This window comes from Scyliorhinus canicula, chromosome 17 (assembly GCF_902713615.1).
Source record: "Scyliorhinus canicula chromosome 17, sScyCan1.1, whole genome shotgun sequence".
NCBI lineage: Eukaryota > Metazoa > Chordata > Chondrichthyes > Carcharhiniformes > Scyliorhinidae > Scyliorhinus > Scyliorhinus canicula.
In genome coordinates, this window is record NC_052162.1 from 106106867 (window position 1) to 106228581 (window position 121715).

At 47.9% G+C, this 121715-nt stretch overlaps 3 protein-coding genes and 1 non-coding gene across 4 annotated transcripts; 3 read left to right on the forward strand and 1 right to left on the reverse strand.

The window, feature by feature from the left end:
* The first annotated feature begins 8074 nt into the window (after positions 1 to 8074).
* Positions 8075 to 28360, forward strand: LOC119951999 (targeting protein for Xklp2-like). The gene is made up of 8 exons (XM_038775454.1): positions 8075 to 8093; positions 18596 to 18703; positions 20162 to 20291; positions 22405 to 22509; positions 24031 to 24164; positions 24960 to 25132; positions 27132 to 27288; positions 28039 to 28360. The coding sequence occupies exons 2-8, from the start codon at positions 18601 to 18603 to the stop codon at positions 28044 to 28046; spliced, it is 810 nt and encodes a 269-aa protein (XP_038631382.1). The 5' UTR covers positions 8075 to 8093; positions 18596 to 18600; the 3' UTR covers positions 28047 to 28360.
* trnat-cgu lies at positions 10975 to 11047 on the forward strand. The gene has a single exon. It is a non-coding gene; the product is annotated as a tRNA-Thr (tRNA).
* A 2235-nt stretch (positions 28361 to 30595) lies between the features above and the next one.
* Positions 30596 to 54759, forward strand: LOC119951993 (zinc finger protein 229-like). Its single transcript, XM_038775443.1, has 2 exons — positions 30596 to 31137; positions 52933 to 54759. The coding sequence occupies exon 2, from the start codon at positions 53037 to 53039 to the stop codon at positions 54501 to 54503; it is 1467 nt and encodes a 488-aa protein (XP_038631371.1). The 5' UTR covers positions 30596 to 31137; positions 52933 to 53036; the 3' UTR covers positions 54504 to 54759.
* Positions 54760 to 67023: 12264 nt separating this feature from the next.
* On the reverse strand, positions 67024 to 110166 carry LOC119951504 (gastrula zinc finger protein XlCGF57.1-like). The gene is made up of 3 exons (XM_038774710.1): positions 110104 to 110166; positions 94374 to 95355; positions 67024 to 68758 (listed from the first exon to the last, which is right to left on the reverse strand). Exons 2-3 carry the CDS (start codon positions 95237 to 95239, stop codon positions 67876 to 67878), a joined length of 1749 nt encoding a protein of 582 aa, XP_038630638.1. The 5' UTR covers positions 95240 to 95355; positions 110104 to 110166; the 3' UTR covers positions 67024 to 67875.
* Positions 110167 to 121715: the final 11549 nt, after the last annotated feature.

The following is a 121715-nucleotide window of genomic DNA, read 5'->3' on the forward strand; positions in this document are numbered from 1 at the left end:
GACCCAGGAAGTGCAGAAGATTTTAGTTTAGACAGGCAGCATGGTCGGCACAGGCTTGGAGGGCCGAAGGGCCTGTTCCTGTGCTGTACTTTTCTTGTTCTTTGTTCTTTGAATTCAGGGGCTGGTGGAGTGAAATAAAGTGTGAGACATTCGTTGTGGATACTTGGGAATCCCACCAACTGCAAACACATCCATGTCACCGGGAACCAGTTCACCTGCAGCCGGTGCCATCTCCCTTCAAGCCTTTCGGTGTCTTGTCTGTTAACAAGTATTCTGATTTTCCCAAAGCTGACATTAGTTTTTAAAGAAGGTAACGGTGCCTTGACTATCTCAGTTCAGTTGGACAGCTGACACGCCATTCTTCTCTAATTCCCGTTCACAAATATTCACAAAGCTGGAGACTGGGTTTTCTGGTTTGGTTCCTTCTTCGCTTTCCTCCCGAGCAACAAACGATCTTTTCCTAATCTCTCAATTCTCCGCCTTGCAGCATGAGGAATTGATGTGGAATGAGGATGAGGAAATGTTTTTTCTTTAATTTTCAAGAAAGGGGCAATTTAGTGAGGCCAGTCCGCCTCCGCTGCCTTGATATCATGGGCAGTCACTCTCACCTCACACCTGGAGTTCAGCTCTTTTGTCCATGTTTATACCAAGGCTGTAATGCAGTAAGGAGTTGAGTGGTCATGGCAGATCCCAATCTACCGGTCCATGAGCAGATTATTGCTCAGTACGTGCCTCCTGATAGCAGTTTGTTTTTTTAATAAACACAATAAAGAATTTACATGAAACTATAAACATTGTGCAAATGTTGTCTCCCTTCCTCACAGGACCCACCTTTATTAACTGCCTACTCTAAGCGAACTAACGCCCCCCCCCCCCCCCCCCCCCCCCCCACCTCACCTTCTGCTGATGATTAATTTTCCATGAAGAAGTTGACGAACGGTTGCCACCTCCGGGCTAACCCTAACAGTGAACCTCTCAAGGCAAACTTGATTTTCTCCAAACAGAGAAAGCTAGCCATATCCGATAGCCAGGTATCTGACTTTGGGGTCTTTGAGTCCAAGCTAATAGTATCCGTCTCTGGGCTACCAGGGAAGCAAAGGCCAGAATGTCTGCCTCTTTCTCCTGCTGGATTCCCGGGACTTCCAACACCCCAAAACTCGCCACCTCTGGACTCAGCACCACCCTTGTTTTTAACACCATGGACATGACATCTGCAAACCCCTGCCAAAATCCCCTAAGCTTCGGACATGTCCAGCGCATGTGGACATGGTTCACTGATCCTCCCACACACGTTGCACACCTGTTTTCCACCCCAAAGAATCTGCTCATCCGGGCCACTGTCATGTGAGCCCAGTGAACGACCTTAAATTGTATCAGGCTGAGCCTGGAACATGTTGCAGATGTGTTTGATTCTACTCAATGCGTCCACCCATAGGCCATCCTCTATCTCTCCTCCCAGCTCCTCCTCCCACTTGCGCTTCAGCTCCTCGGTCTGCGACTGCTCTGGCCCCATAAGTTCCTTGTAAATGTCCAAGACGCTCCCTTCTCCTGCCCCCCCCCTTTGGAAACTACACTGTCCTGAATCCCCCTTAGCGGTTGGAGTGGGAAGGTTGACCCTGTTTACATGGGAAGTCCCGCACCTGCAGATACCTGAATTTGTTTCCCCTCGCCAACCCAAACTTTTCCTCCAGCGCCCTCATGCTCAGAAAGCTCCCCTCCATAAACATATCCCCCATCCTCTCAATCCCTGCTCTCCGCCATATCCGGAACTTCCCATCCATCCTTCTCGGGGAAAACCAGTGATTATTACAGATTGGGGACCAGACCGATGCTCCCTCTGCTCCCACATGTCTCCTACATTGCCCCCAGTCTCTTAGGGCCACCACCACCACGGGGCTGGTGAAGGACCGAGCTGCTGGGATCGCAGAACACAGTTACCAACACCCCCAGACTGGTACCCTTGCATGAAGCTGCCTCCATACGCTCCCATGCCGACTCCTCACCCACAACCCACTTCTTGATCATGGCTATATTCTCCGCCCAGTAATAGTCACTAAAATTTGGCAGCGCTCGCCCGCCCTCTCCCCGACTCCGCACAAGCATTACCTCTGTTTGCCTTCCCAAACAAAGCCTGTGATCACTTTGTTGACTCGTTTAACCCCGCAGAATAAAGATGGGGAGACATTAAAACACGAACAGGAATCTCGGGAGGACCTCCATCTTCACCATCTGTACCCTCCCAGCTAATGACAACGGGAGCACGTCCCACCTCCGAAAATTGTCCTTCATTTGGTCTACTAGCCGGGCCAGATTTAATTTATGCAGCCGGTCCCATTCCGGCGCCACTTGAATGCCTAGGTACATAAAGCTTCCCCCCACTAATCTAAATGACAACTCCCCCAATCGCCTCTCCTATCCCCTCGCCTGGATCGCAAACACCTCACTTTTCCCCTTGAGGCTCTCAGAGCAATTGCCAACGGCTCTCTAGCTAGCGCGAACAACAGTGGGATGAGGGTCATCCCTGTCTCGTCCCCCAGTGCAGTCTAAAATAGTCCGATGTTGCCCTATTCGTCCGTACACTTACCACAGAAGCCTGATACAGCAACCTGACCCAGTCAATAAAGCCCCGCCCAAATCCGAACTGTCCCAGTACCTCCCACAGATAATCCCATTCTACCTGATCAAAAGCCTTTTCTGCATCCATTGCAATCACTACCTCCACGTCCCAACCTTCCGGGGGCATGATGATCACATTTAACAGCCTTCTTACATTGGCCTACCTTTAACAAACCCTGTCTGGTCCTCCCCAATAACGTCTGGAACACAAACCTCAATCCTGGAGGACAAAATTTTGGCCAGCAGTCTGGCGTCCACATTCAACAGGGATATCGGCCTGTAGGATCCACAGAGCTCCGGGTTCTTGTCCCGCTTCAGTATCAGCGAAATTATTGCCTGTGACATAGTCGGGGGGCAGCACCCCTCTTTCCCTTGTCTCATTAAACATCCTAATGAACACCAGCCCCAATATTCCAGAGAACGTTTTGTAAAACTTCACTGGGTACCCGTCTGGCCCCGGGGCTTTACACGCCTGCATGGTCTTCAGACCCTCCACTATCTCTTCCAACCCAATCAGGGCCCCCAGCCCTTCTACCAGCTCCCCGTCCACCTTTGGGAAATTCAGCCCCCCAAGAAGTGCCTCAGCCCCTCGGGGGTTCCGACCTGTACAACCTACTGTAGAAATCCCTAAATGCCTTATTCACCCCTGCTGAATCTCCAACCAGGCTGCCATCTCCGTCATTTAGTTTCCCTACCTTCCTGCTGCCTCCCTCTTTCTAAGCTGCTGTGCAAGCATTCTGCTGGCCTTCTCTCCATACTCATAAATCGCCCCCTCGCCTTTCTCAGCTGCTCCACCGCCCTCCCTATGGTAAACAAGCCAAACTCCGCCTGTAGCCTCTGCCGTTCCTTTTAAAGCCCTGCCTCTGGGGTCTCTGCATACCTCCTATCGATCTGTAGTATCTCCTTAACCAGTTGGACCGTCTCTGCCCTGTCCACCTTCGCCCTATGAGCCCGGATCGAGATCAGCTCCCCTCTGACCACCGCCTTCAGTGCTTCCCAGACCACCGCTGCTGAAATTTCCCCCGTGTCGTTGACCTTTGTCAGCCAAAAGTCCCACATCTAACCTCCAGTGCGGGCGCTGGTTACTGTCTTTACTAACCTGCAGGTTACTAACCCAGTACGGGGCATGGTCTGAGATTGTGATTGCCGAGTACCCCGTGTCCACCACCCCGCCAGTAAGGCCCTGCTCAAAATGAATAAATCGATCCGGGAGTACACTTTATGCATGTGTGAGTAGAAGTAGAACTCTTTTACCCTCGACTGCCCAAATCTCCATGGATCCACCCCCATCTGCTCCATGAACCCTTTTAGTGCCTTTGCCATTGCTGGCACCCTGCCCATTTTCTAGCTTGACCAGTCCAAGCGACAGTCAATAACTGTGATGAAGTCCCGTCCCATGCCCAACATGGGCGAGACGAGGTCCGGCATCATCCCCAGCATTCTCTTTATAAACTCCACATCATCCCAATTTGGCGCATACACATTTACTAATACCACCTGCACCCCCTCCAATTTCCCACTGACCATAATGTACTGACCTCCCAAATTTCGAGACTATTCTAACCGTCTCAAACACCACCCGCTTATTGATCAGCATCGCAACCCCTCTAGTCTTTGAATCCAGTCCCGAGTGAAAGACCTGACTGACCCAGCCTTTTCTCAATCTAATCTGGTCAGTTACTCTAAGGTGAGTGTCCTGCAACATTACCACGTCCGCGTTCAGTCCCCTAAGATGCGTGAACATACCGGCCCATTTAACCCTCGAACATTCCAGGTGATCAGCCTAGTTGGGGGGCTCATTGTCCCTCCCCCTTCACCGATCAGCCCATGCTCCACGCCTCCACTGGCCCGCCCCCAGGCAGCCTCTGCCCCCAACTTCCTCTCTGTCCCTTGGCCCAAGTGCCTCCCTCATCAGCAGAACATTTTCCCCCCTCCCCCCCAGTAACAGCACTCTGTAACCCAACCCCTTTGATAAACCGAACATATGCACACACCCCCCACTGTGCTTCCGTGAGCTTGCCCGCCCAGCTAGCTTGGAGGCCCCCATCCCTGGCGCCGGATAGTCTCCCACCAATTGTTCCCTCCCCACCTTCGCCCCCGCTCATACAAACATACTCCAACATCAAACAATCCCCACACAATTGCCCGACAGAAGAACACCAAAATCTAAACAAGCACACCTCCATCCCCCAACAGTGCAAATGAAAACCTTAATTCACTCAGCTCTACCGCTGGACCAAATCAATACAGAAGGCACTACAAACAACTTCCACAAAGCGAAAAACGAAAAACCTTTTTTTAAAGAACAGAGACAAAAAGAAAAAAAAACACATGAACGCTGCAGCCAAGTTCAAAAGTTCTCAGTTCACCACCAGTCCTTTCCTTTAAATGAAGTCCAGCACATCCTCAGGCGACTCGAAATATCCAAATACCTGTGGAATCTCACCACCATTGCCCTTGTGGGGTCTCCCATCCGCGGCTTCCTTGCTAGTGCTCTGTGAGCCCAGTCCACCTCCAAGGGTCAGGAGAATGCCCCATCCCCCAGTAGCTTCTCAAACATATCTGCAATACATGCCCCAGCGTCCGCTCCTTCGGACCCCTCCGGGAGCCCAAAGATTCTCACGTTCTGCCAACTTTATTCTCTAGGTCCTCCACCTTCTCCAGGAACTTCTTCTGCTGGTCTCTAGCATCCCCACCTCCAACTCCACCGCAATTTGATGTTCCTCCTGCTCAGTCAGCACCTTCTCCACCTTCTGGATCGCCTGACCTTGGGCATCCAATCTAAGCAGCAGCCGCTCAATCGAGTCTTTTATCGGGTCCAAGCAGTCCCGTTCCTGCGTAGCAAAGCCTTGCTGAATAACTTGAATCAGCTGCTCCATTGACTGCTGGGTTGACAAACTAGAGGTCCGGTCCTCTGCCATGCTGTCTCCTGCTGCAGCTTCAGCTCAAGCCTTCTTTGTCTTTCTGTTTCTGCCTTTACGATCACTTCTGGTCCTTCTCTCCATGCACTGATGTGGGAATTCAGTTCACAATTGCCTCTGTCTTCAGTTTTACAATTTAAGTCTGGTAGAAAATCGGGGGAAAAGGTCCAAAAGTCCGAACCGAGCGGGAGCCACCAAATGTGCAACTTACTCCTTCATTGAAGGAGTAAGAATGAACACCAACACCTCCTCCACAATAGTCCTCAACACCGGTGCCCCGCAAGGCTGCGTACTTAGTCCCCTACTCTACTCCCTGTGCACACACGACTGTATGGCAAAACTTGGTTCCAACTCCATCTACAAGCTTGCTGACGATACGACCATAGTGGGCCAGATCTCGAACAACGACGAGTCTGAATACAGGAGGGAGATAGAGAACTTAGTGGAGTGGTGCAACGACAACAATCTCTCCCTTAATGCCAGCAAAACTAAAGAGCTGGTCATCGACTTCAGGAAGCATAGTACTGTACACACCCCTGTCAGCATCAACGGAGCCGAGGTAGAGACGGTGAGCAGTTTCAAATTCCTAGGGGTGCACATCACCAAAAATCTATCCTGGTCCACTCATGTCGACGCTATCACCAAGAAAGCACAACAGCGCCTTTACTTCCTCAGGAAACTAAGGAAATTTGGCATGTCCACATTAACCCTTACCAACTTTTACAGATGCACTATAGAGAGCATCCTCTCGGGCTGCATCACAGCCTGGTTGATGTCAGTTCCATAATGATCATGAACCCAAAGTCTATTTCCGACGACATATAACTTCATGGGCTTCCAGAACCAATGGCAAATTTAACGGTAAACTGATTACAAATGGACAACGCTGATTGACGCAAGTCAGTTTCAGCAAAGGAGCAAAGAGTCTCAATTCCTGGTAACGTTTCTCTGCTCATCTGATTAAAGGTGGGGGGGGGGGGGGGGGGGGCGGTGTTGGCCAGGGCACTGCATGGGGACCGTGTGAGATTTAATTCACATTCAACCGATAGGATATGGAGAGATTTTATTGGTTCATATCACATGAATAACGGTGGTGCCCTTTTTCTGATTCTTAAATAGGGAGCCTCGCAGCTAGTCCAAATGGCTAAACGAAATTGAAGTATATTTTGCCCGCCTTTGGAACAAGATGGCATTTTGCTCTGTACACCACTGTGTGCTAGTGTGTCTGCGCCTGTCTCGTCTACTTGTTTGTGTGTGCTAGTGTGTGCGCTTGTGTGTTTGAGTGTGTGTTGATGTGTGTGTGTGCAAGCATGTGAGTGGGGATGTATACGTTGTGCCTACGTTGGAATGTGTGTGTGTGTGAGAGACTTTGCATGGGTATGTGAGAGACAATTTGCACATGTGTGTGTGTTGGTGTGAGAGTGTGCGTGCGAGTGTGCGAGTTTGAGAGGGAGAGTGCATGTGGCAGACTGTGCGCGCGCCCGTGTGTATGTGAAACACATCAGACTGTTTGCGAACTAATTTCATAAAGACGAACGACTTCTTTCTATTTACGAGATGAGGGATTTGCGACAAATGGCTCCATATCCAATGGGGTGTCTCCATATGCCGCAGCTTTGGCCAGTCCTGAGAGGCCGATTGTCCCGCAAGGTCAGAGCCAGAATGAAACTACCTGGTGTGGTTTTGGGTTGATGTTTCCTTATTTGTGTCTATTGTGAAAACACTGTAACCATCGAGTCATCGTGGGGATGGACACACAATACACCCCCCACCCCCCGGAAATGCCGCAGTTTTCCCCTGGGTGTAGTAAGTAACATTCAAATGTAAAAATCGATACTTAGGGTCTTCAGGTCACTCGCCAAACATAATTGAAGCGGAGCTTTGGGTAAGTGTTTGGATCCCATGGACGGATCGGAGGAAGCTGCCTCTGGTTGATGAGTTTAACAGACTTGGAAGCTGTGCCTTTGAAAGGATTGCTTCATTCCTGAAACCAAAGGGAAAATGCTGGAAAATCACAGCAGGTCTGGCAGCATCTGTCGGGAGAGAAAAGAGCCAACGTTTCGAATTCAGATGAACCTTTGTCAAAGCTCAAAGCTTGACAAAGCTGGAGTGGATTGCCTCATTCCTGAATTTGTCCTGTCAGTGAATACTCACAATGCACCGCACACACATCCAAGCTGGAAATGATTGAGCTGATTCTCTGAGAGCTGTAAATGGTCCATGTTTCACAGCAAGGTGCGGAGAACACAGAGCCTGTAAACAATCAGGTTTGCCCTCGGGGTCAGCTTGATGTTTATTTCATGTGTGTTTTATGAGTCAACTGGTAACTTCTTTCCCCATGGTTTTCTCAATTCTGCATTATGGAACCGACTCTCTGTAACCTGGAAACTGGGCGGCAGAATTTGAGAATGTAATGCGAATTAGAAATGCAACTCCTTGTCCCATCACCGAGATTTTCTTGACGTTTACAGTCAGCGAGAATAAGTTACAGCCAATGGGAGGGCATTCACCGAGTCATCGTTGGTTTTGCAGAATTCCCTGTACATCCGTGGATAGGTGGGTTTAATAAACCGGGGGGGGGGGGGGGGGGGGGGGTGTTGTCTGTTATGCAATGTTATCTGCTAGAAACGGTACACTGATTACCAGAGTCCATGGCCCAACATGGCCCATGGCAGCAAGATGTCTGTTCTAGGCGAGGCTCGAATGCACAACCTCGGCACAGTTTACTAATGGCATTGCTCTATAAGTACCGCGCGCTAACCGATTGCGCCACGGGAACACGTAATAACAAAGTAGTTTCATTTAATTACATTTTCACAGAATAGTTGCGACAAATTTGTTCGTTTTGGTGACAAACTGACAAATCCAGAATCCCAGGGCACAACTGATGTGCGGCAACTACAAGAGAAATGTGGATAACGGCACCATCACCAGAAATAGGGTCAGATTTATACTGGGGGGGGGGGGGGGTGGAGCAGTGGGACTGGGTATACACTCCCACTGCTTCACTCCCCCTCCCCCCACAACAGTATAAATCTGACCCTATTTCCAGTTCTCTCCGCCTTTGACAAAGAGTCATCCAGATTCGATTCGTTAGCTGCCTTCTCCACAGATGCTGTCAGACCTGCTGGGATTGTCCAGTATTTTCTGTTTTTGGTAGAGGGATGAATACGTGAATCAAAGACTGCTGTGATGATAGTGGGTTCCTGTCTGTGGGACACTGGCACCAGTACTGGGGAATGTGGGGCCTGCACCATTGGGACGGTCTATCCCTGAACTGTGCTGGGACCAGTGTTCCTGTGAACCGCAGAGCTACGGAATTTCTTCATCTTTGACGCCAATTGACAGCAGATATTGTTGATAGCTGGAACATAGAACATAGAACATAGAACATAGAACAGTACAGCACAGAACAGGCCCTTCGGCCCTCGATGTTGTGCCGAGCAATGATCACCCTACTCAAGTCAACGTATCCACCCTATACCAGTAAGTAACCCACACCCCCCCCCCCCCCCCCCATTAACCTTAAAAAAAAACATTTTTTTTTTAATGACTTTGTGGGCCGCATAAAGACCTTTGGCGGGCCGTAGTTTGCCCACCCCTGGTGTAGGGGATCAGGGTTGAGGGCGCTGGTAATGGTGTCACTTCCAATGGCACCAGGCAAGTACTCTGGGAAGATTTGGAGACAGTACTTTAAGTTGAAATGAAATGAAAGTCGCTTATTGTCACAAGTAGGCTTCAAATGAAGTTACTGTGAAAAGCCCCTAGTCGCCACATTCCGGCACCTGTTCGGGGAGACTGGTACAGGAATTGAACCGTGCTGCTGGCCTGCCTTGGTCTGCTTTCAAAGCCAGTGATTTAGCCCTGTGCTAAACCAGCCCAAGTTGGGGGCTGGGTCAGGGGAGATGCAAATCGGGGGGGGGGGGGGGGGGAATCACATGTTCAAGCCGGGGAGGTTGGATGGGAGGTTTCGGAGATGGGTGGAGAAGGGGATCTGGGTATTAAAAGACCTGTTCCTTGGGGGACGTTTTTTGAGGTTGGAAGAGTTACAGCTTTCAAGTTTTCCTTGAAATAATATTCCAATTTCTGGCAAAGTTGGCACTCTTTTTGACAATATTAACCTGCCATTCAAAACCACTCACTAAAATGACAAATATACTATTCATTAAACCATAAATGCTCTGAACATTGTGCTTTTCAACTTTCTAGATAATGAGGATCACAAATGCATAATTAATTACATAATTTATTAATTTAAAAATGATCTGCCAATGCCTGTAAATATAATTTTGCTGATATCTCCTTTCATTGACTACTTTGAAACCAATTAAATACAATTTTTATTTGCACCTTTTTTATTTGAAAGGCTAAGAATTGTTATCCTTGCCTCTTAACACTTTGGAAGTGTCGTGCAGAAAGAAATGTCTTTATTTAAGTTACTGTAAAAAGGTGGCTAAAATGAAAGCAACTGGAAAATCCTTTTGCTGCAGTACTGGTTAATCAATACCTTCTTCCAGCTTCACCACCCAGCATTGTCCAATTTATATCAGGATATTTCTAGCTGATGGTGACTGGAAAAAAAACTTGAGCATACAAAGCTGAAGAGAGATGCTTCACTGCTTTAGATAGATCACAGCTAATTGGACTATGCTGAAAATGCAAGACAGTCATTTTGGAGATGTTATCCTTTAGGGTAAAATTAATTTCAATCACCTTTAATTTTCAACAAACTGGGACATGGAGGAATCAAATTTCTGGCATACAGAGAAATGAGAGCAAGATGCTGATTCTTGAGGTGTGGGCAGGAGGGGGAAAATAGTCAAAGGATTGGATTGGATTTGGATTTGATTTGTTTATTGTCATGTGTAACGAGGTACGGTGAAAAGTATTTTTCTGCAAGCAGATCATTAAGTACATGAAAATAAAATAAAAGAAAATACATAATAAGGCCACACAAGGTAGGACAGATGCATGACATAATTTGAAAGATATCACATGATTTCTAATTGCTATACTTGGAAGATTCTTATAAAACGAGAATTCAAAGGAATTTGAATAAAAGAACAATTTGATCAGACACTCCTCCACCCTATCCCCATAACCCAGTAACCCTACCCAACACTAAGAGCAATTTAGCATGAAATCGAAAGTGAGTTGAAATAGTCCCACCTCATGTGCTAAAGTGTAACTTTCAATTTTCAAAACCCACCAACCCGATCAGTGCGGCTCGTGTGAAACTTACAAGGAAACACACAGCAGAGTCGTTCATCCCTGTAAGTAACTGATACGTGTCAAATTCTGCTGCTTTCGAGTCGCATCTTTTAAATCCCGGCTCTCCATCTCAAGCATTTCCACATCCATCAATTATCACCCACCTAAAAATTCTGCCTGTTCCTCGCTACCCTGTTAGAACGACTATGCCCCACAAACTGCAGCTGGCTCCATAGCTCAGTGGTTAGAGCACTGGTCTCGTAAACCAAAGGTCGCGATTTCAGCTCTCGCTGGAGCCTATGATTGAAATTTAGTTGATAGGAGTAAATTATGACGCAAGGACGCGAAGAGATGCAAACAGGTTGGTCAGTAACGTGAATCGGTGGCCACATGACAGAGGGGATATCATGCAGGGAAGTGGGAGAATGTATTACGCTGCTCCGAAAAATAGAAACAGCCGAACATTTTTAACAGGTGGAAAACTCTGTTTTGGTGCACATTGAGTCTTGGGTGTGTTTGCACAAGGTATACAGAAAGTTAACATATAGGTGCAGCAAACAATTAGGAAAGAAAATGGCAGGCATTCATCACGAAAGACGCGTGTCACATTCTGCCACTTTTACGTCGCATCTTTTAGCTCCCCATCTCGGACATTTCAACATCCATCAAATATCATCCACCTGAAAATTTAGCCTGTACTTCGCTCCACTGATTATGGTCAAGTTTCTGTGAGCCACCTAGAGGAAACTCATGCAGACATGGGGAGAAGTTGCAGACTCCGCACAAGATAAGTGACTCAAACCAGGAATCGAAGCCAGGTCCCAGTGTGCTACCATGACGCCTATGGTCATTGCGTCAATCAGCAGTCTCCGCTCAAAAAGGTGATATCGCCTCTTGCAAGTTTTAAACCTGTAAGGGTTCCCTGGATTCTGGAAAGTTCCCAAAGGATTGGAAGCATGCTAATGTAACTCCCTTATTCAAATAGGGAGATAGGCAACACGTGGGAAACTATAGGCCAGTTAGCTTGACCTCTGTGATGGGAAAGTTGCTTAGAACATAGAACAGTACAGCACAGAACAGGCCCTTCGGTCCTCGATGTTGTGCCGAGCAATGATCACCCTACTCAAACCCACATATCCACCCTATACCCGTAACCCAACAACCCCCCCCCCCCCTTAACCTTACTTTTTAGGACACTACGGGCAATTTAGCATGGCCAATCCACCTAACCCGCACATCTTTGGACTGTGGGAGGAAACCGGAGCACCCGGAGGAAGCCCACGCACACACGGGGAGGACGTGCAGACTCCACACAGACAGTGACCAAGCCGGTAATCGAACCTGGGACCCTGGAGCTGTGAAGCATTTATGCTAACCACCATGCTACCATGCTGCCCCACCGTGCTTGAATCAATCATTGAGAAGATGACTGAATATTTAGAACATAGAACATTACAGCGCAGTACAGGCCCTTCGGCCCTCGATGTTGCTCCGACCTGTGAAAGACAAACCTCTATCATCATTGTTAGCATGGTTTTGTGAGGGGTAAGTCATGCTTGTCAAACTTGTTTGAGTTCTTTGAGGACGTAACCAGCAAGGTGAATAATGGAGAACCCGTGGATGTGGTATATCTAGACTTCCAGAAGGCATTTGGCAAAGATTGATCCAGTTGGTTAGATTGCAGGGGGTGGAGGTGGAATACTAGATTGGGTGGATGATTGGCTGCCTGACGGAAAACAAAGTGTCGGGTTACATAGGTCCTTCTCTGGCTGGCAAACTGTAACGAGTGGGGTGCCATGGGGTTCAGTCCTCCGACCTCAACTGTTTACAATCTATGATGTGGAGATGCCGGCATTGGACTGGGGTGAGCACAGTAAAAAGTCTTACAACACCAGGTTAAAGTCCAACAAGTTTGTTTCAAACACTAGCTGTTGGAGCACTGTTCCTTCACCTGAGGAAGGAGCAGTGCTCCGAAAGCTAGTGTTTGTAACAAACATGTTGGACTTTAACCTGGTTTACAATCTATATAAATGAACTGCAAGCAGGGACAGAGTGAAACATAGCAAAATTTGTGGATGACACTAAAATAGGTGGGAAGCAGGCAGCGAACGGTGACACAGTAGCACAGTGGTTAGCACTGTCGCTTCACAGCACCAAGGTTCCAGGTTCAATTCCCGCTTGGGTCACTGTCTGTACAGAGTCTGCACATTCTCCCTGTGTCTGCATGGTTTCCTCCGGGTGCTCTGGTTTTGTCCCAGAAGATGTGCTTGTTAGGTGAATTAGAAATTCTGAATTCTCCCTCAGTGTAACTGAACAGGCGCCAGAGTGTGGCAACTCGGGGATTTGCACAGTAACTTCATTGCGGTGTTATTGTAAGCCTAACAATAATAAAGATTATTATTGTTAGAAGAGGAGATATAGATTTTACAGACAGATATAAATAGGCTAGGAGATTGGGCCAAAATTTGGCAGATGGAATTTAATACAGATATTTTGAGGTTATCCGTTTTGGCTGAAAAAATAGTCAGGTAAATTGTTATTTAAATGGAAAACATATTCAAAATGCATCTGAGCAGAGGTATTTGGGTGCCTTTGTTCATGAATCGCAGAAAGTCGGTATGCAGGTACAGAATGTAATAAGAACAGCAAATGGAATGTTCACTGTTCATTGCAAAAACACTGGAGTATAAAAGTAGAGAAGTGTTGCAATTGTATAGGGTGTTGGTGAGACCACATCTGGCGTACTGTGTCCAGTTTTGGTCCCCTTATTTGAGGAAGGATGTGGTGGTATTGGAAGCAGTTCAGAGGAGGTTCACCAGATTGATTCAGGGAAGAAGAGGTTGATTTATGAGGAGACATTAAACAGTTTGGGTTTATACTCACTGAATTTCAGAAGAATGAGGCCATCTGATTGAGAGATAAAAAGTACTAAAAGGGATTGATAAACTAAAGGTAGATTAAATGATTGTGGGGCAATCTAGAACGAGAGGTCACAAATAGAACATAGACCATAGAACAGTACAGCACAGAACAGGCCCTTTGGCCCTCGATGTTGTGCCGAGCATTGTTCAAAACCAAGATCAAACTATCCCACTCCCTGTCATTCTGGTGTGCTCCATGTGCCTATCTAATAACCGCTTGAAAGTTCCTACAGTGTCCGACTCCAATATCACAGCAGGCAGTCAATTCCACACCCTAACCACTCTCTGAGTAAAATACCTACCACGGATATCCCTCCTATATCTCCCACCCTGAATCTTATAGTTATGCCACCGAAGTAAGACTAACTGGCCTATAATTACCAGGGAGAGGCAGTAAATTTAAAACTGAGATGACAAGGCACTACTACTCGCAGAGGGTGGTGAATTTGTGGAACTCGCTGTCCCATAGTGTGGTGGAGGCTGAATCATTAAATGGGTTTCAAGAGATAGATATATTTCCGAATTTAAAAACAGGTCAAAGGGATATGGGGAACAGGTAGGGAGGTGGACTTGAGACCAGGAAGAGATCAGCCACGATCTGATTGAATGGTGAAGGAGGCTTGAAGGGCTGAATTGCTTACCTCTGATCCTAATTCCTAAAAATTCCTGTTGTAAAAATCGGGGAACTGAACACAACTGAACTTGACACAAAGAGACATCTATGCCCAGTGTAGAGAGGCCTGAGGAGAGACAAAAACACTGAAAGTAAGGAGGTCACCAATTGGGCTCAGTTTTGTGCCATTTCTGACTGGATATTTGATGAGTTTATGCTGATGAACGGTGACGAAAGAACACGGACGTGAAGCAGGAAAATCACTCAGGACTGTTTGCAATGTTCACATTTCACTTCACCAATAATTAATTCCAGAGACTTCTAGAGGAAGGAATTCTGAGCAGCGGAGTCAGTAGAGTTTCAAGTCGATCATCTTACCGACTTGGCTATGGCTACAGTGATCATAACGGCATTGATGTTATTCGTCTAAAATCATGATGTGGAAAGGCCGGCGTTGGACTGGGGTGAGCACAGTAAGAAGTCTTACAACACCAGGTTAAAGTCCAACATGTTTGTTTCAAACACTAGCTTTCGGAGCACTGCTCCTTCCTCAGGTGAATGAAGAGATATGTTCCAGAAACATATATATAGACAAAGTCAAAGATGCCAGACAATGCTTGGAATGCAAGCATTTGCGGGTAATCAAATCTCTACAGATCCAGAGATAGGGGTAATCCCAGGTTAAAGAGGTGTGAATTGTCTCAAGCCAGGACAATTGGTAGGACTTTGCAAGTCCAGGCCAGATGGTGGGGGGGTGAATGTAATGCAACTTGAATCCAAGATCCTGGTTGAGGCCGCACTCATGCGCGTGGAACTTGGCTATAAGTTTCTGCTCGGTAATTCTGCGTTGTCGCGTATCCTGAAGGCCACCTTGGAGAACGCTTACCCGGAGATCAGAGGCTGAATGCCCTTGACTGCTGAATTGTTCCCCGACTGGAAGGGAACATTCCTGCCTTCATCAAACATCTTCATCAATGATGTGTTGAAGGCTGCAAAGAAGATGTCGTAGTTTCTCCGCTCCAGGAAAGTACTGGACGACGAAGGGTACTCTGTCGATTGTGTCCCATGTTTGTCTTCCGAGGAGCGCGGTGTGGTTTTTTGCTGTGGCGCGTTGGAACTGTCGCTCGATGAGTCGAGCGCCATATCCCATTTGTATGAAGGCATCTTTCAGCGTCTGTAGATGTCTGTTATGCTCCTCCTCGGCTGAGCAGATTCTATGTATACGGAGGGCTTGTCCATAGGGGATGGCTTCTTTAATGTGTTTAGGGTGAAAGCTGGAGAAGTGGAGCATCGTGAGGTTATCTGTGGGCTTGCGGTAAAGTGAAGTGCTGAGGTGACCGTCCTTGATGGAGATGAGTGTGTCCAAGAATGCAACTGATTTTGGAGAGTAGTCCATGGTGAGTCTGATGGTGGGATGGAACTTATTGATGTCATCGTGTAGTCGTTTCAGTGATTCTTCGCCATGGGTCCAAAGGAAAAATATGTCATCGATGTATCTGGTGTATAACGTCGGAATGTTCCCTTCCAATCACGGAACACTTCAGCAGTCAAGGGCATTCAGCCTCTGATCTCTGGATAAGCGTTCTCCGTAGCCAGCCCTCATTGTCCCACTATCAAAACAATTGCTTGCCAATGAACCAAATGCACCCACCGCCCCAGCCCCTCCCCTGAAATGCACCATTCCGCAGCACCGCTAATACTATCTATTCACCCTGGATGAAATCCTGGGAGATTGGATACTTCATGGGGAAGATAATATGGGGCAGAACAGTGCTACAATGAAAACTGCCGATATCCGTGTTATTGATGTCAGAGATACCGAAACTAAGCGATTCCTGTTCCCTCCCAGTGACAGATGCACAATATAAATATAAAAGCAAATTACTATGGATGCTGGAATCTGAAAAAACCCCCCAGAAAATACTGGACAATCTCAGTAGCTGAGACAGCATCTGCGGAGAGAAAAAGGAGCGAACGTCTTTCGAGTCTGGATGACTCCTTGTCAAAGCACAACACCATGTTTCTGATCGTCCCCCTGCTCATTCTGGCCTGTTCTCTCGATTTCATTGGATCATCTTCTATTGGTGGTGCCCAGAAAGTTTCAATCAGCAGCGCGCTCCTTGTTCTCAATCACTCAACCAGAGTCTACAGCCAATTGGCGGGAAAAGCAGTGACGTCACTGACCGTGGCAGGCCAATGTGAATCTGATTGAAGTTGGGATTTGATTGGTCAATGGACCATTGATACCTCAGTTTGAATTAGAGCTGTGTGTGCAGTGAAAAGGTGCTCAGTTTCTTAGTTAGGGTTGTGCAGTGTGGCTGTGACTTGTGCTGGTAGTGTTTGGAGCGCTGTTAAAGGAGGCATACAGCAATTTCAGTGAGTAGGAGATTATTTATTTATTTGTATCTGTTTTTGTTTTGGATTTCTTTTTGTTTTGAAACTGAGCAGGTTCTCTTGGTGTATTGACGCTGCTGTTTAGATCTTGTATGACCGGGTTGAGTGGGATTACTTATGTGAGGTGCTGGAGTGGTTTGGATTTGTAATGTGAGGTGCTGGAGTGGTTTGGATTTGTAATGTGAGGTGCTGGAGTGGTTTGGATTTGTAAGGGGCTTTGTTGACTGGGTTAGGTTGCTGTACCGGGTTCTGGTAGCTAGTGTATGGACAAATAGGATGACTTTGGTGACTATGCTGAGGGAAGAGACGGGGATGTCCCCTCTTCCCCACTGCTGTTTGTGCTGGTGATTGAGTTGCTGGCAATTGCTCAGAGCCTCAAGGGGTTGGTTGGGGGTGGTGATGGAACACAGTCTTGCTCAGAGCCTCAAAGGGTTGGTTGGGGGTGGAGCACAGTCTTGCTGTATGTGGATGACTTACTGTTAGTATGTCTCAGACCTGATGGGGGAAATTATTGGAATCGTGGGGGAATTTGGCTGGTTTTTGGGGTACAAGCTTAATATGGGGAAGTGAGTTGTTTGTGGTTCAGGTGAGAGGTGTCTGGGGGAACTAGTGTTTGAGTGGTAAGGGACAGATTTAGGTACTTGGGTATTCCAGTGGTAAGGGACTGGGGCAGACTACATAAGTTGAATGTGGATCAGATGGAGGATTTCTGGAGATGGGATGTGCTCCTGTTGTCTTTGGTGGATAGGGTGCAGTCGATAAAAATTATGGCCCTCCTGAGGTTCCTTTTTTTTCCAGTGCCTCCCCATCTTTCTGTGGTCGTGGGTGGTTCAATGAGATTATTGTGGGCTTTGTGGGGGGCAGGCAATGCTCGAGTGGAATTGAGGAGATGGTGGGCTGGTACTGCTGAATTTCAAAAATTACTACTGGGTGGCTAACAGGCATGGCTAGGTGTCTGGTGGGGGTTGTGCTGGTGTGTGTGCATGGAGGTGGTGTTTGGGGGCAGTGGAGGAGATATGTGGGAGCAAAGGGATGTTAGTGTGGTCCCCAACCTGTGAAAAGCATTGGTTTGCCCTGGGCGATTGATTTTGGAGGGTGGTGGTTGGGAATTTGGTGGGAGAGTGGAGGTTGAGGCTGGGGGATTTGATCTTGGAAGATGAGCTGGTTCTTTGGGGTGGAGGATAGCTGTGTGTTGGGGGGGGGGGGGCATGTAACCATGTCCATATGTTCTGGGCATGTCCAAAACTGGCAGGGGTTTGCTGATACCATGTCCATGGTATTAAATATGAGGATGGCAATAGTCTGGAGGTGATTTTTGTGGCATTGCAGGATCTGGGAATCCGAGAGAGGGGGGGGGGGGTGGATGGTCTGGCCTTGGCTTCCTTGGTAGCCTGGAGGTGTATATTGCTGGCGTGGAGGGACTCAAAAGCCCCTGAAACCAAAGACCTGGCTTTCAGATATGGCAGGCTTCCTCTGCCTGGAGAAAGTAAGTTTGCCATGAGGGTCTCTGCTGGGGTTTGCCCAGAGGTGGCAACGATTTGTATCATCATCAGCAGAGAGGGGGGTTAGCTTAGTGGGGTAAGTAATGGCAAGACCTGTGGGAGAGGGTGGTGGAATTTGCGTTACGTATATATTCTTGTGTATATTGTTGGGTTTTTGCTGCTGTTAAATTGTGAAAGAAATACTTCAAAAATGTTTGTTTTTTAAAACAAATCTTGTATTTATAGGCTGTATTCAAGTGGTTTAATTCCCTTTTGCATGACTGATGTTCACATGACTTGTGATATCGATGTTATTCCTTAGTTTTGAGTAACTTTCAGATGGGAATTCACTCTTGGTTTAATTTTTACACTCCCTCTTGTGCTCCCTCTACACAATAGGTGAGAATATTTTAACTCTGGATTTTGGTTTTAATACAGATTCAATGGGAACCATCAGAGTGACTTTACCATCTTTCCCTGGGAAACAAGGAGTGCCAAAGGCTGTGGTCTTCCCAATGACTCACTTTGAAGCAATCAATATATCTGGTATGGACTGTTTCTACTCTGCCACTGGGAGCTCGGTATTGGAGTGCGAATGGTCGTTTTGGTGCCCTTGTGTTAAAATGTTCTCTCCTTTCTAGTGATGGAGAGTCTGTAACATGAGTATGGTGACCACTGTATGGAAAGTGAATTAATATCTTGCCTGTTGGGTGATGGACAGTTGCTCTTGCAGATTCAGTGGCTGCTTGGGAATGAATTGAGGCTAATCTTCAGCTCTAGATTCCTGTTTATTTGTTGACCTTTGAGCCAAACCTCAAGGGTTGAGTAATGGGTGTCTCTGGAAGCTTTTTAACATACCTAAATTGGCATATGATGGCCCAAACTGCCTCTTGTGCTGTAAACAATCTTCACCCCATAGTTCATGATTCACGACCTGTGAGTCTTTAGTCAGTAAATCATGGTACAATGCTTATCCATGATTCTTCTACTCATGCACATTTCATTATTGATTTGTCAAAACTTGTAATTGAAATAAACATGTTGGCTTTGTGATTGAGTCTTACTGCTTTCAACTTGCCCAGTTGCCATCTATACTAATTGGCTGATGTTGCCAGTCATTGGTTCACAAGAAGTGGAAATGTCACATTTTTTTAAGTGCCTTTGTGTTTCTGAATTGGGAGCTAGTGGCTGCAAATGAATCTTCCTCCCAAGCAATCCCAAACTTGAGATTATCCCGAACTTGAGATTCTCTCATGCTACAGAGTTATTACAAGACCACAACAGTGGTCTTGTAATAACTCTGTAGCATGAGAGAATCTCAAGAGAATCTGGACAGCATACCTTGTTCCAGGAGTGACTTCATGTAAAAGTACAGATATGACACATTAAAACAAACTTGTGCTAATCAATAGTGAATTCTGTAATCCTTAACTGATCCCTTTATTCCCACTTGAAGAAATAAATTCTGCTTTCAATCCACTGTTTAAAACAAGTTAGCACCCAGGGATATCTGCTGCAGAGATATTGTCAGACTTTCAAGAAAAGATCTGACTCCTGTCAGGACCATGCAGACACTCTGGCTGTAATGTTTCTGCTTCCGTTTCATTTGATCAGACCATTCAGAGATGCCAGCTGACTACAGGCATCCTTATTAACTACTGTTGAGACCAAATGCAACCAATAATTCGTTTGTTTAACTTGTACTGCACCAAAAGTAATATGTCTGAAATGCCTACATGCTTCACACTTTGTGAAGCAAATAAAATTGTTTTCATAAAATCTGACAACACAGATTAAATAAATAGTTTTTCCTGATAATTCACCCCATTCCTTCATGGAAGGAAATTCCAGCTAAATCCTGCACTGACTCTGGATGAAACTTGTTTCTGCTTTTCCTTTATTTGGGTTCCTCCTCCCTTCAGCACCTTGATGCAGTCACACAACCATGGTTTCCATCAGTGATTGTTAACGGTTTCAGCCCAATCTGTCCTTTTGTCCCTGCAGAGAGTGGACACACGAGTGCTGAAACCCACAATTCTTCATCAACTGGCCTGGACAGGCCCACAATTCAAGTGGCTTGGACAGACAATACTGACAGTCCTGCCCAGCACAGTCCTGCCCAGCAGCCCCCATTGTAAGTAATGTTCAGGGATAGCTCCTTTCTATTTGTCAGCCATTCAAACTTTTGCCCCTGCTTTTTTCAGATGGAGTATGATATCTGGCTCTCCATCATGGTGCTGTCTTTTGGAATGCTTTGAGTTGTTGTTGGGGTTTTTGAGGAGTGAATGACTTCAAGAATATTTCCAATAGTCTCAAGTGGCGTCATGGAAGGCTGGGAATGGCCCCCACTGGACTGGAATCAGTTTTCAAAAGCTTTGGCACCGTCCCAGCGATACTGTTTCGGGTGAATTGCACTTGAAAAGAATAGAACTGGGACCAAGGTTGACCAAGGTTTAAACTAACTGGATTTGATGTGGTTTGGTGGATGCTTGCTGCCCTGTTTGCCCAGAGGGCTGGAAAAAGATCAGCTATAGATATGTGGTAGTCATGGTGGGCATTGGGTTGGATATCTAATACTCGTGGAATGCTGTAATGAAAACCCATCTGGTTCACTAACAGTCTTCAGCAAAGGAAATCTGTCCTTGTGTGGTCTGGCCTACATGTAACTCCAGACCCACAGGAATGTGGTTCACTGTTAACTACTCCACCCATTCAAATTGCTCCATCCAGAAAGTTTCAGTGTAATTAATGCCAGTCACTCTTTACTTATGGACATTTTCTGGAAGGGTGAAGGGGCTGGCAATGCTTCAGAAGTGAATGCTTGTGGCGATGAGGAAGGGGCTCTGATTCAAGCAGAGAATGCTAACAATAAGAGGATCAATAGGAAGAACTTGAAGCCACTGTGGACCTTTTTGTGGAGCAGACTATATGGTCAATGGAAGAGTCCTGGGGAAAATTGATGTCCAGAGATCTGGGAGTTCGGGTCCATCTGTACCCTGAAGGTGGCAACACAGGTTGATAGTGGTCAAGAAGGCATACAGCATGCTTGCCTTCATTGGACGGGGTATTGAGTACAAGTCAGCAGGTCATGTTACAGTTGTATCGGACTTTGGTTAGGCCACATTTGGAATACTGCGTGCAGTTCTGGTCACCACATTACCAGAAGGACGTGGATGCTTTAGAGAGGGTGCCGAGGAGGTTCACCAGAATGTTACCCGGTATGGAGGGTGCTAGCTATGAAGAAAGGTTGAGTAGATTAGGATTGTTTTTGTTGGAAAGACTGAAGTTGAGGAGAGACCTGATTGAGGTCTACAATATGGACAGGGTGGATAGCAATAAGCTTTTCCAAGAGTGGGGGTGTCAATTACAAGGGGTCACTATTTCCAGGTGAGAGGGGGAAAGTTTAAGAGAGATGTGCGTGGAAAGTTTTTTATGCAGAGGGTGGTGGGTGCCTGGAATGCTTTGCCAGCGGAGGTGGTAGAGGTGGGTACGATAGCAGCAGCATTTAAGATGCATCTGGACAGATATATGAACGAGTGGGGAACAGAGAGAAGTAGACCTTGGTAAATAGGCAACGGGTTTAGATAAAGGATCTGGATCGGTGCAGGCTGGGAGGGCTGAAGGGCCTGTTCCTATGCTGTAATGTTTTTTGTTCGTTGTCTTTGCTAATTCCAAATAAGCATTTGTAACACTTGCAAAGGATGCACAGATATGAAAAAGGATGCATCAGCCAGTAAAGCCAATTGACTCAGAATTAAATGACCTTCATCTGGTAGTTGAATATTCATTTTCGATTTGTTGCTGATGACATTGGGTTCAGATAGGTTAAAGGTGACTGTTGAATGCACTTCTCCAGAAAGCAGCAGTGCAATAATTATCTCAACATTAAAATCTTGTGCTGGTGGTTCTCTCCTAGTACAGTAGTAAAATATACTGATTTTGTCTTGATGATTTCCAGGAATTATAATTGACTCTTACTGGCCAGTTACTAGAAAATGTAGTCTCCGAAGGGTGCGGTTCCTGTAATTGATGACAATGTGTATAAGGATACTACACTGAACAGATTGTTTGAGGAAGTGTTTTTTTTTTTTTTGTTGCATCTGGGCTCCAGGTTCACTGTTTCCTTGTGTCCACAGATGCTGTCAGACCTGAGTTTGCCATTTTGGTTTCATATTCAGCAGCTGCAGTAACTTGCTTTTTATGCTTTCCAGGCAGATTATCTCATCTCTGACATTTTCATATTCCAGTAGAGTAAACTCAGAACACATTCTAAGGGCTGAATATTTGAACACGGTGCCCCAGGACCTATGGAGAGCCAGTCCGACTGTACCAAGAACCCCCATGGTGCTCAGGTAAGGTCTTGTCAGAACCCAGCCTCTTTAGTGTCCGATCCAATTTGACCTCGAGCATGCATATTCTGGCAATCAAGGGCTGTATTTTAACTGCATGGCTTGTCAGAAAATTTGATGCTTCCTTGAATTAATGACTTCCCAAATCATTTAGGAGAACACTTCCCAAGAAAACAAGGATTAATGGATATGAAGTAATGAGTCAGAATTTTCAGGCCCTTGTTGACTTTTTAAAAATTTCCAGTACCCAATTTGTTTTCCAAATAAGGGGGAATTTAGCATGGCCAATTCACCTACCCTGCACAGCTTTGGGTTGCAAGACCCATGCAACACAGATTGTCCATAATCTAGGATCAAACTTGGCACCCTGATGCAGCAGTGCTAACCACTGCACCATCATGCCACCCCATTAGACGTAATAAACATAGTGACTGCCTTTACTAAATGGGTTACAGCTTGTCCCTCCATTTCACTCAAATCTCCACGGATTGAGATGAATACAAGTCTTCCAACTGCTGATGTTACTCTAGCTGATGTCCCTCTATGGAGGAGTTCTTTTCCACCTCCTCCACGTACGCACACACTTTTCTGGACCTGGGGTGGAGGGTGTTGCACGCAGGATTGCCATACAACATTGTGTTGTGCCAGGGCCTGCTGAGGTATGAACATTCTGGGGTTGCCAAAAAATATGAACTCGCTAGATATAAAAGTACTAGCAAAAAAAGCAAGTCCGAGGAGAGGAACCCTGCACTGAGTAACTCCTCCTGATTCCTCGAAGCCTGTCCAACATTGAAGGCATGGTGTGTTTTAAAATACTCTGCACTTGTCTGGATGGGTGTGGCTCCAACAAAATGCAACACTATTGAAGACCGAGCAGTCCTGCTTAATTGCCACCCCTTCCACAGATACACCGTAGTACCAGTGTACCATCTGAAGATGCACTGCAGGAACTCACCAAGGCTGCTTTCAAACCTGCCAGTTCAAAATCAGGAGATACCTGGCAACACCATCTGGATGTTCCCCCTCCAGTCATAGACATCACTGTCACTGATCCAAATCCTGGAATTCCTTCCCCACAGCACGGGGGTGGCCCAACACCTTGGACTCTAGCAGTTCATACCTAACTAGGAATAGGTGATAAATGTTGGCCCATACATCTACATTTAAAAAAAAAAACAAAAAAAAAACAGTCTATGAAAAGTGTGCACAGGACGAGATATACTGGCAAATTTTCAACCTTGCTTGCATACAGTGACAGTGCCATAGGATCATAGTGCTGCATCAAGACCAAAGGCAGCATAGAAACAAGAGGCAGGATAGTGTTTTTGTACAGAAGGCAATGCAGGACGGGGTTCTCTTGTTGAGAACCTACAGCATGGAAAAAGATCCTTTAGCCCATGTCTGCGTCGGCCATCAAGCACTGACACAACTGGATGGCCCCCTGTGCTATGGTTCTGGTGGACCAGTTTGAGTTAGTCCAGTCCATGAGATGTTACTGCCACCTCTGCTGTATCTCTTCCACAGGCGGCGACAGAGATCCCAACGGCCAATGAGCACTGAGGAATTGGAAATGGAGACAATCTCCCGCTTGCAGAAGGAGACAGCAGAGCACATCAAACGCAATCAGGAAATCATGCACAGGGCCATTGCTGGAACAGGTATTCAATCTCTTCCATTTGGATAGTCAATCCAGCTGACCTGCAAGATTGGCTACTTCAGATACACTACAATCTGCAGTGTCTGAACTAGGTTTTGGGGAGGGGGTTAAGGGGTGATGAGGACGAATTATGTTTGTTTTTGAGGGTGTATAGGTTGGAACAATTCATTTGGGTAGATGTTTGTTTTGCACTAATCTACAAATGAGTCGGGTATTAAATCCTTGTGCAAGTGTTCTGGAGGGAGGTGAGGCGGACTCCAGGTGCAGGAGAAGATCCATCCCAATTAGATCCAAGGCACTCATTCAGAGTTTCGATATAGAGTTGCAAGAACATTAAGTACAATCAAAAAATTTCTTGTGATTGGGGGGGGGTTAGATGCCAATGTTTGCTGTAGCTGGCACCATACTGAAAATTAGTGGGCATGATTGTACCAATCAAACTGTTTACACATCATATTGGTGATCTTGCCAATAACTATTTGTGCTCTTATATTAGTGGCCATTGTATCACGTGATGCATCGGTTACATTGTCCTCTAATCCTTGCAAGGTGTTCGCTCTCTGTGCCAATATGATCTGAACCAAGTCAGTTAATACGCAGTAATGGGAAGGAGTGAGCTTTACACCAGTCAATGGCAGAATTTATCTTTGCTGAGAAAAATGAACTTTGTTCTGTTATGGGAGAAAGACTATGTCTTGCTGTTTCTTAAACTTAAAATTGGTGCTCGTTTTGTGAACCGTTACTATCTTCCATTTTTGTGCTAGGCAAGTTTCATTTGTGGAACCCTCTTCCCCAGTTTCTGATCTCTCTCCAGGTCAGCACACGAGGAGGAATTCCAATCCGCTTACCTTTCCTGTCAACACGCAACTCCACACCACCCTATCAGCCACAGCTCACACAGAATCCAAGTCTGATACGGAGTATAAAGAGTTTAACTTCATCCAGGAGCTCCGCAAGTATACACCCTTGGTGAGTGAACAAAGGTTTGATTTAACTTGAATGATTCAGTCATAAGCTGAACTCACTTGGACTGCCCGAGCCTTTCTGACAAGCTTGTGGCCATTTATTACTCCATCTCCCTCATGGCAGATTACAATTGGGTCCTTGTCCCACTTGCCCATCTCCTCCTCTCTCCATACATTCATGTACTTGTACATGTACTCTTGATGTTTAAAAAGGATGATTAGGAGACAGTTCATCATTGTGTTTGGGTACTATTCTTCTTGGGTGATAGGGGTATGTTGCGGAACCAATAGAGACAGAGGCTTTGGTTCAGGAATTTTATTTGGCACTAATCATGGAGAGACTGAAATAGGCATTCCACAATGCTCTGAAATTACACAGTTGAAAACCATTATATTCATAGTCTGAAACACTGGCTGGCTTGATTACGTCAAACAAATATTTGGAATGTTCTTGGTGCCTTACTGGTCGTATTTTCATGCCCTTGCTAAAACTGTTTCTAAGGAATATTTTTTGTTTACAATTTTTTTCTATTCAAACTGTTTAAAATATAGTCAGGCAATCCCATCATGCTTTAAAGTGCCTTTTCTTCAATAGCAACAAACTTATTTTTTAAGTGGGCACATAATCCTCACAAACTTCACTTCCACACCCGACATAAGGGCAATGACATGGGGAAAATGCATTTTTGGATGTGAGGGGCCTAGCATTCGGCCAGTAAGAACCATAATCGTCTACCCCTCCACTTAATTCTAACAGTCATCCACACACCACTCCTGGACTGGATATAGTCCATACTCCGAACCGTTCTAACTGTAGACTCGCTAGGGAAATGCTTAAACCTCTTGAATATAAAACTCAACTCCATATAGGCCTGTTTTACTGAGCAACCTGGGAAACTGGATGGAAAAAGGTATTCTCCTTGGGCACGTTGTTCCTTGGCGTCATTGACAAACATGGAAATATTGCACCAAAATCTATCCAGCCAGTGAGGCCCCAAGGAAGCTCTTGGGTGGACACATAATAACGTGCCAAGTTCAGTAGCTGCCTCACCTTTACTGATTTCCTCTCCCCACAAAATAACTGCATTTGTGAAAATATGCAACTCGCCACCTTCGAGCAATTGAAAACAAATTGTGGCCTAGCCAGTGACACCCACATCTTGTAAATGATTTTCATCTATGTTCTGGGGTGTTCCGTGTCAACCACATTGCTGTGGGTCTGGAGTTGCATGTAGATCCAGACAGGATGACATTTCCTTTCCTAAAAGAGGATTCGACATGGCCATCATTAGACTTTTCTAAAATTCCTGAGTTTTTAAAAATCTTGAATTGAACCCAGATTCCCCAGATAGAGGTCAGTCCACTGATGACACTGCCTCACATAAAATGTAAATTTGGAAAGTTTCCACTTTATACGGTTTTCCTCTGGAAAAAATTAAGTGGTAGACCACATATGCATTTTAAGGACGAGACTTGCAATGATACAGGGACTTTATTCGATCAGAGATCGACTCGTGTATCAATGTTTATGGTTGCAGGGTTTTAACCCCGCAGGGTGATGCAGGTTTGAATCATCACTGCTAGAACAGCAGCCAGTTACACTTTGGTGATGGTATTGGATCAATGATCCAGAGCTCAGGTTAACTGTCCTCTGTTCAGGACACAAAGCGATGAGTAACAATTGCCCAATTCATGAAAGAATAAAATACTATATGAAATTCCAGAATTTTCTGGTAGTGTGGAGGTCCATGCAGCCCAGGACATAAAGGTGATGACTACAAGATCTAGGAAGTGTGGTGCTACAGCTGAATGTTGGATTTCATCTTGATTGCTGGGGTACAAACCTGGCACTTTTATTTGTGAAGAGCACTGCATCTGGTGAACCAGTTTACTTCTAAGCAACATGGCAGTGGACTTGTTTGAGGTATAGATTGAACTAAAATTGTGGTGAATTTAGAATGAAGTTGGAATTTATTTTGTACACCATGATTCTGCCATTCTAGACACGTGTATTCCGAAGATGCACAGTGCCAAAACCATTCATGTTGGAAGTGAAAAGAAAGAATATGAATATTAAGCCATATATCTCAATGGCTGAGTTTATTAGCAAGTTTGAATATCGGTCTTGTGGAGCAGCTGCCAAGGGCCAGGAGACTCCAGGTACCACACTCTGCCCTGACTGACCCCTTCACCTGCAGCCCACCATTCTCTATCCTTTCATTCCTCTTCAATTACCAGACGTGCCACACAAGTGACCAGTCTCTCTCCTTTTCCCATTACTTTAATTGAAAGCCAAGTTGACCATTAGGCAAACCGTCAGATTATCTGACAGTCTGTTAATTCCTGTCATTCTCAGCTCATTTGATAACTCTTATTAAAATAAGTCTCTTATTAACTGTCCAAGGTGTTCAACATTGCTTTAGCTAATCTGGGCACAATTAGTTCCTCAATGGTTGGTATCCTGTCTGTCAGACTTTTCCCAATGGGAAGAATGGTGTGATTTCCCAATATTATTGACTGTAATCCAGAGTCCCAATCCCACCCCAGCTAATGTACTGGGTTCAAACCGCACCACAGCTGGCTGTGAAACAATCTTGGCACCCAATTGTCAAAATCTGTGCTTCAAATTTGGGGAAGAACATTGTCATGGTTTGACATATGACTCTAGACACATGTGGCTGACGCTCTGCAATTGGGCTTGGGCAAGAACATGCTGGCCTTTCCAATGGTATCCATATCCCAGGAGCTAATGCAACTATCTACATGTTTGATGATTCAAAGGAAAAGTTGTGAAACTGATTATTTTCTGGAAGAGACAGTTGGCAATACAAATCATAATTTAACCCCCAAGGTATTGGGAGCTCTGCTGTCGATAGCTGGATTGACCCTTTTTTCTCCTTCTTTCCATAGAACTGTGATGGGTTACATTCAGGATGGTATAACTCGCAGCAGTAAACCAATCTCGGTCTCGTTTCCTAATCTTGTCATAAATGTTTGTTATTCTGTCAAAGGTCCCCTAGTGTGAAATGCCTCTACTTTTTCCTTGTTCATTCAGCAGCCTGGCTGTTGAAGTAAATTATTAATTCCAGTCCAGAAAGGACTTTGTTCACTAAACCTCAGTTCCAGAGAGCTCAGCAGTTTTTGTTGTTTTTTTAAAAAAGTGGTCAATTTATACAACCTTGTACTTGTCTGTTTTAAGTTGTGTATGTAATAAAGATTTCTTTTGACATGAGTAACTTGTCTCGTGCTCTTTGCATCTGGGCCCACTTGAGCTGCTACAGGGTAAAGTAAATATCAAGTCTTTCTGCTACATTCAAAAGTCAACCTTTTTTTAAATCCAGGGAATATTCTGGTGTTTGGGGGGAGGAATTTTTAATGCAAGTGTTTCATCTCAGTCTAGCACAACACAATTACAGATCATTATTTAAGGAGGCCATCAGGCCCCAAGTTTGCACCAGCCTGAAACAGCACCCCAGCTAGGACTGCTCCCCTGGTCAATCTGTGACCCAACTTGCATATCCCTAGACACTGAGGATCATGGTCAATCCACCTAACCTGCATATCTTTGGACTCTTGGGACTCTGGAACAGAACCCATGCAGACAGGTGGAGAAAGTACAAACTCCACACAGTCACCCACCCAAGGCCAGAATTGAACCTGGATCCCTGGCAGTGAGGCAGCAGTGCTAACCACTATGCCACCATACTAGATTTCTCAGTGATTGGTATAGGTCGTCCAGCACAGCTATATCTTCGTAACAATGGATTTTCACCTTTTGGTCCAGTTATTTTTTTGTTTGCCACCAACGTCCAATTCATTTGGATTCTACACTTGTTCCATTGAAATTCAACAATTTCATTGGCATCTCCTGGAGTCCAAGACCAATTTCTCATCAAAATGGAATATGCATGTCTAACAAGTAAATATGGAAGTGGTACCTGGGATGAGGCAGTTACCCATTGAAGAAAATAAGGGGACAGCTGGATTATTCTGATCAAGATCAGCTGCCATTCTTATCCAGAGTACACCGAGGTTTATGTATAGAATTGTTTTAGAACATTACAATCAGTAATCAATTACTTGGCTGTGAAATCTCTACTGCTGCTCAGATCCCTGAACTTTAATGGTGATTGCATCTTGAACAGGGTTACACTTGGACATGTGTCAGTGCCAATTTACATTCGCACATTTGACCTATTAACAACCACAAAAAAAGCACCAGAGAACAGAAGTCTGTAGAACTTCCTTGCAGGCAACTAGCAAAACCTGAGCGTTTCAGTGGTTTTTTTAAGTTGTCATTAAAATTCATGAGAAATCTTCATGGTTTGTTCTCAAAAACCACTGGCTTATCAATTTTCAGTTAATTTTTTAAGTCGGTTCACTGATTCAGCACCAGTTCTGAAAATGCAACAGGTCTAAAATGAAAACGTGTCTCTTCATGCTATCAGAACTCTTTTAGAATTCCTGAGCATTTTGTTTTTATTTCAGATTTGTTTGTGTTTTCTCTCTTCTGTGGATGAGAATGTAGAACTTGTTGCCAAAAAGGATTAGATTCAAATCTGAGCTCAACTCTCAATTCATGAGCTGAATATGAAATTGGATTCACTTGGTCATCTGGTTAACATGGCAGCAGGCGCATCTGTTGAAGATAATAATAATAAATCGCTTATTGTCACAAGTGGGCTTCTATTAATAACTTTTACCTGCTAAGACTCCTGTGTTCACACCCATGTGGGCAGCATGGTAGCATATAGGTTTAGCACAGGGTTAAATCACTGGCTTTGAAAGCAGACCAAGGCAGGCTAACAGCACGGTTCAATTCCCGTACCAGCCTCCCCGAACAGGTGCTGGAATGTGGCGACTAGGGGCTTTTCACAGTAACTTCATTTGAAGCCTACTTGTGACAATAAGTGATTTTAATTTCATTTCATAGTGGTGAGCACTGGCTTCACAGCACCAGGGTCCCAGGTTCGATTTCTGGCTTGGGTCACTGTGTGGGGTCTGTATATTCTCCGTGTCTGCGTGGGTTTCCTCTGGTGCTCCAGTTTCTTCCCAGTCCAAAGATCTGCAGGGTTAGGTGGATTGGCCATGCACGTGCCCAAAATAGGTTAGGTGGGGTTACAGGGATAGGGTGGACTTGTGGGAATTGGTAGGGTGCTCCATCCAAGAGCTGGTGCAGTCTCGATGGGCTGAATGGCCTCTTTCTGCACTGTAAATTCTATGACTTGTTCTGTTATTAATTACATCCAGCACAGAACTGTGGTAGACCCGTGCACTTTGTTATATCACTTACTGAATTATTGTTATCGTGTTCATAATCGGATCGCAAAACTAAATAATATTGGCTGCAACAATATTGGGTACCAATGGCGGAGCTCCAACGCAGCATAGTTGGTTCCGCACATTCCCATTACGGAGCGTGGTCAGAGCATGCGCCCGGTGATTTCCTGCGCATGCGCAGTGCTGGTTTGTGAGCGGAGTTGTGGATGACAAAATGGCGGCTGCAGCAAAATAACAGTTAGTAGGTAGACAGGAAGAATGGAGCTTGCGGAGTGGGCATGGAAGCTTTATAAACACTCGGTGCAGGCCACAGACCCTGAATCAGAAACTACCGGCCTCACGGCTACAGCAAACAGACCAGCACTGGCGGGATCTCTCCCTCTGCTCGGCACGGAATCTCTCCCTCTGTGCAGCAGCGCGCATGCGCGGTCGCCTGTTCCAAGCAGCAGGAGGAGACAATATTGAGAATTTCTATCCTGTACCGATGGATTTTGGAAACTCTTTACAGGGGATTAGAAGGGGCGGATTTACACACACAAATCTTAAACGAATATACATTTTATCGCTTCTCGATTTCTATCCTGGACTGAGACTGATGGATTGTTCTATAAACTCCTTCTTACAGGATATTAGGAGAGGATTTTTAGACGGAAAACTCAAACCAAGAATCACATCAAATTCTGACAGTCACTTGATTTATCAGGACCCAGATATTCTCAGCCTCTGAATGTAAGTATTGAGGTCCCAGATCATTAGCACTCACGGTGTAATATTTCTTCTTCACTTCATCCTTCTGACTTTTCTAAGAACTAAATTTGGGTCTGCATTTCTTGTATGATCAGTGTATGGAAACCTCTTTTCTTTTATCAGCCGTATCTAACATTAAACTAATGTGGCAGAGGGAAGGAAGTAAAACGAGGTCAGAAACAAAAGGCAGTAAGGGGAAATGTGTAAGGCAGCGAAGACATTGTCAAAAATCAAAAAGGGCGACAGTACAAGGTACAGTGACTGAGGGGAGCTCAGCGTATAGGCCCAGTAATACTAAAAGGAATAAAATGGTAAGTAAAAACAAATGGTAAGCGATGCAGCAGGTTGTTACATGAAGATATGGGTTCTACGACAAGGAAAATTAGGAGAAAAGTTAAGAGGAAATATAACTTAGGAGAGGTTACTGATCAAGGTGTTAAGATTCAAAACAGAGATATTAAAGCCAACATAAGTGTACTTTACCTGAATGCTCGTAGTATTTGGAATAAGGTAAATGAGCTGATGGCGCAAATCATCCTGAATGACAATGATTTAGTGGCCATTACTGAAACATGGTTAAAGGATGGTCACGACTGGGAGTTAAATATCCGAGGGTATCAAACTATTCGGAAGGACAGAGTGGATGGTAAAGGAGGTGGTGTAGCTCTGTTATTTAAGGATGACATCCGGGCAATAGTAATGGATGACATCGATGCTATGGAGGATAAGGTTGAATCCATCTGGTTGGAAATCAGGAATAGTAAGGCAAAAAAGTCACTGATAGGAGTAGTCTATAGGCCACCAAATAGTAACGTTATGGTGGGGCAGGCAATAAACAAAGAAATAACTGATGCATGTAGAAATGGTACAGCAGTTATCATGGGGGATTTTAATCTACATGTCGATTGGTTTAACCAGGTCAGTCAAGGCAGCCTTGAATGTATCCGCGATAGTTTCCCAGAACAGCATGTTATGGAAACTACGAGGGAAACAGCGGTCCTAGATCTGGTCCTGTGTAATGAGACAGGGTTGATTAATGATCTCATAGTTAGGGATTCTCTCGGAAGGAGTGATCACAATATGGTGGAACTTAAAATACAGATGGAGGGTGAGAAGGTAAAAATCAAACACTAGTGTTTTGTTCTTAAACAAAGGAGATTACAATGGGATGAGAGAACAACTGGGAGCAAAGACTTTATGGTGAAACAGTTGAGGAACAGTGGAGAACCTTTCAAGCAATTTTTCACAGTGCTCAGCAAAGGTTTATACCAACAAAAAGGAAGGACGGTAGAAAGAGGGAAAACCGACCATGGATATCTAAGGAAATAAGGGATTTCCTTCAAATTGAAGGAAAAAGCAGACAAAGTGGCAAAGATTAGTGGGAAACTAGAGGACTGGGAAATCTTTAGGGGGCAACAGAAAGCTACTAAAAAAGCTATAAAGAAGAGTAAGATAGATTATGAGAGTAAACTTGCTCAGAATATAAAAACAGATAGCAAAAGTTTCTACAAATATATAAAACAAAAAAGAGTGGCTAAGGTAAATATTGGTCCTTTAGAGGATGTGAAGGGAGATTTAATAATGGGAGATGAGGAAATGGCTGAGGAACTGAACAGGTTTTTTGGGTCGGTCTTCACAGTGGAAGACACAAATAACATGCCAGTAATTGATAGAAATGAGGTTATGACAATGAAGAACTTGAGATGATTGTTATCACTGAGGAGGTAGTGATGGGCAACCTAATGGGGCTGAAGATAGACAAGTCTCCGGGCCCTGATGGAATGCATCCCAGAGTGCTAAAAGAGATGGCTAGGGAAATTGCAAATGCACTAATGATAATTTACCAAAATTCACTAGACTCTGGGGTGGTCCCGGCGGATTGAAAATTAGCAAACGTGACACCACTGTTTAAAAAAGGACGTAGGCTGAAAGTGGGTAATTATAGGCCAGTGAGCTTAACTTCGGTTGTAGGGAAGATGCTGGAATCTATCATCAAGGAAGAAATTGCGAGGCATCTGGATAGAAATTGTCCCATTGGGCAGATGCAGCATGGGTTCATAAAGGGCAGGTCGTGCCTAACTAATTTAGTGGAATATTTTGAGGACATTACCAGTGCGGTAGATAACGGGGAGCCAATGCATGTGGTATATCTGGATTTCCAGAAAGCCTTTGGCAAGGTGCCACACAAAAATTTCCTGCATGAGATGAAGATGCATGGCATTAAGCGTAAAGTAGTAGCATGGATAGAGGATTGGTTAATTAATAGAAAGCAAAGAGTGGAGATTAATGGGCGTTTCTCTGGTTGGCAATCAGTGGCTAGTGGTATCCCTCAGGGATCAGTGTTGGGGCCACAATTGTTCACAATTTACATAGATGATTTGGAGTTGAGGACCAAGGGCAATGTATCCAAGTTTGAAGATGACACTAAGATGAGTGGTAAAGCGAAAAGTGCAGAGGATACTGGAAGTCTGCACAGGGATTTGGATAGGTTAAGTGAATGGGCTCGGGTCTGGCAGTTGGAATACAATGTTGACAAATGTGAGGTTATCCATTTTTGTAGGAATAACAGCAAATGGAATTATTATTTAAATGATAAAATATTGAAACATGCTGCTGTGCAGAGAGACCTGGATGTGCTAGTGCATGAGTCGCAAAACGTTGGTTTACAGGTGCAACAGGTGATTAAGAAGGTAAATGGAATGTTGTCCTTCATTGCTAGAGGGATGGAGTTTAAGACTAGGGAGGTTATGCTGCAATTGTATAAGGCGTTAGTGAGGCCACACCTGGAGTATTGTGTTCAGTTTTGGTCTCCTTACCTGAGAAAGGATGTACTGGCACTGGAGGGTGTGCAGAGGAGATTCGCTAGGTTAATCCCAGAGTTGAAGGGGTTGGGAGTACGAGGAGAGGTTGAGTAGACTGGGACTGTACTCGTTGGAATTTAGAAGGATGAGGGGGGACTCTTTTAGAAACATATAAAATTATGAAGGGAATAGATAGGAGAGATGCGGGCAGGTTGTTCCCACTGGAAGGTGAAAGCAGAACTAGGGGGCAGAGCCTCAAAATAAGGGGAAGTAGATTTTGGACTGGGTTTAGGGGAACTTCTTCACCCAAAGGGTTGTGAATCTATGGAATTTCTTGCCCAGTGAAGCGGTTGAGGCTCCTTCATTAAATGTTTTTAAGATAAAGATAGATAGTTTTTTGAAGAATAAAGGGATTAAGGGTTATGGTGGGAAAGTGGAGCTGAGTCCACAAAAGATTAGCCACAATCTCATTGAATGGCGGAGCAGTCTCGAAGGGGCAGGTGCCTTCTGCTCCTAGTTCTTATGTTCTTATGCCCTAAGACTTATAAACATGTACACCTCAATCAAAGTTTCCCTCAGTCCCCTTTGCTCCAAGGAGAACAAGCTTGTTTCCTCTGACCTAACCTGACAGCTAAAATTCCACCTCCCTTGAACCATTCTGGTAAATCTCCTCTGCACCTGCTTAAGAACCCTCCTATCTTCATAATAAGAACATAAGAGTTAAGAGCAGAATTAGGCCATTCAGCGCATCCATCTGCTCTGCCATTCGATCATAAGACCATAAGACATAGGACTGGAAGTAAGGCCATTCGGCCCATCGAGTCCACTCCACCATTCAATCATGGTTGATTTCAACTCCATTTACCCGCTCTCTCCCCATAGCCCTTAATTCCTCGAGAAATCAAGAATTTATCAATTTCTGTCTTAAAGACACTCAATGTCCCGGCCTCCACCACCCTCTGTGGCAATGAATTCCACAGACCTACCACTCTCTGGCTGAAGAAATTTCTCCTCATCTCTGTTCTAAAGTGACTCCCTTTTATTCTAAGGCTGTGCCCCCGCGTCCTAGTCTCCCCTGCTAATGGAAACAACTTCCCTACGTCCATCCTATCCAAGCCATTCATTATCTTGTACGTTTCTATTAGATCTCCCCTCAACCTCTTAAACTCCAATGAATATAATCCCACGATCCTCAGACGTTCATCGTATGTTAGGCCTACCATTCCTGGGATCATCCGTGTGAATCTCCGCTGGACCCGCTCCAGTGCCAGTATGTCCTTCCTGAGGTATGGGGCCCAAAATTTCTCTCAGTATTCTAAATGGGGCCTAACTAGTGCTTTATAAAGCCTCAGAAGTACATCCCTGCTTTTATATTCCAAGCCTCTTGAGATAAATGACAACATTACATTTGCTTTCTTAATTACGGACTCAACCTGCAAGTTTACCTTTAGAGAATCCTGGACTAGGACTCCCAAGTCCCTTTGCACTTTAGCATTATGAATTTTGTCACCGTTTAGAAAATAGTCCATGCCTCTATTCTTTTTTCCAAAGTGCAAGACCTCGCACTTGCCCACGTTGAATTTCATCAGCCACTTCTTGGACCATTCTCCTAAACTGTCTAAATCTTTCTGCAGCCTCCCCACCTCCTCAATACTACCTGCCCCTCCACCTATCTTTGTATCATCGGCAAACTTGGCCAGAATGCCCCCAGTCCCGTCTGCCTCTAATACCATGGGCCCTTATTTTACTCAGGAGTCTCCCGTGAGGCACCTTGTCAAAGGCCTTTTGGAAGTCAAGATAGATAACATCCATTGGCTCTCCTTGGTCTAACCTATTTGTTATCTCTTCAAAGAACTCTAACAGGTTTGTCAGGCACGACCTCCCCTTACTAAATCCATGCTGATTTGTCCTAATCCGACCCTGCACTTCCAAGAATTTAGAAATCTCATCCTTAACGATGGATTCTAGAATTTTGCCAACAACCGAGGTTAGGCTAATTGGCCTATAATTTTCCATCTTTTTTCTTGTTCCCGTCTTGAACAGGGGGGTTACAACAGCGATTTTCCAATCCTCTGGGACTTTCCCTGATTCCAGTGACTTTTGAAAGATCATAACTAACGGCTCCACTATTTCTTCAGCTATCTCCTTTAGAACTCTAGGATGTAGCCCATCTGGGCCCGGAGATTTATCAATTTTCAGACCTTTTAGTTTCTCTAGCACCTTCTCCTTTGTGATGGCAACCATATTCAACTCTGCCCCCTGACTTTCCTGAATTGTTGGGATATTACTCATGTCTTCTACTGTGAAGACTGACGCAAAGTACTTATTAAGTTCCTCAGCTATTTCCTTGTCTCCCATCACTAGATTACCAGCGTCATTTTGGAGCGGCCCAATGTCTACTTTTGCCTCCCGTTTGTTTTTAATGTATTTAAAGAAACTTTTACTATCATTCCTAATGTTACTGGCTAGCCTACCTTCATATTTGATCCTCTCCACTTCCGGTGGCTGTGATGGATCAGTCAGCCACACATTTGGGAGCTCCCGTTTTAAAGAGATTTTTCGGCTCTTTTGAGAGCCCAAAACGGAAATTTTTCGACGTCTCCCGGTGGGGGAAGGTGTGCTGAACGACTTTCCCTGCAGTCCATGACTCGAACTCGGAGTGGAAAGGGGGAAAAAACAGCAGCAGCTCCTCAGAAAAAACGGGGGAAGGGATCCAAGATGGCCGCCGACAGAGCTCCAGAGGAATGGAGACTCTGGGCCCAGGAACAACAAACTGATCTCCTGCGCTGCTTTAAAGAATTCAAGGATGAAGTACTGAGCTCTCTGCAGGAAACAAACAGAAGGCTGTCAGAGATTCAGTCCACCCAGGGTGCTGCCATCAAGAAGTTGCAGACGCAGGCCATTGAACGAGAGGAGGAGGCCGTGGTCCTCGTGAGTAAGGTGGAGGGGCACGAAGCACTCCACAAGAAGTGGCAGGAACGCTTTGAGGAGCTGGATCACCGCATGAGGCGGAAAAACCTGAGGATCTTGGGCCTTGCAGAGGGGCTGGAGGGATCGGACCTGACAGCCTATGTGGCTGTAATGCTGAGTTCGCTAGTGGGGGCCGGATCTCTCCATCTGCCCTTGGAGCTGGAGGGAGTGCACAGGGTGCTGGCCAGGAGGCCCAAGGAAGATGAACCCCCGCGTGCGGTGCTGGTGAGGTTCCACCGGTTCAGTGATCGGGAGTGCGTGCTGCGCTGGGCCAAGAAGGTGAAGAGCAGCAATTGGGAGAATGGGGTAGTGCGGATCTACCAGGACTGGAGTGCGGAGGTGGCTAAGCGGCGGTCCGGATTTAATCGGACGAAAGAGGTGCTTTATAGAAAAAAGATAAAGTTCGGAATGTTGCCGCCCACGCGCCTGTGGGTAACTTATTCAGACCGGCATTATTATTTCGATTCCCCGGAGGAGGCGTGGGCCTTCGTGCGGACGGAGAAACTGGACTTGAACTAGGGGTTGGGGGTTGCGAGGTCGGCTGTAAGATATTAGTGCTGGATTCTGCTGTTGCTGTGTTCTCTTTTTCTTCTGTTGTTTTCTTCTTGTTTTAGTACTTTTGCAATTTTGATATGGTTATTTACGGAGGGGTTGTTCTGCTATGTTTTTGTTTTTGTGCTGTGGGACATTGTCTGGGCTGTGTATCTTGAGGGGAGGGTCGGGGGGGGTATGTTGTATTCTATGCCGGAGTGGGGGTATTGAGTGGGGCTGATATTTGGGAGCTGCGTCAGAAGGGTGTGGTGGGGCAGTGCAAAAGCGCGGGCTTTCCTCTGGTTTCCCGTGCTGTGGGGCTGGGGGGTGGAGATGGTGACGGGGGAGGCGGGGCCTTAACTGGTTCTTCCCCGCGCTGGAGCGGTGCCAGGAGGAGGGATAGATTGGGGGATGATCCCACTTCGGGAGGGGTCGGGCTATTGGCGGGAGTTTCCGGGGTCAGCAGAAGTTAGCTGACCCACGGAAGTACAATGGAGGACGGTTCGCGGCTGGGAGGGTTCCTAGCCTGGGGGGGAAGGGAGGGGGGGAAAGGGGAATACCGGGTTGCTGCTGGTAGGGTCAAGAAGGAGCTGGTGGGGGCTGGGGGGACAGAGGTGAGGGGTTGTCGCTATGGGGACGGGGTCGAGCAGGGGGTGCTGGCCTGGGGCGGGCAGTCAACGGGCTATGGCTAGCCGACGGGGGAGGGGGGCGGGACGCCCTCTGATCCGGTTGGTCACCTGGAATGTGAGAGGGTTGAATGGGCCGGTGAAGCGGTCGAGGGTACTGGCTCACCTGAAGGGGCTAAAGGCGGATGTGGCAATGCTCAGGAGACCCACCTGAGGGTGGCGGACCAGGTCCGCCTGAGGAAGGGATGGGTGGGGCAGGTTTTCCACTCGGGGTTGGATGTGAGGAACCGGGGAGTGGCGATTCTGGTGGGGAAAAATGTGTTGTTTGAGGCATCGGAGGTGGTGGCGGATAAGGGGGGTAGGTATGTGATGGTTAGGGGCAGGCTACAAGGAGAGAAGGTGGTACTGGCTAGTGTGTATGCCCCAAATTGGGACGATGCGGGCTTTATGAGGCGTATGTTGGGACGGATCCCGGATCTGGAGGCGGGAGGTCTGATCATAGGGGGGGACTTTAATACGGTGTTGGATCCTTCACTGGATCGGTCCAGCTCTAGGACGGGTAGGAGGCCGGCGGCGGCCAAGGTACTGAGAGGGTTTATGGACCAGATGGGTGGGGTGGATCCATGGAGGTTTGTAAGGCCGAGGGCACGCGAGTACTCTTTCTTCTCCCACGTACATAGGGTCTACTCTCGGATAGATTTCTTCGTGGTGAGTAGGGGACTGATTCCGAGAGTGGAGGAGGCCGAGTATTCGGCCATTGCAATCTCCGACCACGCTCCGCATTGGATAGAGTTGGAGATGGGAGAGGTGCGAGACCAACGTCCGTTGTGGCGGTTGGATGTGGGGTTGTTGGCGGAGGAGGAGGTGTGTAGGAGGGTCCGGGCAAATATTGAGGGGTACCTTGAGGTGAATGATACGGGGGATGTTCAGGTGGGGATGGTCTGGGAAGCCCTGAAGGCAGTAATTCGTGGGGAGCTGATATCCATCCGGGCACACAGCGAGAGGAGCGAGAGGAGTGAGAGGGATAGACTGGTGGGAAAGCTGCTGGAGGTGGACAGGAGGTATGCAGAGGCACCAGAGGAGGGACTGTTGGGAGAGAGGCGCAGCCTGCAGGCTAAATTTGATTTGCTGACCACTAGAAAGGCGGAGGCACAGTGGAGGAAGGCACAAGGGGCAGTGTACGAACATGGTGAAAAGGCGAGTAGGATGCTGGCTCATCAGCTGCGTAAGCGGGATGCGGCTAAGGAGATTGCTGGAGTGAGAGATAAGAGTGGGAATGTGGTGCGGAAGGGGGTAGAGGTGAATGAGGTCTTCAAGGATTTTTACGGGGAACTGTACCGGTCGGAGCCAACGGGGGAGAGGAGGGGAATGGAGAGGTTCCTTGACGGGCTTTCTTTCCCGAAGGTGCAGGAGGAGAAGGTGGAGGGGTTGGGTGCGCCGATTGAGCTGGAGGAGCTAGTTAAGGGGATCGGGCAGATGCAGTCAGGGAAGGCACCGGGGCCGGATGGGTTCCCGGTGGAATTTTATAAAAAGTTTGTGGATCTAGTGGGCCCCTTGCTGGTGCGAACACTCAATGAAGCGTGGGAGGGGGGGACTTTGCCCCCGACGATGTCACGGGCGCTGATCTCGTTAATTTTAAAGAAGGACAAGGACCCCCAGCAGTGTGGTTCATACAGGCCCATATCTCTCCTCAACGTGGACGCTAAGGTGCTGGCAAAAATCCTGGCCACCAGGATAGAGGACTGTGTGCCAGGGGTTGTGCACGAGGACCAGACAGGTTTTGTGAAGGGAAGGCAGCTGAACACGAATGTGCGGAGATTGCTGAATGTCATTATGATGCCGGCGATTGAGGGGGAGGCAGAGATAGTGGTGGCACTGGATGCGGAGAAGGCCTTCGATAGAGTGGAGTGGGGGTACCTATGGGAGGTGTTGGGGAGGTTTGGATTTGGTGAAGGGTTCATTAGATGGGTAAGGCTGTTATATGAGGCCCCGATGGCGTGCGTGGCTACGAATAGGAGGAGGTCGGAGTACTTCCGGCTTTACCGAGGGACCAGGCAGGGTTGCCCCTTGTCCCCTTTGTTGTTTGCACTGGCAATCGAGCCGCTGGCGATGGCATTGAGAGATTCAGAGAGGTGGAGAGGCTTGGTGCGAGGTGGAGAGGAACATAGGGTGTCGTTGTATGCCGACGACCTGTTACTGTATGTGGCGGACCCGGTGGGAGGGATGCCGGGAGTGATGGAGTTACTAGCCGAGTTTGGGACCTTCTCAGGTTATAAATTAAACTTAGGCAAGAGCGAGGTGTTTGTGGTGCACCCTGGAGACCAGGAGGAAGGAATTGGTAGGCTCCCGCTTAGGCGGGCAGGGGAGAGCTTTAGGTACCTGGGGGTGCAAGTGGCCAGGGACTGGGGGACTCTCCACAAGCATAACTTTACCAGGCTGGTAGATCAGATGGAGGAGGAGTTCAGGAGGTGGGACATGCTGCCATTGTCGTTGGCGGGGAGGGTGCAGTCCGTCAAAATGACAGTGCTTCCGAGGTTCTTGTTCCTTTTTCAGTGCCTGCCCATATTTATCCCCAGGGCCTTCTTTAGGAGAGTGACTAGCAGTATTCTGAGTTTTGTGTGGGCACATGGGACTCCGAGAGTGAGGAGGGTGTTCCTGGAGCGAGGAAGGGATGGAGGTGGGCTGGCACTGCCCAACCTTCTGGGTACTATTGGGCAGCCAATGTGTCAATGGTGCGTAAATGGGTGATGGAGGGGGGAGGGGCGGCGTGGAAAAGAATGGAGATGGCGTCATGTAGAGGTACGAGCCTGGGTGCCATGGTAACGGCACCGTTGCCGCTCTCCCCTAAGAGGTTTACCACGAGCCCGGTGGTGGCGGCGACCCTAAGAATCTGGGAACAATGGAGACGGCATCGGGGGGAAACAGGGGGCTCGATGGAGGCTCCACTGGGTGGCAACCATCGGTTCATCCCGGGGAACACGGATGGGGGATTCAGGGGGTGGCAAAGGGCGGGCATCAGCAAATTGAGGGACCTGTTTATTGGCGGGAGGTTTGCGGGCCTGGGGGAACTGGAAGATAAATTTGGCCTTCCCCAGGGGAACATGTTCAGATACCTGCAGGTAAAGGCGTTTGCTAGGCGACAGGTAGAGGGATTCCCTTTGCTTCCCTCGAAGGGGGCGATGGACAGAGTGCTTTCGGGGGTGTGGGTAGGAGAGGGGAAGGTGTCTGACATCTATAAGGTAATGCAGGAGGTGGAGGAGTCGTCAGTGGAGGAGCTGAAGGCTAAATGGGAGGAGGAACTCGGGGAGCAGATAGAGGACGGGACTTGGGCGGATGCCTTGGAGAGAGTCAAATCTTCCTCCTCATGTGCGAGGCTTAGTCTCATCCAATTTAAGGTGCTGCACCGGGCCCACATGTCTGGGACTAGGATGAGTAGGTTCTTCGGGGGTGAGGACAGGTGCACCAGATGTTCGGGGAGTCCTGCGAACCACGCCCACATGTTCTGGGCATGCCCAGCACTGGAAGAATTCTGGAAGGGGGTGGCGGGGACGGTGTCGAGGGTGGTTGGATCCAGGGTCAAACCAGGGTGGGGACTCGCGATTTTTGGAGTTGCGGTAGAGCCGGGAGTGCAGGAGGCGAAAGAGGCCGGTGTCCTGGCCTTTGCGTCCCTAGTAGCCCGTCGAAGGATTCTGTTACAATGGAAGGATGCAAGGCCCCCAAGCGTGGAGACCTGGATCAGTGACATGGCGGGATTTATAAAATTGGAAAAGGTCAAATTTGCCCTGAGAGGATCAATACAAGGGTTCTATAAACGATGGCAGCCTTTTTTGGACTTCCTGGCTCAGAGATAGGTAACTGGGTCAATAGCAGCAGCAACCCGGGGGGGGGGGTGCATTATTGTAGTGTTTATTCTGTAACTTTATAGTGTGTTAATATGCGTTGTTGTTAAAATGCTGGGTTGTTCATGGGGATGGGGCGAATGTATATGATTGTTAATATTATTGTTATTTTCGGTATTTTACTAAGGTGCGTCAATGTTGTATAAAATCAAAATTTCTCAATAAAAATGATTTAAAAAAAAAAAAATATTTGATCCTCTCCTTCCTTATTTCTCTCTTTGTTATCCTCTGTTTGTTTTTGTAGCCTTCCCAATCTTCTGACTTCCCACTACTCTTTGCCACATTATAGGCTCTCTCTTTTGCCTTGATGCATTCCCTGACTTCCTTTGTCAGTCATGGCTGCCTAATCCTCCCTCTGATAACCTTTCTTTTCTTTGGGATGAACCTCTGCACTGTGTCCTCAATTACTCCCAGAAACTCCTGCCATTGCTGTTCTACTGTCTTTCCCACTAGGCTCTGCTTCCGGTCGATTTTCGTCAGTTCCTCCCTCATGCGCCTGTAATTATCTTTATTTAACTGTAAAACCTTTACATCTGATTCTACCTTCTTTCTTTCAAATTGCAGACTGAATTCTACCATATTATGATCACTGCTTCCTAAGTGTTCCCTTACTTTAAGATCTTTTATCAATTCTGGCTCATTACATAACACTAAGTCCAGAATAGCCTGTTCCCTCGTGGGCTCCATCACAAGCTGTTCCAAAAAGCCATCCTGTAAACATTCAATGAATTCCCTTTCTTTGGGTCCACTGGCAACATTATTTACCCAGTCCACCTGCATATTGAAGTCCCCCATGATCACTGAGACCTTGCCTTTCTGACATGCCCTTTCTATTTCGTGGTGCATTTTGTGCCCCTGGTCCTGACCACTGTCAGGAGGCCTGTGCATAACTCCCATTATGGTTTTTTTGCCTTTGTGGTTCCTCAACTCTACCCACACAGACTCCACATCGTCTGACCCTATGTCGTTTAGTGCTATTGATTTAATATCATTTCTAATTAACAAGGCAACCCCGCCCCCTCTACCCACCTCTCTGTCTTTTCGATAGGTTGTAAATCCCTGGATGTTTAACTGCCAGTCCTGAACCCCCTGCAACCACGTCTCTGTGATGCCTACCACATCATACCTGCCAGTCACAATCTGGGCCACAAGCTCATCTACCTTGTTCCGTACACTGCGGGCATTTAAATATAGCACCTTTAATTCCCTATTGACTGTCCCTTTTTGTTTTCTTAGTGTGGTGGTTTACCTCCTCTGAACGGCTCCCGAAACTGGACCTCGATCCCCGGGTTAAAGTGAGTTTTTATACTCACCCAGAGACTGCTCCTCCTCCTCTGAACGGCTCCCGAAACTAGGCCTCGATCCCCGGGTTAAAGTGCGTTTTTATACTCACCCAGAGACTGCTCCTCCTCCTCTGAATGGCTCCTGAAACTAGGCCTCGATCCCCGGGTTAAAGTGAGTTTTTATACTCACCCAGAGATTGCTCCTCCTCCTCTGAACGGCTGAAACTAGGCCAACGGACAGAACTTTTTTTTTTGGTTAGAGGAGGAGGAGGATGGGTGGGAGACACTACGTAAGTAGTGTTTCAGGTAAAGCTGTCACTCGAGAACAGCCCCTTCACAAACCACCTTCAACTTACGCTGACTGCACTGCACGTATGCAAATGTCCCCGGAACAGCCAATCAGAAGCTCTGCTCTGCTGCCCTCTGCCTGATGAAACATGACTGATATGTTTCTCATCCCCATTCCTCTAGCTTCTCCCCATAACCCCGATCCCCTTATTAAAGAAGAACCCATCTATCTCTGTCTTAAAGACACTCAGTGACTTGTCCTCCACAGCCTTATGCGACAATAAGTTCCATAGATTCACCACCTCTGGCTGAAGAAATTCCTCCACATCTGTTTTAAAGGATCATCCCTTCAGTTTAAGGCTGTGCTCTCGGGTTCTAGTTTCTCCTCCTGGTGGAAACATCCTCTCCTCTCAGTATTATGTAAGTTTCAATTAGATCCTCCATTATCCTTTTACATTCCATCAAGAACAAACCCTCAGTTGCTTCTCATTTGACAGATCCTTCATTCTGGGAATCATTCTTTTGAACCTCCTCTGGACCTTCTGCAAGGCCACCACATCTTTCCTTAGATACGGGACCCAAAACTGTTCACAATATTCCAAATGGTGTCTGACCAGAGACTTATGCAACCTTATGCAATGCTCCTGTATTCTAGCCCTCTTGACATGAATGCTGACATTGCATTTGCCTTCCTAACTGCCAACTGAACCTTTATGTTAATCTTAAGAGAATCCTGAATTAGGACTCCAAAATCCCTTGGTGCTTCAGATTTCTGAAGCCTTTCTCTATTTAGAAAATAGTTTATGTCTCTATTCTTCTGACCAAAGTGCATAACCTCACACTTTTCCACATTGTATTCCATGTGCCATTTCTTTGCCCACTCTCCCAGCCTATCCAAGTCCTTTTTCAGACTCCCCGTCTCCTCAACACTACCTTTCCCTCTCCTTAACTTTGTATCATCTGCAAACCTAGCAACAATGAAAATGAAATGAAAATCATTTACTGTCACGAGTAGGCTTTAATTAAGTTACTGTGAAAAGCCCCTAGTCGCCACATTCCGGCGCCTATTCGGGGAGGCTGGTACGGGAACAGGCGCCGGAATGTGGCGACTAGGGGTTTTCACAGTAACTCAATGCCCTCAGTTCCTTCTTCCAGATCGTTAATATACATCATTAATGTGTGGTGCCTACTGGTTTGCACAGACCCAGATGGGGTCTGTGACATCATCACACATCGACAATTGCACAGTGACATCATTCCTCCTCCCCCCCTTCCAGGGCATTTCCTCAACAGGGAAGGTTTTAGAACGTAGAAAAATACAGCACAGAACAGACCCTTTGGCCCATGATGTTGTGCTGAACCTTTGTCCTAGATTAATCATAGATTATCACAGAATTTACAGTGCAAAAGGAGGCCATTCGGCCCATCGAGTCTGCACCAGCTCTTGGAAAGAGCACCCTACCCAAGGTCAACACCTCCACCCTATCCCCATAACCAGTAACCCCACCCAACACTAAGGGCAATTTTGGACACTAAGGGCAATTTATCATGGCCAATCCACCTAACCTGCACATCTTTGGACTGTGGTAGGAAACCGGAGCACCTGAAGGAAACCCACGCACACACGGGGAGGGTGTGCAGACTCCGCACAGACAGTGACCCAAGCCGGAATCGAACCTGGGACCCTGGAGCTGTGAAGCAATTGTGCTATCCAAAATGCTACCCTGCTGCCCTTAAGGACAAATTAATCTACACTCCATTTTTCTACCGTAATCCATATACCTATCCAATAGCCGCTTGAAGGTCCATAAGACCATAAGACAGGAGTGGAAGTAAGGCCATTCGGCCCATCGAGTCCACTCCGCCATTCAATCATGGCTGATGGGCATTTCAACTCCACCTACCAGAATTCTCCCCGTAGCCCTTAATTCCTCGCTACATCAAGAATTTATCTATCTCTGCCTTGAAGCCATTTAGCGTCCCGGCCTCCACTGCACTCCGCGGCAATGAATTCCACAGGCCCACCACTCTCTGGCTGAAGAAATGTCTCCGCATTTCTGTTCTGAATTTACCCCCTCTAATTCTAAGGCTGTGCCCACGGGTCCTCGTCTCCTCGCCTAACGGAAACAGTTTCTTTGCGTCCACCCTTTCTAAGCCATGTATTATCTTGTAAGTTTCTATTAGATCTCCCCTTAACCTTCTAAACTCCAATGAATACAATCCCAGGATCCTCAGCCGTTCATCATATGTTAGACCCGCCATTCCAGGGATCATCCGTGTGAATCTCCGCTGGACACGCTCCAGTGCCAGTATGTCCTTCCTGAGATGTGGGGCCCAAAACTGGACACAGTACTCCAAATGGGGCCTAACCAGAGCCTTATAAAGGCTCAGTAGCACATCGCTGCTTTTATATTCCAACCCTCTTGAGATAAATGACAACATTGCATTCGCTTTCTTAATCACAGATTCAACCTGCATGTTTACCTTTAGGGAATCCTCGACTAGCACTCCCAGATCCCTTTGTACTTTGGCATTATGAATTTTCTCACCGTTTAGAAAGTAGTCTATGCTTGGATTCTTTTTTCCAAAGTGCAAGACCTCACATTTTCTCACGTTGAATTGCATCAGCCATTTCCTGCACCACTCTCCCAAACTGTCTAGATCCTTCTGCAGCCTCCCCACTTCCTCAGCACTACCTGCCTGACCACCTAACTTCGTATCATCGGCAAACTTTGCTAGAATGCCCCCAGTCCCTTCATCCAGATCATTAATATATATGGTGAACAGCTGCGGCCCCAACACTGAACCCTGTGGGACACCGCTGGTCACCGGCTGCCATTCCGAAAAAGAACCTTTTATCCCAACTCTCTGCCTTCTGTCAGACAGCCAATCCTCAACCCATGCCAGTAGCTCACCTCGAACACCATGGGCCCTCACCTTACTCAGCAGCCTCCTGTGTGGCACCTTATCAAAGGCCTTTTGGAAATCCAGATAGACCACGTCCACTGGGTTTCCCTGGTCTAACCTACTTGTCACCTCCTCAAAGAATTCTAACAGGTTCGTCAGGCACGACCTCCCCTTACTAAATCCATGTTGACTTGTTCTAATCCGACCCTGCTCTTCCAAGAATTTAGAAATCTCATCCTCAACGATCGATTCTAGAATTTTACCAACAACCGAGGTTAGGCTAATTGGCCTATAATTTTCCATCTTTTGTCTTGATCCTTTCTTGAACAAGGGGGTTACAACAGCGATCTTCCAATCGTCCGGGACTTTCCCTGACTCCAGTGATTTTTGAAAGATCTCAACCAACGCTTCCGCTATTTCTTCAGCCACCTCTCTCAGAACTCTAGGGTGTAGCCCATCGGGGCCAGGAGATTTGTCAATTTTAAGACCTTTTAGCTTTTTTAGCACCATCTCTTTTGTAATGGCAACCATACTCAACTCAGCCCCCTGACCCTCTATAATTTTTGGGATATTACTCATGTCTTCCACTGTGAAGACAGACGCAAAGTACTTATTAAGTTCTCCAGCCATTTCCTCGTCTCCCATCACTAGCCTTCCGGAATCAGTTTGAATTGGCCCAATGTCTACTTTGGCCTGTCGTTTGTTTCTTATGTATTGAAAGAAACTTTTACTATCATTTCTTATATTACTGGCTAGCCTGCCTTCATATTTGATCCTCTCCTTCCTTATTTGTCTCTTTGTTAACCTCTGTTTGTTTTTGTAGCCTTCCCAATCTTCTGATTTCCCAGTGCTTTTGGCCACTTTATAGGATCTCTCTTTCTCTTTGATACATTTCCTGACCTCCTTTGTCAGCCATGGTTGTCTAATCCCTCCCCGGATAATCTTTCTTTTCTTGGGGATGAACCTCTGTACAGTGTCCTCAATTATGCATACAAACTCCTGCCATTTTTGCTCTGCTGTCTTCCCCACTAGGGTCTGCTTCCAGTCGATTTTCGCCAGTTCCTCTCTCATGCCCTCGTAATTACCTTTATTTAACTGTAACACCATTACATCCGATTTTGCCTTCTCTCTTTCAAACTGCAGACTGAACTCAACCATATTATGATCGCTGCTTCCTAAGTGTTCCCTTACTTTAAGATCTTTTATAAAGTCTGGTTCATTACATAGCACTAGGTCCAGAATAGCCTGCTCCCTTGTGGGCTCCATGACAAGCTGTTCCAAAAAGCCATCTTGTAAGCATTCCATGAATTCCTTTTCTTTGGATCCACTGGCTACGTTATTTACCCAATCCACCTGCATATTGAAGTCCCCCATGATCACCGTGACCGTGCCTTTCTGACATGCCTTTTCTATTTCCCGGTACATGTTGCGCCCCTGGTCCTGACCACTATTAGGAGGTCTGTACATAACTCCCATTATAGTCCCTAATGTTTCCGACTCAACTACTTCCACAGGCAATGCATTCCTTGCCCCCACCACCATCTGGGTAAAGAACCTACCTCTGACATCCCCCCGATATCTTCCACCATTCACCTTAAATTTATGTCCTCTTGTAATGGTTTGTTCCACCCGGGGGAATGTCAACTCTATCTGTTCCCCTGATCATCTTATAAACCTCTATCTAGTCACCCCTCATCCTTCTCCGTTCTAATGAGAAAGAGCCTAGCACCCTCAACCTTTCCTGCACCCTCAACCTTTCCTCGTAAGACCTACTCTCCATTCCAGGCAACATCCTGGTAAATCTCCTTTGCACCATTTCCAAAGCTTCCACATCCTTCCTAAAATGAGGCAACCAGAACTGCACACAATACTCCAAATGTGGCCGTACCAAGATTTTGTACAGCTGCATCATCACCTCACGGCTTTTAAATTCAATCCCTCTGCTAATGAACGCTAGCACACCATAAGCCTTCTTCACAGCTCTATCCACTTGAGTGGCAACTTTCAAAGATTTTTGAACATAGACCCCAAGATCTCTCTGCTCCTCCACATTGCCAAGAACCCTACCGTTAACCCTGTATTCCACATTCATATTTGTCCTTCCAAAATGGACAACCTCACACTTTTCATGGTTAAACTCCATCTGCCACTTCTGAGCCCAGCTCTGCATCCTATCTATGTCTCTTTGCAGCCGACAACAGCCCTCGTCACTATCCACAACTCCACCAATCTTTGTATCGTCTGAAAATTTACTGACCCACCCTTCAACTCCCTCATCCAAGTCATTAATGAAAATCACAAACAGCAGAGAACCCAGAACTGATCCCTGTGGTACGCCACTGGTAACTGGGCCCCAGGCTGAATATTTGCCATCCACCACCACTCTCTGACTTCTATTGGTTTGCTAGTTCGTTATCCAACTGGCCAAATTTCCCACTATCCCATGCCTCCTTACTTTCTGCATAAGCCTACCATGGGGAATACTTATTAAATGTACACTACATCCTCTGCTTTACCTTCATCCACATGCTTGTCACCTCCTCAAAGAATTCAATAAGACTTGTAAGACAAGACCTACCCCTCACAAATCCGTGCTGACTATCCCTAATCAAGCAGTGTCTTTCCAGATGCTCAGAAATCCTATCCCTCAGTACCCTTTCCATTACTTTGCCTACCACCGAAGTAAGACTAACTGGCCTGTAATTCCCAGGGTTATCCCTTTTCACTTTTTTGAACAGGGGCACGACATTCGCCACTCTCCAATCCCCTGGTACCACCCCTGTTGACAGTGAGGACAAAAAGATCATTGCTAATGGCTCTGCAATTTCATCTCTTGCTTCCCATAGAATCCTTGGATATATCCCGTCAGGCCCGGGGGACTAGTCTATCCTCACGTTTTTCAAAATGCCCAACACATCTTCCTTCCTAACAAGTATCTCCTCGAACTTACCAGTCTGTTTCACACTGTCCTCTCCAACAATATGGCCCCTCCCATTTGTTAAAACTGAAGAAAAGTACTCGTTCAAGACCTCTCCTATCTCTTCAGACTCAATACACAATCTCCCGCTACTGTCCTTGATCGGACCTACCCTCGCTCTCGTCATTCTCATATTTCTCACATATGTGTAAAAGGCCTTGGGGTTTTCCTTGATCCTACCCGCCAAAGATTTTTCATGCCCTCTCTTAGCTCTCCTAATCCCTTTCTTGAGTTCTCTCCTGACTATCTTGTATCCCTCCAGTGCCCTGTCTGAACCTTGTTTCCTGAGCCTTACATAAGTCTCTTTCTTCCTCTTAACAAGACATTCAACCGCTCTTGTCAACCATGGTTTTCTCACGCGACCATCTCTTCCCTGCCTGACAGGGACATACATATCAAGGACATGTAGTACCTGTTCCTTGAACAAGTTCCACATTTCACTTGTGTCCTTCCCTGACAGCCTATGTTCCCAACTTATGCACTTCAATTCTTGTCTGACAGCATCGTATTTACCCTTCCCCCAATTGTAAACCTTGCCCTGTTGCACGCACCTATCCCTCTCCATTACTAAAGTGAAATTCACAGAATTGTGGTCACTGTCTCCAAAATGCTCCCTCACTAACAAATCTATCACTTGCCCTGGTTTATTACCAAGTACCAAATCCAATATGGCCTCCCCTCTGGAGAGACAATCTACATACTGTTTTAGAAAAGCTTCCTGGACACACTGCACAAACACCACCCCATCCAAACTATTTGATCTAAAGAGTTTCCACTCAATGTTTGGGAAGTTGAAGTCACCCATGACTACTACCCTGTGACTTCTGCACCTTTCCAAAATCTGTTTCCCAATCTGTCCACCACATCTCTGCTGCTATTGGGGGGCCTACAGAAAACTCCCAACAAGGTGACTGCGCCTTTCCTATTTCTGACTTCAACCCATACTACCTCAGTAGGCAGATCCTCCTCGAACTGCCTTTCTGCAGCTGTTATACTATCTCTAATTAACAATGCCCCCCCCCCCCCCCACCTCTTTTACCATCCTCCCTAATCTTATTGAAACATCTGTAACCAAGGACCTCCAACAACCATTTCTGCCCCTCCTCTATCCAAGTTTCCGTGATGGCCACCACATCGTAGTCCCAAGTACCGATCCATGCCTTAAGTTCACCCACCTTATTCCCGATGCTTCTTGCGTTGAAGTATACACACTTCAACACATCTCCGTGCCTGCAAGTACTCTCCTTTGTCAGTGTTCCCTTCCCCACTGCCTCACTACACGCTTTGGCGTCCTGAATATCGGCTACCTTAGTTGCTGGACAACAAATCCGGTTCCCATTCCCCTGCCAAATTAGTTTAAACCCTCCCGAAGAGTACTAGAAAACCTCCCTCCCAGGATATTGGTGCCCTCTGGTTCAGATGCAATCCGTCCTGCTTGTACAGGTCCCACCTTCCCCAGAATTATTTTACTTCCTCTATCGCTAATAACTATTTTTGTGACATTTGCGAACTGTGTCTAAATGAGGTTTCCACTGCTGCCCATAACCTGACCATGTGCTACTGATTTACCAACAATGGGAAATGTAAAGAGGAGATAGACAGACTTTTAATAAGTAATGGGTTGAAGGGTAATGGAGAATGGGCAGGAAAGTGGAGTTGAAGCCAAGATGATATTAGGCCACAGGTCAGCCATGATCTCATTAAATGGCAGGACAGGCTCAAGGGGCTGAAATGGCCCATGCCTGCCTAGTTCTTATATTCTTTGTCATCCCACAATATGTTTCATAGTCGGGATTGTTTTGCCTACGCTATAGTCCATTTCTCTTTTTCTTCTGATTTAATACTAACATCAAATTCAGCCCCATTTTTATTTCCCAGAATTGATTCTGTATACACTGAAATGTTAAGCCTGTTTCTCTCCCGCAGATACTGGAGTGGATTTCAGTTTATTGTCACGTGTACCGAGGTACAGTGAAAAGTATTGTTCTGCGTACAGTCCAGGCAGATTGTTCCATACATGAAAAAATATAGGACATACATAAATACACAATGTAAATACATAGACACAGATATCAGGTGAACCATACGGAGTGTAATACTACACAGTAGACAAGATCCGTGGATAAATCAGTTCAATCCATAAGAGAGTCATTCGGGAGTCTGGTATTAGCGGGGAAGAAGCTGTTTTTGAATCTATTAGTGTGTGTTCTCAGAATTTTGTATCTTCTGCCTGATGGAAGAGGTTGGAAGAGAGAATAACCCGGGTGTGAGGGGTCTTTGATTATGCAACCGCTTTCCCAAGGCAGCAGGAGGTGTAGGCAGAATCAGTGGACGGGAGGCGGGTTTGGGTGATGGACTGGGCTGTGTTCACAACTGTCTGCAGTTTTCAACTGTCTTGAGCCGAGCAGTTGCCATGACAGGCTGTGATGCAGCCAGAGAGGATGATTTCTATGATGCATCTGTAAAAATTGGTAATAGTCAATGCGGACATGCTGAATTTCCTTAGTTTCCTGAGAAAGAATAGGCTCTGTTGTGCTTTTTTAGTCGACGTGGTCGAACCAGGACAGATTGTTGGTGTTGTGCACACCTATGAATTTGAAACCTTCAATCATCTCCACCTTGGTTCCTTTGATGCAGACAGGGGGTGTACGATACTTCACTTCCTGAAGTCAATGTCTAGCTCCTTAGTTTCGCTGACATTGAGGGAGATATTGTTGTCAATACTGTAATCTGACTCATAGTTGTTCGAGATCCGACCCACGACAATGTAGTGTCATCAGCAAACGTGCAGGTGGAGTTGGAACCAAATTGTGCCACACAGTCGTGTGTGTGTAAGGAGTACAGTGGGGGGCTAAGTACGCAGCCTGCAGGACCACAGTATTGGGGATTTCCGGGGATGAGGTGTTGCTGTTTATCCTTGTGGTCAATGGGTCAGGAAGTTGAGGATTCAGTTGCAGAGGGAGGAGCCAAGTCCTAGGTTTTGGAGTTTTGATATGAGCGTGGCTGGGATTATGGTGTTGAAGGTGGAGCTGTAATCAATAAATAGGAGTCTGATGTAGGAGTCCTTGTTGTTGAGATGCTCCAGGGATGAGTGTCGGGCCAGGGAGATGGCGTCTGCTGTGGACCGGTTGTGGCGGTGTGCATCTTGTAGTGGTCAAGGTGTCCTGGGAGTATGGAATTGATATGTCTCATGACCAACCTCTCGAATTACCGCGCGACCCAATTCTCCTGCTTCATGAACTTTTCTCTCTCCTCTATTTATCTCTCCCCCTCTCCCATCCATAGAAGCTAGAGTCTGTAGATACAGTGGGGGCAGGTTCCCTTCCCTGAAGGACATTAGTATTTTTACAACATTCCAGCTGTTTTCCTGGTCACTTTTTCCCAGTGCCGGCCCCACAAATTACCAGATTCATTCAGCTCAATTTCACAGCCTGTCTTTGTGTTTTTGTGGGTTCTCTCTCACTCCCTTTTTTCTGTTTTAAACCAATTTCACAGAGTATTAGAAGGGGAGGACTGGCAATCAAGAAACTGATATCAAACATCACATCAGGATCTGACAGAGTTTTTCAATTTGTCGTAACCTGAATCAGTTATTGAGCATGGAAGGAAAGAACATCATCCACAGTGGGGAGAAGCCATGGAGATGTAGGGATTGTGGGAAGGGATTCAATTACCCATCAGAGCTGGAAATTCATCGACGCAGTCACACTGGGGAAAGACCATTCACCTGCTCTGAGTGTGGGAAGGGATTCACTCAGTCATCTACCCTGCTGACACACCAGCGAGTGCACACTGACAAGAGACCATTTAAATGTTCAGACTGCAGGAAATGCTATAAAAATTCCAGGAACCTGATGTCCCATCAATGGGTTCATACTGGCGAGAGACCGTTCAGATGCTCTCACTGTGGGACTGGGTTCAGGCGATCATCGCAACTCACTGAACACCAGCGAATTCACACTAGGGAGAAACCGTTCACCTGCTCCGTGTGTGGGAAGAAATTCCTGTATTCATCCAAGTTGCTGACACACCAGTGCACCCTCACTGGGGAGAGGCCATTCAGCTGCTCCAAGTGTGGAAAGGGATTCATTTCATCCTCACACCTGATTGCACACCAGCAGGTTCACAGTGACGAGAGACCTTTTAAATGTCCTGATTGTGGGAAGTGCTATAAGAGGTTCTGGGAATTGATGTCCCATCAACGCGTTCACACTGATGAGACACCATTCAGATGCTCTCAATGTGAGACTGGGTTCATTACATCATCTGACCTCATTAAACATCAGCGCACTCACAGTGACGAGAGACCGTTCAGGTGTCCTGACTGTGGGACTGGGTTCAGGCGATCAACTCATCTCATCGTACACCAGAGAACGCACACTGGGGAAAGACCATTCACCTGCCCTCAGTGTGGAAAGGGATTCATTCAGTCATCCAACCTGCTGACACACCAGCTAATTCACACTCAGAAAAGGATGTTCACCTGCTCTGAGTGTGGGAAGGGCTTTACTCAATCACGATATCTGCTCAGACACCAGCGAATTCACACTGACGAGAGACCTTTTGCCTGCTCCAAGTGTGGGAAGGGATTCACTGATTCTTTCATTCTGCTGAATCACCAGCGGGTTCACATTGATGAGAGGCCTTTTAAATGTCCCGACTGCGGAAAATGCTACAAAAGTTCTGGTAACCTGATTATCCATCGGCGAGTTCACACTGACGAGAGACCTTTTACTTGTCCAGATTGCGGGAAGTGCTTTAAAAGTTCCAGGAATCTGATATCCCATCAACATGTTCACACTGATGCGAGACCATTCAGGTGCTCTCAGTGTGGGACTGGGTTCAGGCGATCATCTCAGCTCACTAAACATCAAAAAGCTCACAATGAGGAGAGGAAATTCACTTGCTCCGAGTGTGGGAAAGGATTCACTCGGCCATCCCATCTGCTGAGGCATCAGCGAATTCACACTGGTGAGAGACCATTCACCTGCTCCAAGTGTGGGAAGGGATTCACTCAGACATCCAACCTGCTGAAACACCAGCGAGTTCACAAGGAACAACATTGATTGGATTTTACTATTCCTTGAATCCAGGGTTTAACTATTGTGAAGTGTTTTTGCTGATGTTAATAAAGTTCAGCCCAGTTCACAATGACGAGAGGAGGCTCACTTGCTCTGAGTATGGGAAGGAATTCACTCGGCCATCCCATCTGCTGAGACACGAGCGAATTCACATCGGGGAGAAACCAATCATCTGTCCCCAGTGTGGGAAGCAGTTAATTTTCTGGATATAGTCAAATAAATCGGCTTTGTGTTAAATCCACTCTGTGTTGAGTCTTTTTAATATCACGCACAAGTTGATCCTTTTGAAGGGCTCTCCCTCTCCCCTGACTCCTCCATCCTCACTTCCAACAACCAGTGTGAGGAGCTCATGGAGCTCCTTTGTCATTAAGATTGGGACAATCCGACCAGCTGCCTCTGCTGCTTCCCTCCCTTCCACTAGCTCACCGGGACAAACTGTCTCTAATGTTCCCCTGTCTCAAGTCTGAACATGCTTCTTTCTCTAGTTTCTCTGTGACCTCCCCTCAGGTGGGTTTCCTTTTGTCTCTCCAGATGGGACAATTGTACGATCAGTTGAAGCCTCGACTAGGCACACAACACAGACCCCAGACTGAGACCTGGAGTTGACAATGTGGGCAAGGGTAGCTGAGCAGTTAAGAATTGTGAGGGATGGGACTGTTGTGAGAGGGTGGGTGAGAATTGTGACAACAAGAATGGTGGATGCGGTCATTTGTTTCACCATTGCATCTCCTGCCAACGTAAAATGACCTCAAATACTGTTTTATATATGCACACTTGTTCACACATTGGCAGAAATCCAATAACAAATGTTGTCCTTTCAGTTGTGTCGGCCTGCTTTTAAATTATGAAACATCATTGTAAACTGATGAGACATGATCAATGAAAGGGCGCCACGGTGGCGCAATGGTTAGCACTGCTGTCGAGGTCCCAGGTTCGATCCCGGCCCCGGGTCATTCGATTTTGCACATTCTCCCCATGTCTGGTGGATCTCACCCCCACAACCCAAAGATGTGCAGGGTAGCAGGGGCTGGTTTAGCTCACTCAGCTAAATTGCTGGCTTTTAAAGCTGACCAAGCAAGCCAGCAGCACGGTTCGATTCCCGTACCAGCCTCCCCGGACAGGCGCCGGAATGTGGCGACTAGGGGCTTTTCACAGTAACTTCATTGAAGCCTACTCGTGACAATAAGCGATTTTCATTTTTTTTCATAGTTGGGTTGACCACGCTAAATTGCCCCTTAATTGAGAAAACAAATTGGGTAATCTAACTTTATTTTTAAAAAAGGATCAATGAAATGAGTGGAGCATTTTAGTCATACCGATAAGAAATCAGAATATAAACAGATACCACAGTGACTCGCTGTAGGGTATGTATATATAGACCATCCAGGCTGTAAAACATCCCACAGTATTGCACAATTTCTGCTGCAGATTGTTCGAGCCTGTGTCTGTCTCCAATTGTTTGATGTAATTTTCCAGTAATGGAACTGAAAAAGGGGTCAAATGCAGAAAAAGTAGCCTTTCTGATGGAAGGTTACAGACCTGAAGTGAAAACTGTGCTTCTCTCTCTGCAGACACTGTTCAGAATTCCAACATTCCCTGTTTTCCTTCAGATAGCCAGCATCTGCAGCTTTTTGATTTTCTTCAACTGATAATAGGGCACAGGTCTCTGGCACAGAGTCTGTCCCTGTTGCTCAGAAGAGAAGGGAGAAGAGGAACAGAGCACTTGTCATTGGGGACTCCATAGTTAGAGGAACAGACAGGAGGTTCTGTGGGAACGAAAGAGACTCACGGTTGGTGTGTTGCCTCCCAGGTGCCAGGATTCGTGATGTCCCTGATCGTGTTTTTGGGATCCTTAAGGGGGAGGGGGAGCAGCCCCAAGTCGTGGTCCACATAGGTACCAACGACATAGGTAGGAAGAGAGATGGGGATTTGAGACAGATATTCAGGGAGCTAGGGTGGAAGCTGAGAGCTAGAACAAACAGAGTTGTTATCTCTGGGTTGTTACCCGTGCCACGTGCTAGCGAAGTGAGAAATAAGGAGAGAGACGAGTTGAACACGTGGCTACAGGGATGGTGCAGGAGGGAGGGTTTTGGTTTCCTGGATAATTGGGGCTCATTCTGGAATAGGTGGGACCTCTACAAACAGGATGGTCTTCACCTGAACCAGAGGGGTACCAATATCCTGGGGGGGGGGAGATTTGCTAGTGCTCTTCGGGGGGGTTTAAACTAATTCAGCAGGGGGATGGGAACCTAAATTGTAGTCCCAGTGTACAGGATGTTGAGAGTAGTGAGGTCAGGGATAGGGTTAAAAGTTCGAAAGAGGGCACCGGCAAGCAGGACGCTGGTTTGAAGTGTGTCGACTTCAACGCCAGGAGCATCCGGAATAAGGTGGGTGAGCTTGCAGCATGGGTTGGTACCTGGGATCTCGATGTTGTGGCGATTTCGGAGACATGGGTAGAGCAGGGACAGGAATGGTTGTTGCAGGTTCCAGGATTTAGATGTTTCTGTAAGAACAGAGAAGATGGTAAAAGAGGGGGGGGGGGGGGGGGGGGGGGGGGGTGGCATTGTTAATCAAGGAAAGTATTACGGCGGTGGAAAGGACGCTTGAGGACTCGTCTACTGCGGCAGTATGGGCCGAGGTTAGGAACAGTAGAGGAGAGGTCACCCTGTTGGGAGTTGTCTATAGACCTCCGAATAGTTCCAGAGATGTAGAGGAAAGGATTGCAAAGATGATTCTCGACAGGAGCGAGAGTAACAGGGTAGTTGTTATGGGGGACTTTAACTTTCCAAATATTGACTGGAAATACTATAGTTCGAGTACTATAGATGGGTCAGTTTTTGCGCAGTGTGTGCAGGAGGGTTTTCTGACACAGTATGTAGACAGGCCAACAAGGGGCGAGGCCACATTGGATTTGGTACCAGATGGGATTTATCCTAGGATTCTCTGGGAAGCCAGGGAGGAGATTGCAGAGCCTTTGTCCTTGATCTTTATGTCGTCTTTGTCGACAGGAATAGTGCCGGAAGACTGGAGGATAGCAAATATTGTCCCCTTGTTCAAGAAGGGGAGTAGAGACAACCCTGGTAATTATAGACCTGTGAGCCTTACTTCGGTTGTGGGTAAAATGTTGGAAAAGGTTATAAGAGATAGGGTTTATAATCATCTTGAAAAGAACAAGTTGATTAGCGATACTCAACACGGTTTTGTGAAGGGTCGGTCATGTCTCACAAACCTTATTGAGTTTTTTGAGAAGGTGACCAAACAGGTGGATCAGGGTAAAGCTGTTGATGTGGTGTATATGGATTTCAGTAAGGCGTTTGATAACGTTCCCCACGGTAGGCTATTGCAGAAAATAAGGAAGTATGGAATTGAAAGTGATTTAGCGGTTTGGATCAGTAATTGGCTAGCTGAAAGAAGACAGAGGGTGGTGGTTGATGGCAAATGTTCAACCTGGAGTTCAGTTACTAGTGGTGTACCGCAAGGATCTGTTTTGGGGCCACTGCTGTTTGTCATTTTTATAAATGACCTGGAAGAGGGTGTAGAAGGATGGGTTAGTAAATTTGCAGATGACACGAAGGTCGGTGGAGTTGTGGATAGTGCTGAAGGATGTTATAGGATACAGAGGGACATAGATAAGCTGCAGAGCTGGGCTGAGAGGTGGCAGATGGAGTTTAATGCGGAAAAGTGTGAGGTGGTTCACTTTGGAAGGAGTAACAGGAATGCAGAGTACTGGGCTAATGGCAAGAGTCTTGGTAGTGTAGATGAACAGAGAGATCTCGGCATCCAGGTACATAAATCCCTGAAAGTTGCCACCCAGGTTAATAGGGCTGTTAAGAAGGCATATCGTGTGCTAGCCTTTATAAGCAGGGGGATTGAGTTTCGGAACCACAAGGTCATGCTGCAGCTGTACATAACTCTGGTGCGGCCGCACCTGGAGTACTGCGTGCAGTTCTGGTCACCACATTATAGGGAGGATGTGGAAGCTTTGGAAAGGGTTCAGAGGAGATTTACTAGGATGTTGCCTGGTATGGAGGGAAGGTCTTACGAGGAAAGGCTCAGGGAATTGAGGTTGTTTTCGTTAGAGAGGAGAAGGCTGAGAGGTGACTTAATACAGTAGAGACATATAAGATAGTCAGAGGGTTAGATAGGGTGGACAGTGAGAGTCTTTTTCCTCGGATGGTGATGACCAACACGAGGGGACATAGCTTTAAATTGAGGGGTGATAGATATAGGACAGATGTCAGAGGCAGTTTCTTTACTCAGAGAGTAGTAGGGGTGTGGAACGCCCTGCCTGCAATAGTAGTGGACTCGCCAACTTTAAGGGCATTTAAGTGGTCACTGGATAGACATATGGATGAACATGGAATAGTGTAGGTCAGATAGGCTTCAGATGGTTTCACAGGTCGGCGCAACATCGAGGGCCGAAGGGCCCGTACTGCGCTGTAGTGTTCTATGTTCTATGTTCTATGATAAGTGCCAAGAATGTGGAGCCCATTTCCAGTAAAATATAAGTAAACTCACATTGTAAGCAGATTGATTATAGCTTAAAATGTAAAGGGTTTCACTCTACTTTCTGATTTAGTGATACAACAGCAGTTACCCTGGTGCATTCAGATACTTCAAATCTGGGAAGAGACATTTATATTTAGAACAGTACAGCACAGAACAGTCTGCCCAACTCTGAACAATCCAACTTTAATTTTTTTTTTAATTCTTTTTTACGAGATGTAGGCTTCGCTGGTTAGGCCAGTATTTGTTGACCATCCTGTAAATTATATCAGGGAGAGAATTATGATGCAGCTCACAGCAATTTGGTCGCTGCATCAATTGATTCAATAATTTTACTTCTTGACCCTATGGTACTATTCATAGTAACATTACAGGAGAACATAGAACGTACAGTGCAGAAGGAGACCATTCGGCCCATCAAGTCTGCACCGACCCACTTTAGCCCTCACCTCCACCCCATCCCCATAACCCAATAACCCCTCCTAACCTTCTTTGGACACTAAGGGCAATTTAGCATGGCCAATCTACCTAACCTGCAGGTTTTTGGACTGTGGGAAGAAACCGGAGCACCCGGCGGAAACCCACGCAGACACGGGGAGAACGTGCAGACTCCGCACAGACAGTGACCCAAGCTGGGAATCGAAACTGGAGCTGTGAAGCAATTGTGCTAACCACTATGCTATTGTGCTGCCCATTATTACTAAGACACTGCTTAAGTTCCTGAACTGCATAATCTCCCGAGAGGTATTCTGCCACTTCAGTTGGTGTGCCGACAGACGACTGCCTTCTCCCCGTGCTCATATACAAGGCCCCTCACAGTTCATAGCCGTTTCACTGCTTTTCTAGTGGATACCAAGTCAAACTGCTTCCTGGGGTAGCAATCTCGAGTAGCGACAGTCTGTTTCCAAGATCTCTCCTGCCAAACGCTGCCGTTCCTCCCTCACTGCCCCGTCAAAGTGCACATTATACGATATCACCTTCCTCTTAACACTGGCTTAAGTGCCACACATAGTGTGGAGGGAGAGACCGATCCATTACAATTAAGCCTAATGTACTCCTCAATGTACATGGCTGTATGATCGCAGAATCCTTTCTCAGTCGATGCCACATCTAATCTCCATGGAGCCCACTGGATGTGATCTATCCCCAGCTCAAGGTCCACAAAATGTGGAGCGTAGTCAGAAATTACTCTCCCCGAATATTCCGCTTTCTGACCCTTGGGAGCAGAGACTTATCAAATGCGGCATTTAAGGCTTTCTAAGGAACTTGTATAGGTCAGAACCGCTGGAAGGTCTGTCAGATATGGCAGGGTTTCGAGACAGATTGAGAGTAGGGTGGAACTGGTGGCCCCACTAGGCTTGAAGGAGGTGCCGGGGCAATTGGTTGTGCAGACGAACAAGGCTCCAGGCCCTGATGGGTGTCCCATTGAGTTTTGCAAAAACTTTTCAGACCAGCTAGTTCTATTGACAGTAGATAAGCTCAACTATGCTTTGGTTCGAGATTTTCTGCTGGATACATTTTCACAGGCCTCCATCGCCCTTGTTTTAAAGAAAGATAAGGACTCCAAGGAGTGTGGTTCTTACAGGCCCATTCGCTGCTGAAAGTGGATGCCAAGGTACTGGCCACGGTGCTGGCTTTGCAGTGAGAGCCATGTGTCCCAGATGCAGTGGCAGAAGACCAGACAGGATTTGTGAAGGAAAGGCTGCTGTTGTCTAATATACGGCCCGTTCTGAACGTTGTCCGTTGCCTTCTTTGGCCCCAGAGCCAGAAGTGATTATATCTATAGATGCAGAGAAAGCATTGACAGAGTGGAGTGGAAGTACCTCATTGGGGTGTTTGTTTGAGCAGAAATTTGTTTCATGGTTGCGGCTGCTATACAAGAGCCCCATGGCCAGCATTCGCACTGAAACGAGAACCTCGGGATACTTCCCTCTGAACACGTTCCAAACCCATGACCACTACCAGCGAGAAGGACAAGAGCAGCAGATACCTAGAAGCCCCACCACCTGGAGGCTCCTCTCCAAGTCACTCACCACCCTGACTTGGAGATATATCGCCGTTCCTTCACTGTCGCTGGGGCAACATCCTGCAATTCCCTCCGTAACAGATGTAACTACAACTGAAGGACTGCAGCGGTTCAAGAAGGCACCTTATGACCGCCTTCTGAAGGGAAACTAGGAATGGGCAATAAATGCTGGTCTAACCAGTGACGCCCACATCCCGTAAATGAATTTTTAAAAAACAGGTACAAGACAGTGGTGCCCATTGCAGCCACTCCTTTTCGCTCTGGGGTAGAACCTCTGGCAATAGTACTGAAGCTTCGGGAACGGTTAATCGGGGTGGGGAGGGAGGGAAAATAGGGTGTCACTTTATGCTGATGACCTGCTCCTGTACATCACAGATCCGGTCTCCTCTATAGATGGGATTATGAAATTGCTGAGGAGCTTCGCCTCCTCCTTGGGCCATAAGTTAAACCTGGGGAAAAGGGAGTACTTTCTGGTTAATGCCCGAGGGAGCGGAGCCAATCTGGGGGTATTACCCTTCTGCCAGGCCAGAGGTAGATTCCAGTATCTGGGTATATGATTGGCATAGGCTTCATTGTTATAGAAGCCATAAAAAACGCAGCTGTTTACCCAGGTTTGTCACTGGAGAAAGCCCCTCCTAACACCCTATAATAGGAGTTTACAAATTTCATCACTGCAAGTACAGGCTAGAAATACACACACACAATTCTAATTTCTATGCCACAATTTTTTCTCTCCTTCCCACAAAGCTGTAAATCCCTGCCCTGCACTCCTTCCTCACTGTGCTGAAATCCAAACATACTACGATTTCTTACCTCCACTCTCAGCTTTATCCTTCCTCCACTTTGTGTGGAATCTAGCTCCTGTGTGCAGAGTGAGCATAAATGAGTCAATCCATTCTCCAACCAAGATGGCTTTGCATGTGCTCTGCAACCCACTGAGTCAAGACGGTGGGCCCTGTCCCAGGAAAAGGGCCTCGAGCTGCAAACATGAGTCCTCGAGGTTCTCAATCGGAACTTGCAGCATACAGCTAGTTTTTAATTCTCAAACTCCCTGTGCTCCTGTCAGCTCCTTTTCTTACCTTTGCACCAAAGCTGACTGAATCATCCAGAATTAAACTCTACTGACAGTTGTTTCTCTCTTTATCTCTCCTCCCACCCCTCTCTCTTGTCCTGATCTCTGACTTCAGTTCTGCATTCACTGTTTTTTCTCTTCTTCTGTCTCTCTCCAGGTACATCTTATGGAAAGATCTCATGTATTTATTTTATATTTTAATTCCAAACCAAAGTAAACAAGGTACACACAATCTCTCCAAAAATATACCACAATCCACACAGTTCGACATATTTTCCCCCTTCCCCCCGCCACAGGCTCCCCATCCTGCCCTCTCCCCTTCTATCCCTCCAACCCGCTGGTGACAATCAAGTCCTCAAAAAGGGACAGGAACATCCTCCATCTAACAAAGAACCCCGCCTCTCCCCCTCTGAGAACAAACTTAATTTTTTTCCAATTTGAGGACCTCCACCACATCCCCAGCCTGGGTGGTTTCACTGACTTCCACCCTTGTAGAATTTGACACCGGGCAATCAGAGTGGCGAAGAACACCACATCGGTCCCCTCCCCTCCAGTAGCTCCGGCAGCTCCCACACTCCGAATGTCGCCAAACGCGGCCATCTCGCCATCTTCAGCCTGATGATATCTGACAGTGCTTCAAGAATTGGGCTCCAGAAACCCACTAATCTCGGGCATGACCAAAACATGTGGACATCATGCACCGCCCTCCTCCACATCACTCACAATTGTCCTCTACCTCTGGGGAAAACCCACTCATACGAGCTCGCGTCATATGAGCCCTATGCACCACTTTAAACTGGACCAGGCTCATCCTAGCACAAGACGATGTCGCTTTTACCCGGTGCATAATTTCACTCCAAACCCTCCATCCTAATTCCATTCACAGCTCTTCCTCCCACTTTCGCTTTACTTCTTCAACTGGTGCCTTCTCCGTGTTCACCAACCACCCATAAATGTCTGCAATCCTCCCATCCCCCAGCTTGTCCTGCGTTAATAACCCATCCAGCAAGGTATGTTCCAGCAATTGAGGAAACAATGGTAACTCCTTCCTCACAAAGTTCAGCACCTGTATAAACCGAAACTCACGCCCGGTTGGCAACTCGTAGATCTCCTGTAACTGTCCCAACCCTACAAACCTCCTTTCCACGAACAGGTCCCTCACCCGCGCCACCCTTTCTCTCTGCCAATGTCTGCATCTCACGTTTATCCATGCTGGAGTGAATCGGTGATTACCACATATTAGGGCCAGTACCAACATACCACCCCACACCACCCCCCCCCCCCCCCCCCCCCCCAACACCAAAGTGATGCCTCAACTGATTCCAAACCTTCAGGGATGATGCCACCACCTGGCTCACAGTATAAATATTCAGAGAGAATTGGAGGGAGGCCATAGCCAGGGCCCTCAAACACTTCCCACATAAAAAGCCTCCTCCACCTGCACCCACTCCAACCCCCCCTCCCCCACCACAGTCACACCTTTTCCACATTCGCCGCCCAATAGTAGTACAGTATATTTGGCAGCGCCAGACCCCCACCCGCCAACTCCTCTGTAAAAAAAAAACTCCAAATCCATGGCGTCTTGACGCTCCATACAAATGTCCATATTAATCTGTCCATTTGTCAGATGAATGCCTTTATTGGGCCAGTGGGGGAGGGGCGGGGGTATACTGGATGTCAAACGAAATCCTCAGAAGGCGTTCGTCTTGATCGTCTGCACCCTCCCAGCCAGTGATAGCAGGTGGGCATGCTACCTCTTCAGATCTCCTTTCACTCCCTCCACCAAGCCGGCCAGTTTCCACTTCTGCATCGTGGCCCAGTCATGGTCCACCTGAATACATAAATATCTGAACCTACTGCTGACCAGCCTGAATGGTAGAGCACTAAAATTTGCATTCGTCCCCTGGACATTCGCTGGAAATACTTCACTTTTTACCACATTGACTTTTTATCCCGAAAACACATCAAACTTCCCCAATATGCCCATTATCCCCTCCATGCACACCAATATTTGGAAATATGTAATCTCTGCCTCCCTTACAATATGCCACCACTCTCGATGACCTGAGCGCAATGGCAAAAGGTTCTATTGCCATTGCAACCAGCAGCGGGGACTGCAGGCACCCCTGCCTCGTGCTCTATACCAGTGTTATTCAAACTTTTTTTCCGGGGACCCATTTTACCAGCCAGCCAACCTTCAGAACTCACGGCGGCCGACCTTCGGGACCATGCCAGCCAACTTTCACACCAGCCAATCTAAACTACCAGAAAGATGTGGAGGCTTTAGAGAGGGTGCAGAAAAGATTTACCAGGATGTTGCCTGGTATGGAGGGCATTAGCTATGAGGAGCGGTTGAATAAACTCAGTTTGTTCTCGCTGGAATGACGGAGGTTGAGGGACGACCTGATAGAGATCTACAAAATGATGAGGGGCATAGACAGAGTGGATAGTCAGAGGCTTTTTTCCCAGGGTGGAGGAGTCAATTACTAGGGGGTATAGGTTTAAGGTGCGAGGGGGAAGGTTTAGAAGGGATGTACGAGGCAAGTTTTTTTACACAGAGGATTGTAGGTGCCTGGAACTCGCTGCCGGAGGAGGTGGTGGAAGCAGGGACGATAGTGACATTTAAGGGGTATCTTGACAAATACATGAATAGGATGGGAATAGAGGGATACGGACCCAGGAAGTGTGGAAGATTTTAGTTTGGACGGCAGAGGCTTGGAGAGCCGAAGGGCCTGTTCCTGTGCTGTACTTTTCTATGTTCTTTAAATTGCCCTTAATGTTCAAAAAAGCTTAGGAGGGATTATTGGGTTACGGGGATCGGGTGGAAGTGAGGACTTAAGTGGGGTCGGTGCGTACTCGATGGGTCAAATGGCCTCCTTCTGCACTGAATGTTCTATGTATGATCATAATGAATGGCTCGAAAGACCAAATGGCCTCCTCCTGTTTCGATTGTATGCAGGTCAGTGGTCGACCAGTTTTAGCTGCCTAGAATGCTAATTTAGTTTTTTGAACAAACTTGTCAATTTGCCTGCACTGAGTGCACGTGCACCATCCAATGCAGCGATTCAAGAAGGCTGCTCATTCACACCTTCTCAGGGACAATTAGAGGTGGGCAATAAATGCCAGCCTACCCAGTGACACCCACATCCCGTAAATTTACTTTAGAAATACATCATAAGAGTGCAGCAGTGTTTAGCACAGCTGCCTCACTGCGCCAAGGTCCCAGGTTCGATCTCTGGGTCACTGTCCATGTGGAGTTTGCACATTCTTCCCATGTTTGCGTGGGTTTCGCCCCACAACCCAAAAATGTGCAGAGTAGGTGGATTGGCCACGCTAAATTGCCCCTTAATTGGAAAAATGAATTGGGTACTCCAAAATCTTTTAAAAATATATAGTAGTATAATAGCAAATTCTATAACTTTTCCAATTGGATCAGTGCAATTGAACTCAATTTTAACAAGAAAGAGTGTCCATTCACTCTGATATCTGAGATCTTACACAGACAAACATTTCTACTCCCACATTCAAAATTTTTAATGATATAATGATAATCTTTGTCACAAGTAGGCTTACATTAACACTGCAATGTAGTTACTGTGAAAAGCCCCTAGTCGCCACATTCCGGCACCTGTTCGGGTACATAATAATAATAACCTCTATTGTCACAAGTAGGCTTACATTTAGCCTGTTCGGGTACACACAGAGAGAATTCAGAATGTTCAAATTGCCTAATAGCACATCTTACGGGACTTGTGGGATGAAACCAGAGCACCCGGAGGCCGGCCTATATATGGCCCCGGTGTGGGCGGAGCCAGAGGCGGCACCATACAGGGGTTACAGTACAGTACCTGTAAGCAGTTCAGATCACCACTTCCAGGTCATAGGTCACAAGTTATGGTGTCATGCATGCATTATGGTGAATACATTCACCACATTCACCCCCTGTTAAAAAAATTCAAGTCCAGCGGGGATGATGTGGGGTCATTACATATTCAGTCTATCTGGAGGCCGGATCGTTCTCTTCGACCTCCGCAGCTCTGGTAGTGCGACGGGCACAGTTGTCGCAGGTGGTAATTCCAGGGGCGCTGTGTCTGGAGCTTGAGCCTCAGTCCGGGGTATTGGAGATGGTTGGGGTGCGGGGGAAGGGTGGGGGGCGATGGGTGGCAGCATTGTCGGCGCAGGAGACCCATGGGGCGCTGGAATGTAGGCGGGGTGGGGGGGGGTCGCATTGGCGGGGGAACAAGCTGGCACCAGGTCCCATAGGGAGACCGTATCTTGCCGTTCGTCCTAGTGTGTGATATAAGCGTACTGGAGGTTGGCGTGGAGCAGCAGGACCCTCTCGACCAGGGGGTTGGTCTTATGGCTCCTCATGTGCCTCCGGAGAAGGACTGGTCTCAGAGTTTTCAGCCAAGGTGGAAACGAGACCCCGGAGATGGACTTCCTGGGGAAGATAAACAAACGATCGTGAGGGGTCACGTTCGTGGCCGTGCAGAGGAGCGATCTGATGAGTAGAGGGCATCAGGGAGGACCTCCTGCCAGCGGGGCATTGGGAGACTTCTAGACCTAAGGGCCAGAAGAACGGCCTTCCATACTGTCACGTTCTCCCTCTCCACCTGCCCATTTCCATGCGGGTTATAACTCTTAGTCCTGCTCGAGGAGATGCCTTTGTTGAGCACATACTGACGCAGCTCATCGCTCATGAACAATATGCCACGGTCAATGTGGATGTAGGCAGGGAAACCAAACAGCGTGAAGATGCTGTGCAGTGCCTTTATTATGGTGTCGGGGTAGGGGACGGCGAAGGAGTACTCATCGATGACTGTGAGAAAGTATATATTCCGGTTGATGGAGGGGAGGGGAGTAATTCATTAATAGATATGTTATAAAGGCAAGAAATGCAATTTGAACACAAGCTTCTAACATTTTTATAATTACAAACACATTATTAATACTTGATTATTAAAACAAAGTCCTGAAGTGGAATAGGAATATTGGGTACTTCACAGGTCACAGAATAAAAAGAGATAATATGACTTGTTAAACTTGACTAGGAGGACTTGTTTAAGGGGTCTCAACTTTAAATGTCAGGCAGCTTTTGTTAACCAGCTGGTTGGCACTCCGCCTACCTCACAGCAAGAGATAGTTTGATACGTAGCATTGTCTTAAAGCTGAGACAACATGTGTAATTAGCTAAAAACCAGATGGGCTCATCCTTATTTCATTATTGATAAGTTATAGACCAATTGGCTATTTTCTAACAATTCGCTAAAGTGGGCTTTCTATTTGTAATATTTTTTTAAAAGGGGTCTCGAGAAACAATTTTGGCAACAAGGGAGAGGCAAGGACAGAGACGGGCAGAGAGAGAGAGATGTAGAAAAATATGGGTAGCAAGGCAGAAGAAAAATGATTATGGACAGGTGTTGTTGAGAGTTATCAATGTTTTTCAGTCATTATTTCATGACTTGGTCTGAGAAGGGTGGCAGGAAATCTGTTCAATTGTTAAAAGTTAAGCTTTATCCTCTTACTGTTTATTACTGCTAATTGACAATTTACTTTTTACCTTTAACTTGTTACCTTTTTAATAAACTTTCTGAATTTACCATTTTAAGTGTTTTTTCTTGTCATGTGGTTAAATCTCTAATCTCTGAAACTTAATGAGAGTTTCTGTTGGGAGGGTTATTGTAAACGAGTGATCCCCGTGAATCAGAAGAATCGCAAATCTTATAAATAACAGCAGAATCCAATCCCTAGAGTCACTTGTGAACTCGCTGGTGTCTCAGCAGTTGGGATGACTGAGTGAATCCCTCCCCACACACAGTGCAAATGATTGGTCTCTCCCCAGTGTGAACTCGCTGGTGTGTTACCAGATTGGATGAATGAGCAAATCCCTTCCCACATGCGGTGCAGGTGAATGGTTTCTCTCCTGTGTGAATTCGCTGGTGTGTCAGAAGGCCGGATGAATCAGCAAATCCTTTCCCACACTTGGAGCAGGTGAATGGTCTCTCTCCAGTGTGAATTCGCTGGTGTACAATGAGGTGGCCTGAATGCCTGAATCTCTTTCCACAATCAGTGCAGCTGAACGGCCTCTCCTCAGTGTGAACTCGCTGGTGTGTCATCAGGGTAGCTGACTGAATGAATCCCTTCCCGCACACAGAACAGGTGAATGGCTTCTCCCCAGTGTGAACACGTTGGTGGGCAGTGAGGTTGGATGATTGTGTAAACCTTTTTCCACAGTCAGGGCAGATGAAAGGCCTCTCCTCACTGTGAATAAGCTGGTGTGTCAGCAGGTTGGATGACTGACTGAATCCCTTCCCACACACAGAGCAGGTGAATGGCCTCTCCCCAGTGTGACTGCATCGATGGGTTTTTAGTCGAGACGGGTAATTGAATGTCTTCCCACAGTCTCCACATTTCCATGGTTTCTCCCCTGTATGGGTGCGTCGATGAGTTTCCAACTGGGAAGGGAATTTGAATCCCTTCCCACACTCCGCACATTTCCAGGGTTTCTCCATGTGTCCTTCTGACTCTCCAGGTTGGGTGATCGAGGAAGCCTCATCTAATTTTTTCCTGCTGGGAATTATGTAATGTTTTCTTTTCCAGCTGTGTAACTGGTTAAAATTCTTTCTACTGTCAGTTCAGTAGAACACTGGGGGTGGGGATGTTCCGGTGCTTTCCCAGTCACACTGATGTTTTAAATCTTTCCCTACATGCAGAGCAGACGAACAGTTCCCTTTCCACAGTCAAAGACAATGAATTTCAGGATCTGATGACTGGAATCCTCATGTGATGCTTAGTTTCAATATCCTGTAAAAGAGGTTAACAAATGCATCACTGTCAGTACTCCCTGTGCTGAAATACAAATTAAGTGTTGGATTATTTCTGTTTTTTAAATACCTTGTGCAACCAGAGATAGCAAGGTCTTATCTCTCAGATTCTAGAAACCATCCAATGTTTGCTGACTTCTCTTTACTCGCAGCAAGTACCATTCCCCTTTCATCCCTGTGCTCCTTGATACCTTTTGCCTCCGAGTCTTGATTTTAAAATTATCATCCTTGTTTACAAATCCCTCCATGGCCACATCCCCTTCTATTTCTGTAATCTCCAACCCAAACATGCTCTGAGGTATCTGCACTGTTCTAAATCTGGCCTTCTGAGCATTCCCTATAACACTACTGGCAGCCATGTCTTCAGTGTCCACGGTCCCAATTCTACAAGCCCTATTTTCCACCTCACTTTCCTCATTTAAGATTCTCCTGAAAGGCTACCCATTTCCCCAAGATTTTGGTCACCAGCCTGCAGATCTCCTTATGTGTTTGAGCGTCACACCTTGTTTTATAATTTTCTTGGTAGTTCACTGGCATGCTTTATGCTACAACGGCAGCACGGTAGCATTGTGGCTGGCACAATCGCTTCACAGCTCCAGGATCGATTCTGGCTTGGGTCACTGTCTGTGTGGAGTCTGAACATCCTCCCCGTGTGTGCGTGGGTTTCCTCCGGGTGCGCCGGTTTCCTCCCACAGTCCAAAGATGTGCAGGTTAGGTGGATTGGCCATGATAAATTGCCTTTAGTGTCCAAAATTGCCCTTAGTGTTGGGTGGGGTTACTGGGTTATGGGGATAGGGTGGAGGTGTTAACCTTGGGTAGGGTGCTCTTTCCAGGAGCCGGTGCAGACTTGATGGGCCGAATGGCCTCCTTCTGCACTGTAAATTCTATGTTTCTATAATTCTATAACAATCCTTTCATTTCACACCAATCTCTGATATTTTTTGGTCCCTGCTACGGGTTGTCAATCCGGTCTGCATAAACAAACCCTGCAGCTGCCAGTGAATCAATCATGTTCTCTCCTGGTCCAGACGGAGACTGGGGGAGGAAATGGGCATGGAGATGGGAGGGGCACTCTGGATTGAGGCTCCGCACAGAATCACCACCACCTCCTGAGCCGGGGTCAGCCTGTTGCAGCTCAAGGTAGTGCACGGAGCACACCTTAGGAATACACGTAAACGTGGGTTCTTCCCATACACCAATAAAAAATATATTTCTAAAATGTTCTCTCTTGGTCACTGGGACCCCTAAGTCTCACCTGCCCTGTGACTTCACCAAGATGGCCGCACGTGAAGCGGAAATCTCCGGATGTGAGAGTTATTGGGGGCCATCACGGCTGTTTCTGAATCCCCCGCCCACCTCCCAGGGCTTCATTCCTTTATCAAAGTTCACAACTTCATTATTGCCCCCTCAAACCAGGACCAATAGGAGATGGGGCGCGTCTGGATGACTGACAGCGGGCGGCTGGACCGCCAACCAATCAGAGTAAATGAAGAGATGGGGCTTCTCCAAGCTCTCTCCGATTGGTTCCCCAGGCCAGGCTGGCTGCGCATGCACCCTGTCGCAGTTTGCCTCCTGTAAAGATGGCGGCCGTTTACTTGGGTCTCTGATCGGGAGAAGACCCGCAGCTGGGAACCCACTTTGGGAAAAAGCGGGGCCACTGCCTCCATATTCGGGGTTTAGGGCTGACGCTGCGTGCTTATGAAGCCTTCCCACCCGCCCATTGCATCCACCGCTCCCTTTCTGACACCAAATAAACTTACCGGCTGCAGAGAGCAACAAACAAGCAGCTCGGCCCCGCACTGCGTATATCCCAACACTGGGAGGAGCTGCGCACGCGCACTACTCCACTGAAAAACTATGGGATTGGGTGTGTGGGGGTGGCTGTCCAGCCCCAGCGAGAGGAATGCGGGTAGCTGGGCAGCACGGTAGCATAGTGGTTAGCACTGTGGCTTCACAGAACCAGGATCCCAGTTTGTGTAGTGTAGTGGTTATCACGTGCGCCTAACACGGGAAAGGTCAGCAGTTCGAAACCGGGCAGAAACATTTGCACAGGCTTTTAATCTCAGAGAAGGGAAAGATCAATAATTCATCTTTATACGGGCAGCACGGTAGCATTGTGGATAGCACAATTGCTTCACAGCTCCAGGGTCCCAGGTTCGATTCCGGCTTGGGTCACTGTCTGTGCGGAGTCTGCACATCCTCCCCGTGTGTGCGTGGGTTTCCTCCTGGGTGCTCCGGTTTCCTCCCACAGTCCGAAGATGTGCAGGTTAGGTGGATTGGCCATGATAAATTGCCCTTAGTGACCAAAATTGCCCTTAGTGTTGGGTGGGGTTACTGGGTTATGAGGATAGGGTGGAGGTGTTGACCTTGGGTAGGGTGCTCTTTCCAAGAGCCGGTGCAAACTTGATGGGCCGAATGACCTCCTTCTGCATGTAAATTCTATGACCTATGAACCCTCCGCTGGGCCACTGTCTGTACGGAGTCTGCACGTTCCCCCTTGTCTGTGGGTTTCCTCCGGGTGCTCCAGTTTCCTCCCGCAGTCCAAAGATGTGCAAATTTGGTGGATTTGCCACGCTAAATTGCCCTTAGTGTCCAAAAAAGTTAGGAGGGGTTAGGGGGATAGGGTGGCAGTGAGGGCTTAAGGTGGGTCGGTGCAGATTCGATGGGCCGAATGTCCTCCTTCTGCACTGTATGTTCTATGGTTTATGAATGCGTGTACAAGACCACAAGGTCTGTAGATGGAGGGCTCTCCAGCCCCAGCGAGAAGAATACAAGACCATAAGGTGTGTAGATGTTGTTCATCTTCATTTACAACATTCCCCTGCTATTACAGCAAGTGGAGTATGATATTCCCAGAATAGTTGGAGAGAGAAAGGCAGGAATGAGGTGGTTCAGCAGCACATCAGCTGACAGAGAAGAGATATCACAGACTAAACGGGAAAATGCCGGATAATCTCAGTAGGTCTGGCAGCATCTGTAAGGAGAGAAAAGAGCGAACATTTCGAGTCCAGATGACCCTTTCAGTCTTCAATGGAGATGGAGTTCATCTCAATTGAACTCCAACAGTTTCAAGAGGCAGTAAAGGAGGACCTATAGTCAGCAATGGAGAGAGGAATCGAGGTCGTGCAGGCCCCATACATGGGCCGATGGGCAGGGTGGAATGACGGCTGGAGGCCCATGGAGTGACAATCCGTGAGGTGAAGAAGATGGTTAACTCAGTTTGAGGCTGCAATAACAAGGTTGGCAGCGACCCAAAGGACTCTGAATCGACGAGAATGTATGAGGAGGAGAAAAGGTCCCGTCTTCAACCTCCGGATCGCCAGGCTACCAGAGGGCCCAAGCGAGTACATATCAAAGATGCTTGGGAAGTTGGTTGGGGAAGAGGAATCTGGCTACCATGCCAGCGAACATGCTGGTAAACAGGAGCAAAGTGGGGGGTGGGGAGGGCACGCCGGGTCTTCTGCGAACGAGAGGAAAGGGGTGCAAGGTAGGTTACTGGGCTGAGGGTCCGGATGGGGTTGGGGTCTTGTAGAGTAGGAGGTAGATGGCACGATTGAAGGGGGCTGGGAAGGTATTGGGTAGGCCGGGGGGGGGGAGTAGAATGTTGGTCACGCAGGTTACACGAGGATATGGGTGGAAGGAGGAAGGTGGCGGTGGCCATCTTGAATGGACCAAAGGCAAACCCGGGGCTGCAGGGCCATGTCCACGAGGCATTCTCGGGGGGGGGGGGGGGGGGGGGAGCAGAAACCACCCCCCTGTCAGGATAGTCAGCTGGAAATGAAGGAACTTAACCACCAGGTTAAAAATTCTGAATCTTTACCCATCTGAAAAGCCTGAGGGTCGACATAATCTTTCTGCAGGAGACACACCTGAGAGCCAAAGACCAGACGTAGATAAGGAAGAGCTGGATGGGACAAGCATAACAAGCAAGCTTTGACACAAGGGCGAGGGAGGTGGCAATCCTATTTAACAAGAGGGTAGCCTTCACAGCGACCAATGCAGTGACGAATCCTGGGGAAGGTCCATAATGGTGAGTGGGGTTCTGGAAAGGGTCCCGGTGGTGCTGGTAAATGTGTACACCCTGAACTGGGATGACACAGAGTTCATCAAGAAGACATGGCAGACATCCCCGACCTTGACTCCCACCAACTGATCATGGTGGGAGACTTTACCTGTGTCCTGGACCCAAATGTAGACAGATTAAGCCCCAGAACATGTGCAAGGTCATGAATGTCAAAGAAACTCATGAATCAGATATGGGGGGGGGGGGTGAACTCTTGGAGGCTCAGCCACCTGAGGGAGAAGGAGTACTTCTTCTTCTTGCACGTCCACAAGGCCTGCTCCTGAAGAGACTTCTTTATGTTGGGGAAATAGGTGCTTCAAGGGGTAGTAGGGGCAGGATGCTCAGCAATAGTAATCTCGGACCATGCACCACATTATATGGATGTGAGATCGGAGACAAGTTGGGGTCAGTGTCCCCATGGAGGCTGGACACGGCCCTCCTCGCCGACAAGGATTTTTGTGAAGGGATGGTACTAGCCATCGACAAGTACATGCGCTGTAACCAGAACAGGGGGTCTCTTATTTTACATTGTGGGAGGCGCTGAAGGCAGTGGTAAGGGGGGAGATAATAGCATATAGGGCACATTGGGATTGGGTGAAGTGGGCAGCTAGACAGCGGTCGACTCCATATTGGAATTCGATCAGTAGTACTCCAAGGACCCGGCCATGGAGCTCCAAGCAGAGAGGAAAAGATTACAAATGGAGTTTGAGCTGATCTCAACCGGGAAAGTAGTGAGCCAGCTCTTCCTGACACGGGGGACCTTCTACGAATATGGGGACAAAGCCAGTCACTTTCTGGCCCACCAGTTGAGGAAGAAGATGGCCACACGAGAGACTGCACAGATCAGCCACAAAGTGGGGCAGGAAATCCCCGCAGGGGAGATCAAAATTGAAACAGTTCTTGGATGGGCTAGTCATCCCACTTGTGGGGGAGGAATGGTTAGCACTGGTACTTCACTGCGCAGCGGGCCCGGGTTTGATCCCAACCCTGTGTCATTATCCCTGTGGAGTTTGCATATTCTACCTATGTTTGCTTGGGTCTCACCCCCACAACCCAAAAAGGTGTGCTGGGTTGGTGAATTAGTCACGCTAAATTGCTCCTTAATTAGAAAAACAGAATTGGGTACTTTAAAAATGTATTTTTAATTTGTGGGGGAGGAAAAGGGGCAGGGACTGGAAGCACCACTGTGTCTGGAGGAGGTCATGGACTGCATAAACTCCATGCAATCTGGGAAGGCGCCAGGACCTGATGGACTTCTACAAAATTTTTGTGGCATTACTGGCCTGACACCTGCCGGGGATGTTCTACCACTCGCTGTCAAGGGGAGTCCTGCTGCACACACTGGAACAGGCTTTGAGCTCATTGATTCCGAAGAAAGACAAAGACCCAGCGTAGTGTCTCACTCCTGAACACTGACCCAAAAGTTCTGGCGAAAGTTCTGGCAAGACGACTGAAGAGTTGCTTCCCAGAAGTGATCGCAGAAAATCAAACCAAATTTGTCAAAGGCAGATGGCTGATAACGAACTTCAGACACCTGCTAAATGTGGTCATGGCCCCACCCAGGAAGGAGGCACCAGAGGCAATCGTCTCCCTGGATGCAAAGAAGGTATTTGACTGAATTGATTGGCGGGGGTGGGGGGTCGGAGTGGGTACAGATAGAAGAAGCTTTGTGTGTAGGGACGTCCCTTCAGGCATTGGTCACTGCCCCACTCCCGTTCTCCTCAGCCAAACACTAGACAAGCCTGGTGGTGATAGCATCACTGAAAGCCTGCAACCACCTCAGGCACCATTACAAGCTGAAAGACATGTATGTCTCAGCTCCCATTTGTAATAATTATAGATTTATCCCAGCCAGAATGGACACCACATTCAAGGCTTGGAGAAGGGAAGAAGGGGTGTTCAGGTTCAAGGACATGTAAGTGGATAGCAGAGTGGCAACCTTGGAGGAACTATCAGCATGGATGCATTCCATCAGGGCCAGGAGACTTGTCTACCTTTAGCCCCATGGGCAAGCTAATGGGGCTAAAGGTAGACAAGTCTCCTGGCCCTGATGGAATGCATCCCAGAGTGCTAAAAAAGATGGCTAGGGAAATTGCAGATGCACTAGTGATAATTTACCGAAATTCACTAGACTCTGGGGTGGTCCCGGTGGATTGGAAATTAGCAAACGTGACACCACTGTTTAAAAAAGGAGGTAGGCAGAAAGCAGGAAATTATAGGCCAGTGAGCTTAACTTTGGTAGTAGGGAAGATGCTGGAATCTATCATCAAGGAAGAAATAGCGAGGCATCTGGATAGAAATTGTCCCATTGGGCAGACGCAGCATGGGTTCATAAGGGGCAGGTCATGCCTAACTAATTTAGTAGAATTTTTTGAGGACATTACCAGTGCAGTAGATAACGGGGAGCCAATGGATGTGGTATATCTGGATTTCCAGAAAGCCTTTGACAAGGTGCCACACAAAAGGTTGCTGCATAAGATAAAGATGCATGGCATTAAGGGTAAAGTAGTAGCATGGATAGAGGATTGGTTAATTAATAGAAAGCAAAGAGTGGGGATTAATGGGTGTTTCTCTGGTTGGCAATCAGTAGCTAGTGGTGTCCCTCAGGGATCCGTGTTGGGCCCACAATTGTTCACAATTTACACAGATGATTTGGCGTTGGGGACCAAGGGCAATGTGTCCAAGTTTGCAGATGACACTAAGATGAGTGGTAAAGCGAAAAGTGCAGAGGATACTGGAAGTCTGCAGAGGGATTTGGATAGGTTAAGTGAATGGGCTAGGGTCTGGCAGATGGAATACAATGTTGACAAATGTGAGGTTATCCATTTTGGTAGGAATAACAGCAAACGGGATTATTATTTAAACGATAAAATATTAAAGCATGCCGCTGTGCAGAGAGACTTGGGTGTGCTAGTGCATGAGTCACAGAAGGTTGGTTTACAGGTGCAACAGGTGATTAAGTAGGCAAATGGAATTTTTTTCTTCATTGCTAGAGGGATGGAGTTTAAGACTAGGGAGGTTATGTTGCAATTGTATAAGGTGTTTGTGAGGCCACACCTAGAATATTGTGTTCAGTTTTGGTCTCCTTACTTGAGAAAGGACGTACTGGCACTGGAGGGTGTGCAGAGGAGATTCACTAGGTTAATCCCAGAGCTGAAGGGGTTGGATTATGAGGAGAGGTTGAGTAGACTGGGACTGTACTCGTTGGAATTTAGAAGGATGAGGGGGGATCTTATAGAAACATTTAAAATTATGAAGGGAATAGATAGGATAGATGCGGGCAGGTTGTTTCCACTGGTGGGTGAAAGCAGAAGTAGGGGACATAGCCTCAAAATAAGGGGAAGTAGATTTAGGACTGAGTTTAGGAGGAACTTCTTCACCCAAAGGGTTGTGAATCTATGGAATTCCTTACCCAGTGAAGCAGTTGAGGCTCCTTCATTACATGTTTTTAAGGTAAAGATAGATAGTTTTTTGAAGAATAAAGGGATTAAGGGTTATGGTGTTCGGGCCGGAAAGTGGAGCTGAGTCCACAAAAGATCAGCCATGATCTCATTGAATGGCGGAGCAGGCTCGAGGGGCCAGATAGCCTACTCCTGCTCCTAGTTCTTATGTTCTTATGTTCTAAGTTCCAGCTCCTGAAAAGGAGCGAGCTCTGATACCTCCAGATATGATATTTCTTCTGCAAGGAGGCCCCATCGTTACCCTAGTTACCCAGGCACACCCTGCTAGACAGACTGATATCACAGGACGAGTCAGGGGAGGGAACATGTGCAGACATATACGGACAATTGTTCGAGGAAGTAAGGACCCCACTGGATGAAACAAGAGAGAGGTGAGAAGAGGAACTAGGCCTCGGGCTGGGGTGAGGACTCTGGAGTGAGATCTTATACAAAGTAAACTCCACCATCTTGTGATGCAACTGAAGGTAGTGCACAGGTCACACCTGATCATGACACGCATGAGTGAGTTCTTCCCGAAAGTGGAAGACAGCTGTGAGCTATACCAGAGGGGCCCAGCTAACCACACCTACACAGCCCGGTCCTCTACAAAACTGGTCGGATTTTGGACCACATTCTTTGAAGCCATGCCGAGGTAATAATAATAATCTTTATTAGTGTCACAAGTAGGCTTACATTAACACTGCAATGAAGTTACTGTGAAAATCCTCATCGCCACACTCCGGCGCCTGTTCGAGTACACAGAGGGAGAATTCAGAATGTCTAATTCACCTAACAAGCACGTCTTTTGGGGCTGGTGGGAGGAAACCGGAGCACCCGGAGGAAACCCCTGCAGACATGGGGAGAATCTGCAGACTCCGCACAGACAGTCCCCAGCCGGGAATCAAACTCAGGTCCCTGGCATTGTGAATCAACAGTGCTAACCACTGTGCTACCATGCCGCAAAGATCGTGGGGGTCAAGGTGGAGCCATGGGCAGCATGGGAAGCCACAAGTGGATAGCACTGTGGCTTCACAGCGCCAGGGTCCCAGGTTCGATTCCCCGCCGGGTCTACTGTCTCTGCGGAATCTGCACATTCTCCCCGTGTCTGCATGGGTTTCCCCCGGGTGCTCCGGTTTCCTCCCACAGCCCAAAAGACGTGCAGGTTAGATCGATTGATCATGCTAAATTGCCCTTAGTGTCCAAAAAAGGTTAGAAGGGGTTATTGGGTTACGGGGATAGGGTGGAAGTGATGGTTTAAGTGGGCCGGTGCAGACTCAATGGGCCGAATGGCCTCCTTCTGCACTGTATGTTCTATGTATACCCATTGGTGGCAATCTTCGGGGTGTCCGACTGACCAGAGCTCTTCGAGGGGAAGGGGGCCGATGTCTTGGCCTTTGCCTCACTACTCTCCCAACAATGACACCTAATTGGGTGGAGATCGGCAGTGCCACCTAGGGCCTCAGGCTGGCTAGAAGACCTGGCGGAATTTGTGAGGCTAGAAAAATCAAAATTGCCATCGGGGATCAAAAGAAAGGTTCCACTCGACATGGATACCGGTCACCACCACCTTTAAGGACTAGTTCTTGAGCAGCAACTGGTGTGGGGGGAGTGGGTGCAGAAAGTTAGGGGAGGTGAGAAAGACCAAACCAGCGGAGTTAACATTACTAAAAAAACGATTTGCACAAGCTGTATGGTTGTGTGTTGTTTTGCAACCTTTTGAATAAAAAGGATATTTTTAAAAAAACAATGGAATCATAAAATGACCTGGCCTTTAGGCCATTCGACACATTGCATCTTTGTGAGCTTTTATCAAATAGCTGGCCAGTTAGTACCGATTTCCATCTGTTTCTAAATAATCCTGACTTTTCTCACCTTTATGTCTTTGATGAATTCCATTTTGAAAACTCTGAGTTAAGAAAATCAATATTGAAAGAGGTGCAGAGGTTTCTGCAGTGCCCATGCTCAGTGTGTGAAAATTATTTTTTTCTGACCCAGTGATATGAAGAATTGGATTGGAGATTCTTAGACAATTATAAAATTAAAAATATGCATTAATGCAATTCATTTTACATGTAATATGAAAGATGGTGGCATGGTGACACAGTGGTTAGCATTGCTGCCTCACTGCGCCAGGGACCCGGGTTCAATTCCAGCCTTGGGTGACTGTCTGTTTGGAGTCTGCCTGTTCTCCCCGTGTCTGCGTGGGTTTCCTCCAAGAGCTCCGATTTCCTCCCACAATCCAAAGATATTCAGGTTAGGTGATTTGGCCCTTGGTGTCCAAAAGGTTAGGTAGGGTTATGGGAATAGGATGGGGGCATGGGTCTAGGTAGAGTGCTCTTTCCAAGGTCTGTGAAAACTCGATGGGCTGAATGGCCTCCTTCTGCTTTGTAGGGTTTCAATGATTTCAATGATTACTGAATCAATTCATACAGCAACAAAATGCACAGGCTCCACCATATTTCTGTCCCAGCTGGTATTAAAGGCAGAACAATCCCCTGCAATTGAATGTGAATCCACTGAACTACCAGTAGGTGAGGTGACCAAGTGATTATTTACAGTGGCACAGTGGCACGGTGGTTATAGCACTGCTGCCTATAAGTGCCAGGGACCTGTGTTCAATTCCAGCCTCAATGGGCCGAATGGCCTCCTTCTTAAGTGCAAAGATTATATGTTTGTTCTTTTAAAAAATTTATAGTACACAATTCTTCAGCATTGCCACCACCACTGCATTCACCAAATGCTTCCCTGGGGCCATTGGGAGCGGTGCTGTTGCCAGCGCCCGGACACCCGACCCCCTACATGAACCCGCCTCTGTCCTCACCCAGAAATCCCCCCCCTATTCCATCCTTGAACCTTCTCTGCGTTCGCTGCCCAATAATAATACTTCAAATTCGGGAGACCTAGCCCCCCCCCCCCCCCCCCCCCCCGTCCGCCTGCCTTACCCTCTGCAGTACCGCTTTCCTTATCCTCGTCACCTTCCCTGCCCAGACAAATGAGGAGATCAGTCTGTCCACCCCCCTGAAAAATGCCTTACGCAAAAAGACCAGCAGGCACTGAAACAAAATCAAGAATTGCAGTAAACTATTAATCTTTACTGCCAGTAGCCGGCCCATCTTACCACTACCATTTACTGATCAAATATTTATTCTTTAATTGCATCACAATTAAGGCTCTTTATTTGAATAATCTGGATGGTGTCTGATAATACAGTAATTGGCTTTGTTTTTAAGTGTTGTCTGGATTCGTTCAAACTTGTTCTGACAATGTTAGTTTACTATACAAAATAACATTGATTCAGGCTCTCGGCGCCAAGGTCCCAGGTTCGATCCTGGCCCTGGGTCACTCTCCGTGTGGAGTTTACACATTCTCCCCGTGTCTGCATCTCACCCCCACAACCCATAAGGTGTGCAGGCTAGGTGGATTGGTCACGCTAAATTGCCCCTTAATTGGAAAAAAAATGATTGGATACTCTAAATTTTTTTAAAAACATTAATTCAGGCTCCAAAATTGATTAGTGATTTGGAAACTACCAATATTCAGTAACTTTTGAACTTGCTGCTATTTCAGCAGGAACGGTGACTCAATGAGTTGCTTCTCACACAATAGGTGAACGGTGTCGTGATATGCCTGTGCACAGTTCTGCATATAGTTAGTAATGCGACCTTCAACCAGCTGGTGGCGATAAAGATCTATCACGTGCGAAGATGTACAAAAAAACAGAAGCACTTAAGAGTAGCTCCAGGAGAATTCACTGAATTCATTTAGTAGCCATCGTCTGTATAGTAGTTCCTTAGTTATCTTCTCCACATGTTTATTAATAAATCATCTTGATAGTTAATCAATTATATGTTCTGTACACATCATTACTCCCCGTGTGTGCGTGGGTTTCCTCCGGGTGCTCCGGTTTCCTCCCACAGTCCAAAGGTGTGCAGGTTAGGTGGATTGGCCATGATAAAATTGCCCTTAGTGTCCAAAATTGCCCTTAGAGTTGGGTGGGGTTACTGGGTTATGGGGATAAGGTGGAGGTGTTGACCTTGAGTAGGGTGCTCTTTCCAAGAGCCGGTGCAGACTCGATGGGCCGAATGGCCTCCTTCTGCACTGCAAATTCTATGATATCTATGATTACAACGGTCACACCACAGAACACATCAGACGGTCTCTCAGTTGTGTGACTTCACTGGTGTTTCAGTAGGGTCAGTAAAGCAGAAAATCCCTTTAGACACACAGAGCAGGAGATTAATCACTCCCAGTGTGAATTCGCTGGTTGTCAGCAGCGGGGATAATGGACTGAATCCCTTTCCACACTCCAAACAGGACTTTCCCCAGTGTGACTGCCGAAACATTTGCAGCTGGTGTTGGTATTTGAATTCTTTCCATAGCCCTCACATTTCCAGTTCCCCCTCTAGTGCAACTTTGTTTGCATTTCGATCAGCCAGATGATCGGCAGAAGCCTCGTCCACACACAGAACACATGTACAGTTTCTCCCCACTGTGAATAGTGTTTTTTTCTTCCATGTACACAATTCAATATTCAGGTAATGATAAATTGAGAAATTCCTGAAGATCCTGAAAAAATGAGTGAGAGAGAGCCCACAAAAACACAAAGGCACGTTGGAGGACAGCACAGTGGCTCAGTAGTTAGCATTTCTGCCTCACAGCGCCAAGGTCCCAGGTTCGATCCTGGCTCTGGGTCACTGTCCATGTGGAGTTTGCACATTATCCCCGTGACCTTCACCACCCACGCCAGCTGACCTGCGCAACCCACCATTTTCTCTTACCTTGTTTATTGCTGACAAAAATGGTTTTGGGTCCCTTTGGCCCCAATTGTCCCTTTGGCCCCCCTGAACTTGTAAAAAAAAAGGTTGTGACCGTATAAAGAAAAATGCGGGCGCACTGCGCATCGGTGCACATGCGCAGTTTTGCGCGCATGCACCGATGATAGGGAACGCATGCACAGTGCGGCCGAATTTATTTTTTGAAGGCCGCTTGCAGCCGGCATAGTTAAAAGCCGGCTGCAGTGGCTGTTGCGCAGAGATCTGCGTGATTAGGAGCGCCGCAACGGGCGGCTCCGTGATCCACCGGCATGTCGCGCCCCCGAGTTTGACAATGCCTGAGTTCGGGTGCTCCTTCCAAGAATCGGTGCAGACCCGATGAGCCAAAGGCCTCCTTCTGCACTGTAGTGATTCAATGGTTTCAATAATTACTGAATCAATTCAACCAAAATGCACATATCCCTCCACCATATTTCTGCACGGGTGTTATTAAAGGCAGAACAATCCTCTGCAATTAACTGTAAATCCACTGAACTCTCAGTAGGCGGGTGTGACCAAGTGATTATTTTTTTCCCCATAAACCAAACATTTAAACTGTGTCTTGCCATACAATTGTGCTGACTGTGGATCAAGCCATTTGAAATTGTAAAATTAGGTTTTTAACAGCTGAGGGAACTGATAAAATCGCTTTGCACATGTCAAATATTTGAATGCTCTCCATGTGATGTATTCCTGTGGTTGGGTCAGTAAATTGGAGAACCGAGCATTCCTCTTTGCCGATGAATTGTCTTTATAGGAAGGGATTTACTCATGGGTTTCCAGCTGAGACTGGAATCTCAAACATTCTAACAAAGAGTTCCACATTCTCAGAACTCTCCAAAGTAAATAAAAACAAAATACTGTAGATGCTGGATATCTGAAATAAATATAGAAAATGCTGAAAATGCTCCACAGATCTGTGTCCGTGGAGAAACATAGTTTATATTTGTGTCCATAACCTTTCCCTGTGTGGAGTTTCACTTGCACCTCATGCCTGCATGGGCTTCCTCCAGGTGCTTGTCTCCCTTCCAGTCTAAAGATGGATTATCATAGAATTTACAGTGCAGAAGGAGGCCACTTGGCCCAACAAGCCTGCACCGGCTCTTGGAAAGAGCACCCTTGGAAAGAGTTACCCAAGGTCAACACCTCCCCCTATCCCAATAACCCAGTAACCCCACCCAACACTAAGGGCAATTTTGGACACTAAGGGCAATTTATCATGGACAATCCACCTAACTTGCACATCTTTGGACTGTGGGAGGAAACCGGAGCACCCGGAGGAAACCCACGCACACACGGGGAGGATGTGCAGACTCCGCACAGACAGTGACCCAAGCCGGAATCGAACCTGGGACCCTGGAGCTGTGAAGCCATTGTGCTATCCACAATGCTACCGCGCTGCCCTGGTTGGTGAATTGGCCATGATAAAATTGCCCCTTGGTATCCAAGGATGTGCATGTTGGGTGGGGTTATGGGAATAGGTTAGAGGAGTGGGCCTGGGTAGGATGCACTTTCAAAGGATCAGTACAAGCTCAGTGGGCCAAAATGCCTCCTTTTGCACTGTAGGGATTCTATGGTTCTATCACAGATGTTGGGTTTGTGTTTCTTTGAAGGGGAACCATTCTCATGAACCTTTGCTGGACCTTCTGCCATGGCTTCACTTCCTTCTTAAATTGCAGCCATTCAGTGTCAGGACTGTTACCCAGCATTCCCTGCTGGTTAAAATTTCTCTTAACCTCTGCTCAACAATTTATATCTTAAAAACGCATGTTGTCAAAAATATAGTTTAACATTTGTCTGTATTATTGTTTCCTGGAACTAATATTATCTGTTTAAGACACTTCTGTGCCAGCTTGACAAGTGTTCCAAGGTAATTCATTTCCCCCTTGCATGGCGATGTGCATTGAAGACCGAGATTGATTTCCCCTCCAGAGATTGGTTTCCTCCCACAGCCCAAAGATGTGCAGGTTAGGTGGATTGGCCGTGCTAAATTGTCCCTTAGTTTCCAAAAGGTTAACTGGGTTACAGGGATAGGGTAGGTTTGTGGACCAAGGTAGGGTGCTATTTCCAAGACTCGACGGGCCGAATGGCCACCTGCACTGTAGGGATTCTATGATTAATCTTCGATTTGCAATACTTAGGCAATTCTAACTCTCCTTTCTAGAGGATAATGACGTGTCTGCAGCATTTGAGTCAGGAGTTTATTGATTTGCTCACTACCCCAATCTCCACAACAAACCAAACGACAATTCACTGCTTTGGGCATCCAATAGCGGGACTGTTACCAAGTATTCCGAATGGAAGTGAATGGAGAGCAGTGCGCAAGCGCACTGTCGGACACTTTAGAGCATGCGCAGTGCCCCGGTATGGCGATGGGGTGAGAGGTTGCTTTGTCTCATCTGCGGGAGGTAAGAATCTGGTAACGCGGCGGGAGCGATGGCGGGGGCAGCTGAACGAGGAGGGTTTCTGAACACCTGCTGAAAGCCTCAGACCCCGAATCAGAACCTGCAGGTCCAGGGTTTGCAGCTTCGAGGGTTTTAACTGGGAACAGGCTCTGGCTACCAGCCGCCATGTTCGACCAGTGGGGACAGTGCGCATGCGCACCAATCTTGATGCCACCAAAGAGAGTGCACCAGACTTCAGGTTCTTGTTCCCAACCGGGTCCCAGTGCCCGGGGTGTCAGGCTTATCCAGTCATAGAGGTTTACAGCTTGAAAACAGCCCTTCAGCCCAACTTGTCCATGCCGCCCAGTTTTTACCACTAAGCTCGTCCCAATTGCCCGCATTTGGCCCATAACCCTCTATACCCAGCTTTCCAATATAACTTGTCTAAATGCTTCTAAAAATGGATGGCCCACGGTAGCACAGTGGTCAGCACTATTGCTTCACAGCGCCAGGTCCCAGGTTTGATTCTTGCTTGCGTGACTGTCTCTGCAGCGTCTGCACATTCTCCCCATGTCTACATGGGTTTCAGATCCCGGCCCTGGGTCACTGTCCGTGTGGAGTTTGCGCATTCTCCCCATGTATGCATGGGTTTCACCCCCACAGCCCAAAGATGTGCAGGTGGAATGGCCATGCTAAATTGCCCATAATTGGGAAAAAAAATAATTGAGTACTCTAAACAAAAATTTTAATTGTCTATATGGGTTTCCTCCCACAAGTCCTGAAGGACGTTGGGTGGGATTCTCCCTTCTGGGGACTAAGTCACCAAGCCCAACGGAAAACGGGCAGGAATCACTCCGGACTTTATCCTAGAAAGTACGAGGTGATTCTCAATCTTCAAGAGGGCTAGCAGGTCCCCAGCATGCATCCCGCAGCTCCGGCTGCCGGTGGGGCCCTGCAGCTACGGCCGCGGGTCCGCGCATGCACGCGGTGGCCGTCTTCGTGCCAGACCCTGCGCAACATGGCGCCGCTCTACAGAAGCCAGGCGCGGAGGAACATAGGGGGCCCCCCACCAATAAGCCGCCTGCTGATCGGTAGCCACCGATCGCGGGCCTGGCTACCGTGGAGGCCCCCCCGGAGTCGGATCCCACCAGGACCGCATCCAGAATGGCGAGGTCCCGCCGGGTGGGACCATATATGAACCACACCGGTGGAACTCAGTGGGCACTCGGCCCGTTGAGTGCAGAGAATTGCTGCGGGGGCCGCTTTCAATGGCACCTGACTGGTGCCGCGTCGATTGCGCACGTGCGACTGGCATTGATTCTCCGGTCGCCGAAGAATCGCATGCCGGCGTGGGACCCTATTTTGGGTAGTTCTCCAACCCCGCGTTAAGTGCAATTTCGGTGCGAAGGGTCAGAGAATCCCGCCCCTGCTGTTAGGTGAATTGGACATTCTAAATTCTCCCTAAGTGTACCTAAACAGGCACCAGAGGGGCTTTTCACAGTAACTTCATTGAAGCCTACTTGTGACAATGAGTTATTATTATTTTCACAGTAACTTCATTGCAGTATTAATGTAAGTCTACTTGTGACAATAATAAAGATTATTATTATTAAAAGACAAAATTATACCCACCTCTACTACTACCTCCAGTAGCTCATACCAGACACTCAACTCCCGCTGTTAGAAAAAATGTGCCTTGGGACCCTTTTGTATCTCTCACCTTAAACTTGCCCTCTAGTTTTAGTCCCTTTGGTAAGAGATGTTGGGTGGGGTTCTCTGTTTCCCGACAGCAATTTTGTGATCGGTGATCAGGTGGAGAATCCCTTTTTATGATGAAATTGGGGGCAGCGCCTGTTTTTGAATGCTCTGCCCCCTCCAAAACAGTGTAATCGAGGAGCACACCATTGGGACGGCCTCAGGACATTACCTTAAGGCCCTCTCCCGATGCTCCGCCCCTGATGGGCTGAGTTCCCGCCCCCGTGGGCGGGTTGTCTCAGCAGTCGGGAACCCGGCATGGAGGTTGCAGACTGTGTTCAGCGCCGCCAACAGTTGGGCGGGAGCCATGCTGCTGGCAGGGGGGGCTTCAGTGAGGGCTGTGGGGACTGATGGGGGTGGCGAGTGGGTATCCAGGGGTGCAGTATTTCGCATGTCAGATCCGCGCGCGGCCGGCGTCATGAGTGCGGCACAACCGCTGCAGGTCATCGACATAGCCCCAAAATCGGAGAATCCAGCCCGTTGACTATCTATCTTATCTCCGGCCTTTATTATTTGATAGACCTCTATAAGATCACCCTGAGTCTCCTACGCTCCAGGGGGAAAAGTCCCAGTCTGTCCAGCTTCCTGGGCAACAGGTTTTTCTGCAGCTTCACCCAGTCCCAGGCTGCAGCTGATGTTTGCAGCCCAGAGGGAGACATGAGCCATGTATATATTCAGGGTGAGAGGCTACAGCCCCTGTACAGTTACCTGACAAGGCTGATCCACAATGTCTGGTTATAGTTCAGCCCAATGCTCCTAATCTTTGTCTCTCTAATGTGAGGGCGTGTGGATATATCGGAGGAACTGCTCCTGAAATTGTTCCTGGACCTGGTTGAATCGGATTGTGTAGATCTAGGATGGGAGGCACACATGGAGGTGATTACACTGGCTGCCAACCTCTTGTCTGTTATCTTGTCCATGCCCCTGGAGAGGGAGCATAAGGCGTTAACTCACTGGTAGGCTTGATACCTTCCACAACCGGTGGGTACCTCAGGGTACAGAGTGTCTCTGAGATACTGGGAACAATATAATGGTTCAGTTTTTATTGCCACTTGATTGCTGATTTTTGCTTATTTTAGTTTGATCAGACCAAATGTTAGGAACTCCCGAATAGCACTGTGGGTGCACCTGCATCACAGTGGCTGCTGTATTTCAAAAAAGCAGCTCATTGCCACCTTCTTAAGGATAATTAGTGATGAGCATAAATATTGGACTAGCCAGCGTTGCCCACATCCCGTAAATGAATAAAGAAAACTTGTCTGGAGAGGAAAAAGAAATTCCCATGGAAACTAGAATTGCCCGCTCTGAATTTCTATTGTGTACTGACATTGATGACTTTGTAATTTATTTTTGCAGGATATTTGAAGGGACAGATTTGCAGACAGGAAACATAAACATCAAAGTCTGACAGTCACATGATTCATCAGACCTGACTATCATCGGCATAGAGACACACACACCCAAGTGAGTGTTCCAGTGTAGCACGGTGGGTAGCACTGCTGCTTCACAGCTCCAGGCTCCCAGGTTCGATTCCCGGCTTGGGTTACTGTCTGTGCGGAGTCTGCACATTCTCCCTGTGTCTGTGTGGGTTTCCTCCGGATGCTCCAGTTTCCAACCACAAGTCCCGAAAGATATGCTGAAACGTAATTTGGACCTTCTGAATTGTCCCTCTGTTTACCCAAACAGGCACCGCAATGTGGCGACACGGGGCTTTTAACGGTAACTTCATTACAGTGTTAATGTGACAATAAAGATTTTTATTAACTGATTGTGAAAAGAGCTTGAACAGGCACACGGCCGAAAAGAACCTCACACCATTCACAGCAGGGAGAAGATGAACACTTGTTCTGTGTGTGGATGAGGATTCAACTGATCAACAAACCTGGAGAGACAGAAAGACACCGGCCCCATGGAGAAACCATGGAAATGTGGGGATTGTGTGAAAGGATTCAGATCCCCATCTGAGTTGGAAAGTCATCGACGAATTCACACAGGGGAGAGACCGTTCACCTGCTCCGAGTGTGGGAAGGGATTCACACTACTAACACACCTCACTTCACACCAACTGGTTCACTCAGACATGAGACCATTTAACTGTTCCAAATGTGAGAAGAGCTTTAAAAGCAAAAAGAATTTACTGACACACCAACGAGTTCACACTGGGGAAAAACCATTCAACTGCTTGGAGTGTGGGATGGGATTCACTCAGTTACCCAACCTGCTGAGACACCAGCGAGTTCACACCGGGGAAAGGCCGTTCAGCTGCTCAGAGTGTGGGAAGGGATTCAGTCAGATAAGCACCCTCATTTCACATCAACTTGTTCACTCTGACAAGCGACCTTTTAAATGTTTTGAATGTGACAAGTGCTTTAAAAGCAAAAAGGTTCTGATGACACACCTGCGAGTTCACACCGGGGAGAAACCGTTCACCTGCTCTGAGTGTGGGAAAGGATTCACTCAACGAACCCAGCTTACTTCACATCAACGGGTTCACTCTGACAGTAAACCTTTTAAATGTTCTGACTGTGAGAAAAGTTATAAATGCAAAATGGACCTGTTGACACACCAGCGAATTCACACTGGGGAAAGGCCTTTCACCTGCTCTGTGTGTGGGAAGGGATTCATTCACCCATCCATCCGGCTGAAACACCAGCGAATTCACACGAGGGAGAGTCCCTTACCCTGCTCCATGTGAGGGGACAGATTTACTCTCATCCATCCTGCAAACACACCAGCAAGTTCACATGTGGCTGCAGGGGTTGTATTCGGCTGTTGTAGTTGCTGTTGTTCATCACATCCAGGACTGAACCATATTCATTATGACAGTTGGAGTGGAGTTTAATATTTTTGACAAGATTTAACTGCATCTGCTTCATGTCATCACAGTGTACAAGTGCTGATTTCTCTAAGATAAGAGGAGATTGATTGATGTCCTGTTAATGTGCTCCAAATGAAGTAATCTCCCTGAGCAAGGTTTACCAGCAAACATCCTCTGGAACAAGGAATTGGAGACACGGGCAGTCTCTAAAAAGCTGCTTGTGACAGACTCCACCTGTCGAATGACTGATCTACCACAGCGGGAGTGGTCCATGATAAACACATACAGGACAGGGCCTTTTTGGAGCAGACAGACAATGAAAGGCAGATTTGTTTTTAATAAACACTTTATTGAGGTATTTTTGGTATACTAACACCGACAAATAAACAATATATATGAAACCATAAACATAGTGCAAAAGCCTTTCGTACAGGTGCCACCCTTGTTACCCCCTACTCTAACCTAAACTACTCCCCCCCCCCCCCCCCCCCGGTCTGCTGACGATTAATTTTACGCAAAGAAGTACTGAACGGTTGCCACCTCCGGGTGAACCCTAACTGAACCTCTCAAGGTGAACTTAATTTTCTCAATACAGAGAAAGCTAGCCATGTCAGATAGCCAGGTGTCCGACTTCAGGGGCTTTGAGTTCCTCCAAGCTAATAGTATCCATCTCTGGGCTACCAGGGAAGCAAAGGCCAGAACATCTGCCTTTTCTGCTGGATTCCCGGATCTTCCGACACCCCGCAAATCGCCACCTCTGGACTCAGCGCCACCCTTGTTTTTAAAACCTTGGACATGACATCCGCAAACCCCTGCCAAAATCCCCTAAGCTTTGGACATGTCCAAAACATGTGGACATGGTTCGCTGGTCCTCCCGCGCATTTTGTGCACCTGTCCTCCGCCCCAAAGAATCTGCTCATCCGGGCCACTGTCATGTGAGCCCGGTGAACAACCTCTATCAGGTTGAGCTGGCACATGTTGCGGACGCATTGACTCTGCTCAACGCGTCCGCCCATAAACCATCCTCTATCTTACCTCCCAGCTCCTCCGCCCACTTGCGCTTCAGCTCCTAGGTCTGCGTCTCCTCCGACCCCCTAAGCTCCTTATAGATGTCCAAGATGCTCCCCTCCCCTACCCACCCTCTGGAAACTACCCTGTCCTGAATCCCCCTCAGCGGTAGGAGCAGGAAGGTTGACACCTGTTTACGAAGGAAGTCTCGCACCTGCAGATACCTGAATTTGTTTCCCCTCGCCAGCCCAAACTTCTCCTCTAATGCCCTCATACTCGGAAAGCTCCCCTCTATGAACACATACCTCATCCTCTCAATCCCCGCTCTCCGCCATAACCGGCACCCCCCCCATCCATACTCCCCGGGGCAAACCGATGATTATCACAAATTAGGGACCAGACCGATGCTCCCAAATGCTTCCTCCATTGGCCCCAAACTCTCTGGGCCGCCGCCACCACTGGACTGGTGGAGTACCATGCCAGTGGAGCGGCAGAGGCGCAGTTACCAACGCACCCAGACTGGTGCCCTTACAAGAAGCCGCTTCCATACCCACCCATGCCGCCCCCCCCCCCCCCCCCCCCCCCCCCCCAACCACCCACCTCCTGATCATGGCTCTATTAGCCGCCCAGTAATAGTTGCTAAAATTTGGCAGGGCCTGCCCGCCCTCTCCCCGACTCCACTCAAGCATTACCTTCCTTACCCGCGGGGTCTTGCCTGCCCAGGCAAAGCCTGTGATCACTCTGTTGACCCGCTTAAAAACGGACCGAGGAATAAAGATGGGGAGACACTGAAATACAAATTGGAAACTCAGGAGGACCGTCATTTTCACCGTTTGCATCCTCCCGGCCAGAGACAACGGAAGCGCGTCCCATCTCCGAAAATTGTCCTTCATTTGGTCCACTAGCCGGGCCAGATTTAATTAATACAGCCGGTCCCATTCCTGCGCCACTTGGATGCCCAGCGACCTAAAACTTCCCCCTACTGATGTAAACGACAGCTCTCCCAGTCGCCCCTCCAGTCCCCTTGCCTGGACCACAAACATCTCACTCTTTTCCATATTTAGCTTATACCCCGAAAACCGGCCAAATTCCCCTAGATTGCTCCCCCCCCCTCCCCCCGGACCAGTCCCCTCCAGCCCCTTGAGGCTCTCAGAGCAATTGCCAACGGCTCTATAGCCAGCACAAACAGTGGGGAGAGGGGGCATCCCTGTCTCTTTCCCCGGTGCAGTCCAAAATAGTCCGAAGTTGTCTTATCCGTCCGTACACTTACCACAGGAGCCTGATACAGCAACCTGACCCAGTCAATAAAGCCCCTCACAAATCCGATCCGTCCCAGTACCTCACGCAGATAATCCCATTCTACCCGATCAAAAGCCTTTTCTACATCCATTGCGATCACTACCTCCACCTCCCTACCTTCCGGGAGAATCATGATCACATTTAACAGCCTTCTTACATTGGCCACCAACTGCCTACCTTTAACAAACCCCGTCTGGTCATCCCCAATAACGTCCGGAACACTATCCTCAATCCTGGAGGACAACATTTTGACCAGCAACATTCAACAGGGACCCACACAGCTCCAGGTTCTTGTCCCGCTTAAGGATCAGCGAAATCATTGCCTGTGACATAGTCGGGGGCAGCACCTTTCTTTCCCTTGCCTCATTGAACATCCTCAACAATGCCGGCCCCAATATCCCTGAGAACTTTTTATAAAACTCCACTGGGTACCCTTCCGGACCCGGGGCCTTACCCACCTGCATGGCCTTCAAGCCCTCCACTATCTCTTCCAGCCCAATTGGGGCCCCAGCCTTGCTACCTGCTCCCCGTCCACCTTTGGGAAATTCAACCCCTCCAAGAAGTGCCTCATCTCCTCCGGCCCCGTAGGGGGTTCCGACATGTCCAGCCTGCTGTAGAAATCCCTAAACGCCTTATTCAACCCTACCGAATCACCAACCAGGTTCCCCTCACTGTCTTTTACATTCCCTATCTCCCTAGCTACCTCCCTCTTCCTAAGCTGCTGTGCAAGCATTCTGCTTGCCTTCTCTCCATGTTCATAAATCGCCCCTCTCACCTTTCTCAGCTGCTCCACTGCCCTCCCTGTGGTCAGCAAACTAAACTCCGCCTGCAACCTCCGCCGTTCCCTTAAAATATTGCCTCTGGGGTCTCCGCATACCTCCTATCGATCTGTAATATCTCCTTTACCAGTCGGTCCGTCTCTGCCCTGTCAACCTTCTCCCTATGAGCCCGGATCGAGATCAGCTCCCCCGGACCACCGCCTTCAGTGCTTCCCAAACCACTGCTGCTGAAATTTCCACCGTGTCATTGACCTGCAGGTAGCTCTGAATGCATTTCCTCAACCGCTCGCACACCCCTTCATCCGCCAAAAGTCCCACATCCAACCTCGAATGCGGGCGCTGGTTAACGTTTTTGCTGACCTGCAGGTCAACCCAGTGCGGTGCATGGTCTGAGATTGTAATCGCCGAATACCCCGTGTCCACTACCCCAGCCAGAAAGGCCCTGCTCAAAATAAATAAATCAATCCGGGAGTACACTTTATGCACGTGTAAGTAGAAGGAGAATTCCTTCACCCTCGGCTGCCCAAATCTCCATGGATCCACCCCCCATCAGCTCCATGAACCCTCTTAATTCCTTTGCCATTGCTGGCACCGTGCCCGTTTTCGAGCTTGACCGGACAAGCCAGGGTCCATAACTGTATTGAAGTCCCCTCCCATGACCAACCTGTGCAAGTCCAGGTTCGGTATCTTTCCCAGCATCCTCCTAATAAACTCCACATCGTCCCAATGTGGTGCATATACATGAACTAATACCACCTGCAGCCCCTTTAGCTTCCCATTGTCCATAATGTATCGACCTCCCACGTCTGAGACTATTCTACCCGCCTCAAACACCACTTGCTTATTGATCAGGATCGCAACCCCTCTAGTCTTTGAATCTAGTCCCAAGTGAAAAACCTGGCTGACCTAGCCTTTCTTCAGTCTAACCTGGTCCATTATGATAAGGTGCGTCTCCTTCAACATTACCTCGTCCGCCTTCAATCCCCTAAATTGCGCGAACACACGTGCCCTTTGACCGGCCCATTTAACCCTCGAACATTCCAGGTGATCAGCCTAGTTTGGGGGGGGGGGGGGGGGGGGGGGGGGGGGCTCATTGCCCCCTCCTCCGCCGATCAGCCATCCCCTTTTTTAGGCCCGCCAGTGAAAGGCAGATTAATTACCAAGTGAACTGGGTCTGTGCATCAAGAAAGACAAATAAATTAGTGACCTACGAACAGAACTGGGTGCAATGGGTGGATGAGTGGTAAGTGGCATGTCACAGGGAGGAGTGGGAGGGATGGTGCTGGTGGTGGGAAGTATTCATTCTGAAGGAGTCCCACCTCAAACAGTGACCATTAATTTATCACTTTCTAATGATGATTGACCTGCTGTGTATTTCCCCATTTTTGTTCTTTTCAGTTTGCCAGTATTTCTGTATTTTATAATCTTGACTGAAATGGCCCTGGCACAGTGGTTAGCACTGCTGCCTCACAGTGTCAGGAACCCGGGTTCAATTCCAACCTGGTGACTGTGGAGTTTGCACATTCTCCCATGACTGCGTGGGTTTCCTCCGGGTGCTCCAATTTCCTTCCAGTCCGAAGATATGCAGGTTAGGTGGATTGCCTATGCTTAATTGCTCCTAAGTGTCCTACGGTTAGTTGGGGTTACTGGTCTACGGTGAGGGATTGGGCCTAGTTGGGTGCTCTTTTGGAGGGCCGAATGGCCTCTTGCACTGTAGGGATTCTGATTCCGATTTATATTTTTGTTATAACAGTAAAATCCAGGAATTTAACTCTGTTAAAATCAATCTCCATTTAATACACAGGAGGACTGAACTGTTACTAACTATTTTGGGTAATAAACAAAGATCATTCAAGTTATCTGGGGAATTGTTTTTTTTTGTGACCAGGGATGTAAAACTGTCCGAAAGTTCAGATTTGGGCCTTGAGCCTGGGCAATGGGGCCCACACACACGGAGTATCATTGCTGGATGTCCTGCATCCCCAATTATAAACACTGCACAATTGGTGGCTGTGCCTTCAACTGCCTGGAGCCTAAGCTCTGGAATTTCCTCCCTAAACCTCTCTACCTTTTCACTTCAGTTTCCACGATTAAGCCACTCCTTATAACCGACATCTTTGACCAAATGTTCAGTCATCTGACTGAATATGTCCTTCTGCCCCAGTGAAACTTGTGGGGCAATTTATTATGTTAAACTTGTACATATATAATTTGTTTTAGTTCAGTGAGATCTGACTACTTACGGAGTAGTTTGTATAAATGTAACTCAGACAGACACAGTTTGTGTCAGAGTTCAGTGAGAACTGATCCCTGACTGAGTGAGTGAGTCTGTATAAATCTTATTCAGACGCTGGCTTGTTGGAACAGACCTGGGGAGAAGGAAGCTCTGAATCTGGAACAATCAGCAGAGAAGGGGAGCAGTGTGTGGGACAGGGATTTATAGATTTGGTGAATTAAAGGAGAAAGAACCTTCCATAAAAAACTAGAATTATCTGTTCTAAATTCTATCCTGAACTGACAGGGAATACTTTGATAAACTCTGTGTACAGCGGATTAGAGGGAGATGATTTGAAGACAGGAAACACAAACCAAAAATCTCAACAAGAGAACTGTTAACAATACCAGTGAACATGAGGAAGTTGGCAGTTTAGTGGGAATAGAGTCAATGGAGCAGGAGGTGGGACTCATGGACAAGATGAATTGAGAGGGCATGAGGGGAGATGGGAGAGAAATTGTAGAAAGATGTGGGTTCAGTGCTTGGACAAGGGAACTTCACAGACATTTTGTCCCAGTGGGCTATTGGAAGGGAGGGAAGAAGAAGCTTCATAAGCTCCTCACACTTGTTGCAGGTGAGGATGGAGGAGATGGGATAGGGGGAGCCCTTCAAAAAGAACTAAGTTGTGTCAAATATTAAAAAGACTCAACACACAGCTTCAAAGATTAATCTGACTTTATTCATAATATTAACACCTATAACTGAGTTGGACATTATTAACATCACATAAGCAGGCCCCAATGAACATGGTTCAGTTCTGGATGTGATTAATAGCAAATTCCAATCACCAGTTACTTGTGAAGTTGCTGATGTCTCAGCAGGGTGGATGAGGTTATCAGTCCCTTCCCACACTTGGTGCAGATGAATGGTCTCTCCCCAGTATGAATTCGCTGGTGTCTCAGCAGGGTGGATGACTGAGCGAATCCTTTATCACATGTGGAACAGCTGAACGGTTTCTCCCCAGTGTGAACTCGCTGGTGTCTCAGAAGGTCTGATGACTGAGTGAATCCCTTCCCACACTCGGTGCAGGTGAATGGTCTCTCCCCTGTGTGAACTCCCTGGTGTCTCAGCAGGTGAGATAACTGAGTGAATCCCTCCCCACACTCTGAGCAGGTGAATGGCTTCTCCCCAGTGTGAACTCGCTGGTGTGCAGTGAGTTGAGATGACCATCTGAACCCAGTCCCACAGCGAGAGCATTTGAACGGCCTCTCCTCAGTGTGAACACGTTGGTGGGACATCAGGTTCCCGGAACTTTTATAGCACTTCCCACATTCTGGGCATTTGAAAGCTCTCTGCCCAGTGTGAAATCGCTGGTGTGTCAGCAGGTGGGTCAGTTGTGTAAATGTTTTTGTACACTCAGAGCAGGTGAATGGTCTCTCCCCAGTGTGAACTCGCTGGTGTTTAAGGAGGTTTGAGGAATCAGTGAATCCTTTCCCACATGTAGAGCAGGTGAATGGCCTCTCCCCAGCGTGACGGCGCCGATGAGTTTCCAGTTCAGATGGGTAACTGAACCCCTTCCCACAGTCCGCACATTCCCATGGTTTCTCCCCATTGTGGCTGCGCTTGTGTTTCGACAGGCCAGATGATTGGCTGAAGCCTCGTCCACACACAGAACACGTGTGCGGTTTCTCCCCACTGTGAACGGTGCTTTTTCCTTCCATGATCAAAATCTGATGATATTCAGTTCACGAGAAATGGGGCACCTCTGTCAGATCTCGATGTGATGTTTGGTTTCAGTTTCCTGACTGCAAATCCTCCCCTTCTACACCCTGTGAAACTGAGTGAAAACAGAAAAAAGGAAGTGAGAGACAATCCATGAAAACACAGGCAGGTTGTGAAATTGAGCTGAATGAATTTGGTAATTTGTGGGGCCGGCACTAGGAAAAAGTGACCATGAAAACTGCTGGACTGTGGTTAAAAAAAAAGCAACTGAGTCACTAATGTCCTTGAGGGAAGGGAGCCTGTCACCCGGTCTGGATCTATGCCTTATAACAGGACAGAGAGGTGAAGGAGTAGAGGGATTTTATATAATTTCAGCTTGGCCAGAATCTTCAAATTCCTCAAACTCTACCACCTAGAAGTACCAGGGTAGCAGGTGGACATGAACACCATCACCTCCAAGTCCCTCTCGAGGTCACATAACATCCTGACTCAGGTAGAAATTTCCCCTCTTTAAATATTGGGAAGACTGAAGCCACAGTCCTCAGTCTCTGCTACAAACTCCACTCCCTAGACACTGACTCAATTCCTCTCCCTGACAGCTGTCTGGGGCTGAACCAGATGTTCACAACTATGGTGAAATATTTCACAAGGTGAGCTTCCAACCACATATCCACATCATCAAGTCCGCCTATTTCCACCTCATTAACATCCCCCGACTCCATCCCAGTCTCGGTTCATCTGCTGCTGAAACACTCACCTGTTCTTTTCTTACCTCTAGACCTAACTATCCTATCGCACTCCTGGCCGGCCTCTCACATTCAACTTCCCGCAAGGCTGCGTACTTAGCTCCCTACTATACTCTCTGTACACACACGACTGTGTGGCAAAATGTGGTTCCAACTCCATCTAAAAGTCTACTGACGATACGACAAAGTGGGCTGGATCTTGAATAACGACGAGTCAGAATCTCGGAGGGAGATAGGGAACCTAGTGGAGTGGTGCAGCGACACAATCTATCCCTCAATGCAGGGCAGCACGGTGGCGTAGTGGTTAGCATTTCTGCCTCACGGCGCTGAGGTCCCAGGTTCGACCCCGGCTCTGGGGCATTGTCCGTGTGGAGTTTGCACATTCTTCTGCAGGGTAGGTGGATTGGCCACTCTAAATTGCCCCTGAATTGGAAAAAATTAATTGGGTACTCTAAATTTTATTATTTTTAAAAATCTATCCCTCAATGCTGGCAAAACTAAAGACTTCAGGAAGCCCAAATTACTGTACATACCCCTGTCAGCATCAACGGGGCCGAGGTGGAGATGGTTAGCAGTTTCAAATTGCTTGGGGTACACATCTCCAAAAATCTGTCCTGGTCCACCCATGTCGACGCTGCCACCAAGAAAGCCCAACAGTGCCTATACTTCCTCAGGAAACTAAGGAAATTTGTCATGTCGTCATTAATCCTTATCAACTTTTACAGATGCATCATAGAAAGCATCCTATCTGGCTGCATCACAGCCTGGTATGGCAACTACTCGGCCCAAGACCGCAAGAAACTTCAAAGAGTCGTGAACACTGCCCAGTCCATCACACGAACCTGCCTCCCATCCATTGACTCCATCTACACCTCCCGCTGCCTGGGGAAAGCGGACAGCAGAATCAAAGACCCCTCCCACCCGGCTTACTCACTCTTCCAACTTCTTCCATCGGGCAGAAGATACAGAAGTTTGAGAACACGCACGAACAGACTCAAAAACAGCTTCTTCCCCGCTATTACCAGACTCCTAAATGACCCTCTTATGGACTAACCTGATTAACACTACACCCCTGTATGATTCACCCGATGCTGGTGTTATGTAGTTACAATAGAACATAGAACATAGAACAGTACAGCACAGAACAGGCCCTTCGGCCCTCAATGTTGTGCCGAGCCATAGTCACCCTACTCAAACCCACGTATCCACCCTATACCCGTAACCCAACAACCCCCCCTTAACCTTACTTTTATTAGGACACTACGGGCAATTTAGCATGGCCAATCCACCTAACCCGCACATCTTTGGACTGTGGGAGGAAACCGGAGAACCCGGAGGAAACCCACGCACACAGGGGGAGGACGTGCAGACTCCACACAGACAGTGACCCAGCCGGGAATCGAACCTGGGACCCTGGAGCTGTGAAGCATTTATGCTAACCACCATGCTACCCTGCTGCCCCTAATGTGTACAATGTGTACCCTGTGTTTCCCTATTATGTATTTTCTTTTCTTTACGTGTCCTTAATGATCTGTTGAGCTGCTCGCAGAAAAATACTTTTCACTGTACCTCGGTACACGTGACAATAAACAAAATCCAAATACCTGTAATCTTGAGGTCACAAAGCTCTCATTAAGTCTTGTTCACCCTCACCCCTGTGCTCACTGATCTCCAAAGGTTCTGGTTAAGAAGCATAAAATGTTTACATTTCTCCTACTCACACATCTCTCCATGATCTCACGCCTCCCTGTCTCTGTAATTTCCTCCAGCCTCACAATCATAGGGCGCGATTCTCTGAGGCCACGCCAGTTGGGAGAATCGCCGGCTGCGCCATTATCTCGTGCAACGCCGGTCCGACGCCAGGGGCTGGTTTAGCTCACAAGGCTAAATCGCTGGCTTTTAAAGCAGACCAAGCAGGCCAGCAGCACGGTTCAATTCCCGTACCAGCCTCCCCGGACAGGCGCCGGAATGTGGCGACTAGGGGCTTTTCACAGTAACTTCATTGAAGCCTACTCGTGACAATAAGCGATTTTCATTTTTTCATTTCATCCTGCCATTCTTCCAACCGGCGAGAACGGCCCCATCGAGTTCTAAGCCGCGCCAGCCGGCGAATCACCCGAGACACTCAAAATGGCGATTCTCCGGTACCCCCGCTATTCACCGCCCCGGATGTTCCGAGCGGTCGCTCCGACTCAACAAGTTCCTGGCGGCGCCGTCCACACCTGGTCGCTGCCGGCGGGAAATGTGTGGGAACGCTAGGGGGCGGCCTCTGTGGGTGTGGGGGGGGGGGGGGGGGGTCCTTCACCGGGGGGGCCTCCGCTGGGGTCTGGCCCACGATCGGCGTCCACCGATTGGCGGGCCGACCTCTCTAAAGGAGGACCTTTCCTCCACCGCCCTGCAAGATCCATCCGCCATCTTCTAGCAGGGCGGCCTCGGGGACGACGGCAACCGCACCTGCGCGGGTTGGCGCCGGCCAACCCGCGCATGTGCAGGTGACTTCATTTACGCGATGCCAGCCGCATTATTTACGTGGCGCCGCTTTTTACGTGGCGCCAAGGCCCAGCGCAAGTAAAATACACGACGCCGCTCCTAGCCCCCCAGGAGCGGGAGAATAGGGGACTGGGAGCGAGCTCCGACGCCGGAGTGAAACACTCCGGTTTTCATTCCGGCGTCGGGACTTTGTCTCCATTTCAGAGAATCGCGCCCATAGAGTTTTATAGCACAGAAAGGCACTTTGGCCCATCAAGTCTGCACCGGTCATCAAGCACCTATCTATTCTAATCCCATTTTCCAGCACTTGTTTTATAGCCTTGTATGCTGTGGCATTTCAAGTGCTCCTTCAAGGACGGCACGGTGGTTAGCACCGCTACCTCATGGTGCTGAGGACCCGGGTTCGATCCCGGCCCCGGGTCACTGTCTGTGTGGAGTTTTCACATTCTCCCCGTGTCTGCAGGGGTTTCATCCCCACAACCCAAAAGATGTGCAGGTTAGATGGATTGGCCACGCTAAAATTGTCCCTTAATTGGAGAAAAAAAAGAATTGGGTACTCTAAATTTATAAATAAATAAATCCTTCTTCAATATTGTGAGAATTCCTGCCTTTACTACCCTTTCAGGCAGTGATTTCCAGATTCCCACCACCCTCTTGGTGAAAAAGATTTTCCTTAAATTGGTTGCAAATACCTGGCTATTACCTTAAATCTATGCCTCCTGGTTATCGACCCTTCTATTAAGGGGAAAGGTTTCTTCCTATCTACCATATCTATGTCTCTCATAATTATGTGTACCTCAATAAGGTTCCCCCCTCAGCTTTCTCTGCTCTAAGAACTCCACCCTAACCAGCCTCTCTTCATAGCGAAAACGCTCAAGCCCAGGCAACATCCTGGTGAATCTCCCTTGAATCCTCCAGTGCAATCACATCTGGTCACCAGTGTGGTCACCAGAACTGCACACAGTACTCTAGATATGGCCTAACGAGTGTATTATGCAGCTCCATCAAACCTTCCTACTCTTATATTCTGCGCCTCGGTTAATAAAGGCAAGTATCCCATATACCTTCTTAACCACCTTATCTACCTGTCCTGCTGCCTTCGGGGATCTTTTGACATGCACCCCAAGGTCACTCAGCTCCTCTGTACTTCCTAGCATCATGCCGTCCACTTTGGACACATCCTGTCTTATCCTATTAAAATTGGCGTTGCCCCAATTCAGAACCTATAGTTTTGGTCCATTTTTGTCCTTTTTCATAACTACCTTAAATCATACTGAAATGCTCCCCTGCTGACACTTCTACCACCTTTCTAACTTCATTCCCTAAAACTAGGTCAAGTACCACCTCTTCTCTTGTAAAGCTTTCCACGTTCTGGCTCAAAAAGCTCTCCTGGATGCACAAATAAGAATTCTGCCCCCTCTCAACCTTTCCCAATTAATTTTGGGGAAGTTGAAATGACCTGCTATTGGGTTATGGGGATAGGGTGGAAGTGAGGGCGTAAGTGGGTTGGTGCCTCGATGGGCCGAATGGCCTCCTTCTGCACTGTATAGAACATTACAATGCAGTACGGGCCCTTCAGCCCTCGATGTTGCGCCGACCTGTGAAACCATCTGAAGCCTATCTGACCTACACTATTCCATTTTCATCCATATGTCTATCCAGTGACCACTTAAATGCCCTTAAAGTTGGCGAGTCTACTACTATTGCAGGCAGGGCGTTCCACACCCCTACTACTATAATGGCCTCAATCATATGGCCTCAATTGAGGAGCCTGCTAACATATCATCCCTCCTCATTGTGGTGATTGACTGCTTGATTAATTTTCTTTTAAAACATATTTTTATTCTCTTTTTTTACATTTTCTTCCAAATTTACACCCAACAACAAACAATAATTAGTAACAAATGCAATGTCAATCCCCATATCAATAACAACGATCCAATCTTCCCACCAAACCCCCAAACATTAGACTGCATGTTAACATAAACAAATGACAAAAAGGAATCAGGAATCGGCCATAGTCACCATTCGCACACACAGCCACCCTCCCACAACCCTCCCAGCACCCCACCCCCTAATTTTCGATGTAATCCAATTCTCAAAAGTGCATAATGAATAACGCCCATGAATTGTAGAACCCCTCCTCCTTCCCCTCAGTTCAAATTTGACCTTCTCAAGAGTCAAGAATTCCAGCAGGTCCCCCCGCCACGCCAGGGCATGGGGTGGAGAGGTTGATCTCCACCCTAGCAAGATCCGCCTTCCGACGATCAACGAGGCGAAGGCTACATCTGCCTCCGCACCAGTTTCTAACCCCGGCAAGTCCGACAACCCGAATTTGGCCTCCCAAAGGCCCGGGTCCAGTTTCACATGCACCGCTTTAGAGATTACCCTAAAAACCTGCTTCCAGTAATCCTCCAGCTTTGGACAGGACCAAAACATATGAACGTGGTTTGCGCCCCCCCCCCCCCCCCCCCCCCCCCTGCAAAGTTCACACACATCTTCTACCCCTCAAAGAGCCGGCTCATCCTCGCCCTTGTAAGGTGCGCTCTATACACCACCTTCAGCTCGTACTAACCTCATACATGAGGTGTAGGCGTTCACTCTCTGGAGCACCTCACACAAGAACCCCTCCTCCATACTCTCTCCCAACTCTTCCTCCCACTTTGCCTTGATCCCTTCCAGCGACACCTTCCCCTCTTCCAAAATAGCCCCGTAAACCACGGACACTACCCCCTTCTCCAGTCCCCCTGTTGTCAGCACCTCCTCCAGCAATGTGGAAGCCGGCTGTACTGGGAAGCTCTGTATCTCCTTTCTGGCAAAGTTTCAAACCTGCATGTATCTAAATATATCCCCCTGCTCCAGCCCATACTTAACCCCCAGCTCCCTCAATCCTGCAAACCAACCCCCAAGAAACAAATCTTTTAGTGCCCTAATTCCTTCTCCTCCCATCTCCGAACAATTCCACTTCCTTGGCTCAAATCTGTGGTTCCCTGAATTGGCATTTCCCTTGACCGTTCCCCTAACCCGAACTGCTGTCGAAACTGCCTCCAAATTCTCAACAAAGCTATTACTGCCGGACTCCCTGAGTATCTCCCCGGGGACGTCGGGAGCGGCGCTGTGACTAGTGCCTTCAATCCCAACCCCATACACAAACTCTCCTCCGTTCTGATCCATTGGGAGTCAACCCCTCTGACACAGCTCCGTACCTTCTCCACATTCACCGCCCAGTAATAATACATCAGGTTCGGAAGACCCAAACCCCCTGCCTGCCTTCCTCTCTGCAGTAGCACCTTACTAATTCTGGCCACATTCCCTCCCCATATGAGCGAGGTTTCAACTGTACGGGTGAGGTGTTGAAGGCAGTTGTCTGGGAGGCTATAAAGGCGGTGGTAAGGTGTGAAGTGATCTTGTTTAAGGCCAGGGTTGACAAAGAGGAGAGGCTGGAGCCGCAGAGGGTAATAGATGAGATGTTGGAGGTAGACAGGAGTTATGCAGAAGATGGGGACCCAGCAAAGTTGGAAAAGAGGAAGGAACTACAGGCGAGATTAGACCGACTATCTACCAGGAAGGCGGTGCGCCAACTGAGGCGAGCAAGGGGTGCAGTTTATGAACATGGAGATAAGGCTAGCAGGTCAGATCCGGAGGGAGGCAGCGGTAAGGGAAATTGTTCAGGTGAGGGACAGGGCAGGGAAGTTGGTGGTGGCTCCGGATCTGATCACAAGGTCTTTGAGGAATTTTATGAGAGGTTACACAGGTCAGAGCCAGCCGAGGGAGACCGGGAGATGCAGGAATTTCTAGATGGGTTAGAGTACCATAGGCTAGGGGAGGGGGACAGGGCTACGTTAGAAGGAGCGATAGTGGAGCAGGAGATAAAAGATGCGATTGGGAGGATGCAGTCAGGGAAGGTGACAGGGCTGGATGGGTTTCCGGTGGAATATTATTAAAAATTCAAGGAAAAGCTGGCACCCCTGATGGTGGGGGTGTTTGAAGAGACATAGAACATAGAACAGTACAGCACAGAACAGGCCCTTCGGCCCTCAATGTTGTGCCGATCAATGATCACCCTACTCAACCCCACTTATCCACCCTATACCCGTAACCCAACAACCCCCCCCTAACCTTACTTTTTAGGACACTACGGGCAATTTAGCATGGCCAATCCACCTAACCCGCACATCTTTGGACTGTGGGAGGAAACCCACGCACACACGGGGAGGACGTGCAGACTCCGCACAGACAGTGACCCAGCCGGGAACCGAACCTGGGACCCTGAAGCTGTGAAGCATTTATGCTAACCACCATGCTACCGTGCTGCCCAAAATAGGGATAGGGAAGAGGGTGTTGTCACAAACTTTGGGGCAGTCATCGATTTCCCTGTTGCTAAAAAAAGATAAGGACCCATATCACTTTTGAACGTGGACACAAAAGTATTGGCGAAGGTACTGGCGGGTAGGCTGGAGGAGTGCCTCCCGAAGGTGAAGATCAGATGGAGTTCGTGAGAGGGAGGCAGCTCTTTTCAAACGTTAGAAGTGTATTGAACGTGGTTATGGCACCGGCGGAGGGGAAGGAAACAGAGATGGTTGTGGCATTGGACGCTGAGAAGGCGTTTGTCCGGGTAGAATGGGGGTACTTGATGGCAGTTCTGGAGCGGTTTGGGATTGGGCCAAGATTTGTGAACTGGATAAAGCTCCTATATAAGGAGCCGAGGGCGAGTGTTCGCACAAACAACATCAGCTCGAGATACTTTTCTCTCCACCTTGGGACTAGGCAGGGATGTCCTATGTCCCCCCCCCTGCTGTTTGCACTCGCAATTAAGCCGTTGGCCATCGCATTAAGAAGTTCGGGGGTATAGAAAGGAATAGTGCGGGGACTCACTTGAGGTACCTGGGGGTGCAGGTTGCCCAGGAGTGTGGTTGGGGGGGGGGGGGGGGGGGGGGGTCTACGCGGGTACAACATTTCTAGTTTGGTGAGGAGAGTGAAAGCCGATCTGGCAAGGCGAGATGGTCTCCATCTGTCACCGGCGGGTCGGGTACAGGCGGTTAAAATGAATGCGTTGCCGCGATTTCTGTTTATTTTCCAATGCCTGCCGATTTTCGTGCCAAAGGCTTTTTTCAGAGAGATGGAGGGAATGATTACTCTGTTCATATGGGGAGGGACGCTGGCCAGAGTTAGAAAGGTGCTGCTACAGAGGAGAAGGGGGTTTGGGTCTTCCGAACCTAATGTATTACTACTGGGCGGCAAATGTGGAGAAGGTGAGGTTCTGGGTCAGAGAGGTTGATTCCCAGTGGGTCAGAATGGAGGAGGGTTTGTGCAGGGGGTCAGGATTGAAGGCACTAGCAACAGCGCCACTCCCGATAGCTCCGGGGAAATACTCAGGGAGTCCGGTAATAATAGCTTCATTGAAAATTTGGAGGCAGTTTTGCCAACACTTCGGATTGGGGGCAGGGTCAAGGGAAATGCCGATTCGGGGGAACCACAGATTTGAGCCAGGGAAGTGGGATGGAAATTTTCAGAAATGGGAGAAGAGGATTAAGACACTAAAAGATTTGTTTCTTTGGGGTCGGTTTTCAGGATTAAAGGAGCTGGAAGCGAAGTATGGGCTGGAGCAGGGGGAAATGTTTAGGTACATGCAGGTTCGAGATTTTGCCAGAAAGAGCTTCCTGGTGGAGCCAGCCTCCACACTGCTCGAGGAGGTGCTGACGACAGGGGTACTGGAGAAGGGGATAGTGTCGGCAGTTTACAAAGCTATTTTGGAAGAGGAGAAGGCACCACTGGAAGGGATCAAAGCAAAATGGGAGGAAGAGTTGGAAGAGGATATGGAGGAGGGGTTCTGGTGTGAGGTGCACCGGAGAGTGAACGCCTCCACCTTGAGGTTGGGGCTGATACAGCTGAAGGTGGTAAACAGATCACACCTCACGAGGACCAGGGTGAGCAGATTCTTTGAAGCAGTAGAAGATGTGTGTAAACGTTGCGGGGGCCGCTAATCACGTTCACATGTTTTGATCCTGTCCAAAGCTGGAGGATTACTGGAAGGAGGTTTTTAGGGTAATTTCTAAAGTGGTGCATGTGAAACTGGACCCAGGCCCCCGGCAGGCCATATTTGGGGTGTCGGACCAGCCAGGGTTGGAAACACGTGCAGTGGCAGATGTTCTCACCTTCGCCTTCATCACCCAAAGGCGGTTCCTGATGGGTTGGAGAGAAACCTCTCCACCCTATGTTCTGGCGTGGCGGGGGGACCTGTTGGAATACTTGACTCTTGAGAAGGTTAAGTTTGAACTGAGGGGAAGGATGGAGGGGTTCTACAATTCATGGGCATTATACATTATGCACTTTCAAGAACTGGATAACATCGAACATTAGTTGGGGGGGTGGGAGAGTGTGTGTGTGTTTGGGTGATTTCTGATTCCTTTTTGTCATTTGTTTATGTGAACATGCGGGCTAATGTTTGGGGTTTGGTGGGACGTCCGGTGCGGCGGCATGGAGTGACGACAGCATTTCGGGTGGCTCCGCGCAGTCTCCGGCACTTCGGGCTTATCTGCACAATCGAAGGGAAACTTTTTATTTTTTAAAAAAGAAGCAAAAATCGGATGTCCTCAGCAGAAGAACTGGCCGTGGAGTTTGGGGCCTGAGCACCTAGGCGAGGGAGTAGAGGGGCCGATAAGTGTGGCTCAGGCAAGTTCAAGCAGGGGACAAGCCGGGCCAGTGCAGGGCTCAGATCCAGGCAGCCAGATCAGGAACACCAAGTTCACCAACCTCCCCGAGAGAAAGAGAAGAAAAGTATTTAAGTAAACTAATGAAGACTTCCGGTGGCGGCCATGCGCAGATAGGTCGCGTTTCCGGCAGCTCCTGCCGCTAACGGACGGCCCCTTTTCGAAGCAAACTGGCGGGCAAACGGCGCTAGAAGGCTCCCCACAGCAGTTTATGGAGGGGACCAAGAGCAGGACGGCCAAACAAACAACCAGCAAGAAGCGGCAGGAACAGGCCCGGGATCAGAAAATGGCGGCCGGCTTGAATCAGGCAGCATGGGCCCAGTGGTCGCGGGAACAGCAGGAGTTTCTTAGAAGCTGCTTTGCTGACCTGAAAACGGAGATGCTGGCCCCAATGACGGCCTCTATGGAGAAAATGGTTGAGACCCAGAAAATGCAGAAGGTGGCAATCAATGAGATTGAGAAAAAGGTCTCGGATAACGAAGACGAGATACTGGGCCTGGCCGTCAAGGTGGAGGCACACGACGCCCTACAAAAGAGGTGGCAGGAGAGGTTGGAAGACCTTGAAAACAGGTCCAGGAGACAGAACCTGCACATTCTGGGCCTGCATGAAGGTGCGGAGGTGTCGGACGCGAGTGCATTCGTGAACACGTTATTGAGGTCCCTGATGGGGCCAAAAGCATTCCCTCGGCCTCTGGAACTGGATGGGGCGTACAGAGTCCTTGCAAGGAAGCCTAAAATGAATAAACCGCCGAGGGCCATGGTGGTACGGTTCCACCGCTTATCAGATAACGAACGAGTCCTGCGATGGGCTAAAAAGGTGCGGAGCAGCAGATGGGAGAGCAGAGTAATCCGCATCTACCAAGACCTGGGAGCAGAACTGGCCAAGAGGCGCACTGGATTCAACCGGGCTAAGGTGGCCCTCCACAGCAAAGGGGTGAAGTTCAGGCTGCTGCATCCAGCGAGGCTGTGGGTCACGTATAAAGATCGCCACCATTACTTTGATACACCGGATGAGGCGTGGAATTTCATTAAGCAAGAAAAGTTGAACTCGAACTAAAGGACAGCCACACTGGGATGTTACTCTGGTGCGGACGGTAATTGCCGAGTAGCCGGAGGCAGCTTCATTATGTTGTCTCCTCTTATTTTTGTTTGTTCCCTGTTTCTTTGGCCATGTTTTCGGCTTTTGTAGAACTCTGCCGCAGAGGGAGGAGGGGGGCCCTACACGTGGGGCTGCTCTCCTGGACGCTGGGGCCGTGTCTTTGATGGGGCCAGGTTTGCGCCCGGGGTTCGCTCTTTGTGTCGCTGGGGGGAGGGGGCGGAAAATGTTCTTTGGGGGCCGTTGAAGCTGATAAGTTGGGCTTTCCATAGAGGGGAGGGGCCCAAAAAATGAGGCATCTGAGTAATCGGAGACAGAGGTGGGAGCGGCCGAGGTCAGCAAGGGTCAGCTGACTCACGGAAGCATAATGAGGGGAGAGCCAGTGTCAAGCGGGTGCCTGACTTGGGGGTTTGGGATCATGGGTTGCTGGGGGGGGGGGGGGGGGGGGGGGGGAGGGGGGGGGGGGGGGGAGGAGGAGGGTGGGATGCTGCTTGGCTAACAGAAAAGGTGCCAACTTGGGGGAATAGAGGGAGAGGGGGGCCTCCAATGGGAGGGCGAATAAGCGGGGGATGCGGGCTCATGGCTGGCCGAAAAAAGGGAGATGACATCGCGCGACAATCACCAGGCAGGAATGTTCCCTTCCAGTCGGGGAACACTTCAGCAGTCAAGGGCATTCAGCCTCTGATCTCCAGGTAAGCGTTCTCCAAGGCGGCCTTCAGGACGCGCAACAACGCAGAATCGCCGCGCAGAAACTTATAGCCAAGTTCCGCACACACGAGTGCAGCCTCAACCAGGACCTGGGATTCATGCTGCATTACATTCATCCCCCACCATCTGGCCTGGGCTTGTGAAATCCTACCAACTGTCCTGGCTAGAGACAATTCACACCTCTTTAACCTGGGGTTACCCCTATCTTTGTATGTGTAAAGATTTAATTACCTGCAAATGCTCGCATTCTAAGCATTGTCGGGCATCTTTGAATTTGTCTGTATATGTTTCTGGAACATACCTCTTCATTCACCTGAGGAAGGAGCAGTGGTCCGAAAGCTAGTGTTTGAAACAAACATGTTGGACTTCAACCTGGTGTTGTAAGACTTCTTACTGTGCTCACCCCAGTCCAAGGCCGGCATCTCCACATCATGATTACCTGGTCTGGCGTACATGTGATTCCAGACCCACAGCAATGTGGTTGATTCTGAACTGCCACTTCAAGGGTAATTAGAGATGGGCAGTAAATGCTGTCACAGCCTGCAATGCCCACATCTGTTGAATTAATTTTTAAAAAGGTGAAATATGAGTGTGAGCTACCTGTAATATAAATGAAGATTGCAAGAGTTTGTTTTCGATATATAAACGGTAAGAGAGAGGCACGAATGGACATTGGACCACAGAGGCTGGAGAAGAAGTAATGGGGAACAAAGAAATGGCAGAGGAATATGGATAGTTACTTTGCATCAATCTTCACAGCGGAAGACACCAGTGGCATACCAGATCTTCAAGAGAATCAGGGGGCAGAGGTGAGTGTAGTGGCCATCACTAAGGAAAAGGTGCTGGGGAATCTGAAAGATCTGAATTAGGCCATTTTCCACTGAAAAGATGGACATAGGAATTTAAAATGGGGAAAGCTCACTCCAAAGTGTAACAAATACATTGTACAGGTAGTCAGAAATAAGTGCACTGACAGACAATATAAGACCACAAGACGTGGAAGCAGAATTAGGCCCATCGAGCCTGCTCCGCCATTCAATCATGGCTGATATGTTTCTCATCTCCATTTTCCTGCCTCATCCCCATAACCACTGATCCCCTTATTACTGAAGAACCTATCTATCTCGGTCTTAAAGACACCCAGTGACTTGGCCCCCATAGCCTTCTACAGCAATGAGTTCCACAGATTCACCACCCTCTGACTGAAGAAATTCCTTCTCATCTGTTTTAAAGGATTGTCCCTTCAGTCTGTACTCATGCATGCAGAACACGGCTATCAGTTTCTGCACGGCGATTCTGCGTTATCGTGCGTCCTGAAGGCCGCCTTGGAGAACGCTTACCCAAAGATCAGAGGTTGTATGCCCTTGACTGCTGAAGTGTTCCCCGCCTGGAAGAGACCATTTCTGCCTGGCGATTGTCACACGATGTACGTTCATCTGCTGTTGCAGCGTCTGCATGGTCTCCCCAATGTACACGCCTCAGGACATCCTTTCCTGCAGCGAATGTCTACCTCATACGCGATCTATCTCATACTCTGCAGGAAAGAATCCTTGTTCAGGATTCTCTTAAGGTTAACATGCAGGTTCAGTTGGCAGTAAGGAATGAAAATACAATGTTAGCATTCAGGTTGAGAGGGCTAGAATACAAAAGCAGGGATATACTGCTGAAGCTCTGTAAGGCTCTGGTCCCATTTGGAATATTGTGAGCATTTTCGGGTCCAGTATCTAAGGAAGAGGGTGCTGGCCTTGAAGGGGGGGCGTCCAGAGGAGGTTCACAAGAATAATCCCTGGAATGAAGAGCTTGTGATAGGAGATGCGGTTGAGGACTCTGGGTCTGTACTTGATGGAGTTTAGAAGGATGAGGGGAGATCTTATTGAAACTCATGGAATACTGAGAAGCCCAAATAGACTGGAAGTGGCGATGTTTTCACTATTAGGAGAAACTAGAACGCGAGGGCACAGTCTCAGACTGATGGGCTGATCCTTTAAAACTTAGATGAGGAGGGCTTTCTTCAGTTAGAGGATGGTGAATCTGTAGAACTCACTGCTGCAGAAGGCTGTGGAGGCGAAATCACTGAATGTCTTTATAGATAGAATTTTCATTGAATTTACAGTGCAGAATGAGGCCATTCAGCCCGAGTCTGCACCGGCCCTTGGAAAGAGCACCCTACCCAAGCCCACACCACCACCCAATTCCCATAACCAGTAACCCCACCCCACCTTTTGGACACTAAGGGCAATTTAGCATGGCCAATCCACATAACCTGCACATCTTTGGGCTGTGGGAGGAAACCGGAGCACCCAGAGGAAACGCACGCAGACATGGGGCGAACGTGCAGACTCCGCACAGACAGTGACCCAAGCCAGGAATCAAACCTGGGACCCTGGAGCTGTGAAGCAACTGTGCTAACCACTATGCTACCCATTAAGGCAACGATAGGAAGGTTCTTCATTAATAAGGGGATCGGGGTCACGAGAAGGCAGGAGAATGGGGGATGAGAAACACATCAACCAAAATCAAATGGTATCGCAGACTTAATGGGCCAAATAGCCTAATTCTGCTCCTATATCTTATGATTTTATGGATCTTAGTCCGAGCTATTTTCACTTACTCTAATTCTGGATTCCGGAAAATTCTCAATTTTTATTGTTCCATCCTTGCTCACAACTGTTGTACATACCCGCACCCCCCCCCCCCAATCCCCCCATCCCCCCCCCCCCCCCCCCCCCCAATCCCCCCATCCCCCCCCCCCCCAATCCCCCCCCCCAATCCCCCCATCCCCCCAATCCCCCCCCCCCCCAATCCCCCCCCCAATCCCCCCCCCCCCCCATCCCAATCCCCCCCCCCCCATCCCAATCCCCCCAATCCCCCCATCCCAATCCCCCCATCCCCCCCATCCCCATATAGAGATGGCGACCACACATGCGCACTGCTGCACATTGCTTTACATAAAGATGGGGCCGTTAATCCTGGTTTGACATCCGGGGAAAAGGCCGCAGCCACCAAATCGGTGCAAATATGGAGCGGGAACTTCGTATTCGCATTTTGCGGCCGACAGAAAATTTTTATGAAACCTTCCCGCCCACTTTCCGGTTCCGTTCTCCCTCACCCACCCGCTGCCGTGGCTCCTCCTTTGATCTCCTTGCTGATCCGATACGATCGCCTCTGTCCTTGCAGCATACGATTTGCGCATGCTCGTGTCAGAGCTCGTCTGCCCATGCTCGAGAACCTCCCGCAGTGAAGATAGAGCATGTTCTGGTTCTCGGTGGGTGCTGGGTAACCGCACCGCCATTGAGGATCAATAGTATTAAAGTCAAGATGATATTTTGGGATCCGATATGGTTGAAGCGAAAGGTATGAACTTATTCCGTCAATTTATACATATGTAAAAACATACAAATTAGGAGTAGGCCACTCGGCCCCTCAATTCTGCTTTGGCATTCAATGTGGTCATGCTGATCTGATTATATTTTCAACTTCACATTCCTGCCTACCCCGATAACCTTTCATCGGCTTGCTTATCAAAAATCTTTCTAGTTCTGCCTTTAAAATATTCAGACTCCCCTTCCACTGCCTTTTGAGGAAGTGAGTTTCAAAGATTCATGCCTCTCTGACAGAAAAAAATGTTCTCATCTATGTCTTAAATGGATGACACCTTATTTTTAAACAGTGACCCCGAGTTCTAGATTGTCCCAAAGAGGAACCATGCTCTCCATTTCCACCCACCCTGCCAAGGCCCTTCAGGATCTTATAAATTTTGATCAAGTCACCTCTTATTCTCCTGAGCTCTAGAGGATACAAATCCCAAATGTTCAGCTGTTCTCATAAAGCAGCCCGCCCATTCCTGATATTTGACTAGAAACCCTTCTCTGAACTGTTTCTAAAATGTTTAAATATTTCTATAAATATGGAGACCAATACTGTAAACAGTACTCCAGATGTGGTCTGATGAATCTGTTATCTGGTATATGTCCATATGTGAGGAAAGAGAGAGGTAAAGATGGGGCAGGGTAATGAATGAGGATAACATGCACCTTCTCCCTCCATCTTTTACATTGGATGTCACCAACACATGTTTTTCCCCAAGCAACCTTATCACTGGGGATTTTGCTAATGAGTGTTCATTATTCATCAAGGTCAGTCCCCATGTTTTGACTCAAGAAATTTACACTGGTGGCTGGATTAAAAAGAATTGGCAAAAATCTGCTTGATGTGTCAATCGGGTAGATATACAAAAACCATTTCATCTGGTGTGGGAATTGAGAAGAAGGGGCATCATCTTAATGTTAGAGCTTGGCAATTTATCAGTAAAATCAAGCAGAGGTCTTCACACACATTGGATTATAAATGTGGAACTTTCACCCCCAAAAGGCTGTGGTAGCTGTGGGTTATTTGGAGCCATGAAGACTGAGATGGATGGAGAGTTTCATCAGGGGTGACATGGTGACACAGTGGTTAGCACTGCTGCCTCACTGCGCCAGGGACACAGTTTCAATTCTGACCTTGGATGCCTGTGTGTAGTTTGTATGTTCTGCTTGTGTCTGTATGGATTTCCTCCAGGTCCAAAAAGGTGCAGGATGGGGGGATTGGCCATACTAAATTGCCCCATAGTGTCCATGAAAAAGGTTAGGTAGGATTATGGAGATAGGGTGGGGTGTGGGCTCGGGTGGGGTAATCCTTTGGAGAGTCGGTGCAGATTCGATGGGCCAAATGGCCTGTTTCTGCACAGTAGGTATTCCATGAATAAATGTTTCATGGACTATGTAATGAAGGTAAATGGGCGTTCAGAAACTGATCATCCCTGAATGAAAGAGCAGCTTTGAGCGGCTGAATGGATGTATCTTCCAGTATCTTTTCATTTCATTTCAGTATGTAATAGTGCTGTGGGGGACCTATAAATTCCTCCACATAGTGAAAAGCCATTAGGTCTCAACACGTATTCAACAGGAAAGTCATGTCAAGGCAAAAACCAACATGTCTCTCTGAGTCCAGTTTTCTGCTCCCTCTGTCCAGAACTGTCTGCAGCTCCTGCACACAGAAGTAGAATTTCAAAAGAAGGAAGGAAACTGTCAGCATTTAAAAGATATTGACAAATAACAAGGTGGGTCTCGGAGAGTTGGAATCGTTCTTTATTCTTGAGATGTTGGACATCAAACTCTCCTGTCAATATAGAGCTGCATTGTAGAGCCGGTATCATCTTTGAAAGAGCCGCCAATTAGTCCCACACTCCCGCCCTTCTCCCCAGAACCCTCCAAATTTACCTTTCAACTAAAGATCCAATTGAACTATCGCAAGTTCATATGGAATCTGCTCCCACCTTTCAGGTAGTAAATTCCAGATCATAACTCACTGAATACAAATTCTTTCCTCTTCTCCTCTATTTTGCCAATTGTTTCTTGTGAATTGTTTACTTGTTCTCTTGTTGTTAAGAACATTTATCGAGTGAATTCAAATTTGAATTTGAACCAAGTTTGTAGTGTGATGCTCCACGCACACAGTGAAGGTAGGAGAGATGCTGTGGGGAATACACTGTGGACATTTTTAGAGAAACCAAGGACCCAACACACTGTGTGTTTGCAACAAAGTTGATTTATTTGATTCATATATCACAACGTGAAATCCCGACCAGTAGGCAGGCCGGGCCAGACACCTAGAACATGCGAACATGAGTCATATTCACATGCACTGTGTGTTTCAAGAGATTTTCTCATTTATTCACTCTGCTGACACACCAAGTTCACACTGGGGAGAGACCATTCACCTATTCAGAGTATGGGAAGAGATTTGCTGAATGATCTGCCCAACGGAGATACCAGTGGACACACACTGGGAAGAGACTGTTGACCTGACCATGTGAGAAGGGATTGACTGCCCCATCCACCTGCCGAAACACCAGTGAGTTCACACATAACTGCAGGGGTTTGATATTATTGCAAATAACATTGATATCTGGGCCATGTTATAGAATTATAGAATTTACAGTGCAGAAGGAGGTCATTCGGCCCACCGAGTCTGCACTGACTCTTGGAAAGAGCACCCTACCTAAGGTCAACACCTCCATCCTATCCCCATAACCCAGGAACCCCACCCAACACGAAGGGCAATTTTGGACATGAAGGGAAATTTATCATGGCCAATCCACCTAACCTGCATATCTTTGGACTGTGGGAGGAAACCGGAGCACCCGGAGGAAACCCACGCACACATGGGGAGGATGTGCAGACTCCGCACAGACAGTGACCTAAGCCGGAATCGAACCTAGGACCCTGGAGCAATGTTCATTGGGGTCTATTTCTGATGGTGCTAATACACTCCAGCCCAGTTGTATTTTCTGGATAACTGCCAAATAAATCAGTGCTGGGCAAAGTGTGTTGAGTCTTTTCAATATCTCAGATACTAATCAGCTCCTTTTGAAGGGCTCACCTTCCTCCTTGACTCCTGCATCCTCACCTCCAACATGTGTGAGGAGCTCATGGAGCTTCTATGTCACGAGGATTGAAACAATCTGATCAGCTGCCTCTGCTGCTTCCTATCTTCCATTTGTCCACTAGGACAAACTATCTCCAAAGTTTCCCTCAACTGAATCCTGAACTTTCTCCAGCTTCTTCACCATCTCTCTTCATGCCTCCAGTGCTCTATGTGCATCATCTGTTCCATTGACAATATTCCCACTGAGCTTTTTTATTAAATGTTTTTTATTGGGCTTTTCACACATAGTATATTTACAGGTGTACACAAAGAAGAGAAAAGAAAAGAGAAGATAGTACAAACAAGATAAAACCAACAACCCTATATAATCAGAAAAATCACGTAAATGAAAAACCAAGGGATGGGAAAGTAAAAACTGGGGAAGTGTATATACATCGAGGCACTGGAGAGACAATTACATTTTACATGTATACGGGTCTTTCCCTCATTCCTTCTCTTTTCTCATGTTTGGCTACTTTCCCTTGGCTCTTTGCTACTTGATTATTTATCTGCTTGTTTGTTGGCCACAAACAGGTCCCAGAACAGTTGGGTGAATGGCTCCCATGTTCTGAAGAAGCCACCTTCCGACCCCTGGATGGCAAATTTGATTTTCTCCATTTGACGAAATTCCGACAGGTCTTCAACCAGTCTGCAGCTTTGGGTGGTGCTGCTGACTGCCAGCCAAGCAGGATTCTATGGCGGGCGATCAGGGAGGCAAAGGCAAGGGCGACCGCCATCCTCCCCATGAAGAGATCTGGCTGGTCTGATACCCCAAAGACCGCCACTTTCGGGCACGGGTCCACCCTCACCCCCACCACTTTGGACATTGCCTCGAAGAAGGCTGTCCAATACCCAGCAAGTCTGGGGCAAGACCAGAACATGTGGGTGTGGTTGGCTGGGCCTCCTTGGCACGGTTCACATCTATCCCCCACCTCTGGGAAGAACCTACCCATTCGGATTCTTGGTAAGTGGGCCCTATGTGCCGCCTTTAATTGCGTTAGGTTGAGTTTTGCACATGTGGAGGTGGAGTTGACCCTATGCAGTGCTTCATTCCAGAGCCCCTACTCGATTTTGAGCCCCAGGTCTTCCCATTTTTTCCTCGCCGTGTCCAGTGCAGTGTCTCTCTACCAGTCGTTCGTACATGTCACTAGTTTCCTTTACCTAGAATGTTTGCGTCCAGTAACTCCTCTAGTAGTGTCTGTCATGGTGGTCATGGGTACATCCTTGTCTCCTTCATGATGTTTCTAAGCTGCAGGTACCTTTGTTTGTTGCCCCTAGCTAGCTGAAATGTCTCTTTCATCCAGTGTTGTGACCCTGCCGTCATTGTATAGGTCCCTGACTGTCAATGTCCCCCCGTCCTGTTTCCACTTTTTAAAGGTGGCATCGGTGAGCACTTGTTGCAGATGGTGGCTTGGTCGGATATTTCAGTCAGGCTGAGTTGTTGCCGTAGTTGGTTCCAGGTCTGGAGGGTGGTTATCACCACTGGGCTGCTGGAGTGTTTTTTGGGTGGGGATGGGAGTGCCGCTGTGGCAAGGGCCCAGAGGGAGGTTCCCCTGCAGGAGGCCTCCTCCGCGCGCACCCACTTGGCTCCTGGCTCCTTAATCCCATCACCTCACTTGTTCTGCTGTCACCGCCTAGTGATAGTATTGTAGGTTTGGGAGGGCAGGGCAGCACGGTGGCACTGTGGGTTAGCCCTGCTGCCTCATGGCGCCGAGGTCCCAAGTTCAATCCCGGCTCTGGGTCACTGTCCGTGTGGAATTTGCACATTCTCCGCGTGTTTGCGTGGGTTTCACCTCCACAACCCAAAGATATGCAGGTTCGGTGGATTGGCCATGCTAAATTGCCCTGTAATTGGAAAAAATGAATTGGGTACACTAAATTTATTTTTTAAAAGGGTTGGGAGGGCAAGCCCACCCCTGGATTTTGTTTTTTGTAAGTCCTTCTTTGGGATCCTAGCATTCTTCCACCTCCCCCCCGCGACCCCCATACAAACGACATGATTAATTTGAAATTCCCACTGAGCTGATCACCAACCAATATCCCCATGTTTGCTGGAATTGTTTTTTTAGCAAACATTTTATTATGGCATTTATGGTTTTATAACAACAAAAGATACAAATACAAATATAAACATAATTCAGTGCTTTACACATCCCTCCATCTCCCACTGTTCCCGCCAAGCTGGACAAATATAACCTCACTCCCCTTACTCCCTTATTGAATCTGCAAACAGTTTAGTTTTCCCCAAAGAAGTCGATAAACGCCCGCCACCTCCGAATGAACCCTAACATTGATCCTCTCAGGGCGAACTTAATTTTCTCAAGCCTGAGAAACCCAACCACGTCGCTAACCCATACCCCTGATTTTGGGGGCTTTGAGTCCCTCCACACTAGTGAGATCTGTCTCCGGGCTGCCAAGGAGGCAAAGGCCAAAATTTTGGCCTCTCTCACCCCCTGGACTCCTGGGTCTTCTGACACTCCAAAAAATTGCCACCTTTGGACTCGGCGCCACTCTTCTTTTTAATACCACAGACATGACATCCGCAAGTCCCTGCCAGAATCCCCTGAGCGTTGGACATGCCCAAAATATGTGGGCATGATTTGCAGGCCCGCCTACACACCTGACACACCTGTCCTCCACCCCAAAAAACCTGCTCATCCGGGCCACCGTCATGTGTGCCCAGTGGACCACCTTGAATTGTATCAGGCTGAGCTTGGCACATGATGAGGGCTTGTTGACTCTGCACAGGGCATCCTCCCACAGACCCGCCTCTAACTCCTTTCCCAACTCATCGTCCCATTTACACTTTAGCTCACCTATCTGGGTTTCCTCCCACTCCATAAGTTCTTTATAGATTCTCGATAACTTCCCCTCCCCCAATCCCGTTCTAGAGACTACCTCGTCCTGTATCCCCTGAGGTGGTAGAAGTGGAAAGGTCGAAACCTGCCTTCGTACAAAATCCATCACCTGCGGATAACAAAAACCATTGCCTCCCGGCAATTTAAACACCTCTTCCAGATCCTCCAAACAGGGAAAGCTCCCATCAATAAACAGGTCCCCCAGCCTCTCCACCCCTGCTCTCTGCCACCTCTGAAACCCCCCCATGAATCCTCCCAGGGACAAACTGGTGATTACTACAGATTGGAGCCCACATCTACGCTCCCTCCACTCCCATATGCTTCCACCACTGCCCCCAAACTCTCAGAGCGGCCACTACCACTGGGCTTGTGCCGTACTGGGCCAGCGAGAAGGCCGAGAGGTAACTTAATAGAGACATATAAGATAGTCAGAGGGTTAGATAGGGTGGACAGTGAGAGTCTTTTTCCTCGGATGGTGATGACCAACACGAGGGAACATAGCTTTAAATTGAGGGGTGGTAGATATAGGACAGATGTCAGAGGCAGTTTCTTTACTCAGAGAGTAGTAGGGGTGTGGAACGCCCTGCCTGCAACAGTAGTAGACTCGCCAACTTTAAGGGCATTTAAGTGGTCACTGAATAGACATATGGATGAAAATGGAATAGTGTAGGTCAGATAGGCTTCAGATGGTTTCACAGGTCGGCGCAACATCGAGGGCTGAAGGGCCCGTACTGCGCTGTAATGTTCTATACAGTGCAGAAGGAGGCCATTCAGCCCATCGAGTCTGCACCAACCCACTTAAGCCCTCACTTCCACCCTATCCCCATAACCCAATAACCCTCCTAAACGTTTTTGGATACTAAGGGCAATTTAGCATGGTCAAACCACCTAACCTGCACGTCTTTGAACTGTGGGCGGAAACCGGAGCACCCGGAGGAAACCCACGCAGACACGGGGAGAACGTGCCGACTCCGCACAGACAGTGACCCAGCGGGGAATCGAACCTGGAAACCTGGCGCTGTGAAGCCACAATGCTATCCACTGTGCTATCCTAATTTATGTAACTGCTCCCATCCCCGTGCCACCTGAATACTCAAGTAAGGAAAACTCTCTCCCACCACTTTAAATGGCAGCTCCCTCAGTCTCCTCTCCTGTCCCTTTACCTGGATCACAAAACCTCGCTCTTACCCATATTTAATGTGTACCCTGACAACCGGCCAAATTCCGCTAAGATCTGTATATCTCCCCATCCCCCTAATGGATCAGAAATATACAGGAGTATTGCCCAGGTTCCTCTTCCTGTTTAGATCCATTCCGATCTACATCCCCAAGGCCTTCTTCATAGCGCTGGACAAACTTATCATGGCGTTCGTATGGGGGGGTAAAAATGCTAGGATCCCAAAGAAGGTCCTACAGAAAACAAAATCCATGGGGGGGCTAGCCCTCCCGAATCTACAATTCTACCACTGGGCGGCAACAGCCGAGCGAGTAAGGGGATGGATCCAGGAGCCAGAAGCCGAGTGGGTGCGTGCGGAGGAGGCCTCCTGCATGGGAACCTCCTTCCGAGCCCTCGCCATGGCAGCACTCCCATCCCCACCCAAAAAACACTCCACCAGCCCAGTGGTGACAGCCACCCTCCAATCCTGGAACCAACTGCGGCAGCAATTTGGCCTGTACAAAATGTCGGACAAGGCTCCCATCTACAACAACCATAGGTTCAAACCAGCACTGACTGACGCCACCTTCAAAAGGTGGAGGCAGGACGGGGGGACACTGACAGTCAGGGACCTATACACGGACGACAGGATCGCAACACTGGACGAACTGACAGAGAAATATCAGCTAGCTGGGGGGAACGAGCTACGGTACCTGCAGCTCAAAAACTTCCTACGAAAGGAGACAAGGACGTACCCACAACCGCCACGACAGACACTACTGGAAGACCTACTGGACGCAAGTATCCTAGAGAAAGGGAACTGTAGTGACATGTATGACCGACTGGTAGATAGGGACGACACCGTACTGGACGCAACAAGAAGGAAATGGGAGGACGACCTGGGGATGGAGATAGGGTGGGGACTCTGGAGCGAAGCACTGCATAGGGTCAACTCCACCTCCACGTGCGCAAGGCTCAGCCTGACGCAACTAAAAGTGGTACATAGAGCCCACTTAACGAGAAACCGTATGAGTAGGTTCTTCCCGGAGGTGGAGGACAGATGTGAGCGGTGCCAAAGAGGCCCGGCCAACCACGCCCACATGTTCTGGTCTTGCCCCAGACTTGTGGAGTACTGGACAGCCTTCTTCGAGGCTATGTCCAAAGTGGTGGGGGTGAGGGTGGAGCCATGCCCGATAGTGGCGGTCTTCGGGGTTTCAGACCAGCCAGATCTATTCCTGGGGAGGAGGGCGGACGCCCTTGCCTTTGCCTCCCTGATTGCCCGCCGTAGAATCCTGTTTGGCTGGCGGTCAGCAGCACCACCCAGAGCTGCAGACTGGCTGTCCGACCTCTCGGAATCTCTCCAAATGGAGAAAATCAAATTCGCCATCCGAGGGTCGGACGACGGCTTCCACAGAACGTGGGAGCCATTCATGCAACTGTTCCGGGACCTGTTTGTGGCCAACGTACAAGAGGAAGAATAGTCGGGGGAAGGTAGCCGGCGGGGAGGGGGGGGCTACGGGCTCGTTACGGGGGTTTGATGGCTAGCTAAGGCCCAAAACCAAACTAAATAAATGCCAATAAACATGTTGGGGAATGTAAAATATGTATGCCGGCGAAGAGGGGGAGGCCACAGTTATTACTACGAAGATGCTCACCTGTAAATATATATGTAAATTTTTGCGTGTTTTTTTTTCTCTCTCTAACAATTTGTAATTTGTTCAATATAAAACATGAAAACTGAATAAAAAATATTTATAAAAAAAAAAAGAAATATACAGGAGTAGGTAGTCTGCATATAAGGAGGACCTGTGTTCCACCCCACCCCCCCTGGACTAGCCCCTTCCAGTCCTTTGACGCTTTCAGCGCCATCGCCAATGGCACTACAGCCAAGACAACTAACAGTGGGGAGAGGGAGTATCCCTGCCTTGACCCCCGCTGCAGTCTAAAGTAGTCCGAACTCACCCGGTTTGTCCTCACACTCGCCACCGGTCCCTGGTGCAGCAACTGAACACAGTCTTTTAGAATTAGAATTAGAACAGTACAGCACAGAACAGGCCCTTCGGCCCTCGATGTTGTGCCGAGCAATGATCACCCTACGCAAGCCCACGTATCCACCCTATACCAGTAACCCAACAACCCCCATTAACCTTATTTGTTAGGACACTAAGGGCAATTTAGCCTGGCCAATCCACCTAACCCGCACATCTTTGGACTGTGGGAGGAAACCGGAGCACCCGGAGGAAACCCACGCACACACGGGGAGGACGTGCAGACTCCGCACAGACAGTGACCCAGCCGGGAATCGAACCTGGGACCCTGGAGCTGTGAAGCATTGATGTTAACCACCATGCTACCTTTAAATAGTCAATAAAGCCCTGCCCAAATCCAAACCGTCCCAGGACCTCCCACAGATAACTCCATTCCACCCAGTCAAAGGCCTTCTCCGCGTCCATAGCAACCACCACCTCCGCGTCCCTCCCTTCGGAAGTCATCATGATTACGTTCAAGAGCCTTCTAACATTGGCTGTTAGCTACCTGTCCTTGACAAATAATGTTCGGTCTTCCCCTATCACCCCCCGGAACACAATCCTCTATCCTCATTTTGGCCAGCAATCTGGCGTCGACATTGAGTAGGGAGATTGGTCTGTATGACATATATTGTTCTGGGTCCTTCTCCCACTTCAGGATCAATGAGATTGAAGCCTGTGACATTGTTGGGGGAAGAACGACCCGCTCCCTTGCCTCATTAAATGCCCTCACCAGCAGTGGGCTCAACATCCCAGAAAAGATCTTTTAAAATGTCACTGGGTAGCCGTCTGGTCCCAGGGCCTTACCCAACTGCATGGCCCCCAATCCCTCTACTACTTCTACAATCCCGATCAGAGCTCCCAACCCCTCCACCAACCCTCCCTCGACCTTCGGAAACTTCAGCCCTTCCAAAAACTGCCTCAACTCCTCCACCCCAGCTGGGGGCTCCGACTCATACAGCCGACTGTAAAACTCCTTGAACACCCCGTTCACCCCCGCTGGGTCCAAGATCATTCCCCCCCTCACTTCACTCTTCCTATCTCCCTGGCCGCCTCCCTTTTGTTTGCTGGTATTGTTAATGGCTTCTCCTTTCAGGAACTCTCAGCACTCCCCCTCTCTCCTTTAAATCTGCCATCATTACCCATGTCCTGAAATAAAACACCTTTATTATTGAAACATGGCACCCATCTCTAATCTCACTTCCCAGTCAAATATCTTTCCAGAACTGTGTTTGAATCCCTCCAATCAGGTTTCTACCCCTGCTCCAGTACTGAAGCAGCTCTGATCAAAATCAACAATTACGGGCAGCATGGTGTCGCAGAGGGTTGACACTGCAGCCTCATGGCGCTGAGGTCCCAGGTTCGATCCCAGCTCTGGGTCACTGTCAGTGTGGCGTTTGCACATTCTCCCTGTGTTTGCATGGGTTCATAGAGTTCATAGAATTTACAGTGCAGAAGGAGGCCATTCGGCCCATCAAGTCTGCACCGGCTCTTGGAAAGAGCACCCTACCCAAGGTCAACACCTCCACCCTATCCCCATAACCCAGTAACCCCACCCAACACTAAGGGCAATTTTGGACACTAAGGGAAATTTATCATGGCCAATCCATCTAATCTGCACATCTGTGGACTGTGGGAGAAAACTGGAGCACCTGGAGGAAACCCACGCACACACGGGGAGGATGTGCAGACTCCGCACAGACAGTGACCCAAGCCGGAATCGAACCTGGGACCCTGAAGCTGTGAAGCAATTGTGCTATCCACAATGCTACCGTGCTGCCTACCGTTTTGCCCCCACAACCCAAAAGTGTGCAAGCTTGGTGGATTGGCCACACTAAATTGCCCATTAATTGAAAAAAATAATTGGGTACTCTAAATTTATTTTAAAAATTAACAATTACATTCTATGTGACAGTGACAAAGGTAAACTTTCCTTTCTCAACCTGTATGTGGTGTACCCCCCCCCATCTCAGGCCCTGGGTTTTCCCTGTTGTTCTGAAAACTGACAGTATGAACCTTCTCCCTCTGCTGTCCTAACCCTTCTGCTGGTTCATTTATTAGAATCATAGAATCTATACAGTGCAGAAGGAAGCCATTCAGCCCATTGAGTCAACATCGACCTTTGGAAAGAACACCCTACTTAAGGTCACGGATCCATCCTATTCCCGTAACCCACCTAGGCTTTTGGGCACTAAGGGGTAATTCAGCGTGGCCAA

Bases quoted from the DNA above. Each gene is read 5' to 3' on its own strand.
- LOC119951999 (XM_038775454.1), top strand. From the start codon at position 18,601: ATGGGAACCATCAGAGTGACTTTACCATCTTTCCCTGGGAAACAAGGA. The intron at 20,292-22,404 runs GTAAGTAATGTT...TTCATATTCCAG, and splicing joins CCTGCCCAGCAGCCCCCATT to TAGAGTAAACTCAGAACACA. The intron at 22,510-24,030 runs GTAAGGTCTTGT...TCTCTTCCACAG, and splicing joins AGAACCCCCATGGTGCTCAG to GCGGCGACAGAGATCCCAAC.
- LOC119951993 (XM_038775443.1), top strand. From the start codon at position 53,037: ATGGAAGGAAAGAACATCATCCACAGTGGGGAGAAGCCATGGAGATGT.
- LOC119951504 (XM_038774710.1), bottom strand. From the start codon at position 95,239: ATGGAAGGAAAAAGCACCGTTCACAGTGGGGAGAAACCGCACACGTGT. The intron at 68,759-94,373 runs GTAACTGGTGAT...AGTGTTCTACTG, and splicing joins AGACATCAGCAACTTCACAA to AACTGACAGTAGAAAGAATT.